This window comes from Globicephala melas, chromosome 9 (genome assembly GCF_963455315.2).
Source record: "Globicephala melas chromosome 9, mGloMel1.2, whole genome shotgun sequence".
NCBI lineage: Eukaryota > Metazoa > Chordata > Mammalia > Artiodactyla > Delphinidae > Globicephala > Globicephala melas.
This window is the reverse complement of record NC_083322.1, coordinates 26,095,297-26,223,523: the sequence shown is the minus strand read 5'-3', so window position 1 is coordinate 26,223,523 and position 128,227 is coordinate 26,095,297. Positions and strand designations below refer to the sequence as shown.

General features: G+C 35.3%; 1 protein-coding gene, 1 long non-coding RNA gene and 1 other non-coding gene across 9 annotated transcripts; 1 reads left to right on the top strand and 2 right to left on the bottom strand.

Annotated features, from left to right (window-relative positions):
* Nucleotides 1-8,277: 8,277 nt before the first annotated feature.
* On the bottom strand, nt 8,278-45,556 carry LOC115853903 (uncharacterized). 6 transcript variants are annotated; one of them, XR_009565274.2, is made up of 6 exons: nt 41,812-45,556; nt 41,002-41,140; nt 32,203-32,393; nt 29,941-30,817; nt 12,251-13,612; nt 8,278-8,366 (listed from the first exon to the last, which is right to left on the bottom strand). It is a non-coding gene; the product is annotated as an uncharacterized lncRNA (long non-coding RNA). The 6 variants fall into 6 exon arrangements; XR_009565271.2 differs by lacking the exon at nt 8,278-8,366 and having other exon boundaries at nt 11,169-12,357; nt 13,435-13,612; XR_009565273.2 differs by lacking the exon at nt 8,278-8,366 and having other exon boundaries at nt 11,169-13,612; nt 29,941-30,077; nt 30,384-30,817.
* A 999-nt stretch (nt 45,557-46,555) lies between these two features.
* Nucleotides 46,556-125,610, bottom strand: POT1 (protection of telomeres 1). Of its 2 annotated transcripts, XM_030857683.3 has the most exons (20): nt 125,500-125,610; nt 124,531-124,818; nt 122,600-122,672; nt 119,420-119,511; nt 107,250-107,363; nt 106,422-106,469; nt 104,348-104,462; nt 82,606-82,736; nt 79,797-80,087; nt 74,749-74,904; nt 69,920-70,089; nt 68,500-68,588; nt 64,031-64,087; nt 62,036-62,192; nt 60,078-60,283; nt 56,819-56,954; nt 53,183-53,271; nt 51,285-51,376; nt 49,627-49,732; nt 46,556-47,863 (listed from the first exon to the last, which is right to left on the bottom strand). In XM_030857683.3, exons 2-20 carry the CDS (start codon nt 124,651-124,653, stop codon nt 47,751-47,753), a joined length of 2,358 nt encoding a protein of 785 aa, XP_030713543.1. In that variant the 5' UTR covers nt 124,654-124,818; nt 125,500-125,610; the 3' UTR covers nt 46,556-47,750. The 2 variants fall into 2 exon arrangements, with proteins under 2 accessions (XP_030713543.1, XP_030713544.1); XM_030857684.3 differs by lacking the exon at nt 124,531-124,818 and having other exon boundaries at nt 125,500-125,561.
* Nucleotides 79,578-79,684, top strand: LOC115853949 (U6 spliceosomal RNA). Its single transcript, XR_004039794.1, has one exon. It is a non-coding gene; the product is annotated as a U6 spliceosomal RNA (small nuclear RNA).
* Nucleotides 125,611-128,227: the final 2,617 nt, after the last annotated feature.

Here is a 128,227-nt window from a genome sequence, read left to right as displayed (position 1 = left end):
ATCTCACTACTTCTGCACCACAGACTGCTTCCAACTTGTGGCTTGATTTTTAGTTTGTTGATGGTGTCCTTATTGGTTCAGAAATGTAAAACTTTTAGAAATACTTATCATTATTGTCCTTTATACTTTTGCTTCTTGAGTTTTGCTTATTAAATCTTCCCTACTCTGATGTCATAATGACATTTTCCTAAAAATTATTCTCAAAGTTTTAAATATTTAGTGTTCATATTGAGGTCTTTAATATGAAATATATTTTATATATAATATGAAGAAATAGATATAATTTTATTTTTACCTATATGGGTTGTCAGGTTTTTTTCATCACCATTTATTGACTAGCCCAACCATTCCTACCATTTGTAATGACAGTTCTCTTATTTTATTGAACTCCCACATAAGTTTACGTACGCGTTCCTGTTTTCTGTTCTATTCATTGGTTACACTGGTCTATTTGGCTATCCCTGTACCAACATCATGCTATTTTTATTTCTGCAGTTATATAAGTCTTAATATCTGGTAAGGTACATATGGTAGCTCTCAAATTTGTTAATAACTTTAAATTTTATATGTAGACTTAACTAACCTACAAATAACGCCAAATTTATTTCTTTACAACAACCATTTGTTTTACTTGTCTTACTTCATTGTTAAGTACTTCCAGTACAGTGCTGACTAAAAGAGGTGAGCCATGTCCTTAAATATCTCAATTTCATAAATTATTTAAGAAATGTTCTGAATGTTAAGCTAGCCTAGCATTCCTAGGGATAAGCCTTATTGTATGCTACAGTATTTTTTTAAAAACAGGTGGTGTTGAATTCAATTTGTCAGGATTTTCTTTGGGATTACTGGATATATGTTTGTAAGTACTCAAAAATCACCTTATTAGAAAGGCTTTCACCGACCATCCTTTTAAAAGGACAACCTTTCCCCATCCATTACTCTCTTCTCTTACTCTCTATTTCCTTACACATTTTGAAATGGAAAAAAAAAAAAAAAAAGAATATCTAGAGAGACAGGAGAAAATACAATGAAAAATATGTAATTGGCTTGAGTTGGGCATCATTCTCCAAGTGGTAAGCTGAAGCACTGAGGTAGCCAGCTTGGAGAGAGGTTTAGGAAAATCCTGGTGGAGGGGCTGTCCGTGCCTGTCTGAAACAATACCTTCTTATTCGTAAGTAGCTCCCTCCTTAACCTGAACAATGATGCCTTCCAGCTTGGATGTGCCATGCTCTGGTTCCTTAAGACTTATTGTGACCATGAATAAAATTGCAGAGACCTCCAGCCACCCTGTTGGAGTCTGGGACAATGTCAATCATTTATCTTTTGGGAAACACAATTTTCTCATCTGTAAGACAAGGCTACCCATATCTCCTCTCAGCTCTGCCCACCCAAGTTGTTATGATGATTACACAGATATGAAAAGACTTTACAAATGTACAATATTTGTGTTGCTGTTTTTAGTAGTTCAACTATTTGTTGCTATTATCAACATTTAAATGCCATCAAGAACATGAAAGCCTTGAAGGAGATCATGCTTTATACATAAAAGTCTAAAGTGGGCTTATTATATAAGAAAAGTTAGAAAGCATTCACTGCAAAAGAAAAACAAGTCTTTCAAATGTTTTCTCAAAGCTTATCTCATATGTAACTATAATTTTAAAAATTGAAATAGTCACAATTTATCTATTTCTGTAGTTTCTGTTTTAGAAAAACAGATCAGAAAAGATGTTGGCTAATCACTGTCTAGTTTACATCAGAGGTCATTTATCTGTACAAGAACTGATTTGAACATGGATTTTTCTGTGTCAGCATCCCACAGGGTTTATAATATATAATATTGACTTTATATACAAAAGAGAACATGTAAATTGTTACCTGTCTTGGCATTTCTATACAGTCTATTACACTTCATTTAGTGTTTGGTGTGCTGAAATAAGGCGCATGACAAAATAAGAGAAATTACTATTTCAGGTTCTAAGATACATCACTGAACAAGGGAAGAAGTTTTACTCAGCACCCAATTCACTTTTCAAGTAATTTTTCTTTCCTTTTGTTTGGCTTCATAGAATTCAAAGGGACCACTTTCTAAAAGAAATTGTAACATGCAACCAACAGATTAGTATGTTCTGAGATTCAAAATACCTCATTTTACAAACAGTTTGTGGTTGCAAACTCTTTCTGTCCCTAAATTGCAAATTGTTAGTTTAGAAGCCTCTACTGACTACCTGCTTCATCCCCTCCCCATGCCACATATGAGAGCTCAACTAGAATTAATTAATGGGAAAAATGGTATTGTTTGGGATAAAACACCAACATGATCATGTCTATCTTAAAAATCAAATATCAGTGTTAAAGTATTTAAATTTTTTAATGAATCAACAATAATTAAAATAGTCCCTTAACTATGACAGAAGAAAATGTAGCTGTTGGGATACATAAAATGTTTAGAAAACTACACTATATTGCATAATCAAGTCTTTTTTTTTAATTGGAAAGAAATTTGAGGACTTCCCTGGTGGCACAGTGGTTAAGAATCCTCCTGCCAATGAAGGGGACACGGGTTCGATCCCTGGTCTGGGAAGATCCCACATGCCACGGAGCAACTAAGCTCGTGCACCACAAATACTGAGCCCACGCACTGCAACTACTGAGCCCGCATGCTGCAACTACTGAAGCCTGCGCACCTAGAGCCCGTGCTCCGCAGCAAGAGAAGCCACCGCAATAAGAAGCCCGTGCACCGCAATGAAGAGTAGCCCCTGCTCGCCGCAACTAGAGAAAGCCCACGCGCAGCAACAAAGACCCAACGCAGCCATAAATAAATAAAACTAAAAACAAAAAAGAAAATTGAATGTAACAAAGGGTAAAATTGAAGATTCACTGACATATACATAAACATTCTAACCTTTCTCAGCTCTTTAGAGGTAAATTCTCTGTGAAATGCAGCCCCACCTTTGGATGAAAATGCATTGAGAAGCAAAGGTACTTGGTTGGCACTGAGTCAATATGATATACCAGGAGACCAGACCACCTCGGGCTTTTGTCCCTCATAAGTTCTCAAATAATACATTTTCCCTAGTAGTTATAGCACATTAGTTTCTTTTGTTTTTTTTGTGTTTGTTTGTTTTTTTGTTTTTGCAGTACGCGGGCCTCTCACTGTTGCGGCCTCTCCCGTTGCGGAGCACAGGCTCCAGACGCGCAGGCCCAGTGGCCATGGCTCACGGGCCCAGCCGCTCCGCGGCATGTGGGATCCTCCCGGACCGGGGCACGAACCCGTGTCCCCTGCGTCGGCAGGCAGACTCTCAACCACTGCACCACCAGGGAAGCCCCACATTGGTTTTAAATCCTGTAAATAACCACAGTAGGCAGAACTTTTCAAGTTACCCAAAGAAAATGTGATATTATAAAGGTACTTATTTTACTTCCTTCTTCCATTATTTGGATCCAAGCTGTATTTTGTATCAATGAGACTCCTTCTAAGACTCTCCTAAACAAATCATCCTATTCTACTTTTGCTTCATCTCTGACCAAGCAATATTCTGTGTAATGTTGATACTGAATGATATTCGAGTATAAAAGCCAGTCAAGCTAAACCACAGAAGCATGGTCTTTCTTTAAAATTTTAAAATACTAGTAAATTTGAATTTTTAGCAAATTCACTAGAATGTAATTTTTCTGTACAAAGCCAGTGAGGAAGAGCATGCATTTCTATATGAAAAGTGAAACACTGAGATAGAATTATTTTTAAAAAGAATGCATCATTGATTGGCTCTCTTGGCAAGCTATTAAATTTTAGCTCCAGCAAAGAAATCGATCCAATGGACTCATCTAAGCCTTGAGTCTTGGCACTTTTAGCCATTATTTTCTTGATTAGTATTTGAAATATACATGGTGCTGAAACAATGTTTACTTTGTGAGAGTCATAAAATTCTACCGCAAAGATTGGTCAACGAAGTGGAAACCATGGTCTTTTCCAGTATAAACTTTCTGATTTGTGTTCACTTGTTTTAGAAGGAGATCTGCTTTATATTTATCTTTAACCTAGTGTATGGAGAGGGTGGGACTGGGTATTATTACTACAACAAATTGGTCTGATGACAGAAATTTTGAATGGTCAAGTTAACAAAATGTTAAAATGTGGCTCAAGGTAATCAAATTTGTATACTTGAGACTACTGGTTCTTTAGTGTTTGCATTTTCTGGTTCCCATGCACAGCTACTTCCAGGGCCCCAGCTGGTCCACAGAGTGCTTTTTCAGGACTGGCTTCATGTTCACCCCTTTATGAACTCAATCTCCTTCCCTGAGCATCGCTTTTAGGAGAAGGGAAGGCTTTCATTTCCACTTGCAGATAAGAAAGAAGCTGATTATCTCCTGTTGCATCAGAGAGAGGACGTTTAAGTGATAATATGACCAAGGCCCCTTGCAGTGGTCTACCTTCTGAGAGAGGCACCCTCTGGTGATCACAAGGGTGGCCTCTTTTAGGCAATGTAGGCTGGGGTAGTTCCCATGATTCTTAGCTCACTGGAGAGAAGATACATTCACTCTCTGACAAGACTTCCATTAATGGATAGATTGGACTTCATAAAGGAATTTCATGTACAAACTAAGAGAATTTGGCTGCTAAAAAAGAAATTAAAGATGATTAATCAAGTTCAACCCCTTCATTTTAGAAATAAGGAAACAGGCCGAAGTGTGTGAGTTACTTGCCCTATGTCATGCAGTGCGGTAGAAATCGAATTTGAACTAAAAACCAAGTTCTTTGAGAGTGAAGAGGAAGTTCCATCAGTCAGTGGTTCGGAGAGGCTTCCTGAAGGAGGTGGAAGGTAATAGGGCAGGAGGATGGGTGTTAGTTACTGAAGTGTAGGAGGAAGAAACCATGTTGTAAGCAGAGGGACTGACTCCAGCCAAGATGGGGAGAAGAAGGAAGTGTATAGAACAAGTGTTTCAGTGTTGCTAGGAATAGTGTATGAGAATTTTAGTTCTTAAAAAAGAGCTTAAGGGTTTCCTTGGTGGTGCAGTGGTTGAGAGTCCGCCTGCCGATGCAGGGGACGCGGGTTCGTGCCCCGGTCTGGGAAGATCCCACATGCCGTGGAGCGGCTGGGCCCGTGAACCATGGCCGCTGAGCCTGCGCGTCCGGAGCCTGTGCTCCGCAACAGGAGAGGCCACAATAGTGAGAGGCCCACGTACCGCAAAAAAAAAAAAAAGAGCTTAACACCAATTTTAGTTTTTAAAGAGTGCTCAATCACAATACTTAGGAATATTTGACTTAGAGATCTCCTTACTCTGTGATATTAAAATATATATTAATCTTTTATTTATTCAAAGATACTTTTTGCTTACCTGCTCTGTGCCGGGAACAGTGCTATGTGTGCTAGATGTATAGCGGTGAGAAAAAAAAAACAGTTATGATCTGTATCTTCGAGGAGCTCACACTGTAACAGAGAATCCAGTCAAGTACGTTAGCATTTAATTAGAGTATACGATGACAAAGTTAGCTCTAAAACAGGCAAAGTGAGGGCTGCTTAGGAAAACATAAAAAGGTGTTTTACTTTGACTGGAGGAGGGGTCAAAGTTGATGCCCTTGAAGAAGAAAGTTGTAAACCTGCAGATGAATGTTGGGGAGGTAGGGAAGGCAGGGGAGAAGGGGAGGGTTGGACATCCAGGGAAAACTAGGGCAGAACTAAAACTCAACGTGATAGACTTAAAATATTGTCAGTAGTACAGTGTGGCTGGGAATTGAGTTGAAGGTAGAAATGGGGAGAGACAATAAAGGGAGGTATTATGAATGGACTTGAGAACCAGACATTTTCAAAGGGCACATCCCTGCAAGGAGGCCTTACAGAATGCCCTGAGGACGGGATGGGAGTGAATGGAGGCACAGGGAACTAATCCGAACCTTGATCCATCCTTTGTCTCTGCTTCTTTCTGCCGGTTGCCATTTTTTCTTTCTTCCAGCATTCCAGCTCTTTTGTCACCTCAAACATACGATAAAATACACCTGCCAACACCTTACAGATTTACACATTAAAGAGTTCAATCATTAGAGAGAGAAAGATATTAACTTCCTTTTTCTAGTTCCAATATCTGAGGAAAGGACCCAACATGGTTGGATAATCATACCTGGATCTCTCAGATGTGGTCAGAGAGCATACACAAAACTGAAATGAACAGCTTCCACAGACAGCTGCAAGTTATGTTAGGCAGAGAAGGGAGTTCACAGAAGAATTATGGGGGCATTTCCCGATATGAGAAGGGGTTCTGACCAGGAAAAGTCAGGGGTGATCACTTCGTTGACTTGCAAGGTTGCTGTAATGATTGAAAAGGGAATGTATGTAAATTCAAAGCACACCTTGACCTGCAGCAGGTCCTCGGTAACTGTTGGACTGAGTTGTTTTAGTTGCTTGAATATCAATGAAGAGACTGAAGTTCTTACAAGGGCCACTTGTTTGTCTCACCACCAGTTACACACACTTTTGCAGGAAATACAACCACACGATTTAATTGTCCCAGGTCCTTAGCTCAGGACAACAGTTCCACCTGACTCTGGCACCGAATACGGGAGGTGTGTGGAGAAAGCATTTCTTCTTTCCAGGCTCAAGATGAAGAGAAATAAAATACATACAACATTTTAAAAAGATTTGGAGATTCTATTAAAGAAAAAAAATGACTGGAGGCAGTCAGTCAACCAACAAGTATGCACCATTTTATGTGGCGCTGTGCTAGGTGCGTGATGAAGTGAGCTGAGCCGAGGTAGTTCTTAATTTGGAGTTGTCTGCAGTCTAAAACTGGGCTTCAGAATTATGTACCAGGCTTTGGAGCCAATAACACAGGGTGCTTTTACTTCTAACAAGTTTGAAATTCTTTTAATTTCAGGTACCATTTTGAAAAAGCAGTTCAGAGTTTTGTTTTTTGAAGATATTTTATTGCTGTTCTGTAACTGCTTATAAAATTGCTATAATTTTTAATTATTAATGGGAAATATAGTTAAAGGTATTAGAAATCTGCCATTTTATTGGAGGAAAGTACATTTAGGAAAATACATACCCTCAGACCATTACAGCATACTGTTCACCTAGATCATGAAGACTAGACTTTTCACAGGTACCAATAGATATTACAATAGGGAGAAGAGATCTGGGTTTTAATTCTGACTCTACCATTAATTACCTAGCAGGGTAATCTTGGGAGTGTCTCTAATGTTACCCATGTATCTTCATTTGTAAACGGTTAAGGCACTGTTTAAAGAATATAATATTCAAAAATGTAATAAGTGTTTTAAATGTTTATATAATTTTCATATTAGTGATTCACATCCTTTATATTGTTTATGAAAAATCTTTTCTTTTGTATAGGGTGTTTATGGAAGAGAAGGAAATCTAGAAACTCTGATTTTAGGTCCAACATCACTACTAATATTTATGAGTTATGACAGGCTCATTATAAGTACATATTGTTATATCTTAGGGTATATTCATAGATGCACTATTAGCTAAAAACATGGACTATTTTTAAAAACTAATGTATTGTATGTGATCCATGCATAAAAGAACTTTATGGATTTAGAATGACTGAAGAGGGCTTCCCTGGTGGTGCAGTGGTTGAGAGTCCACCTGCCGATGCAGGGGACACAGGTTCGTGCCCCGGTCCGGGAAGATCCCACATGCCGCGGAGCGGCTGGGCCCGTGAGCCATGGCCGCTGAGCCTGCGCGTCCGGAGCCTGTGCTCCGCGACGGGAGAGGCCACAGCGATGAGAGGCCTGCGTACCGCAAAAAATAAATAAATAAATAAATAGAATGACTGAAGAAACGATGGAAAATATTTATAGTGATTTTCCAAGTGGTGCATTGTGTTTGTGTGGGTTTTATTTTCATATTTTTTAAAATTTCTATAATTAATGTTATCTTTAAAGTAAGGAAAAGTAATTTTTTAAAAGAAAATTGTTTGATTAGAATTAACCAAAGTTGGATTCACTAATGCTCTTCATTCCACCTGTAAAACACAGGCTGCAGATGACCTGTCCAATCGCTGATAGACTATCCTCTAGGTAACCTGGGCTCTTCTGCTTTCTTCTTTTGTTTTTTTTTGGTACGCGGGCCCCTCACTGTTGTGGCTTCTCCCCGTTGCGGAGCACAGGCTCCTGGACGCGCAGGCTCAGCGGCCATGGCTCACGGGCCTAGCTGCTCCACGGCATGTGGGATCTTCCCAGACCAGGGTACGAACCCGTGTCCCCTGCATCGGCAAGCGGACTCTCAACCACTGCGCCACCAGGGAAGCCCTGCTCTCTTCTTGCTCCTTGACCTATGTTACTTACCAAAGTCAAAATCAGTTGTGCTTGTTTCTTTCCCTGTGAAAGCCAGTTGTTCTTGTCACTGTAATTACATAAATTAACATTATATAAAAATTGATGAGACAACTGTAAAATGTTATGATAAAAACTTAAAATGCTTACACTTTTAGATTGCTTTACAAGTGTTAACTTCTTTTTCTACTATGATGAAACTCAAACTGGAAATGTGAATGATGCATTATGGGTGTGGTTTGTGTAAAAAAGAAGATGAGGACCTTCAATCAGAAGACACCACTCAAATTCTTGGCCTCATCTCAAAAGATTGGTGACTAAACAATAAATTTGTATGTTTTAGATTAAAATACAATATTTAAGGTAAGTATTAATCACTTTTTAATGCTTCTTCACATTCACTGCTTTTCAGTGATGTAACCAACAACAGGTTCTACTCATCAGATAAGAGAATTTCTATTATAACTATTTATTTAGATGCCAGTGTATTCAGTAATCATTCTGTGGCTCCTTTCTTACTATGTCTTACACTTGAACCTCTAATGTTTTAATTCCTTTCAAGTCCTTCTTTAATTATCAACGAAGCATAGATATACCCTGAAGTATAATAACCTGAAAGAAAAGATCTTGAAGACAATTATCTCAGAAGTACCCCATCAACAATCTGCTTTTAATCTTGACTATTATTCTCATTACTGTTATTTTCAAGGGAATTCATTCTTGGTCAAATCAGTCCATTCACCCAACTTTGTTGCCCCATACAGAGCAAAGGATTATTACTCTAGTTGATAGTTTTGAATAGTAAAAGACATTTTTGTCTTGACCAAATTAAATGAAATGTTACTGTTTCTCAGAATGATTTATTAGAGAAGTGTACAGATTATGTCACTATTTTAAGTGCTTACTAATTCAACGAATATTCACTGACGGTTATGCACAAAACAGTGCAGTGTGCTTACACGTACATTTAAAAAAAAAAGAAAAAAGAGATCTTATCTCAGGAAGCTCTATATGCCTATTGTCCTAGCTTTAAGGAAGGTTTCTTTTGATGATTTTAAAACAAGAAATATGAAATAGACTATGTAAAAAGTGAAGTGAAATAGTAGAGCTAAAATATTCTCTGATGAAAGCATCTTTCCCTAAAAAATATGGGGGCATATGCATGAATTTTTTTTAATTGACGAGAAAAATAAGAAAATAAAAATGACAAGAGGAACTCTCAGGATTTAAGTTAAAGGTTATTGTTGTTTTAATCTGTAATCAATATCCTGAAAATTCTTCATGGTTTTCTGCTAAAACCTGTACGTTGAAACAATGCCTGACATATTTTCTCACTGCATGTCTTCAGCACTGCATGGCTGCTAATGACAGCATTTGCTCAGTCTTCCCTGCAGGAGATCTACAGCCTTTGGGGTGGAGAATTTTCTATAACAGCAGACCTGCCATAGCTGATCTGTCAGGGGGAGTCAGACAGGCATTCCGCTCCCCGAGGACAACAAGAAAACAAACAAAAATTAAGCAAAATGCAAATATTTTCATCAAAGGCACTCGGCAAATGATTCCCTAAGGAATCAAAAGCAGGGGCAGGAACGAATCACACTTCATTCACCGAAATCTTTACATTTCAGTACTCCAAACAGATAAATTAAACCATCTATTATGTCTTCTGATGTTCAGTTGCACTAACATATGAGCTGGAAATTTGGCCAACATTACATGCTTTCACACACGGCTCATATTCACCTTTCACCCTTTCTACAAATATTTATCAAGCTTCTCCAAAGCACAGTGCTGGGCTCTGGGGGAATGTAATGGTGAGCAGAAACTGACAGGGACTCTCCCCTACAAACCCCAGGGTCTAATGGGGATGGGGAAGCTGGCACAGAAAGTGCTTGCACAAGCAAATGTGAAATTGCAGTGGAGACAAATTTGATGGTGAGCTATGTGATGCTTAGACTCTATGAAAGCCTGAAGGTCAAAGAGAACTTCTATAAAGAGGTTCTGAAGAATTCTTAGACGTTAACTACTCAACAGGGGAAGGGAGGATGCACCAGGTAGAAGAACATCCATGTCTTAAAGGTATGGTGGCAGGAGAGGGTATGATCAGTTGAGAGACTGAAAGGAGGTCACTGTGGCTAAAGCAGAGAGTGCCAAGGAATTGCAGAATGCAGTGGGGCTAAAGAGCAGTGATGGAGGCAGATCATGAAAGACCTCATAGGCATGGTAAAGGGTTTTGACTCTATCCCGACATATATATAAAGTCAACGGAGTATTTCAGGTGTGTATGTGTGTACATGATGGTATGTGTTTGCGTGAGGTGTCATGCTATTTGAGTGGTGTGGCATGATGAAGTTTGCATTCATACTCTATACTTTAATCATTTCTTAATTTTACTGACAGACAGCAGTCCCTATTAACAGTTTCTTCATGTTGTAAGAATAATTGGAGTTGAATATAAAGTGGTTTTATATCTAGATTGTGGAAAACATAAATATGGCATCCTATATAAAGAAAGTATTGGGCTTCCCTGGTGGCACAGAGGTTGGGAGTCCACCTGCCAATGCAGAGGACACGGGTTCTGAGCCCTGGTCTGGGAGGATCCCACATGCCACGGAGCCGCTGGGCCCATGTGCCACAACTACTGGGACTGCGCTCTGGAACCTGCAAGCCACAACTACTGAAGCCTGTGCACCTGGAGCCTGTGCTCTGCAACAAGAGAAGCCACCGCAATGAGAAGCCCGTGCACTGCAAAGAAGAGTGGCCCCCGCTCACCACAACTAGAGAGAGCCCGCGCACAGTAATGAAGACCCCATGCAGCCAAAAAATAAAATAAATAAAATAAATTTATTTTTAAAAAAGTATTAAAACCGTATATATAAAAACACAATCACAAGTTTTGCATGTTTTCATTTGTAATGTAAGGCAACTGAATGGCATTTTAAAACATATGATTTGCATTCAAAAATAGTATAGTTTGCTATTCTTAACATGAAGAAAATCAAGAGAAAGCTCATTCTGACTAAAACCAATTAAATATTTGAATAATCATCTTTAAGCATACACACTGTTGTTCCTGAGAAAAATAAAGAATAAAATATTATGTAACCACCAGTATTAGTTACATTCAAAGATGAAGTATTGCTTTTTTAGGAAACTTGGGATATAGTAAAATGTACGAGGTTGGGAATATGAAAAATCCGAATATACTCTAAGTATAGTATATTAAATAATAATATACCAAATAACAAATAACGATAACAATAACAATAATAACTTGCTGTTAGGAGTGACTTTAGCAATAAAGAGAACCCAGCTCATAGAATATTATCTTTTCTTGTCGTTTTAGTAATATAGTAACATGACCAATATTATTCATGTCACGGAATTCTAGTTTTTAATTGATTGGGTGCCCATGATGGGCCGGGTGCTTTAAACGTTTCCACATCGAATCTTTGTGAGCTAGTTGTTTGCAGTAGGGACCCTCCTAGAGCTTGAAGCCCAGGCCTGCTGAAGCCTGATCATGGGTAATAGAACCTCGCTTCATCCCACCTCCATGTAAACACTCAGAAAGGTGCTAATTTTGTTTTGTGCTAGTTATTTGCACCTAGTCAGGAGGCAGGCATATAGCCAGAGTCCCCAGGACAGCCTGACTGATACCAGTAATAGGGTATTAAAACACTCTTGAAAATGGCAAAGCAAGTTTCTCCCAGCTAGCAGGATCCTCACTCCACCCAGGCAGCACACCCGAAGCTGCATAATCTCATTGGAATGTGGGGCAGTACGAGAAGCCATCCTGGTCTCTGAAACCTCACTGTGTAAACCCTTGCTTTCCGTAACTATTCTCTGTTTTTCCCGTTGCTGTAAATTTCCTTTCCATTTGCCACTAAAACCTTGTGTCTCTCTGTCAATCACATTACCATTCCATTGTGACAACATAGAAATTTTCATACTCACTTTAGAAATGAAGACACAGAGGCTCTGAGCATTACAGTAACTCATCCAAATTAACGAGCAACAGTGTTGAGGTCCTGATAACACAGCTGTGGTCTTTGCAGATATATCTGTTAAAAAAGGTCAGGGAAGCTGATGGAACAGTTATAGGATAAGCATTGTGAATAAAAGAAGAAATCAGTTTCATAAATGTGTACCTGTGACACTGAGTGGAGAAAATTTCAATTGTTTCTTTTCATGTTGCATATAAAAACCATATGATCTCATGAATATGTTTATTTTACCATCAAACTAAGTTCTATGAATATGGGAAATATGTCTATGTCATTCATCTGTGTAAGGCCAGTATCAAGCAAAGAGCCATGCACGTCATAGTCATGTAATATGTACTTAAATTCTTAAATTTTCAAAATGTATTTGACCTGAAATATTTCATTATTTAATTCAGGTGTAAAGATGTAGTTTGTCATTTGGAGGATATATTAAATGTGATGTTTCTGTGAGGGTGATTTTGGACGAGATTTCCATGTAAATTGGTGAACTTTGAGTAAAGCAGACTGTCCTCCATACACTGGGTGGGCCTCATCCAATCAGTTGAAGGTCTGAATAGAACCAAAGACTGACCTCCCCCAAGCAAGAGGGAATTTTGCTGCAGACTTCAACTCCAACTGGTGGACCATGCTGGTAGCTAATTAGTGTGCTCGTGTCTGCTCCCTCATGTACTCCAGCAGAACATCTATTAGGAAGTATTCTAAGGAGATAAAGCAACTGCTTACAATGCTTGGAGTGTGACATTTACATTGAGTTTGAGCTAGATTTTATCGAGTATCGAATGAAAAAAAGGTAAGTTCAATCAATGTCGTCCACCCACAGTGGTGGAAAAACCTGTCCAAACTAAATTTTCATCTCCATGAGGTCAGAGGCTGTGACTGTTTTTTGCCAACTACTTATATCCCTGAAGCTCAGTGCCAAGCCTGACACTTAGTGGGCACTGAAAAAATATTTACTAAATGAATGAATACATGAGTGAAGGTTGCTGTGTCCACCAGGTTTCCAACAGGCTACCTATGACACAGTTGAATTAGGATAATTTGAGGAGGGTTTATTTATCAAAAATCTAATTAAAAGGGGAAGTGAAAGGACAGGGCAGAAACCCAAGCTAAAGAGATGGTGGGAAGTAAAATTACCAAAACTCAGAAAGAAAGAGTGGGTCAGCCGGCACAGAGCAGTGACCTTCTTCCTGCATCCTCCCAGAATTCCCATTTGCTAAACCTGACTTGAGGGACCAGGATCTCTGTTGACTTCGTTCAGGCAGGTTAGCCTCAAGGGGGTGTGACCAGCGGAGAGGAGGGTGGAGTGTGGGTCCTGAAGAGCAAACAGAGACACTGCATTGTTGTCTTAACGGAAGGACTGCACTGCCCTCCTGAACAGATATCCGATTAACAACACAAGTGCAGTGTGCACGCTCACACACTCACGTGCGTGTGCACACCCACACATTGCACAGAGCCTTCTTTTAATTACTGTGGTTTGATTGCTGTTTTAAAAGAAACATGGAGGGCTTCCCTGGTGGCCCAGTGGTTGAGAGTCCGCCTGCCGATGCAGGGGACACGGATTCGTGCCCTGGTCCGGGAAGATCCCCCATGCCGCGGAGCGGCTGGGCCCGTGAGCCATGGCCGCTGAGCCTGCACGTCCGGAGCCTGTGCTCCGCAACGGGAGAGGCCACAACAGTGAGAGGCCCGCGTACAGCAAAGAAATAAAAAATGAAAGAAACGTGGAAACAATTTACCTTATTTTGAAATTAGAACAGGAAACACAATCTTATTCATTTATTTTTAAACTATAGGTCCATTTTACATTGTCCTCAGTGAAGAAACAAGAAAGGAGATAGACAAAGGGAAAGGGAGAGAAAAAAATAGAAAAGGCAGAGAGACAAACTAAGAAACAGATCAAGAAAGATGGTAAAGGAGACTCATGGATCAGGGGACCTCGAGGAAAGAACAGTGTGGGCCTAAGGAGAGATGGTCAGGGCGGGGGAGTGAGCCAGGGAAAGAGGTGGGGGTGGGGAGAAGGGGAGGGGCCATAAGACATAGCCTTGGACCCAGGAAATAAATGGGTCAGTTGTTAGGAGATGTGCACAAGTGTAGGACTGCAGGCAAAGCTGTAGCCTTTTTTGTTTTTGCGGTACGCGGGCCTCTCACTATTGCGGCCTCAGCCGCTCCACGGCATGTGGGATCTTCCCGGACCGGGGCACGAACCCGCGTTCCCTGCGTCGGCAGGCGGACTCTCAACCACTGAGCCACCAGGGAGGCCCAAAGCTGTAGCCTTTTAAACTTGAAAAGATGTTGGGGAAAAGTGCTTTGTAAAATTTATGTATTAGTTTCTGGAAAAAAATATGCTTGAGATTTTGACTTAAGTAGTTAAGTCGAAGTAATTCATTCAATTTGGAAGTGAAACAAAACGTACTTCCATGGGACGAAAATAATTCTTACATAATTTTTTTTCCTTTTAACTCAAGTAACTTGGACGTAACTTTGCCAGGAAAAAATAGAAGAGCAATATTACCCACAAATTGTTTTTCTCCTTCCTTTCTTACCCATTACTTCCTGTTTCACCATATTGCCTTACTGGCCACGTGTGTGTATCTATATCTATCTAAATCTCTCATACAGGCATTAGTTTCTTTATACCTATATAAATATAGATACATATATATGTTTTTATTTGTTCTAATAAATACCATATAAGTGTGAATAATTTTAACTCCTCAGATGACTTTTCCACCTGCAATGCCCCATCCTGCACATTTGACAACTCTGTAGCCTGAGACTCAGAACTGGAAATAAACATCACAGTGATACAGCTAATTAATGGTAAACCCAGGACCCAGGGCTCCTCACCTTCCTGCTTTTTCCTCTAGGGCGCAAACTGCCTCCCTAGCTAAAGATTTTAGCTGGAGGTCAATTTGCCAATAAATGCCTTTTCATTCCATTTTACTTACTTTTCTTTGAAAACATACATAACCCTTCAATTATTTTCTGAATGTTAGAAACCTATTGAAAGATGTATCATTTCAACATGATAACCTATGTTTATAGATGTTTTTTTCATTTATTTCTGAGAACAAATTTAATATGAACTATTTAACTCATCCTGTCACAATTAAGTGTCAACCCTGTTTTTACTTTCAGCCTATTGCTGAAACTAAGAAATGCCCACTGATTTGCTAAAATCAAGAACATAGTGTTCTTTGGGCATTAATAACAGTGACTGGGATAAAAGGATGAGCATCTCAAAGCCCCTATAATGTAGAGTTACATAAAACTAACTCAGAGGACAGGATTAAAGGTAACAGTTCGGTTAAAAATAGACCTAGAAGTTATTGGTATAGTCACTCACTCTTAAGGCTGGGAGTATGCGAATATCCCTCTCATTGTTAACTAAAATAAATAAATGTTTCCATGCTATCAATACTACTTTAAGAAATGAGGCTCATGACAATCATAGTGCAATTTAAAGGAGGATTAAAATAATGGGGGAGAATTCTAACTGTTGAGTTCCCAAAACATAGAGCCAGAACCATTCTTTAAAGGGCAAAGATAGTTCAAAGCTTCAACCCTCCAGAGATCATGAACTTTAATGTTGTATTTCAAACTGTTAAAGGACATGTGAAGGAAGGGATCCAAAATTCAATGTCTACTGCATTTTCAGAGCTGTGAATTCCTCCACCTTCTAGAACCCTACTCAGGAGTAAATGCTGCCCTAATTACCTAGGGAAATCTAGTCAGAAAGCATTCATAAAGTTAGTATAGGTTGCCTCCAGAACTCTTAAGATTGCTGGCTGGGAATGCACTTGGATGCACTTACTGGGTTGAAACCCTCCTTTTTTAAGTTCTGAGTGGACACTGTAACTTCAGTATTCCTCCAAAGCTATTTGGAATCTCTGAGAACCTCAACAGAACTGAGAAAGGTCCTCCCGCCCGGAGCTATGATAGGTCTAATTTAGTTTCTCAAGGTCTCCAGTAGGACTCCGCCAAGATGCTGCTTGAACTTGTGCGGTGTTTCCTCTGACTGGGCTGGCTTCTCACACCTGATTTGCTCCTGGAGGATTAAACCAAAATACTGTGGGGAAGAGCGCCCTCTCCTGCCTTACAGTAGGAAATGCACTGCGTCGGATTGCCAGGGTGGATCAATTTACCGCGTCCCGCTGCCAAACTGTTGAATTTGATCGCATGAGGTTTGCGTCTTAGTTTGGCTAGATCTTTTTTATATTTATAGTCCTTGATTTGGAAATCCAAGTTTTATGTATAAACAAATGCATAATTAAAACATCCACTATATAAACAAAATGTATAATTTGCACACTGGCTACAGATTTTCTTCAGAAAAACAACAATTATTTCATATGAGGTTTTGGAATTAATAGAAATCTGTTCAGTTGTGACTTATGTGCAATTCCAATCTGAGATTGTTACAGAGGAGATTGTGACAGTTAATCAACATGCAAATGACATGTTTATGGATGAGTTAAAATGAATTCTGACAGATGTACTAGTGCCAAATATTAAAATTTAAAGCCTTAATCTTGTAGTGAAAATGACACAAACCACAGAAAGATCTGCTTACCTGTAGACATACTGAAGATGAAGAGAGTTTAATTAATACGTGTCAGATAATTTTTCATTTATTGATAATAGGTGAAATATACAGTATAAATACTCAAAATGCTGGAAGTAAGAAAACACTCTAGTATTCAAAAACCTCACTTGCCACTTCCGTCACAATTCATTGTTATAAGATTCACTCCAGTAAATAGAGGTTTTGGGCTTGTCTGCAGAATTAAAGTGACTATATTTAAGTGACCATTCTGTGACAGAATTATTTTTTTCATTTCATAAATATTTGAAAATGTACTACTGTTTCTGAATCTTAATCACGAAAGTTCAACTTTCATTAGGAACATTACAAGATTCTGAATAAAAGAAAGGAATTGTTCTGGGAAAGTATGAGATTAAAAGATAAACACAAAAGTAATTAATGTTCACTAGTGTCACTCATCTGTTCTTTATTTAATTCTCATCACTTGTGGAAGATCCTCAAATTAATATGAATTAACACTGAGTACTCTATAAATATTAGCTGCTATTATGTACTAGGCACTGGCTCATTTTTTACTTTTTTTTTTTTTTTTTTGCGGTACGCGGGCCTCTCACTGTTGTGGCCTCTCCCGTTGCAGAGCACAGGCTCCGGCCGTGCAGGCTCAGCGGCCATGGCTCACGGGCCCAGCCGCTTCGCGGCATGTGGGATCTTCCCGGACCGGGGCACGAACCCGCATTCCCTGCATCGGCAGGCAGACTCTCAACCACTGCGCCACCAGGGAAGCCCACTATTCCATATTAAAGTGCACTAATGAAGGGTTTATTTCTTTCTTTTCCTTCCTTTTTGGTTAAATTATCCATTGGTCATTTTAATGGCAATGTCCATAGCGGGAGTTAGACGTGTGGAAATGCTGCCATCGTAAATCTAAGTCTCTTTTGAGAGGACCATCCTCATACATTTTTAATGAAGTAAACTTTAAACCCTTCAAAACTAACAAATGTCTGTGGGAAATCATCCAAGTAATTACATTTTTGCATATTTGCAAACTTAGAGTATATCTGAAAATACTTTTAAGTACATTGTACAAATGAGAGAATCAGATTGTAAATGTTTTGTTTTCAAATAAATGGATCGAATGTTTTTGTCTGACATGTAATTATGTATCACAGACTAAAATCTTATGGGGCCTGCCTATTTAGGGATCCAAACATAGTGGGTCCTCAATACCTGTTTTTGCGGAGTCCATGAAAGAGTAGGAAAAAATTTTTTTCCTTTATTTATTCAAATTACATATTATTTAAAAGATTCTTTTTTAAAAATCAGTTTAAAGAATTTTAAGAAGGAATTCAAATCCTATAAAAAAGAAAAAATTCTAAGCAAATATTATTTTTGAAAGTTTGTTTCACTGCCCATCGGAAGGTTACTGTTCACTTCCTATCCATTTTGTTCCAGGCTACTAAGAAAAAAACACTTAAATTCCCTGTGGATGGATAATCAGTAAGTTCCCCCAAAGGCTGGGAATCATGTTGTTTGGAGACATGCATAAACATTGCCACAACTAATCCAAAAGCCACGTACACACACTTACTGACTAGAATTCCTTTCCTTCCTCAGCATTTCCATTTCTCATCTTTCCTCTGAATTCTTTTCCTCTTTTAATTTTCTGTTCCTCTACCTCTATATGTTTTTTGGTCTATCAGTTTTTTTCTTCAGGCAGTCTCTTAGTTTTTCCAGCATCTTCACTGTGTGTGTTTCTCCTAGTCTTCTTTCCTTTTGTATTATCTGACATTTATCCTTTTGTTCTCTTTTTGCTCATGATATTACCTGCCATTTCTATCTTTTTAAAATGTTATTGAAATACAGTTGACATACAATATTATGTTAGTTTCAAGCGTACTACACAGTGATTTGACATTTGCATTATGAAATGATCACCACGATAAGTCTAGTAACCATCTGCCCCTATACAAAGTTATAATATTATTGACCATATTCCTTCTGCTGGATACTCCATCCCCATGGCTTAATTATTTTATAACTGGAGGTTTATACCTCTAAAGGTATAAACCCTTCCCCTTCCCCTCTTTTGCTCCTTCCCAGCCAACTCTCCTCTGGCAACCACCCTTTTATTCTCTGTATCCATGAGTCTGTTTTCCTTTTAGTTTGTTTGTTTTGTGTTTTAGATTCCACGTATAAGTGATATCATACAGTACTTGTCTTTCTCTGTCCTATTTATTTCACTTAGTATAATACCTTCTAGATCCATCTATGTTTTCACAAATGGCAAGACTTCGCATATTTTTAGTGACTGAGTAATATTCCATTGTGTGTGTGTGACGTTCACACACACACACACACACACACACCGCATCTTCTTTGTTCATTCATCTATCAACGGACACTTAGGTTGCTTCCATATCTTGGCTCTTGTAAATAAAGCTGCAGTGAACAAAGGGGTGCATATAGCTTTTGTGAAAAGGTGAAATTGCTGGATCGTATGGCAGTTCTAGTTTTAATTTTTTTGAGGAGCCTCTGTATTGTTTTCCATAGTGACTGCACCAATTTACATTCCCACTAACAGTGCAGGAATGCCCCTTTTCTCCATATTCTCGCCAACACTTGTTTGTTGTCTGTTTTGATAATAGCCATTCTGATAGGTATGAGATGACATATCACTGTGGTTTTGATTTGCATTTCCCTGATGATCAGTGTTGAGCATCTTTTCATGTGTCTGTTCGCCATTTCTATCTTCTTTCCTTATCGTTCATACTACCCATTTTCTCCTTCATAACCACAACCACTCCCTTTATCTCTCTCTTTTTTCCCACAAAGATGAAGCAGTACTATCATTTTACTTTACGTCCCATGTTAAGTTTAATTTTCACTCTAGTTTCTTCTGCTTTTATAGCACTTTTTCCTTTCCAAGGAATAAACATTAAATTCAAAGATAAGATTCAAATTTATTATTTACTTTCATATTAATTATGATTAGCATATTTTCTCCTGTTTAATAAAAGAAGGATATTTTACTGAATCATATAAAATGCACTCAATTTAGATCTCTGCCTAGATCAGATCTCTCAATCACTTGTTGATGAGAGGCAATTTTTTCTCCATGATAATATAAAATGCACTCTTTCTGCGAGGCACATTTCATGTTTCCTTGACACAAGCCAGCCTTTTTTTTTTTTTAATTTTATATTGCAGTATAGTTGAATTACAAGGCTGTGAGGCCAGCCTTTTCTTACCACCATTGTCTTAGTCCCTGGTCATACCTCCACACTCATCAAAGACTAGATTTCTGCCTTATCCTGAGTGCATTCGGTAGCTATGCCACACCCCGCTCATATCACTCCCAGTAGTGTTTACCATCCACCTCTGAGGAGGTCCTCGTATGTTTTCTCTCTCAGAAGTTGACTTCCTGCTGCTCAACGGTGAACTCAAAGGCTTTCAAGTTAGGTACCCTGAATGGTCCTCCTACTGAAACAACAGAAATACTAGACACAACATCAAAAACTCTTTTAAAAAGCCTAGCAGATCTGGCCCCAAATTGAGGAATAGAGAGTCCAAATCTGAAGTGAAAGCAAGAACGGTGGGAGGTAAGTGACAAAATTAGTTTTGTTATCAGTGGTTTCTGACAACCCCATGGCAGGACGGGGGTATAAGCAGGCAGGAGGTAAAGGCTAAAGTCTGAAAACAGCTTGGACCCCAGCACCACGCAACCCTCAGAGTAAAGGTGGATGAGAATTAAATCCTCTCTTTAGAAGAGAATAACAAGGAAGTTTGTCTGTCTAGAACCTGATGCCTCTGAGGATTTATAATCATTAGTAAGCCTTCACCTGAGCTTCAGCCCCAATCATCACCACTTTGATTGTCTGAAGAAAGTTTGAGTGGAAATTTTAATCGAAAGTAGTCCTGGCTTTAATTTTTAGAAAAGAGAACTTGAAGAAACTGAAAACACAAACATTAAAGTTAGGAAACCCAGTGAAAAGATTATACGGCAGATTTGCATAGCTGAAGAGAGAATGATCAAGTCTGCAGGGAAAAGAAATCCAGAAAGTGAAAGCAAGAGTAGGTAGAGGGTAAGACGAAAAGGAATATGCAGCCATTCAAATTCCAAAAAGGATATCAGAGATATTTGAAGAGATGATGGCTAAAGATTTTACAGAACTGCTAAAGGACATTAATATTTAGATTCAAAACTCATTGAATCCCAAGCAGAAAATGCTAAGTAAATTCACACCTCAAAACATTATAATCACATTGCAGAAACCCCTAAAGGCAAAGACAAGACAATAAGACACACTTTTTGCTCTCAGTGATCTCACAGTCTGGACACATGTAAAAGGCTCTGCTTTCCCTATTTTACAGCAGTTACTGTTGGAATAAGAGGCCCTCATGACGATCGCTTCTATAAAGACTATTTTTCCCTTCTATCCCACTTTCATTTCTCCCATACCCCATCAACAGGAAGAGTGACTCCTGCAGACATGATTTCATTCTGGCTCAAGTGAAGTCCTGAGAGTCCAGAATCTCAAACACAGCAACTGATCTAGAACCACGTAGAGAATGACCATCTCTCCTCTCAGTACTGCTCTTCGTGACTCTCTAACTCCTCACACGCTCAACCTTTAGAGCTTATCTGTTTATCTATATCTCTATCTCTATGTCTATAAGTACAATACTGATTTTGTACACTTAGCTGACCTCTCAGACAATGACTCATTTTTTTTCTCTCCTGGACCCAAAGGATCATCATTTCTATGAGCCAAACACTAAACACAAAAACTGTACAGGTAGAATGACCATCACCTCCCCTACACACACACACACACACATGACACCTGCTTGCACACATTTCCAAGGAGCTGTAAATGTTAGAAAAGGGGAAGCCATTAGAGTAGGACACCAGGAGATCTGGGACTCGAAGGGATGAGACAGTTGTGAGAGAGCAGAGGCTAGCTGGGATTGAAGTGTCACGATGTAACTAGGAAATAGCAGCTACTGCGCTCATCAACTTCTGTCCACGAGATCTGGCACGCAAGGGAAGAATGTTACTGAAGGCAAGTTTTCTCTGCTTGTTTCTCCTGAGAAACACAGGCTGGCTCACTTACCATGATGTCATCTGGTCTATGCTAGCCTCTACGCCTCCTTCCCTCTGTCACCTCCTAACTTCCTGGTAACTCCCTCTCATTCACTGAAGCGTTTATGCCTGATTCATGATTTTCATCACAGCCTCAATTTTCACTTAAAAAGAATTTCTTTTTTAGTGTGGGAATCTCATCCAGTGCCGTGCCTACTGCCTCTCCAGTGATCTTCACATCCCTCACCTTCAGTCACACACTCCCAATGCCACATCCTGGGCTTTATCATGACCTGACAATTCTCCACCTCTGAAATCTTAACCTCAAAGTCCTACCCTGTGTACAAACTGTTTCTCTTCCAGCTCTCTCACTGTGTTACTTCCCTTAACACTGTTTTACTTCACAGTGATTTCAGTTCTACTGAAACCACTTCTACGAACTCCTATTGATATCCACGTCGTTGATAACTCAGTTTAGATTCCAGGGACCCTTGTCTTATATTGCAAGTCCTGCAATTCTGCCACTTAAATTTTCAGGAATCTGTACTCTTCTATCCCCTTGTCATCACCCTAGTTCAAGTTACCATTACCTCTCATGTGGATTACCTAACAATATCCACACTGACCTTCCTGACCCCGGTCCCTCCAAATTTACTTCCAGTCCATTCTCTGTACTGCAGCCAGAGTGATCTTTCTACAGTACAAGTCTGACCATGCCATTCTGCCCTTAAAACACTGTAATCACTCTGGTCATTACAACAAGTTCCTGATATCACTTAAACATTTCCCATGATCTGGCATCTACTCTCTCTCTCTCTCTCTCTCTCTCTCTCTCACTAATTAACCTTCTTGCTTTACCTAACCTTTTATTTCAGATAGCCTGAGTTTTGGGGGGTTACTAAATTTTCTATGCTCTCTCTACCTCTAGGGTTTACACATACTGGCTCCCCTTCCTGGAACATTCTTCTGTACTCCTCCTCTTTCCCCATTAATTTTAATCATTCTTTAAGTCTCAACTTAAAGATGACATCTCTCAGGAAGCTTTCTCTGACATCCCAAGTCTGAATTACATACACTTTCCTACGTGCTTGTACTTCCCTATCACGGTACTTAACACAAGATCTCATAACTGTCTCTAATTGTGGGCATCCCTGATTGGACTGAGAGATGTGAGGTTGGAGACAGTATCCCAACTGCCTAGCACAGAGTCTGAAACACATTAGCTACTCAATAAATACTGAGTGGTGGGACAAAATCCCAACTCAGAGAGTCAGATGTAGAAAAATTAAATTAAGTAGACATAACCCTAAATCAGGATATTAAATTAAGAACCTAGAGGATTCCTATGAGATTATATACCTGGACATATGGAAACGTACCTGCCATCCTAGAAGGCTACTGGAAAAAAAAATCAGTATTTCCAAAATGATTATAAAATTTTCTTTGTATTACATTAAATACACATTTATGATCCAAAAATTCCACTTTTTAAAAAATCCAGGTTGAGATTTGTACATGCAATCTCCACACTTAGCCCATGCACATTACCACTATAAATTATTATCCTGATTTTAAATCAGCATATTTTCTGAAGAGTTTCCTTTTTTGCCTCAATGTGATGGAAAGCGACATCTCGAGGCACAAGAAACAGGCATATATTCAACCCCTCATGATTTGCCTTATTACACACTGCTGACCCCATTGGACCAGCATTTCTGACAGATTGTCATCTTCCACACAGCTTTGACTTTATATAAATACGGAAAGTGCAACAGACTTGTGTCCTTAAAACCTCAAGGCCAAACTTGCTCAGGCCACAAATGTGAGAGTCGACAGAGAATACTGATATACCCCCGCAGGTCTCCCTTTCCTGTAAAAATGGAAGTGTCAGATTATGATAATTCTGTCTCCATCAAATGCCTATAAAAGGCAGACAAGTTGAGGGGAGATAAAAGTTAGCAAGAGGTATGTAAGAATAAAAGAGGAAATAGCAAGCTGTTAAACTCTCCAAGGTTTTCATAACTGCTGTCATTTTGATAACATAGTTGTTGCAGACCATTAGGCCATAGCCAGCTTCTTCCAGCTGACAAGTCTGAGGTTCCTGATGCTCTTACAATTGAGTGATGTGTCTGTAGGAAGGAGCAAATAGCCTTGTGAGAGGCTTTGTGCTTTCATAACCACGGGAAAGGTGGTAAGGTCTATCTACACCAGTAGTTTCGATCATGGATGAACAACATAATTAGCGGGGGCGGGGGGGATGGGCAGGGGTTGTTATCAAATATAAATTCCTGAATCCCACTCCCAATATTCTGATCCACCAGATCTATTCTTTTTCATTGTATTTGTATTTTTTCTTATGTTTTATTAAATTTTTTTTGTTCGTTTTGTTTTTTTTTTTTTTTTGCGGTACGTGGGCCTCTCACTGTTGTGGCCTCTCCCGTTGCGGAGCACAGGCTCTGGACGCGCAGGCTCAGTGGCCATGGTTCACAGGCCCAGCCGCTCCGCGGCATGTGGGATCTTCCCAGACCGGGGCACGAACCCGTGTCACCTGCATCGGCAGGCGGACTCTCAACCACTGCGCTACCAGGGAAGCCCTATTAAAGTTTTATATAGAATAAAAAGCATGATCTCTTTCCCTCTTTTGGGTTAGTTAATACTAGATTCCATTTTAATTTTTTTTGGCTTTTAGCTACACCTCTTTGCTGATTTTTTAGAAGTAATTTATATATGATTATCATAAGCATCTTTAATTTATTACCATCTATTTAGAGTTAATATTTTTCCACTCGATCTAAAATGCTAGAGCCTAATAACAGCATGATCCTATCTACCCCATCTTCTGTGCTATTGTTAACATATTTCAAATTTATATACATTATAAACCCTACAATACAACCTTACATATAATATTTGCATTAAAAGGCAATGGTCTTTTTAAAAAGTTAAGAGAAAAAAAAAAGATATTCTTTTACATGTACCTGCTTATTTATTTTTCCTTCTGCTTTCCAATCCTTCCTGAAGATCTGAATTCCCCAGTCATTATTTTCCCTCAACCTGAAGAAGGTCCTCCAGCATTTCTTGTAGTACAAGTCTGCTGGTGGTAAATTACTAACTTTTATTTATTTGAAAATTCTTCGTTTTGCCTTTCTTTTTGAAACATATTCTTTCCGGAGATTGAATTCTGAGAGAATTTTCTTTCAGCACTTTAAAGATTTTGTTCCATTATCTTCTGGCCTTCATTGTTTTTGATGAGAAGTCAGTCATGTTTGAATCACTGTTTCCCTGTATATAAGATTTCACTACACACACACACATGCTTCTGGTTGCATTCAAGATGCTCTCATTACTTTTTATTATCCGTCAGATTATGATATGTACACTTATGATTTTCTATGTATTAATCCTACTCGGGATTCTCTGAGATTTTAAACCTGAAATTTATGTTTTTCACTAAATTTGGGAAATTTCAGACATATTTTTAGTATAGATTCTTTCCCATTTTCTTTTTTTCTTGTTAGCTGGGGATTCCAGTATACATACATTTGACAGCCTTTTAAGCAGCTCCAGATTCTGTCCCTTGACAACTCAACCCCGCAATACTGCAGCTCTCTGCTTGAGTTTTTGCTACCCTATACTATGCAAAGTTGGGTGGAAAAGAAGGGCAAATGCGTAAGCTCCCTTATGTCAAGGCATGAATTCCACTTCTGGTCATTCTCCAGTGGCTTCATTTTTCCATTAAGATGTTGTCACTTCTAAGTATGTGAAGTGATGGATGTTAACTAAATTTATTGTGGTAATCATTTCACAGTATCTACATGTATCAAATCATTACGTTGTACACCTTAAACCTATATAATGTTCTAAGTCAATTATATCTTCAAAATGCTGGAAAAATGTTTTTTAATTATTTGTGGATTGATATTGGGATATATTTGAGGGAGTAGGAAGAAATCAAGCAGAAAATATTTGAGGTCAAGGCACCTTGTATATAATGGATGTCTATACCAAATCTTTTCCTGATAATCAGGCTTCAGCAGGGCTATCCCATGCCCCTGTTGTTAATATTGTCAATGTGGTAACAATTTCAGTTTCTTTGCGATTTATATAATTACTCTTGTATAGCAGTGCAACTGCCGTGATTCACTGACTTTCTTTGATCTCCAAATTTTAAGTTGCTAACTCTCAGCATCATTTAACTAGTCTTTATTTTCACTTTAATTAGCTCAATAGCTTCATGTGTCACATGTAAGTAAAATTATGAATAAAAGAACCACTACGAAGAGGATAAATAAATAAATTTATTCATTATGGAGATCGTTTATACTACCCTATAGTCTAAAAGTATTCCCCGTGGCTATTGCTAAAGCAAAGTGGCAATGTAATGCTTTTGCCAAAAATAAGCTATGGAAAATAGAGCACTTTCCACGTGACTTGGTTTGTTCGACAGGATGCATTATTGAGTCAGTGAAACCGTTGTCATTGATTTAAGCCCCAGAGGAGCTCTGACATCACCACTGCATGGCTTCCTTTGGCTGTCCCACAGGATGAGAACAGTGAGAGCAAGGGACTGACAAGAGAAATAGCCTGGGAAGTTCAGTGCAAGTCCATCCCTACTTCTGAAAACAACTTGAATTGCCCTCTGTCCCTGCTCTGTCACACGTGCCCTTGTTCCTCTCAGTTCTGCTCTGGATCCTACATTTCCAAGCTTCAGTCACCATCAACAGAGTAGAGGGCAGAAGGAAGGGAGACTCCAAGGTACCCTTTTTCTGTCTTTGGTGGTGGCTACCATCACCTTCAAGGTTCCAGTTCCTTCCAGAAAAGTCCACCAGCTTCAGTCTTCATTCAGAAATTCAAGACCATGGGTTACGATCATACCTCCTACTCGTTTGTCCTTCAGCCTGCAAGTGGTGGGGGCTTTGGATTTGCCAAGCTTTGGAGAGCCTCACAGTGCTCTAGGTAGCTTCTCAGCTTCTTCCATCACCTGATAACCCATTTTCTACATTAAATTCCTGATTTTAAATGCTGGTAATGGTTTCTCTAGTTTTTTTTTGGGCTCTAAATAATTGTGCCCTGCTAACAGAGATGCAGTAACACTGTCTTTTTAAAATTTTTATTTGAAGAAAAGAGTTCCTTTTAAAATGTATCCATAAAAACCCATGTAGACATACGCACACACCCCCCCCAAAGAGGAGATAAGATTTTTAAAGACATTCTAACTAAAATGTTGCTTAAGGTCAACATGCTTTGCTCACACTGAATTCTTTAACTAGCTGTATACAGAATGTATACAAGGAAACTGTAAGACTGCGAGTACTGTATGTGGTAGATGGAATAGACCCAGATCAAAAACAGGAAGATGATCCACAGATTCAAGCAGCCCAAACATAAATTTTAGATTTATGGCTAAATGGATTATCCTAATCATTAAAGGAGATTAAAATTGCAAAAAAGCAGGACAGTTTTCTTGAGATATGCATGCTGCTTATATTTGAATACAATTCTTACATGTTAAAATAGATATGTGGTTTATAATTAATTAAATACAAAGAATTTCCAGGGGCAAACTATAGCATTTTAAGTGAATCAGTGAAGAGATACCAATGTTTAATTGCACAAACACAATCTTGGAGGAGACTGGAACTGCTGTTATGTAACATGGTCATCTTTTCCTAAAAGATGTGTTTTGTTTGCCTAAATGGATTATGAAATTGTATATTAACATTTGTTTCTTTGTAGAGTCAATCACACTATGCCTCCTGCATAGAAGATGCTAAAAGATACAATATTACTACCTGATTCAATACATGAACTGATGTGGCCTGCCAGATATATGTTCCATAAATGTTCACCTAAAATTGCCAACAGAAACATTGCAGACAGTTCAGAATTGCAGTAAAACTATGTAAGTGCTTTCAATAGCTTTCAAGTTAACCTAAATCCCAAACTTCATGTTACGAATGGGAAGAGAAAAAACAAATAGTCTCCTAGACCCTCTCAAGCTTACTGATAAGAAATGATACAGACAAGAAAGCCTCATCTTTACTTATCTATATTTTTAACAAACGTGTAGCCTTGGTCAAAATATTAACTCTAAGAAGCACAGCGTTTTAAAAATTTCTAATTATACAAGTAAAGTCAACATTGCATTGGAGAAAGTCTAACACATCTTAAAAATCTCTTCCCATTTTCCCATTTTATTTATTTATTTATTTTTAAGTGGCCATACAGAACTTGAAAGTAGTCATATCAAGAACTGTTTTAGGAAGAGAGCAGAATTCATTACATGGAAAAGTCACGCAGCCTTATTTGAAGAGCCTCTCTTGGATCTTCAAAACCAGTGCATGAAAACTTGGCAGGACTTATATACACGGCCAAATGTAAAATAGATAGCGAGTGGGAAGCAGCCACATAGCACAGGGAGATCAGCTCAGTGCTTTGTGTCCACCTAGAGGGGTGGGAGAGGGAGGGTGGGAGGGAGACGCAGGAGGGAGGAGATATGGGAACATATGTATATGTATAGCTGATGCGCTTTGTTACACAGCAGAAACTAACACACCATTGTAAAGCAATTATACTCCAATAAAGATGTTAAAAAAATAAAAGGAGGTGAAGAACTCAGAGCCCTGGCCCTCCTGGCTCACACTAACCCCATGGAGGCATCCTGAGTCTCTGGCCTGCTTCACGCCACCCTCAGGAGCAGCTGTAACATATTTATTTATCTTTAAGTACCCATCCTAAGCTGCAATGCAGAATGCATACAAAGGAAGGAGAGGGACTACAATTTTCTATAGAGACCTCCACTACCTTAATAATATGCATATCAAGGTACTACGGCTCTAAACACACACCACACTCCCCCTTTACCTCCCCCATAAACCCTTCACATTCTCCTAAGTATTATTACTCAAAAGTCTTGGACAAAGAGAAGCCAGAACATATTACAAGCCATTTTTGCTTCCTGCTCAGTCAATGTTTCTGAAGAAATGAAATGCAGAACTGATACCTACTTAAATTGTGGATGGGGGAGGGAAAAGATAAAGGAAAAACATAGAAAAAACAAATGATAATCTCAAAACATTATCTGCTCTCACTGATATTTAAGAAAACTCATGATTTGGGAATAATTAAACTTTGTTCCACCAGTTTGCTGAGTTGTTGTGATTAGTTCTGATATTTAGTTTCTCAGCACTTGGATTTGCTAACGTCATAAAGATTTTTGCAAATATTTAAATGTTGTATTTTCTTTTCCTATATTTATACTACTGGTTCTGCTTCGTAAGTTAATACATTGGCCATGATCTCCAGTACTTTAAGAAGCTATAGTATCATTATGCATACTTTTACTTTTCCTAAATATAACAGAAGTGCTTCCTATAATTCTCTATTATTTTTGATGTTGACTATGTTTATGAAAAAGATATTCATTGTCATAAGAGACCAACAGAAAAGAATGGAAAGTTCAGTTATAGACAAAATACACAGGGTCTTGTTTTTTGTTTCTGTTTTTTTCACATGCTAGAGGTAACATTCTAATAAGCTGAGGAATTTGTAGTTTACCTCATGTCTTACACCAAAATAAATCCTAGGTTGATTTAAAAAGAAATAATTAGACTATAAAATTACTTGAATAAAATTATGGAATAAATATGTTGTTCTTACAGGCCTAAAAATTTTCTACGTATTATATAAACCAGAAAGAATAAGTGATTTTTAATAAATTTAACTTCATAATACATTATTTTGCATGACAAAATAAATAAAATAAAACCCCTAAGCAAAGTGACAAATGACAAATAGGAAACATGGATGAAGTTCAGCGCTATTTTTAAAAATAGAAATGTCCTGATAGAAAAGTAGGCACAATATATGACAAATGCATTTGAAAAGAATTTCAGCCTCACCATAAATCAAATACAAGTTAAAATGAACTTCTTTTAGGTCTTGAAAATTATAAAGTTGTAAAATTTTGTAATATGACTGACATTGTTTGAATTCTAGTATGGCCACTTACTAGCTATGCAAAGTTGTTTAACATTTCTCTGCTTCAGTTTCTCTATCTGATGAAACCATTCCAGTCACACAGGGATCCATCCATCCTGTATGCCAGTATGTCATCTGTAATAAAGTGTTACTTTCCTTATGGCTGTCCTGTGAATTAAATTAACATATGTAAATACTTAGCACTGCGCCTGGCACAGTATAAGCATTCAATTAATGGCAGATAACTGAAAAGTCTAAAAGTGTAAACTGATTAGGAATGGGTGGATGCAGCTTCAAATAACAGAAAACAAAGAGAAGTTTAAGCAAACAGGGATTCATCTTTCACACAGAACAGTTAAGTCTTGAGATGGGAAGTTAGTTCGGCTTCTCAGAGATGCTATGCGGGGACTTTGGCTCTTTTTTAACGTCATACCCCACCGTCTTCAGTGGAAAGGCTTATGTACTCATACTTACTGCCACCTGATTGTAAAGTGATGCTGTGTATCTGGGTCTGCATTCCAGACAGGAGAAGAAGGAACAAAAGGCATAAAGGTGAGAATGCGGCGCCAGATCAATGTACCTCTTTTTATCAGGAAAGCAAACCCCTCACATAACAAACTTCTACTTATATAGCTCTGACCCACAAATGTATTACATGGTCATCACTAGCTGAAATGGATGGGTATTGGTTCAGCCAGCCAGTAGTGTTTGCCATAAACAGTATTGATGGGAAAAAAACCCACAAAAAACATTAACAAAGACATTTAGCAGTGGCTTTAACCCTTACACTCCTATTGAAAGTCTTCATTGCTTTGTAACAATAAAACTAATTATTAAAAAAAAAAAGAATTCTGATACTTACATTTCTCTCTCCACTCCTCTATAACTCTCTACCCCAACACATATCCCTAAAGAAGAAAAAGGACGAGGAAGATATAGGATTACTAGTATCTGACATTTCAAAATCATTTTGGCACCTGAAAACATCCATAAATTTCAGTCTCTATTGCCTGTAGAGTATTAGTGACATTTTTTGTATTTGTGAGGTAATAAGAAGAGTTGAGACCACTCCCTTGTATCACATGCATGCATCTTTCTCACTTTTGTAATAAATATGAGAAAACAAGACAAAAAATTGCACGTTTCAACTGATTTCTTTATTAATGTTTCCCTCTGTTACAGATACCCACTTCAAGTACAAAGACCTGAGGACTTTCACACCTAAACAATGAATAAGTATTGGAAAAGATGATACAATGCAGTTTCTCACACAGAATTTTAACCTGATTCATTTTAATCACATAATCTCTCATTTCTAAGAAAAGGTAATCAAAGAAGAGAATGTAAAATGGAAATAATCAGAGCTCCAAAATAAATATATTAAGGGAGTGAAGAGAAGTCTCACCAATTGTTAAGTATGGTGAGAAATATATAAAGAGTAATTATTTGATGTGGCAGAGGTTTTAGCTAACACTATAGTGGTAATCATTTTGCAATATATAAGTGTATCAAATCAACACATGGTATGCCTTAAACTTACACAATGTTATATGTCAATTACATCTTAATAAAACTAGATTTGAAAAAGAATGATTGAAGAGCCTATGGACAACTATCAAACTGTACTAGGCTATCTCTGTCTCTGCTTATTTGAAATAAAATCTATTTCAAACAAACCAATTTTCTCAACAAAATTTTTTCCTTATATAATGGTACACATCTATGAAATATTTATTTTGCTGTTTTGTACTGGTATTTAGGACAAAATTGTGAATAATCTTTGTTATTTTGATTTAAATTATGGAGAAAATTTAAAAGCCAAATGTATTTGCATTTGAGATCAGAAAATGAAGATTTCTAAGATCTTGAGTTTTCTGCTGACTTTAATGAAAATGCTTTGCAATAATTTTATAAAAGGCAAATACCCTGGTAAACTTCACAAAAGCTTCTTCTTTAGTTCTTATAAAAGTTCACTACAGAAGACAGGTAGTACTTCAGAAGATGGCAAATATATTTATACCTGAACTTGAAAAAAAAATGTAGTCCAAGGACGCAGTTGTTCGTGGTAGATCACATGCTAAATTAATCCCCAAACCACTAAGACATTTGAGTCTAGCTGACTTTTCTCAGTTACAAGAACATTCCTGGCTCACTGGATATTTCCATTCTTGTTCAGAATCTCACGTATACAGAGTTATTCAATTTGTTCTTGATAATCACAGTGGATTATGTATTATTATTGTTACATGGCAGATTCATGCATATATGTTAAATGAATGGACAAAAGACTCACCTAGGGCTTCCCTGGTGGCGCAGTGGTTGAGTGTCCGCCTGCCGATGCAGGGGACACGGGTTCGTGCCCCGTTCCGGGAAGATCCCACATGCCGCGGAGCAGCTAGGCCCGTGAGCCATGGCCGCTGAGCCTGCGCGTCCAGAGCCTGTACTCCGCAACGGGAGAGGCCACAACAGTGAGAGGCCCGCGTACTGCAAAAAAAGAACCAAAAAGTGTGAGATCAAACGTTTCTAAACCCATCTAAATTCATTCATGATTTTTAACTTTTAGACAGATATTGGCTTTCCAATAGACACAATTTTTTTTAGCTTATTTGTTCTATCAGGATAAGACAGGACAAGAACAAGGACAATTTGGTTTGGATTTAATGCAAGATTGATCTCATAGAACTTCTGATATTTTTACTCATATTTGAGATCAAAAAATCTTTAAAGAGATGTGGATAGTGGCTACATAGAAAAACCAGTCAGTATTCTGACATTCTGCCTCATATTCAAGACTTGAATGTTATGTTTCTGATACAAAGTCAACATTCTAAGCTGTTGAAGTTGAAAGCACGTATTTGTAATATGTGCAATAAGTTTCTTTAGCATTCACAATCCCCAAATTCATCCCTTCCTCCTTTTGGAAAGCAGTTGCAAATGAATTTCTGATGGAGGAATAATCAAATCCAAAGGACACAAACCGTATTTGCTCAAAGTGGGTGAAATAGAAAATTTTGAGTACTGCGGAAAAGATCTATCAAATGGATTATTTTCTGCCCATCAAATTCAAAATCACTCAAGTGAAGACAATGAAATGTATTAATTACCTTAATTTTATGAATAAGGCTTAAATGGTCTACTGCCAGCAGAAGTGTGAATTTCCTTGGTTATTTAAAGTTTACTGTTATTTTCTCTGTTGCATGATTTTGGTATCTATTTAAGGGTGTAGCAAAATTTAATCATTGAAATCATGGCCTAATTCACAACATAAAAGCTCCTGTCAAATCTTTTAATATTAATTTGAACGTATATTTATCTACAAAGTCCTAACAAAAATTAAACTCATCAAGGACAAAAGAAATAATGAACATGGCTTAATGTGAAGCTTATGCAAAATGTAGAAGACTTATTTTACATGATGTTAACTTAAAATCAGCAAGGCTTTTTTTGAATTATGCATTACATCTAGAAACCTAGTGGAATCAAAAAAGTTTTTCCAATAATAATTATAAATTGATAAACTAGTGAGACCATTAAATGAGATTTTTTATCATAATTAAAAATGACAGACCATATGTGGTGTTCTACTTTATTGAGATGTTAAATTAAGTGATTTTATACAAATTTTGAATAGCCAAAGCATTAATAATATAGTATTGTTCTTCCTTTTTTGTATCAATTCTCCCTGGAGACATATGACAATTTTTAAAGAAATCCTCTCTTAGTTGCAAAATGAAAATACCAGAAAATTGTATGATCTTTCTTCTTTTTTTTGGCTGCGTTGGGTCTTCGTTGCTGTACTCGGGCTTTCTCTAGTTGCGACGAGTGGGGGCTACTTTTTGTTGCAGTGTGCGGACTTCTCATTGCAGTGGCTTCTCTTGTTGCAGAGCATGGGCTCTAGGTGCGTGGGCTTTAGTAGTTGTGGCACGTGGTCTCTGTAGCTGTGGCACGCAGGCTCTAGAGCACAGGCTTCAGTAGTTGTGGCACGTGGGCTCAGCAGTGGTGGTTCGCAGGCTCTAGAGCGCAGGCTCAGTAGTTGTGGCACACGGGCTTAGTTGCTCCACGGCATGTGGGATCTTCCCGGACCAGGGCTCGAACCCGTGTCCCCTGCATTTGCAGGCGGATTCTTAACAACTGCGCCACCAGGGAAGTCCAGTATGCTCTTTTTATTAGTTTTCCTTCTTATTCTAGAGAGTAGCAACATGTGAAGACTATTATAACTGCTATGATGTAATGAGACTGCTTTCTTTCTGCTGGAATTTCTCCTCATCTAAGCATAAAATGATTAAAGTTACAAAAATGAGTTTATGCTTTAGTCCAAATATGAGTCAATACATGATCTTCATGGGATTCTGAAAAGTGTAGACAGGTTCAAAAAAAATCCCAAACTGTTAGCATTCTGGTTTGTTCTACCTGTAATTGTTGGCATGTGTATGATTTTGAGGGAAAGGGCTGTTTTGTTGAGAGCTGTATTGCCAGTTTTCATCACAGTGCTCTGAACAAAGTAAAGGCTCATGAAATGTGCTCACTGAATAAATGCACAGACACACATACTGAAATGGGGTCAGATTGTTAGCATACGCCTTTCTTTTTACCTGTAACAGTAAATATAAGAAGGTTCTTAAATATTCTTCTGAAAATGTTATTTGAGGGCTGCATTATATTACAATTTGGGGGTATGACTTATAATTTATCTAATTAGTATTCTGGGGCATTATGGTTGTTCCCACTTTTCCTAAATAGGATTTTTGGGACGCTATTGTCATTCTCAATTTTTCATAGTTCATAAACGTAGAATAACCTGGAGAGAGGTAGACACTAAATAAACGTTGTAAAATCATATTTATCCCTTTATCTATTTAATTCATACCACATACATGGAAACGTATTTGTGAGTTCTCTCTACAAATAGGGAAGATCAAATCAATTATTACTGCAAGGTTGGAGCGGGGACATAAGAGAATCCAGGACAAATCAATATTACCATCTATACTCCATGGACATGCATTATAATTTGTGAAGGGTTATTTGAATGTACATTATTATTTCTTTAAGTCTGTAAATTTCCATTTAAAATATCACCTATTTCCTGAATGAACTGCCAAGAATTAAAGAATATTAATGATTCCATTTTGGTTTGCCAGAACACTAGTGCTCAACTTGTTACAGATTGAAATTAATAGTACAAAAACTCCATTCAGATGAAGAAGGATCTCAGTAATTAATTTTCCTTTTCTGAAAACACTGAAATGAACACAGATAATCTACAGTTCTCCAAGAAAGATCTTTCAGATGCCAAAGAGGAATTCTTATCTTGGAAGAGGAAAGAAACCCAACAGGAAAGGAATTGTGAAACGAATAAAGGTCAGTGATGAATCTGAACTGGTGATAGTATTTTGGGGTTCTATTTACTTTTTCGTTAGGCTGCTTTAGGGTTTGTTGGTTCTTAAATGATGTCTGACAGGCAGCCCTCTATTGTTTCCTTCCCTCTTTCCATTGCAAATGCTCATTAAGTTAAGCCTTTTAGTTAGATAGTGTAAGACATTTGTTACTGGGTAGAGCAAAGCCCTATTTCAGGGCAGCTAACAATAGCTGAATACAACAGAAGTGTCTCTGGCAAAACTGAAACCAAGATTCATTAAATCCAAGAAATGTGGATTTAAAATGGGAGGGATTTTAAAGATCATCCCGGTTCACTGCTTTAGCATCTGGACTTCTGAACTATTAGAGGACTTTAAAGGAGCAATGAGTAGAAAGTGGGGTTCTTAAACCATTTTCAACTTTTCAAAAAGCTTAAAAAGTTGGACAGTTACTCATGAGAAATCTGCACTGACTCCTTGCTTTTGCTTAGGATTATATGAATTTAGTTAGACAGCACTAATTATATTAATCAGACCAAAACCACTTATTAACTGTTGTTTTCAATAAATAAAAATGAGAAACAAATTCTTATTTAATAGGTGAAATTTCACAGGTATAACCTTTTCTTTTTTTTTTTTTTTTTTGCAGTACGCGGACCTCTCACTGTTGTGGCCTCTCCCGTTGTGGAGCACAGGCTCCGGACGCGCAGGCTCAGCGGCCATGGCTCACCGGCCCAGCTGCTCCGCGGCATGTGGGATCCCCCCAGACCGGGGCACGAACCCACGTCCCCTGCATCGGCAGGCGGACTCTCAACCACTGCGCCACCAGGGAAGCCCGGTATAACCTTTTCAAACTAATCAGTGGTGAAAACTTGGCAACAGATGGTCTATAGATGAGAGTCCAGAGAAGTTAAGAGCCTGACAAGATTAAGTGAATTAGTGTGAAGGCAGGGACTGGATATCCAGTTTGCTGACTTCCAGTAGGGGGGATGCAGGGTTAGCAACTTCATCTTCTAGTTCTGCCTCTTCTTCCAAACTTCTTAGAGGCTGGTGCCACCCCACTGCAGTCTGTGAGGGGCCCTCCCCAGATGTGGGCTTCTTACTTCTGTACCTGGGAACCCTGCACAGTCCTCTATTTCCAATAAAACATCACTGAAGATTTTATACGAATTTTTTTTTTTTTTTGGCTGCGTCGTGCGACATGTAGGATCTTAGTACCCCAACCAGGGATCGAACCCGTGCGCCCTGCAGTGGAAGCGTGGAGTCTTAACCACTGGACTGCCAGGGAAGTCCCAGACTTTATACTGATTTTAAATATTCATAACAACAAAATGTTACCTTCTTTCTACACTTACTTGCATTTTCTGAAGGTCTAAGGCCTTGCAACAAAGAACTGAAGCTCTTCCAAGAGAGGTTCAACCTCTCACTAGGTATTCTTTTGGCAGAGAGGAATTTCTGGTAAAGAGCCAATGATTACGGCCAGTATGAAGTGGATTTTAACTTTCCAAAAGAACATTGATCTATTTAGAGTGGATCTAGGGAAATCGTGCTATGAATATTTGCAGTGTTGGCTTCCCTCATAAGGGAAGTAACTGAATTGTGCCATGGGGTTTAACCCCCTCTGCCGTGATACTGCAGGTATGGTCTGGTTCTGAAAGACTGGTTTTATCACTATCTTACAATAAGCAAGTGTTGTGTCAGAAAGACTGAGGGATACATGGAAGCCAGGTTTCAGTAAATTTTAAGTACCTAATGTGTGTCCTCTCTATAAGAACCAAAGCTTATTTTCTGAGGTAGATAAATTATGATGTGTATCACATACTTGTTTTGTGACCTTAGAGTAGGAAGTACTTTGCACATTCAATACTGAAAATTCAGTGCTTTCAAATAGGTGTCAGTTTTAGTCTGTGGAACCATAAAGTAAGCATTTAAAATATCTCACCAAATACACTGGTATAAAACATGCATTTTGATTTACATTTAGATTTAATAAAACCATAGGGACACATTAGTAGTGTATTACATCATTATTCTTTGTTCAAATTGCTGTTACACGAAGAAGAGACAGGTATGTGGAGTCATATAAGCCCATTCCAAAATTAGATCCTATCCAATATTAAGAAAAAATTTCCTTGATGACTCTCTGAACAACTAATGGCTAGTGAATAACTTATTAAATATAACTACTTCTGAATGATATAAGCATTGGGAAATCCGTACCTTTATTTGTATTTTAGTTTTAAGTGACTCAAATGCAGAAACTGAAGAGACTTCTATAAACTGACTACAATGCAAAAAAATTCTCCATAAAATTTACATACAATTGTTTCTTCCTTTTCCACCATTGTTTCAGAGTTGTGGATTTTAATCAGAAAAAATATTTCCAACTTTCTCAGTGATTGCACACTTGGACGTTCAGATTCCTCCTCTTGTCACTTAGTCAAGCTATCCCTCTACTTAAAAATAAAAGTCAGCCCTACAGACCCATAATGACTGTTGTTTATCTTACGTTTCTTTGTTTCTCGTATTTTTCACAATAAAAATGAGATATTGAGAAAATGAGATGAAATAATAAAACTATCCAATATAATCCTCTTAGGAGAGGATTCTTTGGTCAATTGGTCCAATGATATTCACTCCATTCCATTCCCGTTTTTGTAACAGCTTCACTAGACTGGGCCTGGAGTGACCCCAAGTGTGTAGCTGTTTCCCTTGGCACCACAGCAGCAGAGCTTGCTTGGATGTTAAGGAATCCAAAATAGAAGGATAAATAAATTTCAAATCTTGTTTCTAAGAGAATAGCAATAAAGACTGGTTTTTGTCACCAAAGCTTAGTAATCATATCTAATCCTTTATGAGGATTTCCTATGTGCCAAATTCTAAATGTTTTACATATATTATTTCATTTAATCCACTCTGCCCTACCCTTCCACTTCCCCCTGGTTTTCTGAAGTGGGCACTATTACTATTCCCAGTTTTCATGTGAGGCTAATCAATTTGCCTAAGGTCAAACAACTAGTTTGGGGGTGTAGACAGGGGTTGAATTCATGCAGTCCAGAGCAAGAGCCCAAGGATCCAATGCTGCTAAAGCTCCCTCCCAGGTGATTATAATACGAAGCCAAGGCCAAGAACCACAGACTGGCTCAGATTCTAGTTCAAGGTGCTTCAAATCAAATGCTTTCAAGACCAGGCAGTTAAATTAAATGAAGCAAGCAGATACAGACTTCACACTCTAAATAATTTCTAAAATACTGGTTCTGAATCTTTTACCTGAAACGTATCACCTGGGGAGACTGCTAAAAATGCAAATTACTGAGCTTCAGACCCATAGAATCTTTGTTCAATCTGCATCAAAGTTACCTAGGTTTTAATTTATTCATTTATTTTAACATCTCTTCAAATATTTTCTCAGTCCCTTTCTTTTTCTCTTCTCCTTCTGGGTCCCCTATAATTCGAATGTTGGTGCATTTAACGTTGTCCCAGAGGTCTTTGAGACTGTCCTCAATTCTTTTCATTCTTCTTACTTTATTCTGCTCTGCGGCAGTCACTTCCACTATTTTATCTTCCAGGTCACTTGTCCATTCTTCTGCCTCTGTTATTCTGCTATTGATTCCTTCTAGAGAATTTTCAATTTCATTTATTGTGTTGTTCATCATTGTTTGTTTACTCTTTAGTTCTTCTAGGTCCTTGTTAAACGTTTCTTGTATTTTCTCCATTCTATTTCCAAGATTTTGGATCATCCTTACTATCATTATTATGAATTCTTTTTCAGGTAGACTGCCTATTTCCTCTTCATTTGTTTGGTCTGGTGGGTTTTCACCTTGCTCCTTTATCTGCTGCATATTTCTCTGTTTTCTCATTTTGTTTAACTTACTGTGTTTGGGGTCTCTTTTTTGAAGGCTGCAGGTTCATAGTTCCCATTATTTTCGGTGTCTGCCCCCAGTGGGTAAGGTTGGTTCAGTGGGTTGTGTAGGCTTCCTGGTTGGGGGGACTAGTGCTTGTGTTCTGGTGGGTGGGGCTGGATCTTGTCCTTTCCGTGGGCAAGGCCGCATCCGGTGGTGTTTTGGGATGTCTGTGAACTTAGGATGACTTTAGGTAGCCTCTCTGCGAATGGGTGGGATTGTGTTCCTGTCTTGCTAGTTGTTTGGCATGGGGCGTCCAGCACTGGAGCTTGCTGTTGGGTGGAGCTGGGTCTTAGTGTTGAGATGGAGATCTCTGGGAGAGCTGTCGCCAATTGATGTTACGTGGGGCGGGGAGGTCTCTGGTGGTCCAGTGTCCTGGACTCGGCCCTCCCCCCCTGGATGCTCAGGCCTGACAGCGGGCTGGAGCACCCAGACCCTGCCAGCCACACAGCTCAGAAGAAAAGGAAGAAAAAAACAAAAACAAAAAAAACAGACAGAACCCTAGGACAAATGGTAAAAGCAAACCTATACAGACAAAATCACACAAAGAAGCAAACACATACACACTCACAAAAAGAGAAAAAGGAGAAAATATATATTTACATATACATTAAAAAAAAAAGGAAGAGAGCAACCAAACCAATAAACAAATCCACCAATGATAATAAGCACTAAATATTAAACTAAGATACACATAAAACCAGAAACAAATTAGATGCAGAAAGCAAACCCCAAGTCTACAGTTGCTCCCAAAGTCCCCCTCCTCAATTTGGGATGATTCACTGTCTATTCAGGTATTCCACAGATGCAGGGTACATCAAGTTGATTGTGGAGCTTTAATCCGCTGCTCCTGAGGCTGCTGGGAGAGATTTCCCTTTCTCTTCTTTGTTCTCACAGCTCCCGGGGCTCAGCTTTGGATTTGGCCCTGCCTCTGCGTGTAGGTCACTGGAGGGCATCTGTTCTTCTCTCAGACAGGACGGGGTTAAAGGAGCAGCTGATTCGGGGGCTCTGGCTCACTCAGGCCGTAGAGAGGGAGGGGTATGGATGCAGGGCAAGTCTGAGGAGGCAGAGGCTGGCGTGACGTTGCACCAGCCTGAGGTGCGCCATGCATTCTCCTGGGGAAGTTGTCCCTGGATCCCGGGACCCTGGCAGTGGTGGGCTGCACAGGCTCCCGGAAGGGGGGTGTGGATAGTGACCTGTGCTCGCACACAGGCTTCTTGGTGGCAGCAGCAGCAGCCTTAGCCTACGTCTCATGCCCGTCTCTGGGGTCCGCACTGGTAGCCATGGCTCACGCCGTCTCTGGAGCTCATTTAGTTGGTGCTCTGCCTTCTGTGGCCACACAGGGAAGGAATCCACTCTCCTTGTGCACCCAAAACAATGGTCTCTTGCCTCTTGGGCAAGTCCAGACTTTTCCCGGACTCCCTCCCGGCTAGCCGTGGCGCACTAACACCCTGCAGGCTGTGTTCACGCTGCCAACACCAGTCCTCTCCCTGCGATCCGACCGAAGCCAGAGCCTCAGCTCCCATCCCTGCCCGCCCCGGCGGGGGAGCAGACAAGCCTCTCGGGCTGGTGAGTGCCGGTCGGCACCGATCCTCTGTGCGGGAATCTCTTCACTTTGCCCCCCGCACCCCCGCTGCTGCGCTCTCTTCCATGGCTCTGAAGCTTCTCCGCTCCGCCCTCCGCAGTCTCCGCCCGCGAAGGGGCTTCCTAGTGTGTGGAAACCTTTCCTCCTTCACAGCTCCCTCCCACTGGTACAGGTCCCGTCTCTATTCTTTTGTCTCTGTTTTTTCTTTTTTTCTTTTGCCCTACCCAGGTACATGGGGAGTTTCTTACCTTTTGGGAGGTCTGAGGTCTTCTGCCAGCGTTCAGTAGGTGTTCTGTAGGAGTTGTTCCACATGTAGATGTATTTTTGATGTATTTATGGGGAGGAAGTTGATCTCCACATCTTACTCCTCTGCCATCTTGAAGGTCCCTAGATTTTATTTTTAAATGCAAATTTCTGCGTGCCAGAAATCCCTTTAAATGCTAGTATCACTTTAGGTGCTAATAAATTCTAGTATTGTCAGATTTTGAGTCTCAAATACTTTGTTGGTTCTAGGAATATTACCAAGCAACTATTATATGCCAGGAACTTCTAGGCACTGGGTAAATAGCAGTGAACAAATAAAACTCCCTGTTTCTAAGGAGCTCATTTTTCTTTAGGAAAGCGAAACAGTATGAAATAGTAAAACGATGTCAGATGGATAAGTGCAATAGAGAAAATTAAGTCAGGGGTGGGAATGAAGCATGATGGGGTAGAGTGGTCTTTACATGATCAGGGGAGGCCTTCCCATAAGGTTAGGAAGGCCTAACCTTATATGTTACAGAGGATCGGGGGGGCGGGGGGGGGGTGGGAAACAAGGAACCTGGAAGAGTTCAACAATGTCCAGACTAAAGTAACAACATCAAGTTACAAAGTCCATGAAGGGAGAGACTGCCTGGTACGCAAACAAGGGGACCAGTGGAGAGGAGTGGGAAGAAAAATGTAATAGTAAAATATGTCAGAGAGGTAGTAAGGAAATGGCTCGCGTTGGGTGGTGAAGGCCATGGTAAGCTCACTGGGTGACATTAGAGAGCACTGGGAAATGATGGTATTGGCCTTACGTTTCAATCAATCAGTCCGGCTGCTGTATGCAGAATATTCCATGTGCAGAAATTGTGGAAACAGAAAGGCCAGTTGGGGAGATATGGCTGTAGTCAAGGCAGAAGATGGTTGCATGGCCAGCATGGTAGCAGAGGAGGTGCTAAGTAGTAGTCAGATTCTGGATGAACTTTAAAGAGCGATCTATGATGATTTTTCAAGTGGATTGGCTGTGGGCTGTTAATGAAAGAGAGGAATCAAGATGAGTAGATCTCATGTTTGGGCAGTTAGTGCTTAGTAAATCTGGTGTAGGTAAAATACTCTCCCAGCAAATTCCCAGTTGGGCACCAGTGTGAAGCTTGTTTTACTTATGACTAAAGCAATACCTTCCCTGGACCACTGAAGGTGAAATACTGGAGCATATTATCTTCCTAAGGACTGAGATTCATTAAAACCCGTATTCTTCCTGACATGAAACATTGAATACAAGACATCTCTTTTATTTCATTACCTGCAACTAGAAAAGAAAAAGGTAAAAAGAGCTCATTTTCTCACTGATATTTGCATCTGAAGGGAATTGATTTTTTTTCTCCTGTGGTAATTCATTAATGCTTCTAATAATTCTTGAATATGCATAGGTATTTGAAACACTTTAATCACTAATAACAAAACAAACCAAAAAAAGTGCCTCATATAAAAGCCAAAAGGTGGATAGCCAATGGGAAATTCCCTGCTTTATTTCTTCCATTTGCAGAGCTTACCTCTCTCACCATTTTGGATCAAGTTTCACGTACTATTAATTCAAAACTTGTTGTTTCACATTTTTAAAAATCCACCTTGTCTTAAAATAGAGACTAATAAAAGGTTTGTATCTAATAACATCATTCTTGTTATTTAATAAGAACTATGTAACCTGCTGCATCTTCACGTAGAAGTATTGTTCAAAACCTGTAGTAGCCCATAGGTTAGGAATTGCTCTTCTCTTTATTTAGCTCCTGTCTTCTTGCCCTAATTCTAAAGGTTGTGTCCCATGTCCGTCTTTTATTATAAACCACATCCAACTCTTTCTGGATAGACATAGTATGAATTATAAATGAATGTATGAGCTGACTTTTAAGTGCCTATTCTGTACTCTGTATTCTTTATCTTAACCTCTATTTAAGCTTTGATCATTGTGCAGAAATATTTGTTAATGATTCCAAAATTTAAGGGCAAGTTTATCATTCCAGAACCCCATCTAATGGGGAATAAGCACATAGGACTTCCTATCCAACCCCATAAAACCACAACCATGCCTATCTATCACAAGCAATATTTTCATCTGACTCCAACAATTGTGATTTTTAAATGTTACCTTTCCTATGAACTCTAATGGCAGCTTGGGACAGAAAATCATTTATGAGGTAGCTAAACTTGGCAAGAGAAAATCTAGAAGGACTTTGCCCTCTAAGGGAGGACAAAAATCTGCTGAGGAATGGAGTTATATGTAAAGACAAATCGGCTTTTATCTGGAAGTTCATATTTCACAGAAGGGAAAAACCATTCTGAAGGTACAGGAAAAAAAATAATAAAGGTATATACCAGGGCTTCAGGGTTGTATATGAAAAGGTACCTGTTTAGAAACTGCAACAATATTTGATGGAATATTTTATTAATAGAGATAAGGCTTCAATAAACACATGCTCCACATCTTCAAAGTATTGTGAATAGATGAAATAAAAGAAACTCTCACACAAGTTGCAAATGTCTTTCTTTGGCAGTTGTGGACGAGGTTGTCAGGTAAATTCCAACATAGTGCCCTGCAAAGTGAACTCAAAGCAGAGAACAAACGCGCACACACACACATGCACATAAATACAAATGTGACTTTGTGGCCTAGATTTCAAGGGGAAAAAAACAGACATTCATCAGGATGTTGTTATGGTCTAAAAATAGCAGAGGCGTCTCTGAACTATCCACGTTGCACCAATCAGCACATCTGAGGGAGCATCAGGACACTGATGCATTATCCTTATCATTGTAATTGATGCCTAATAGTTCTCTACCCGTCAAATGCAGCCCTGAATGGAAGGGCCATTAATCTCCATGTAAGATGATCATCGCTCTGAAAGCCTAAGTGATCTCAAACTTTCTAACAGCTTAAATCACAACACTGCAGGGAAAAATAATACACAGGGCTACTGATTCATTTCCTGACTGCCAAAAGATATGATCTCACATACCTGAGCACGCTGGTGAGTTCCGATACTATTTCCAAGTACCCGAGGGAAGAGAAGAAAGATCACTCTGCCCAGATTTTACAAGCTGTCTAGTTCCCCTCTTTCTAGAGTGGGTGGGAGGCTTTGCCACTATCCGGAGACACTGAGGGACCAGCAGAGGAAGAAGTTTTTTTATTTCACCTAAAATGATGTTCTACAACTTGAGTGTGACTCATCGTATCGTTCATAGAACCTGAATTTCCTAATGAAAAGCACTACAGGAGGCGTTTTCCTTTTTTATATTAACATAATTCTTTTCACAATGAGTTCTTTAAAGCATAAAAGAATATTTCAAGACAGCTATGTCACGGCAGCGTCCTAACCTGTATTAGGAAGTCTGGACAGACTTTCAAAATTCCGATCACTTGAAAAACTCCAGGAGATATAGTGAAACCAGGTCCCAGGGGCTCCAGATTTATTTAAAGGGAAAATAAACCAGATAAAATACAAACTGGGTAATAAAAATAATATTATGAATAACTATAAGGTAATAAAGTCAACAACAGTATACATTCTATAAAAATACGAAATTCCAAAATTGGCATAAGAAGAACACTTAGACCCCAAACCACTACAAAAATAGAAAATGAAATGATAGGAGAATTCCCCACTAAAAAGGGACTTATGCTGAATGATTACAAACAAGTTTCTCTATGTGTACTGACATAAAGAACCAAAATCCACTCTACGAAGTGACAGAGGCAAGTTGCAAAATATATTCATAGCATAATGCTATTTAAAATATATATATATATACACATACTTACATGTTCTCCGGGAAAACAGTCTGGAAAATTATACACCAAATTGTTAAAAGTGGTTTCCTCTGGGGTACTAGTTAAAGCACGAATTAGTTCAACCTTATATACTTTATGCTGTTTCAAATTCTTACAAGTACATATCACTTTCATTAAAAAGAAATTCTAGATGAAAACAAAACTTGATGAAATGCATGGTCAAAATTCAAAATACTGAAAATAATCAGAAGAATGTAGCATTTTCCCCAGATACCAAAGAAAGCTTCCACAGAGTATAGAAGAGATTGGCTGGATTGAGAGTCACAATTAGTGACAAATGCATGCTTTGACTTCAGAAACAAAAGAACAGTCAGCTGGGGAAGAGGCAGGAGAAAGATTTTGGCCCATTCCTGTGCGTGCAAGTAGCTTGGGTACAGGATCTACAGCTTTGAAAACCGGGCAGCCAGTATTGTGTGGAGACTGCTTTCCCAGGTAGTCAAAGATGAATTCAGCTCCTTCTGTTCCATCAACACTGGCCTTTCTCTATTTATTTAGAAACAACACCCAATGTGCAACATGACCAGGGTAAAACGAAATGGGGAATGATGCACTCCTTCTCGGCAGGTGTAGTTCCCTCAAATAAAGCAGTGTGAGGTGGCCACAGAAAGAGCCTGTGAGCACTTTTCATTATCACATCTAGATAAAGAGGAATCGGCTGCCTCAGATTTTCTAAGACATGCACTCTCTTCCTCATACAGAACAGCATGGGCGCCTCAAGAGAATCCAGTAGTGTCTGAAACAACGGATGCTGCGGAGACTGGAGACTGAGGAAGAAGCTGTACGCATACTACATTCTTAAATTTGTGTAATTTAAAATCTGACAGGAAGATTCTACCAATATTCACAGACTACAAAGGGGACAGGGCTCAAAATTGGGCACGATGAACTATCATCTAGTTGTTGCTACAGAAATGGAACTCCCCTTACACTTGGGTTCCCGATTAGGGTAAGGCACATATATCACCACTGGATAAACACTAGGGGCTGACAAACGCTTCTTGTTCAAAACTGAAAAGTTAAAAACAAAAATGATGACAATGTAGGGGTTTACTAAACAAAACAAAAGGTAAAGAGAAATCGTGAAAATTCATAGTTTTACTTTATTAACTGGCAGACAGCACAGGCTGACACGTGTGGCACTCCCTGCACCTCTGACCCTTACTCTCCTAGACTGGGTGCTTCCCGAAGGAAGTGAAAATGCCCCTCTCACTTTTGTGTCCCTAGCATACCACCAATACCAAAATTTTCTTAAAACATTTCTTGAAAGTTTTTCCTTGAATATGTTTTGAACCAAGAGTGTACATCTCCAAAACAGCAGCATCGGTCTCTTTCATTGTCTTGAACAAGCTGATAATTCAGCGATGGGGCAGATGGGTAGTTAGGTCTGGAGATGCGCTAATATACTCAGGAATTCGAATTTAGAATTATTGTGAGCAGAGAAAATCAGATATTCAATCCTTTTGGCCAGTAAGGTGTGAAAAGCCTTTTGGTTCTATCTGTGACATTACCTCAGATATTTAAGGGAGAATTCACTTGCAGAAAACCCCGTACCAGCTTTTGCTCCAGAGGCCTGAAGTGGCTAACAGTGCAGCCCCTGAGCAGAGACTACCTGAATTCAAGTGCTGACTGGCATTTAATAATTGTATGCATTTGGTCAAGTCAGCTTATCAGTGAAACCTTAGTTTTCTTATCAGGATGATGGGTTGTTTTGAAACTAAAATACATGTTAAGCGCTTACTTAGTATTGTACCTGGTGTGTAGACAGTCCTAAATATCTGCTATATTGACACACTTGCTTTGATTCTTCACCTCAAATCATGCCTCAGCTCAACATAGGGCAAATAAACGAAACAGTTGAAATGTGTACATTTATTTATTCTTCACTAATATTGAACTAGGCAGATCTGTATCTCTCAGTCTTCAGGAAATAACATACATAAATCTTTACATATATATAAATATACAGAAGCATTTGTATAAAACTGAATATTCATGATTTTAAATTTGACAAATATCATCAGGTAAAAAGCAGACTATCATACTGAGTTAATTTCTCATTCAATGTTCAACCTGAAATTTAAGTATATTTTACATAAGACCCTAACAAAAAGGGTAACATACCTAAGTCACTAACATTGCAGATCTGACCACTTGATTAGGTTGAGGAGGAATGGAATAACTTCTAATATCATGTAGAGAAACAAGCAATCAAAGCACATAATTCAGGTCTGAAAAAATGGATTTATCCTCAATTGGTCAAAGTCAGCACCCAAAGAAAGCAATTCTGCTACTTCCACTTAAAGCAAATCACTCTTTTCAAGCACACTGTAGCTCACTCAGACAAGCACTTCTTCAAGAGTACTTGTTCAAGCAGATCCCTTTGCATGAAAACAAAACAGATCAAATCCTTGTGCTCAGTAAGAGTGGAAGATTTAAGGTAAGGACATTTCCTAATCCCATATACATGCTAAAATCATCCAAATTGCTGATATAAAAATCAGGGCAGAAAAAGCAGCTCAACCAGGCATGATGGATGGCAGAGAAATCAGTGGCTGATACATGGAAAAACCAATAGGGAGAGTGACTTCTAGGGTAGGGTAACAAAATAGCTTCTCTGAAAGGAGGAGAGTAAAGAGTAAATGAAAACACAGTCCTTATTTATTCGATGTCTCTCTTTTATATCCCTCACAGCCATCATACTGAATATTTTGAGCAACAGGAACATTTTTAACTTATAAGAGGGCATTAGGATAACACAATGCCTATCTGTCAAAAAATTTTTAAATACTGGTTAAAATGGAAAACTACAGAGCTAAAATCTCTTATGTCTTTTATAGCAATCGCATAGAAAATAGTAATGTCTTCCAAAATTATAGCATTTTACCTATGGTAAGTTGAATGTCAAAATTAGATAAGATCTTCTGCAACTGTGGTGTCAAAAATCTGATAGCAAATTTGCTGCTCCGCTCCACTTGTGACATTATATGACTTGATGAAGCATTCCAACCATGGATATGCATCTACAAATCAAAAAAAGAAATGCTATTTAACCATCAAAACTAAACAGATAACTCTGAAATATGTATCTAAGCATAATGCTTAGCTAGTAAAATCAACATATTTAATTTAGCTTGAAAAGTAAATAAATACACTCACCACATTTACCATTATCTGCTCTTCCAAATACACACTGGATTCATGTTATTGTTTTGTAGCAATTCTGACTAATTTGAATTTTTCCCCAACAACAGGAAAAAGTCATTAAATGTGGGGTTTTTCAAAATATTTGATAGCAAAGGTAGTAATCTACGTCATTCCCAACTTTTATTCTTTTTTTTCTGCTTATCACTTACTGATCTGCCCGTTTTGTTTTTCTTGGTTGACTGCAAAGAAACCAGGTCGCCCTTATATCTGTCTAGTTGAAATTCCCGTCAGGTACCAGGTGTTGTGTCCAGGCAATGTTGGCAGCCAAGCTTTGGTCATGACCACAGTAAATCTGTTTATAACTTCTCGAACAGTCTGTTAACATTTCTTGAAGTTTGAATTTGAAAGACATTTAATATAGTCCTCACTATTGGCAAGGGTCAAGCAAGACAGGCACTCTCCTACACTGCTGGTAGAACCATAAACAGGTAAAATGCTCTTGAAAAGCAATCTGGCCATATGTAGCAAAAGCCTATCAGGCCTATGCTTTTTCATATGGCAGTTTTTTTTTTTTTTTTTTTGCGGTACGCGGGCCTCTCACTGTTGTGGCCTCTCCCGCTGCGGAGCACAGGCTCCGGACACACAGGCTCAGCGGCCATGGCTCACGGGCCCAGCCGCTCCGCGGCATGTGGGATCCTCCCGGACCAGGGCACGAACTCGTGTTCCCTGCATCGGCAGGCGGACTCTCAACCACTGCGCCACCAGGGAAGCCCCGATATGGCAGTTTTATTTGCAGAAATTTATCCAAAAGAATCCAAGCAGCCAACAAAAATAAAAGCTGACATCATATAAAAGTATGTAAGTTAGACTTAGTTATGGATGTACAAAAACTATCTTTTTGGAATTATTATAAAATGGAAACACTGACCAGGGGAAAATAAAACCTGACTTAAAATAACCTATAAACGTTAAACTGACAACAGTTAGATCTGCAGGTGGTAAAATTTGTTACTGATGAAAAATTGTTAGAAGTCAAGTTATCTTAAAATGACTTAGATCTGCAAGTTTCAATGCAAAGAGAAATAATGGCCACAAAAGGAAAAATCAGTGGCAGTAGGTGTAATCAATACAATTTGACCTGAAGACTGGTTGATGAATCAAATGTTACACAGAAAAAACTAAAGCTGACAAAAATATTCAGTAAAATAAAAACTTGTAAAATCTGAAACTAGTTAATATTGAATAGACAATTTATCAATGAATTAAACAGGCTAAATGAGTTTGTTATAGGAAATGTTTCCTGTCAAAATTTCATCCCTGTTGGTTTAATTTCAACTGTTTGTATGCATAAGCATCATATCAAATGTGCTTGTGATCAAAATCGCCTCCCCCTTGTTATATCAATATTTCAAACTATTTTAAAAAACTTTTTTCATTTCAGGAATTATGATTCATACCTATTTTATCCCTGCCACTATCTTCATCAGTAGGTAGATCATACAGTATAAACAATCACTTAGTAATTTATTTGGATTCAGATTTCAAAGTTTTTAATACCTCTAAAAGTCCATAGCTTAGCCATATGCTAGGTATTATTTCAAGGAAAAGAATGAATGGATTGTTAAATATTACTGCCTACCAATTTTTAATCCTGGAGGACAAAACATATCCATGATCATATCCATAATTTGCTGAAGGCCATCTTTGATTAGGACTTCTGATGCTGGAATCTGGAAAAATTTTTCCTTAAGAAAAATATGAAGAAACAAGGAAATGATCTTTATCTTCTTCAGAAGCTATAATCAATACAAAATTATTTGAATATTATCTAATTAAAATAATCTCGACTATTTCACCATATCAGTATCGTAGAATTCATAAACTAGAGTGCTAGTCTAAACTCTAAAATCTGATTTACTACTTTAATCTAAAAACAGCTATGATACATATATATAAAATCAAGTTAAACCACTCTGACTTAATGATAAGAATGATTAGAATACAGTGAGGCTTACTATTCTCTTGATAGCATATGTATTGAGCACCTACAATGTCTAAGTGTTAAGTTTAAAAGAGTTTAATATATAGTATATATTTATTTAATTTTTTTTTCTCCTCTCCTATTTATAAGTTCCAGGAGGGAAAGGAGTTTGCTTGTTTCACTCATTGCTATATCCCCATCACAAAGAGTAGCACTTGGCATACAGTAAGTGCTCATTAAATACTTATTTAATAAATGGATAAATAATTTATTTAGGCAGGAGAAAAACTGTCCTCAACCTTAACCCAGATTTTTCCCAATGTGTGTAGTAAAAAATTTAACCTCATTGGCCTTTGCCCTCGGTTTCTGAGAGGTAATCTAAACCCTTGGAATGTCATGCCTCATAGGAGTATTCTTTTTTGCCTGGAGACCCTGGGTCACTCTAACATTGTGATTTAGGGTGGGGAGTTTGGAGCATGTGGTTTTAACTTGACCACTGGAGGGGCTGAAGATTGAGATCAGTCACATGGGCAGCCAACCATGACTACATGATGAAGCTCCAAAAAAAACTCTGGACACTAAGGCTCAGTTGCACTTCCCTGGTTGGCAATACCTCATGTGTACTGTTACATATCATTTCCAGGAAAGTAACACTGTCCACTACTCCATGGGAAGAGAACAAACGGAAGCTCCATGTTAGAAACTTTCCTGGACTCTGCCCTATGCACCTCTTCCCTTGAGGATTTTAACCTATATCCTTTAGCTGTAATAAATTGTTAACAGTGAGCATAATAGCTTTCAATAAGTTCTGTGAGTCCTTCTAGCGAATTATCAAAACTAAGGGTGCTCTTGGGGACCTCTGAAATTTCAACTGGTGCCAGAGTAAGGGTGGTCTTGGGAACCTCCAAACATGGTACTGTCAGAAATGAAGGTGGTCTTGTGGACAGCTACCTAGCTTCACACATAACTATCTCCCTAACAGAGTAATTTCATTCTCTCTAATACGAAATGTGGAGGCTTAAAAAGCCCAGTGAAATGCTAATAGATAATGCCTGAGGGGGTGGCCATACCTCTGCCTTTGGCTCCTGGAATAGAACTTCCTCAATTTTTCATTATTCACATATTAAGATTTACAGTGTCAAATCAAAAGAGAGATAAATACATAGACAATTTAAGATTTATGTGCTTGTCTTTTATTTATTTTTCAGAGTTGCCTTAAATCTCCTCAGTAACAAAGTATGCATGAATAAATATATTAAAATTTTAAAAAGTACTATTTTTTAATTAGAAGTATCTTCACTACCTCTATTACTTACAGAATCCATGAGGTAAGCTTCCAGTACTCCTGTTCCATCGTCAAGAGTAAATGTCATCACAAACACATGTTGGAGAGGTACAATACCCAGTACTAATGAAGGAAAAAAGTTGAAACCATATGAATCTCCTATGCCTTAATCAAAGTAAAGAAAAAATTGTTTTATGATATTAGATACCTGTTAGTCTTGTTTACTAAAATAACTCAAGAGATTAAAAAAACTTATCCCTTTCTGTTCTCTAATACCAATATATTAAGCTAATTTTAGAAGGGTAATTTTGGAACATTACACTACACCTGTATAGGGATAATGACTCATGAGCAATAGTATCTTTTTTAAATTAAATATCAATACAGCATTATCTTTAAAATGAGCTGATCTTGATAAAAAACATAAAAACCAATTCATGAAAGGCAATTCAGAAAAGCATACAGTTCGATAGTTAGGATTTTTTTAACATGTCTCTCTCCTTTGTATTTTAAGCATAGGGATCGATTATTTTTTAAGAGATATCATCTGGTTGAATGATGTGAGAATCTGAGATTTCATAATTTGGTAAGATGAGGAAAAAGGAAGAAATTAAAGAGATGCTAAATCAGGAAAATTTACAGGTTAAAATGAACATCTTACTTTGTGTCTGGAAATGGAAGACATTCAATATGCTTATATAATGGAATATTGTCTTCCATTTGTGGAATCCATATTCAGTAATAAAGGGAGCAACTAAAACAAATAAATTAGGGCACACAGACATGAGAGAAATTGCTAATACAGAGGAATTGATTTTTAAGATTCAGAAGTTCTCGATAGGCATAAACTGTGAGCTAAAACCAAGAAGGATGAACATAAAACCTACCCCGAGGGACCATATAAGCAAACAAAAAACTACATTTAGTACAGGATGAGGAGACCAAGCCTGAAGCACATAGTAAGAAGCTCATGCAAAAGTAACCTGGAATTTCACTGGACCACAAACAAAATATGAGTTAGCAGTATTATATAGCTGGATTAAAAGAGAAAGGAAACAAAACCAAGTATACAAATAAATATCTACAGAATAAAATTTTCAGGCAAGTAGGAGCAGTATCCAGTCTTAGGTAAATAAAGGTTTTCTTCATATTCTGAATTGGCCAACACTTGCAGCTCTATTTCTAGCTTTGAGGACCAAACTTTGAGAAGAGCATTAGTAAAATGGAATGTTTACTGAAGAGGAGAAATAAAATAGTAAGGAATGTGGGAAAGTACCAAAGGAAGTGAGGGTACCTGCTTGGAGAAATAAAGACTCAATGAAAACTTGACAGATTATCTTCAAATGTACAGTTTGTTGACTTTATAGAAGAGGGAACAGATGTACTTTAATTCTAGTACACCGAATGTGGCCCATGTTAAAATTACAGGTAAGCAGATTTTGCCTCACTGTTAAGTACTGCACCTAAAAAGTAAGATATGTTACCTTGCAATGTAATGAGTCCCCAGTCACTGAAGAGTTTTAAGCCAAGGCTGGATGACCACAGTTAATAACGTGATATAAAAAGATTCTTGTTGCTCCAGCTAAAGACTTGTATTGGGTAAAAAGTTGTAATAGCTATCTCTACAACTCTTTTCAATCCCAAGATACTATAAACTGGAGAGATTATTCACAAGTTGTATTTATGATTACTAAATTATTAAAATGTAATAATTGAAAAACATTGGCAGATGCTTGAAAGTAAGTTTTCAATTATTTTAAACATTTATACTTTTATTATGACCACTGTGAATGGTTATACTTAAGGACAATTAAACTTTAGTTCAGCCTTTGCTCTGGTTTTACAATATCCACAAATACTGAAATATTCTCAGTGAGATCACGTTATACAAAGACAGTTACAATGACAGGACACAGAAACTTAGCTTACCTTCTGCCACAGAAGAAGGAATCCACGATGTTTTATCAACCAGGGAATTCAGATTCTGTATTGGTCTCAAACTAGAACACTGTTTACATCTAAATTAATAAAAGAAAAAAATGATTTATTATAAGTAATTATTACAACTCATTTAATTATTATAACATTTCTGTCATTCAAGCATGCAGTTTAAAAAGTATATTATTAAACAAAAGAGCACTGCACTTCCTGTATTGTAATGTGCATATTACAAACAGAATTACTAAAAAAAATAAGCTTCTTACAATAGAAGCAATCTAAAAAGATAGTACAGTTCAGAATAAACAACTCTAAGTTGACAATGAGAGAGGTTCCAGGTGCAGATTGTTAATTAATTTGGCTAATTTCCTTATCTGGTAAAACAAAAAGTCTAAAGAGACAAACTCTAAGGACTCTTTCATTTTATGGCTCTGTGCACAATATGGAATAGCCAAGGTCTTAATTTTATAAATATAGCAACAGGAGAAAATTATTCTAAGGAAGTCAGTACTAGCACATATTTAGAGGATCACAGTTTATGATGCCTAGTACTATAGTTATCCTTTGTATACAAATCAATCTAAAATTACATAATACACTAAAATTGCATATTATCTAGTATAGGTATTTTGCTTTACTTACAAACATTTTAAGTATAAGCAATTTAGTTTTTACTATATGTAATAATGTTTAGGAGATGTTGATGAGAAAATATGCCTGGATAAAAGTATAAAAATCAACATTCAAAAAGTTCATGCAGGGCTTCCCTGGTGGCGCAGTGGTTGAGAGTCCGCCTGCCGATGCAGGGGACACGGGTTCGTGCCCCGGTCCGGGAAGATCCCACATGCCGCGGAGCAGCTGGGCCCGTGAGCCATGGCCGCTGAGCCTGCGCGTCCGGAGCCTGTGCTCCGCAACGGGAGAGGCCACAACAGTGAGAGGCCCGCGTACCGCAAAAAAAAAAAAAAAAAAAAGTTCATGCAGATTCCTTTTCATTTGCAATCTGGGGGAAAACAGAGGGTAACTATATTAAATGTTATCCCCTTCCATTCTTTAAATACATAGAAGTTTTTTCTTTAACAGAAAAAGGTAATTGAATGACGAGTATTAGTTTCTTAAAAAAAAAAAGGCTGTGATATTAAACGTTAGACATTGATAAAGCAAGTATACAAATTAAAAATTAAGAGTAATAAGCATAAATTAGAGAATTCATTACTTCCGAAGTAATAAAAGAGTAAAAAGGAGAAAAATGAGAACATTTTTATAAATTAATCCAATAGAAGACTGGAAAAAAAAATAAAGTAATAACAAAAAAAGGGGTGGGAAGAGAAACAATAATAGTATGGTAAGTGGAAAACAACAAGAAATACAGTATAGAAATAAAACCTAAATGTTTCAGTAGTTAACGTATTTTAAACTCATCTATTAAAAAACAACTAAAACCTACTGATAAGTATTTATTTATGAGACCTACTAAAATATAACAACAAAGAAACATAAAAGCAATGAGATGAGAATAAGATACACCATGCAATTACCAACCAAAAAAACTCTGATATAGTAATAAGAAAACGAGAAAAAAATAAACCTTACAGCAAAAAATCACGATTAAAGATGAAGTCATTACATAAGGATATACAGTACAATGAATTCACCAGAAGATGAAATACCGAACCTGAGTGAGCAAGCAGAAAGGACTCAAAACATATAAAGCACACATTGACAGAATAATAGGTCACAAACCTACAATCACAGAGGACGTTAAGCACAGTCTCTAAGAAGTGATTAGACAGATAAAGTTACAAAGGAAAATAAGTTTTGGATACGATTAACAAGCTTGTCTAATGGACATAACTAAACACTATTAAACACTAAACACAACTGTTAAAGAATACACATTCTTTTTAAAATCTATGTAATATGTACAAATTAAGAAGAAACACATGCTAGGATAAAGCAAAACTAAACAAATCTCAAAGAATCATTATGAAATGCAACACGCTACTTGGTTAAAAAGTAATCTAACTAAAATACAAACAAAAACATAGCACCTAAAATGAGTGTGTGGAAAAATTTAAAATACACAGTGAAATAATTCATGGGCCAAAGAAATCATAATAGGAATTGCGAAACATTGAGAAGTGACAAGAAAAACACTACATATCAAATCTTCGGTTAAAGCTATGGCTATTTTCTCAGGAGGTATATTACAGACTTAAATACAAATATTTAAAAACATATTAAAAATAATGAATTAAGTGAGGTAAACATTCAATTAAAAACATTACAAAAAAGAAATACCAAGGAAACCTATAGAAAGTAAAGGAAGAAAATAAAGTTAAGAACAATAATAAAAAAAATAGAGAGCATCAACAAAAACAAAAGCTAGTTGCTTTGGCAAAAAAGTCCAAGGGAAAAAAAGGAGCAAATAATATGAAGTGGATTCAAGAACAGATGAAGAGGAGATTTAAAAATCATCAGAAAGTACTATGAATTATTTTATCTCAATAAATTTAAATTTAAAAGATAAATGAAATACTTCTCTAGAAAACTTTCATTAATAAAATAGATGCAAGAAGAAACAGAAATCCTTAAAAGATGTGTAACTAGTAAGAAACTGAAGCATTAGTTTCTGTTCCATTAAAAAAGCATCAGATCCAGAAATCTAAGTAAAGTTTTGCAAAAACTTTGTCTTGTCAAACATTTTGGCAAATATGACTATATTAATATTTTAAAAATCTGTAAAACATAAGGAAGCATAGAGTTAAAAAGTACAGGACTAGAAGTTTGATGAAATGCACGTAACTGACAAATGTTTAGTATCTCTCATATAGAAAGAATTTTTACAATCATCTAAACACACACACAAGAACCAAAACAGAGACCAGTAGTTGAATAGAAAAATGTGAATATGGAATTCACAGAAGAGAAAACCTAAATAGCCAATAAACATGAGACTTGTTTAAACTCCCCAGTCATCTAGGAAATGCAAACAAAAACAACATAGATACTATTTGATGCTCAGCAGTCTAACAAAATTACAAGTTAGACTAACACCAAGAGCTAACCCGGGGTAAACAAATTTTTACACACTGCTGATTGGACCATAAAATGTTACAATCATTAGAAAAACAATTTGGTATTTTCCAATAAAGCAGAAAATATTCTATAATCCAAGGTTTCTCAAAGCAGAGCACTTCCAGGGTGCTTGTTTCATCAAGTGGAAACAGAGATTCTATCTATATGGCCTCCTTCCAAACCTAGACATCTGTTTGTAGCTCCTAATGTGTTCTGATATCTTCCAGTTTCTCAGTGGCAACTCATTTATAACTTTGTGGCACAAAAATTCTGGAATTCAATCACTTAACTTTTACTAGGATACAGCTTTGAACTTTCTCTGTAACTAATCTCTAAATTGTTATGAAAGAAAGCAAATGAATATTAGCCTTTGGGAGAGCATTAAACTTAGCATACTGTAGGCACTCAATATATATGGTATCCAAAGAATAGATATATGCCAAAAAATCTAGTACCTATAAATTGGTACTAAATAAGTATCCACTGAATATATAGCAACAAGTGGAATAAAGTAATAAATAAAATTAAAAATTCCCATTATTGAAGACGTACCCATAGTGATGTATTTTTCCTTGTATAAGGAATGGTGCTGAAAGGTCAAGGACTTCCAGGTCTTCATGGCCAGATCTCACAGGAATTACACTATGAAACTTGTTTGAGAGTTTGCAGATTTCATTAAGTGTACCTCCTATTAAAAGAGAACAAATAAACCCTTCAAGTAGTACAAATAAAGTAAGCAAACTGGGGTACTTATTAAGTAACACATGATCAACAGTAAAGGACTAAAGGGATTGACAGAAAAAGACAACACATACCATGAATTTAAGAGATTTAATGCACTTATACATTTATTGTTAAAAATAATAATTTGTAAGCTTAGGATCCTATTCATTGATTAAAGCAAACACTGAGCAAAAATGCTGAGATTTGAGCAAAATATAAGGTTTGTGAAATATGAACTTTTAAAATTTATACAAATTGCTCTTTATGCCAGGAATACTTTGGTTCAAATGATCTAAAAAGAATGAAGTTGAGAGTAAAAATATGACAGGATTCCCATTATTAAATTTGCTATATACTACTAATGTCTAGACAACTTTGGTCTTGAGTTTGAAATAAATCTTTTCAGTTTAACACTGAATTTAAATATAGATGCAAACAGTTTATGTAATAGGAATTCCTGTAGAGTGTTTATTTATTTTTCCTATGGAAACCATCACACTTACTTACCCTAATGCTACAACAGGGTGGGTATTAAAACCATCATGTTGGCTGAGAAGAAAGAGTATGCTCAACGGTGCACAATTATTAAAAGGCAGCATTATCTCTGATTACTCAAACCCCCCGGTACCTTTTCTGGTGTATTTTTCACTTAGATTGATAATTCCTCCTCTCCAGGGAAAGAGAATATGATTTATAAAAATACTTCTGAGTATTTCCTAAAATTTGTGTAAAATTTGTAATGTTAAAATTCAATTGTGAGGAGGAAGCATTTCTGGCATAGCAGAGTAAGGACGTCCAAAAATACACTTCTCCATAATAGCAAAAACAACTGGCAAAAATTGTCAAATTCAACTTTTTCAGAACTCTAGAAATTAGCCAAAGGCTTGCAACAATCCAAGGAGTGTTTATTCAAAAAAAGTGGATAAATCTTATAAGAACAGCAAGTTTCATGGCATTTTAACTTGCCCAGCTCCCATACCTCTTCCCTCAGCTCTGTGATAGCTGGAAACCACAGGTTTGCTGTGTCATCCTATAGTTAGATCTTAGCCTATGCTTAGAGTTACAATACTCAGAAATATGATAAAATAAAAATAGCTTACATTTTGATGAAACCCTTTTAAAGTGCTTTCACAAACACTTTCATTTGACTTTTTTAAAAGGCTCTGTAAGGTAAACTGTTACTACTTTGGATGTACTTATATATTCAATAAATATTTACTGAGAACCAGTTACATGCCAAGTTTACTACTCTAGGTGCTAAAGATACATAGATTAAAAGAACATGTATTCTGACCTTGGGGAATTTACATTCTAATAAATAAATCTACAAACAGATAAAAGACAAATATAATATAAGAAGTGCTCTACTAGAAGTTCATACAGCATGCAGTAAGAACCACTCAAATCTGCCTGATAAATCAGAAAAGTGCTTGATGCATGTAGGTGTTTGTTAAATATTTTATATGAATTGCTGAATAAAGGGAATTATTGAGTTTACTTCTGAAGACGTATTAGAGCAGAATTTCTCAGAACAGTCACAGAATGGCAAAGAGGCCCAGAGGAATATACTAGGTTTAGGAATTATCACCAGTTCAATATGGCTAGAGGGTGGGATGGGACCTGCGATAGGAGGTGAGACTGAAAGCTTGAGGGTTGACTGGTAATTTTAAAGATAGGATCAGGAACTAAGGGGACTTCTTTATTCAACCTTCCTTTGGACCGTCAAGGCCAACATGGCTTCAGCACAGAATTCTGTGGGAGGCAGCAAAGCACAGAAGGAGCCAAAGGCATACTTGACATCCTCTGAGTTGGCCCTACAAGGACAGTTCTAATAAAGCTTGATGGGATCACAGCTTTATTTTATTTTTAGGCCATATAAATAGATTTACTCCATATGTATGTGTGTCTGTGTCTTTGTCCTTCTGTTTTTACATCTATCTCCTGGTACAGATTAAAATACTGCTAATGGAATAAAATGTCACATCTCACTCATCAAAATGGCCAAATTTTTTAAAGCTAGTATATTAGGAGGAGGGTAGGTGAACAGATAATCTCACATGCTGCTAAAGCATGTGCACATTATGATAACTTTACTAGAAAGTAATTGGGCAACATTCACTTAATTCCTTGTGCCCAAATACACTTCAGGCGGGAGATAAAGTTCATCACAGAGTTGCTATGTAAAAAACTGGAAGCAATTCAGTTTCACCACCCACTACTAGGGAAGACATTTATCTCCTGTGTGGTTCAGTTTTCTCATGTATAAAAAATAGCTTATAATAGTACCAACTTCACAGGATTGTTGTGATGATTAAATTAATTAGTTTCTGGTATGCTATAAATGTATTAAAACAAATGATGTTCATAAAAATAATATCAGTGTTTATATACATGTGTATTCACATATATACATTATTTTCTAAAATGATTATGTGTTACTTTTATAAACAGAAAAATGCCAGGAATAAAAATGATCATAATCCATTGTAAGAAAGATCAGTTCATTCACAAAATGAAAGATTTCTCTAATGCAAATTAAAGATGATGGTCCCCTTTTATTATGGATTATTAGATAAATATTAGATAAAAATAAGACAAAAGTATAAAAGAAATGCAGAATTAAATTTGACTCAAAGTTTCATTCTCTTAAAATATGTCAGGTTATCGTTACTTGATTTAACTATCAATAGATGACTTTCATTCTATTTTTATGAAACAAGAGTGATATCCAGAGGCCAAGATAACAGCAACTATACATAACAAGCAGCTTCTTGATTATTATTCAGCTCAGCAGTCACCTTGGGTCTCATTAAGATGACATGTAGGAATCCAACAAGATGGACAAATGCAAACACTTGAGTTTAATGTGTAATTTCAAAATGTCATTCAGATAAATTTACATATATATGTGTATATGTATGTATTTGAATCTAGTTGCTATATATATTACATTATTTGAAATTTAAATTAACAGTATTTTGACTTTACATGTCCCAGGTTGCCCCTAAAATATATTTAACAATAATCAATCAGAGAAACACATAAGCAAAAGCTATATTCTAATAGAACAGCAACTTAAATATCATACCTTCTATCAAAATTAGACAGTCATTTGAAAGTGGGAGAATACCATTATTTTTCACAAAATGAACAGCTACTTTTCGTTCTCCTTGATCTTTAGTGGTCCAGATATTTGAATCATATAATGATGTATTTTGTAGTTTGCTATCTGGGGTTTTGGTTGCACCCTCTTGCAAAATTATATCCAAATCACCCTCATGTGGAACTTCTTGCCTAAAATCATTGACATGAAATAATACAAAAACAATTGGTATAAGCTTGGAAATTCAAATTTAACAAACTATCCAATAAAAAAATTGTTTATATGCTTATGAACCAGCTACTTATTTTAAAACATGGAGATAACACTCTGCAGATTACATGGCTCATTCAATAGAAAGATATTTGATGACATTTTATGGCTAATTAGATCCATATCATAATTACATTAACCACCAGCAATTTCCTTGCCTGGTTTTGTGACACCATTATTTCTAGCACCAAACTGTTCTCCTCTGTAAGGAATGCTAAACTTCCCAGCAGGAGCCCCGTCTTCACTCCAGCTAAATATCCACTTACCACTTAAGTAATATCACTTTCATAGGGTACCTACTTTGCAAACCAATATTCTATTTGATTCCTTTTAATCTAGAATATAATTTTCAAAAGTCATATGGTAAAACATGATACAGTAGAAATCGCATAATCTAGAATCAAAAGGTCTATTTCCTTGTCTTGGTTCTGTCACCAATCAGCTGTGTAAATTTAGGTAAAACCTCTTAACATTTCTAAGATGATTTCCCTATTTGTTAAAAATATTATCATAGAGGGTGGTTTTGTTTGGCAAAGCTATGTAATTTTTACAGGATCTTACGAACTATAATTTGATAATACTTCAAGACTATCTAAAATCTGTACTTATATTTTAATTCCAACTACCATTTCAAGCCAAAATGGGTAGAAGATGGTCCCCTGTTTTGTATAAGGAGATCTGATGATCAAAAATCTCCACAAACAGTATTATACTTAGATTGTCTAAGGGGAAAATATATGTACATTAGTGTACACAGCACACACACAATGTACACACACATAAATATAATGGAGATGTATATACATGTTCATGTTACATATATAGAGGGAAGACAGTCAAATTGCATAAAAGAGGGATTAAAAATAATTTTCAGAATATGTCTTGAGTTAGTAAGTACATATTCATTCTAATGTCTTATAAATTTATTTACTTATTTATAAAATAATTGATGTTTAGAATAAAGCTTTTGAGGAACTGAGAAATCCTTAATCACCAATAAAAGTTCAAATTATGTCCACTGTGTGGTAGTTATTAAGCAGGACAGGAATATTTCCAACAAGGCTTTCTCTTAACACTTAATTAGGAATTTCAACTAACCAGAAATCTTTTCTATTTAAGAATTTTAGCTAACAATGGTTTACTTTCAAGATTTTTTTGTGACAAATGAGAAAGCCCCCCCCAAATATTTTCTTTTTTTAAATTATTATATTTATTTATTTATTTTTTTATTGGAGTATAATTGCTTTACAAAGTTGTGTTAGTTTCTGCTGCACAGCAAAGTGAATCAGCCATACGCATACACACATCCCCTCCCTCTTTGACCTCCCCTCGGCCCCATCCCACCCAACTAGGCCATCACAGAGAACCCAGCTGAGTTCCCTGTGCTATACAGCTTTTCACAGTTATTATTTGTTTGCATTTATCAGAGCTACTAAATTGAATTTCAGATCTGAAAACAGCAACTACTTCTATTTACTATTACTAAGAAACATCAAAAGGATTTATTTTCTAAGAATTAGTGTTTTCTCTTAAAAAGATTACCATTCTTTCAAAATACAATACATTAAAACCACAATTTACTCATTGTCAGGACTTAAACTGACACATAAGAAAACATATATACACAAATTTCATGAAATGAAAACTTTGGTTTTGTTATGGAAAATACTTACAGTGAATGACACTTAGGACAATAAAGTTTAACAGACTGAAAGAGTCTTCTGGGCTTATATGACCTCAATTTTGCTCGGATACGATATTGTTGAGGAGCTTTTTGTTTCAAAATAGCACACAGTGGGGTTTTCTCCAAATACTGATGATCCGTAAGTACTATAAAGAATTTTTGAATTAAGTTAGAGAAATCTGCAAGGATATAAGTATATTCATGGCATGAATCCCCGTGAAACAAACATACACAATCAAATCCAATTAAGTTGTATTAATTGTCAATTTTGGTAACATTTTGCCACATTTATCATCATCTCCAACTGTCATTATCTCCATCTCTCCATATATACATAAACCTTGCAGATACGTGATAGTAACTTCCATACATTTTGCCCCTTTTTCCCTAAGTACTTCAGTATGTATTTCACAAGAACAAGCAATTTCATTAACATATTACAAGGTAATTTTCAACATCAGAACACTTAACACTGATTATCACGGAATCAACAGACATTATTCAAATTTCTCCAACTATCCCCATAATGCTCTTATTTAGCATTTTATCTTCAGATCTAGGACCCAATCCTGAACCATGTGTAGCATTTATTTTTCCTGTCTCTTTGGAGTCCTTCAATGTAGAGAATGGTTCCTCAGCTCTTCTTTGTCTTTCAGGACGCTAATATATTTGAGGAGTAGAGGGCATTTATTTGGGTGTGTCTGGTTTTTCCCATGATCAGATACCAATTACACATTTTTGGTAGGAATACTACTGTGTAAGTGATATTGTGGCCTTCTCATTGCATGACATCAAAAGGCACATGATATCAGCGTTTTCATTCCTGGGTATGTTAACTTTGCTCAGATGATTAAGGTGGTGTTCAGCAGGTTTCTCCACTATAAACTTATTATTTCTCCCTTTATAACTAATAAGAAAGTATTTGATAAAATATAAATATCCTAATTTCATTAAACATTTAGGATCCTGCTAGTTTAAGATCCATTGACGATTAGCAACTAAATAATTACTATCATGATTGAAAAATGGTGATTTTTCTCTAACTTCATTATTCTTTACATTTATCTGCTGCCATTCTATTTTAAATAACAGTTTTCCATTCAACCTCATTTATTTATTTGTTTTGTTCATTTATTTACTATCCATATGGACTAATAGATTCCTACTTTATTCAATCAGTTCTATGCCATCACTAGTAATTTTTATTTTGATACTCAAATTGTATGAGATTTGACATCTGCCACCATTAACCTGAGAAATTCTCTACTTTCTGGCACAACAAGATGTTCCAGAATCACCTTATAATTCTCTTGTCCCAACCCTGGAATCTGCTATTTCTCCAAGAAGCCCTGATTGGGGATATTACTTATAAACTAAGATCTGTGCACTAGGTGTACTCATTGCTACTGGGTGTCCTTGTTTTTATGCCCTTTCATCAACAGAGCTCGGGCACATATGCACACATGTTCATACCTATACTTATACACGTGCACCTGCATGTGTATGAATGTATATGTGAGTGAATACATATATACAAACACCCATATATCTATTTCTGTATCTGTCTCTAAAACCATGAGTACATACTGACACCTCCAATTCTAATACAATACCACAGCTTCTTTCTTCTAGCCCATTTCATAATTATACGTCCTTTCTCCAATAATGAGAAACTCATATCTTTATAATAGTATATTACAGAATTTTATTTAATAGACTTGTGCTTAGAAATAGTTAATTTTTTTTTTAAATCTTAGCTGAAGTATCAGAAGGTGGGTATCTGATAGATTAACTATCATTGCTTACATTAAAGTTTTGGGGCATATTTTAAGGAACTCCTTTATGGACACACCACTAAATACATAGTGTGAATTGATTAAAATTAACATGGATATGTTTTTGCCTTCGTGGATAGATAAGTATAAGGACAGACTTCATAATACTCACTCTTGTGCCCATAATACAAAAATGAAAATGGTCTTACTTGTAGCTGACAGTTGTTGACATCTTTCTAACTCATATAGTGATACTGATCCAGAGCCTATCAGGAAAAAAAGAAAGAGGAATTACAGTTTTAAAATCCATTAAAAGCTCAATGTGGCATTGAAAACTATAAAACATTACTGAGAGAAACTGAAGAAAATCTAAACAAATGGTGAAATTTGTTTATGGATTCATGTCATTTGTTCATGGATTGGAAGGTTCAATATTGTTAGGAACTGACATTCTTCCCAATAGATCTGTAGATTCAATAAAATCCTAATCAAAATTGCATAGGCTTTATTATAGAAAAGCAGATTCTATCACTTAAGTGGAAATGGCAAAGAATCTAGAATCTAATCTTGAAAAAGAACAAAATTGGAGGACTTATACTATATGACTTCAAGATTTACTATAAAGCTATAGTAAACAAAAGAATATGGTACTGACATAAAGAATGACAAATAATATTATCAGAATTAAATAGAAAGTCCAGAAATACACCCACATTTACATGGTCATTTGATTTTTGATAAAGGCAGCAAAGCAATCCAAATGGAAAGCAAAACGCTTTTCAAAAAATGGTTCTGCAACAACTGGAAATTATATATTGGCCCTTTTTACTAACTGGAAATTAGTATGAGGAAAAAAAAATGCTTACTTCACACCACACTACGAAGTACTGAACACAAAGCTCAGAAGTAAATCCACATTTATACTCATTTGATTTTTGACAAAGACACCAAAGCCATCTTTAAAAAAAAAATGGTGCTGCAACTGGAAATTCATATTTTCAAAAATGTCTATGTCATACCATAATACTAAGCATTAAAAAGGAATAAACCACTGATATATGCAACATGGATGAATCTCAAAAACAAACAGTATGTACAAGAGTACATAACATGTTATTGCATTTATCTGAAGTTCTAGAACAGGCACAATTAATCTATGGTGGAAAAAATCAGGACTTCTGGGGTAGGGATGGGGGTGAGGATTGACTGGGAAAGAGCACGAGGGAGATTTCTGCAAAAAGGTAATGGTCTTGATTTTAAGAGGGACTTAGGTTTTGCAGTTTATGTGTTAGCCAAAACTCATGAAATGATACATCTAGGTTGCCCATTTCATTGAATATAATTTACCTCAAAAATAAAAGAGAATTCTAAACAAATATTTAACTCTAGATAATGATGTTCATTCATTGAAGTGTTTAGGAGATGTAGTTATGTCTGCAAATTACTTTGAAATGCATCAAAAAATAAACTGGATTGATGCATTAAAAAAGAGATAAATGACACAGCAAAGAGAATAACATGTTAACTAGAGAATCGGATGGTGGGTATATGAGTGTTGACTATACAACTGTTTCAACTTTTCTGTGTGTTCGAAAATTTTTCTTATGTTGAAAAAATACATTGAAGGGAATAAAGGGATAGGTGGATAAAATAATATATTTATCAAACTTAATAGGATGACTTGATGAATACCATAAAATATGATTTTACTTTAACAAAAAAAGCAAAAGTAGTGATCATAGCAATAAGTCTTTTTTTTTTTAACATCTTTATTGGAGTATAGTTGCTTTACAATGGTGTGTTACTTTCTGCTTTATAACAAAGTGAATCAGCTATACATATACATATATCCCCATATCTCCTCCCTCTTGCATCTCCCTCCCACCCTCCCTATCCCACCCCTCTAGGTGGTCACAAAGCACCTAGCTGATCTCCCTGTGCTATGCGGCTGCTTCCCACTAGCTGTCTATTTTACATTTGGTAGTATATATAAGTCCATGCCACACTCTCACTTTGTCCCAGCTTACCCTTCCCCCTCCCCGTGTCCTCAAGTCCATTCTCTACGTCTGTGTCTTTCTTCCTGTCCTGCCCCTAGGTTCTTCAGAACCATTTTTTTTTTAAAATTTAGATTCCATATATATGTGTTAGCATACGGTATTTGTTTTTCTCTTTCTGACTTATTTCACTCTGTATGATAGACTCTAGGTCCATCCACCTCACTACAAATAACTCAATTTCCATAGCAATAAGTTTTAATAATGCTTTCCAAAATGAAGAATTTAACACTTTAAAAAGTATCCATATTTTGCAACTACTTTAGCTTACTACATTCTATTATATATAATAGTATGTTATATTTTTATAATTTATTGTAAGTGGCATCATATACAAACATATGTATTACTTGTCCATCTTCCTCAACATCACTAATAAATGGTATAAGAATCCATGGCAAGAGAACCTTAAGCGAGCGAAGTATAATTTCAAAGAATCTGATTACTTAATATCTGCCATTCTGCATGAAGTTAAATAATAAGAAAATAGAGAAAATATTGCAAAATATATACAACAATCTCCCACAAAACTGATAAGACAAAAAATAAAGAATCCGACAGCAAATCAGGTATAGGGTAAGAGCAGACAATTCAAAGGAGGAGTAAAAAGGGCCAATATATACGTAATAAGATTTTTAAGTTTCCATGTACTCAGAAAAAATAAATAAGATATCACCTTATACCTACCAAATTGTCAAAAAATTACTTATAGTGTCAACGGCCAATACCACTCAGAGTGTGAGGAAAGGACATTCTCCCACACTGTTATTTGCATATGAATCCTATGACATTTTGGCATATAATCTGGCATCATTTATGAAAATAACAGATGTGCTTACTCTTTGATCCTTCAACCCCACCTTTAGAAGTTTATTTTAGAGAAACAATAAGCATGAAAGTACAATTGTTCAAGGGTGTTTATTAAAGAAGTATTTGTAAGAGTAAGAAACTGGAAACAACCTGAATGTCTATCAAATGGAAAATGGCTTAATTAATAATGTTAGATTCATATAAAATATAATGTAACTATTAAAAAATGAGTTTGAGCTATATGAATTACGCCAGAAAGAGGTCTGTGATACACTGTTAAATAAAGCAGCTAGTCTAGTATCGTCCCATTTTTGTAAAACTTTTAAACAGAGGGAAAACTCGTATCTGTTTATGTAGAAGTATATATATTCATATAAACATGTTGATGTTGAAGAAATCACACTAAACTGTTAACTTTACCTCAGCGAGTGGGCATAAAGGCATGGGAAGGCTACGTACCTTGATACTGTCACATGTACTACTTTTGTAATTTAAAAACGATTAGAAAAACCTTTTAAAAGGAGAAAAGGGATTTCAAAAAGTATAATTACAAATTAATACTGTCTCCAAATGATTGTCAATTGAAGTAAACTGGCCTCCTAATGGCAGCTTAAATAATCACAGATTAGGACAAAATGCTATCACCAGCGTGCTAGGAAATATGAATAATTCTAAGGCAGAGAAAATGAAGAAATAAATATGTACAAAAAAATCAAATAGCCTGCATTTGAATCTGACTGACTTTGCCATCAGTTAATAGCTAAGTGACCCTGGACAAATTATATGACTCCCATCACTCAAAGCCTCAGTTTCCTTTCTATAAAAGGGAAGAATAATATCAACCTCATAGGAGTGCTGTTAGGATTAAATAATAATGGCTGTAGGCACTGACTAAGTGCCTATCAAGCCACACATGTTAATTTTAATGCTTATCATTACTGATACAGAAAGAGAGTAAATACTCATAGATCATAGTAGGGAAGGAGTTAGGTTGTAAAAAAAAAAATAGGGGATAGAAACATGACATAGATTCTAGGTGTCAGAATGTATAAGCAAATACTGACACAAAATGGTAAAGAAAAAAATCTTACAGATTGAGTGTTTTAAAATTTAGATTTGAATAGTCACCTGTTCAGGCAGGCAATAATATAAATACACAACCAATTGTTTGTTAACATTTTGTAATTAGGTACTTAACTCAATAAAACTGGGAACTCTAAGATATGTATGATCAAAAAATACTTGGGCTATTTGAAATAAAGCAGCAAAAACAACCTTTGTTCCTTTTAGAAACTGATGAGCAAAACAGTTTACTAGGAAATAAATACAGATTTATAATAAATTCATATATAAACACATTAACATTACATATACCACAAATCAAGTAATCCCTACCACCGCAATTTGAAAATGTAACTATACAGGTAAGGGAGGAGTAACGTTTACCTTTGCACAGGACACTGATAAAGATTTAGCATGTTTCTTTACAATGAATATGGATTTAACAACAACAAAAAAATAGAGATAGGAAGATATTAAAAAAGAGAATTTATGTTGATAAAGTCATTTTACTTAGCAGAAACTAAACTGGCAACATTAAAAATTATCCTTACTCATTAGGAGCATGGGATTAATAAATAAACACCACTATATATAAAATAGGTAAACAACAAAGATTTACTATAAAGCACATGGAACTATATTCAATATCTTGTTAATAATCTGTAACAGAAAAGAATCTGACACTGTACACCTGAAACTAACACAATATTGTAAATCAACTGTACTTTAATAAATTAAAAAACTGTCCTTACTTGAAATATTTGAAAAGCTGTCCTCATGTTCTGATTGACATATACCCTCTAAACGCTGATTGGCTGGCAAATCTACAGATTCTAAAACCCTGTAATTGAAAGAATAGAATTTTTAATTGCATAAAACAAAGTCAAACAATGATCAGTTTAGCTCTACCCAAAGAAACCAAGAGCTCAATGAAATTGTATAAAAAATTCTGTGTGTGTATGCATTTTTCAGGAGGACTATAGTTTTTTAACAGATTATCAGGGGATTCCAAGAGACCCTCAAATTTTAAAAACCTAAGTCTAGAAAGACACAAGTACAACAGTGGGATGATGAAATACTGCAAATAAGCTGGGTATTTAATGGATGACATTCTAAGTCAGAAAAATCTCATTCTAGACTCAAGTAGTGAAATACTATGTGGCTATATATTGCAATATGAGAAATAAAGTAGGGAAACTGATAGAAGGTTATTAAAATAGCTAATTTCATTGATGATAAAATCATATTGATTTCAATATATTAAAACCTGGAAAATAGCTATGTCATTTCAATTTACTGAAAAGGATATTTTCTGTAACTCTTTGAAAATATGTAGAAGAATTTTTATTTCCCTAGAATACGGGTCGAAGAGTTTCTGCACACATCATTAACAGGAGTACTTCAAGGAAAAGGGAACTGCAAGTGTAGCAGGATTTAAGGTACTATTCACTTTCTGGGCACACCTAAAAGTTTTAAACATATGATACCCTGAAATATTTCCATTACCTATTTTCTCGGTTATACGCACTTTAAAAAGGCAGTATTGGGGCTTCCCTGCTGGTGCAGTGGTTGGGAGTCCGCCTGCCGATGCGGACGCGGGTTTGTGCCCCGGTCCGGGAGGATCCCGCATGCCGCAGAGCGGCTGGGCCCGTGGGGCTGTGGCCGTTGGGCCTGCGTGTCCGGAGCCTGTGCTCCACGATGGGAGGGGCCACGGCAGTGAGAGGCCCGCGTACCGCAAAAAAAAAAAAAAAAGGCAGTATTTTGTCCATGATTGATCAAGTATGTTTGGCACCCTAGACATATTTATCAAGTTTTCCAAACTTTAGCTAAGCTCCAGTTTCCACTGTTTGTTTCTGTACCTGGAGAAGGTGGCAAATGGTAGAAGAACATGAGTGCAAAGAGTAGAGGTAAGAGCATAAGTAACTATTGGAAAACCTAGACTATAAACCCAGCTCTGCTACTATGTAGCTATTTGAACCTACAATCACTTGATTTGTTTCATTTGGTTCATCTATTTAAAAAAATGAATAATGAATGGCAAGGAAGGCTCTGAGGATCAATTACAAGAGACCTCTTAGAGCCCCCCTTCCCACCTCAGAACAATATTATCCTAGAAACCAGCTTAATTAATACCTTATTTACAATTTCTAAATAGGTTTATAATATGCTTACTTTTTCAGTTGATCCACATCAGAGTTACTTTCTGGCAAGACTCTGATTCCCCGACCGTAACTGGTGCCTCCATGGAGATGAAACTCTAGGGCTAAAAATGTTGCCAGGTTCTCTGAATTGACTGACTGAAGTTTGGTATGTAGGCTATAAATTCTAAGAAAGCTTCCAACCTAAAAGCAGATGATTTATTATTTAGAAAATGGAAAAAAATCAAACAATTTTTGATACAATATTTAACAACTAACATGGGGCACAGACCAATAACCCGGGATGTTGACTCATCAGAAAGGAAAGTGGTATGTTCTACTAATGTGTACTCAATATCAGCCCCAAGGACACTGTATCAAAACCAAAACGTGTGTGTGTGTGTGTGTGTGTGTGTTTGTACACATACATATGCATGTATAGATATGTATGTATTTTTCAAATGTAAAGGCATATTTCCATTTTAGAGATGTTAAAATGTTAAATAAGATTGAGTCTTAGCATTGCTAAGATATGGTAGCTAAGAAACCTATTACCTAAATCAAATCCAAGCTCTCTATTTGATTAAGAACCTATTTGGTTAAGGTTTCTGAAAATAACCTACTTTAACTAATTTAAGGTAAGATTTAATTAAATATGATCACTAAAACACTCTCATTATGAGAATACTAGAAAGTATGTTTAAATGTGCTACTCTACCAAAATAATAAACCCCCTCTATTCCACAAGTTCTATGGAAAGAAAATTTCTGTAAATATTTTTCTCTGTACACCATAATGTGAAACACCTTCTATGAGTTCAAATATAGATTTAAACCAATTATAGTTTTGAACGAAATGTCCTATAATTTTAGATGTTTTGCTAAACTTAGTCTTAAAAATATCTTTAATTACGGAGTATTTGATATTCTTTTAATGTAGAAGACTTAAAAAGAGACAGATGCAGAATGTTTATTAAAGAAACTGACACATACTGAAAGGAAGAAGCTGTATTACCTAAATCACATTTTTATGAAGAAAGAGTTATAAACAAAAGGAGTTAGTTACCAACTAGGAAATTTAATTCATTTGTATAAAGCAGCACTCCTGACTGCTGATGGCTGTGGGACTACCATTCTTTTTTTCCTACAAGGTCAAGATTAACCGTGGTGAGATTCTGTGTAACAGAAAAGCTACACATGGGGGAAAATAAAGAAAGAGAAGGTAGTAAACCAACCTCCCACCTCTGCTTACTGCTGTTTCAGTTCATTGTATTTCTCCTCATCACCCTCTGGATGTGATGGAGGAGAGAAATGGGGGGAAAAAATAAGGGGAAAAAATCCACACTCCCAGAGCTACTCCTTCATCCTCAAGGATCTTTTTCCCATCCAATCATGGGTTTTATAAGGAGGTAAGGCACTTAGTCTTTTCTTCTCTGACTTCTTCCACTGACAGAATAGCAGGGGAGCAGGGTAAATAGAGTCAGAGAAGGAAAACACACAAACACACACACACACACACACACACACACACACGATGACAAAACTGATTTTCCTCATGTTCTCCAAAGTAAGATGATGGAAGGAAATATGTCTATTTGTATTTACTTTTATGACATTCTTTTTGAACATTTATTACTCTGTAATTCTTTTTAATATACATAATATATTCGTGCAGTAAATGTATATAATCTACAAAGGACTTAAAGAAGGCCAGACACAAGGCGAAAGATACCATAATCATAAATGAAAAGTTTCAACATTATAAAGATAATTTCCTAATTAATTATTCTTTAAAATCAATGCAGTTTCTATCTAAATCTCCAGTGCCTTTCAAGGAATTGTAAAAACTGATCTGAAAGTGAACAGTCAAGTTACTTTTGAAGACTGAACTGGGAGTGAGGGCTTAACCTATGAAATATCATTTAAAAATAAAGGTATGATTATTAAGACAGGCTGGTATTAATGCAGACACATATATGAACACGGATAAATCTTACAAATATAATGTCAAAGGAAAAAAGCAAATTATAGAATGATACATAACCATATGCATTTTTCAGACAAAAGTATATAAAATAAAAGCATAATAAACATGGGTGTGTACACGTACATGTTAGGATAAATAAAAAGGATATTTGGGAGCAAAAAATTAGAACAAGCAGAGGTACAAAGAAGGTTCCACATGTAGAAATTTCATTTCTTAAAATTAAAAGTACCTGAAATAGGTGTGCAAAACATTTAGAAATGTTAAGTTTGGATGATAGGCACGTAGATGTTTGTTATACTATCTTCTTTACTATTGTATTTCATAATAAAACAAAATTATACTTTAAAGACCAAGAGAGAATTTTATATATATAGGCTATAAAAATGACAAACTGTTATTTCCAGAAATTCCTTCTGGAGGCAGCATTGTATATTTTTTTAAGCTTGCTAAATATATTATAAAACGTGCCAGATGCTCTGTTATAATAGACAAATACATAACAAACAAATCGTCTTATTGGTAATAACAAAAAAATTATAAAACATACCTCTAAAAATTGTTGTAAAAGCCCTTTTTAATACAGAAACAGTAAAAATAAAGCAAAGCAAACTGGCTATTAAGAAATGTTTATTCCTTTAGAAATAATTTAAATATTCCTTATAAACTTTCAAAAATTTCCCTTTAGGTTTAATATTTTTAATGACCTGTATGTGTCTGAAAATAACCAAAATATAGTTCTTGGGTCACTGAATGCCAAACATAATTAGAACTACGTGTGTTTTATAATTATTTTTAAATTGTGTCAGAATAAGTCTGAGGATTGAAAATACACTGCTTTTGTTTGTAGACAAAAGGTTTGAAGTATGTGTGTGTGTGTGTGTGTGTGTGTGTGTGTGTGTGTGAGCAAAATGTTTAGGGAAGGAGATAACTTACTTAAAAAGCAAGGTTTAGGAAAAATGTTAAGGGCAACTTTAGCTGTAAAATGTATCGTATATAGAGTTCAATTATATTGTACTTTACAATTGCCGTAACTGTCCTCTTTATTACATAAAATAAAAATCACATTTTTTTCCTGTTCCTATTCAACAAAAATACATGTAATCCATGCATTTCAATATAAATATGCAATTTTAAGCAGTTATCGTCGAGTGTTGACAAGAATTAATTGATATCAATATCATTTGACTCTGGGCACTTCTTAAATAAATACGAAATGGTTAGTATAGAGGTTGCCTCAGAACAAATAAAATGTGATGTCAAGGTACATTAAATAAAAGCCTACAGTTATATTACTTACACATAGAGAAAATCCTTTTCATTTTTCTATTACATTGTAGATAAATGTCATGATATCTTTAGAGAAAAATTAATTGCCCTACATTTTCTTAATTATGTATGCTCATAGCACCCTCTAGTGGGTGAGATAAAGCAGACAAAGGAGATGAAAAAAATCTGAAAAAAATTCACAGCGCTTATTGATTCATGCATTCACCAGCAGATATTATTTACTTAACCCTTACTACATGGAAAGCACTGTGGCAGGTGCTGTCCAGGACTTGGGACAAGGAAATCAGGACAAGAGAGAGGAACAAAAGACCTATAGAAACAGCATAGGGAAAGAGAAGGGAATTAAAACAGTGAAAGTCGAATCTAAAATGTAAATCTTTTTCATTCGTAAAAGAACTCTATCTGTATTTTAAAAAGACTTTAGATTGGCTTTATCATTACATTTATTTTTGAAATAAGCTAATCAATGCAGATAAAATCAAGGAAAAGCATCAAAAATATATTTTCAACAGTCAATTTTCTGATATTAAAGGTATGAACACACTCATAAAGGACAAAAGAGTACAGTTATCACCTTCCTTGACCTGAACTTTAACCTAATTTATTGAGTTGGGTGGGCTTCTTTGTAACACAGTGTAAAAGTGGAAATATTTCCTTCTCCAAGAACATTTATTTGCAAAAAAGAAACCGGGCACTAAAATTCAGATTTAAAAAAATTACAATTCACTTTCCCTATTTTCTTCCCATAAGTAGGTTATATACCTCCCTAAATGTAGGATGGAAGCTATTTGCAATAAAGAAATTCATTTCTTTATACTGCTTAAGAAGATTAGCTCTGGAAACAGACATACATTCAAATACAGGCTTCACGCAAGTAAGTGAGAAATCTTGGGCCTCTGAGTGCCTCAGTTTTCTCATTTGTAAAACAGAAATGATGATAGTACCTACAGCACAAGACAGTGCTAAATACATATGAAGTGCTTTAACACATGTTACTATTATCATCATTATTATCAATGACAGCATTCTTTGCAAGAAAGATTACTTGCAAATAAATGACATGGTAAAATGAAGAAAAATATTCCTTAAAATGTTACTAAGAAGCAAGAAGTGCCAAAACTAAGCAGCGTTATTTTACCTAGAAAACTGCATCTCAAAAACAGTGAGCAAATTCTAATAAACTGTATGGTATACACAGACAATTTATCAATATATTTTAGAGGTGGATTAAAAAGTTGAAGACTGGATTTTATCAAACCAAGTAAAAGAGCTTATCATTTAAGTTTACAAATATTTTATACATCCTTTGTTATTTTAAAGCAAATTTTATGGCAGAAAAAAATTTTTCTCTCCCTAGTAAAATTGGGCACAGCTTTAAGATGTTCAGGAAACATTCTTTAACTTTAAAAAAGCTGTTCAAGCCATTATAATTTAATATATCGTCTAATAATTTAAATACACATTTTACAAATTAAAGAAAAAAATTAATCTGGAGTTAATTTCTAGACCTCAAATATCATCTAACATGTGATTTACCCTAAAATTTATAAAAATACAAAAGAGCAAAACATGCTTGCTATACAACATCACCTTTAAAGATTTGGCCACTTGAACATGGTTGTCATAGACTAAAATGTCTATTGTCAGATTCTGCACCCGGTGGATGTGACTTAAATCACCTTCAAGAACAAGGTCTTGTATTAAGACTCTCCAAGATGGGAATGGGGTCCTGGTGCCATCCCATACCTGCATAAGAAGTAGAACAAAAGTTTAATGATCTTTTTGTAAAATTGTGGAGGCTAGAAGAGTTTTATTTGCTGGTAACATAGCTTAAAAGTAATTAAATATATTCCCCCAAATATCTGTTAAACTTTGAATATGATGTATATTCTTTCCTGATTGTAAAAGGACTACATATGTATAGGTAATGAATAAAATGTAAGGAAAAAAATTCAAACAGCTATGAGCTTGGAAAAACTATTAACATATTGTTGAATTTACTTATCTTTTTTTTCTTCTATGTAGTTATAATATATATGTCTATTTTTCTTTTTACCAAACTGGCATTCTATTCTGCTTTTCATTTCTTAATTTATTGCTGGGCAGTTTTTCAGGCAATTTAAATATTCTTCTAAAATAGGATTTTCAATGGCTTCACATTACATTATAGATGCAAACAAATTTATTAAACCAATCCCTTTTTTGGCCATTTGTTTCAAAATTTTTGCTATTTTAAATAATTTAGTAATTACCATCTTGTATATAAATCTTTACAAGTATCTCTGCTAATTTTCTTAAGTATAAATTCCTAGCTTTTAAGGAACTAATCTGACCTCTGCCCATTTTTCCACTTTGTTCTGATTTGGAAAAGGCCTTTGAAAGCACAGATATGAATATTTTGTTTATGTTAGATGTTATGAACACAAGTGAATTACAATCATGGGTGATGGAAAGGGAAAGGTAGGTTGGATTGCTATTTAAGTCACCTTGAGGTAAGGATGGGAACAGGGGTCCAGGACGAGTATGCACTATCCCATCCTTAAGACCTGAGCTAGCCTGTGCTGTGCTAGGGTTGGAAGAGATGAGCTTGAGGCTATGCTATGCTATAGAAGGGCTGGACAAAAGACATTTGGAGAGAGGTGAGAATGCCTCTGCATGTCAGAAGTTTGGCTGGGTAAGAGTGAACAGTCTACTTAAATAGAAAACACCACATTTCCTTTTCTTTTTAACTGTTATTTTTTTAATTGAAGTATAGTTGATTTACAATGTTGTGTTAGTTTCAGGTGTACAGCAAAGTGATTCAGTTATACACACACATAGACACACACACATATATCTTTTTCAGGTTATTTTCCTTTATAGGTTATCACAAGATATTGAATATAGTTCCCTGTGCTATACATAGGTCCTTGTTGCTTATCTATTTTATATACAGTCGTGTGTATCTGTTAATCCCAAACTCCTAATTTATCCTTACCCCCATCCTTTCCCTTTTGGTAACCGTAAATTTGTTTTCCATGTCTGTGAATCTATTTCTGTTTTGTAAATAAGTTCATTTGTATCATTTGCTTAGATTCCACATATAAGTGATATCATATGATGTTTGCCTCTCTCTGACTTACTTCACTATTACTATAATTTCAAGGGCCATCCATGTTGCCGCAAATGGCATTATTTCATTCTTTTTTTATGGCTGAGTAATATTCCACTGTATATATACACCACATATTCTTTATCCATTAATAGACATTTAGGTTGCTTCCATGTCTTGGCTATTATAAATAGTGCTGCTATGAAAATTGGATGTATCTTTTCAAATTAGAGTTTTTGTCTTTTCCAGATATATGCCCAGGAATAGGATTGCTGGATCATGTGAACTCTATTTTCAGTTTTTTAAGGAACCTCCATACTGTTCTCCATAGGGGCTGCACCAATTTACATTCTTAACAACAATGTAGGAGGTTCCCCTTTCTCCACACCCTCTCTAGCACTTGTTATTTGTAGACTTTTTAATGATGGCCATTCTGACCAGTCTGAGGCAGTACCTCACTGTAGTTTTAATTTGCATTTCTTTAATAATTAGTGATGTTGAGCATCTTTTCATGTGCCTGTTGGCTATCTGTAAGTCTTCTTTGAAGAAATGTCTATTTAGGTCTTCTGCCTATTTTATGGAAAACACCGCATATCTGTACAGGTATCTGCCAGGGTCAGATTACAGAGAAAGTACTGAATAATGTTGGTGACAGTGCGAAGTTGTAAATAAACAATCATGAGTTTGTGTCACTCACTCTGTTTCCTAAATTATTCAAAGAACCAGGACAATCACTTTGGGAGTAGTAACATTATGTCGCATTTTTCTTCACTTGGAATTTGTTCTTTCATTTTGTGTACATGTTTTTGAGACTTTAAAATGGCTTTACAGACCAATCCGTGAGTCTTCTGAAGGAGGGGTTGAGAGAGTAGAGTATAAGTCAGACCTTGTGTTGAAATTCTGGAACTTTTGTAATCTTGTATCAAAACTCAATCTGTTAGGTATCTGCATATTTTATACAGATCTAATTCTTTTTTCCAAATAGATAACAATCACCATTTAACAATTCTTTGCCAATTTGAAATGTTAATGTTATTTTTATTATTATAGCAGCACGGGGACAAGAGAGGAAGTCAAGGAGAGAAATTTTTTTACTATATATCACTTTAAAATATCTTTTAAATTTCTGGGCAATGTTAAAATTACCTATCCCAAAATTAAATACCTTATTAAAATACTACCTCAAACTTTCTATAATTGTTTGTTAATTTTTCAATTTCTTGACTTGAAAGATTATTCTGATATGCTATACTTTTTTTTCTTTCTTTGTTCATGAGATATTTAAGGCTCTAAATTTTATCTTTGAGTATACCCCCAACCATAGCCTTTAATCTCTTCTTATTAACATTATAGTCTTAATAACCTATAATTAAAATTAACTTCTTTTAGAAACAACAGTATGTGGGGGAATCATATCTGCTAGAATAATTAAAATGAATGTATTGTAGTTACTAATAAAGAGACCAATATTAGCATCATATCTCAGTTGAGACAGGAAATAATTACGCTATATTCCATGCGGACCAGAACTCATTTGGAGTAAGGTCTGGCTCCTTCTGTTTTCAAAACAAAATTTTAAAAAATTATTCATAGTTTGGGATAGGAAAACCAATTTCAGAAAAAAAAAATCACTTAAAATTTGACTTCCCATAGTAAAATGAGCAAAATATTGCTATATAGTCCTCTCAATATATTTTTTGCTATGCATATAATACATTTTTAGTATATAAATGAAAGCACATTAATCACTAAAGAGAATATTGTGAATTTCTATATCAATAAGTATGTCTACAATGTCATTTTATAGTCACACAGTATTCCACAACACATAAATAATTCACAAAATTCTCTATCGCTAGTATGCGAGTTTTTTCTGATTTTTGTTACTGCAAGAAATATAAGGATAAATATTCCTTTAAAGGCATTTTTCCACATTTTAAATTATTACTATAAAATAAATTTATGAAAATAGAGTTTGAGACGAAGAGCATAGAAAGACTTTTGAGATTTCTTTCAAACTGTCCTCAAGAAAGTCTTACTAATGTAATTTCTTACATTCACTTCTGAATGCTGTATTTTAAAATAATATCTACATGAGAGCTGTTTTTATTTCTCCGAAAAGGCTATCTATAAAAATGGGATGCAGGCATGTTTTCTTGCTTTAGAAGGAAAATGTACATTCAGCTACGTCAGCTAAAAGGTGGCAGGTTTTATCTCAGAATTTAAGAATTTACGCTCAATACAGCAGCCGAAAGGTGAATACTTCTCTGCACAGCTGATTTGTTGTCACTGGAAGTGTTCAGTGATTAGCAAACACTCATTTGTTAAATATGTCACTTTGGGCATAAAGTATGACTGGCTGACCTCCTCATTTTGTTTGGATGATTTTATGTTGCTTTAGCTTCCATTTTGTCACACTTAACTTATTTATGTTTTTTTATAGCATGCATTTACTTTTTCAGAGTATTTCGTGTGTATATAAATATGTGCTATTTTCAACTTCAAAAACTTTGTATTTTATTCAATAATTTCTATCTTCACTATTCTTTAATATGGGCAAGGTATAACTGATAATAATGCTAAACCCCAATATTTGTCCAAGGGCCACTGTACTCCATTTCCTGTTCCATTGTTCCAAAGAGTCAGAAGCTAAAGAACCAGAGAAGCAGGGCTGAAGCAGTGTTTGTTTAAATGCATCCTGCCTAGGCTAGGTAGGTGAGGATGGTAGCAGACAACTGTCCTCTCCAGAAGCTATTCATGAATAAATTGGGGTAGGTGTAAACAAAGATTAGATGGGTCTTATGTCACTTTTTTTTCCTACAGATTTAAGAACAAAATAAAATATAACAAGAAAAATAAACACTTCAAAACCATCCATCATCTACCTATGAAGCAGACAGTGAAATAACATGGGAAGAGAACACAACATCAATGGGCCAAGAAGAAGGCAAAGGAGTGAGAAGGAAGGCTACATCTTGATAGGGAAACAGAAATATGCATTTTTTGAGCTGCAACTTAAAAATAGCAATAGAAAACAACTCATTTTGCTAGTACTAATAAGAAATATATAAACACAATATAAACAACACTCTATTTAAAATGTAGATCTGGTAATACTATTTTTCTCTAGAAATATAGGATAAAGAAGAGAAGTTCAAGAGTAAAGTTGCATAGAAATTACAGGCTCATTAAAAATGGTTAGATTTTAAGTTCTTAGTACACAGTATGCATATTTATTCCACCAGAATGCTGAAAATATAAGCTCTTTACAGGCTTATAGGTCATGGTAACTTACAAAACAATTTCCAGTATTTAAAAATATCTACCTGTGCTCGCTTTGGCAGCACATATACTAAAATTGGAACGATACAGAGAAGATTAGCATGGCCCCTGTGTAAGGAGGACACGCAAATTCGTGAAGCGTTCCATATTTTTTTATAAAGCAGAAACTAACACACCATTGTAAAGCAATTATACTCCAATAAAGATGTAAAAAAATGATTAAACTGATAAAATAAATACATAAATAAATTTTAAAAAAATCTACCTTTAGAAGAAATGATGCTCCATCCACTTCTGCTTTGCCCAAGAGCTGACAAGTCAGGTCAAAATACTGCATTGGCTGGACATCACACAATTTCACTAATGTTGAAGAAGGTGAAATATGAGTAGATGCCCAAACACGTAACGCTTCTACCATTTTGTGGTCCTCAGCGGTGAAGTGAAAACACTTGCTTGAAGTACGAGGTATGATAGGAGCTCCCAAAGTTCCCTCAAATGTTAAAGACGCAAAGCCAGAGCTGGTGATACCCTGAGTCTCCTTTTTATATACTTGGATCTAAGAAAGTGGCAAAGTAGAAAACAAAACAGAAACAAACAAAACAGGTTTACTGATCCAGAACCTAGGAACTGGAAACACTTGTGAGATTATAAAATCCTGCCAGCATAGTTAATAGAGGACATAATTCTTTAAATATTTCATTTAATTAGCATATGAAATTATAAAATCTACTGGGCTATATCAAAATCCACAAGCACCATATAAACCGTAAAACACTATACAAGATTATTTTTATTTTTTAAAGAGCTAGGTGGCAGCCTCCCTAATACTATCAGGCTTGCAGTTTTACTAACAAAACATTTATTAGTTTTTTTATTAAGGTATAATTCATAAAAGGATAATAAGTAACAGTTATTTATGAATATTATAGGGAAAACTAGAACACTTAAAATATAAGAGTTTGAAGTGAGTAAAATGCAGCTGAGGCTAAGGGCTCATCAGTCTGACTGAGACAGCTGGGATATGTCTTAAAAACATTGGCTTTCTGAATTTCAAGGCTCAGTTATTAGATGCACATGCATTTATGACTGTTATATCTTCTTCATAAAGCAACCCTTTTGAACTTATGAAATACCTCCTTTAGTCTCCTGTAATACTGTCTGATATTAATAAATGTATTTATATATTTACTGGAAATTAGAAAATATATTGAACTGAAGGATACTTAAGCTGTGATGTGCTAAAACTTGTTGGATATAACTAAAGTAGTATTCAATACATAGAGAAAAATTTACAGAAATAAGTGAATATTTTACAAAAGAAGAAAGGTTAAAAATCAGAAATTTAGGCTTCTATCTCAAGAAGCTGCACAAAGAATATTATTTCAAATCCAAGGAAAGTGGAAAGAAAACATAATCAAGGTAAGAGAAATAGAAACATACAATAGAGAAAATCAAAGCTAAAAACTGGTTCTCTGAAGAGATTTGGAATTCTCTTATATCTCTAATGGGAGTGTAAGTTGGTAAAAAACACTTTGGAAAACTAAAGGCTAATATATGCACAACCCTGAACTCACGAACCACACTCCTTGGTATACAATCAACTGAAATGCATATGTATCTATGCATTATACAATATATAATATGTAATATATATTATAATTACATATAAATGTATACATTATATTACATATAATTATATATATTCAGTAAAAGGTATGTACTAGCCTGTTTATAGTAGCATAATAACCTCAAACTGAAAACTACCTAAACGACCAACAGAATAAATATATAAATTCTGGTGTATTCAAACACTGGCTGGACAGAAAATACCATTTAGCAGTGAAAATGAACAAAGTAAAACTATATGTAATAGTACAGTTGACTCATACAAGCATAAGCCAGAAACTAAAAAAAAAACAAAAACAAAAACCCCCCAAAAAACTATAGTGTATTTCCTTTATATAAAGAACAAATACATAAGAAACTATATATGTTGTTACAAGTTGTGAGATTATTTACTCTTGGCAGGGGGGAGTGTGAATGACAACCCCAGGTAGGGGTACAAAGGACGTTTCTAGAGTGTTAGTAACATGAGCATGCTAATACTGTGAAAAGAGAGATGTATATTTTACTTCAGTTAAACAATAGCAAGAATTACAAATACAGTTGGCCCCTGAACACGGGCGTTAGGGGCACCGACCATTTGTGCAGTTGAAAATCCCCTTATAACTTAACAGTCGGCCCTCTATCCTCAGTTCAGCATCTATGGATTCAACTAACCGTGGGATCCTGTAGTACTGCACTGTTTACTACTGAAAAGAATCTGCACATCAGTGGACCCAAGCAGTTCAGAACTGTGCTGTTCAGGGTCAACTGTACTACAGGAAACAGCAGTGTGTGAGAAATAAGCTATTTTTTTGAAGTTTGGATAAGCCTGTAATATAGTGCTACAATAGTAATATTTCTAGTTCTCTTTATCTTTAAGCAAATGTTCTCCAATATTCTTCTATTCTCAGGGAAAAGGCATTAATAGAGCAAGAGAGTTGTTTCCCACCATATCTTAAGACTAGAAGACATCTGGACTATTGCACTCATATATGAGCATCAGTGACCATGAGGACCACAGATAAACTGAAGCAATAGAAGAAAAGACAACCAAGATAGTGAAGGGGTTGCGTGAAAACCCACGTAACAAAAGCAAACTATGAAGGGACTGAAATGTTTAAAACCTAAAAGACTGAAAATATTAAAGGGTTAAAAAGCTGATTTTTTAAAAATCACATACTATTTAATAGCTCTACCTTTTTATTAAATGTTTTCTAACGGAATGCAACTAGTCGGAATTGCGGCAGCTAACGCATTTCTGTGGAAGGATGTCAGGTAGTTTGCTCAAATGAAGAGGTTTCCTAATATAAATCATTTGAAGTCTGATACTATTTACATTTCTTCTTGCCGCTTGAAATGCCTGACATCATGTTCTAACAAAGCAACCACATAATTAGTGTAACTAGTTTTAGTGAGCAATACAGCGTTCTCTTCAAACAAATATAAGTTCTAAACAGTATGAATTATACCTTCAGCCTGTGAAAGCGAACAATATCTCCATTTTTATAAATCATTGGAAGGGCTTCATAATTTCCACTAAAGAACAGGCAGGTTAACTTTACATGTGTCTGGTCCACAATTGTTACAACTGAGCAATAATCTGGAAAACACAAAAATATTTCACCTGACTTTTCGTATTTCAAAGCATTTGACAAAATAATACTGAGTTCAAAACACCAAACATTATTCTACCCTTTAATCAAGTCTTCTAAGAATAGGATCAAAACATAAAGAAATTTTCTTGTCTCTCAAAATGCACTGCCAAATTATTTTGCAAAAGTGTTCCACAAAAATTCATTTTAGAAAGTTTAATGAAACAAAAATAAAAACCGTACTTATAAATTGTCTGGAGGTGTAATAACTTTATTACCTCAAAGTTTAGAAACCATGAAGCAGATAAACATATTCAAATAATATAATTTCTAAAATAAACATAATTAAATTTAGAGTGAAAACAAAAAACTAGAAGATATTTGCAGCAAATGTGATGAAGAGTCAATATACTGCATAAAGATACTATGAAAACTGGTTATAAAACCCAGATTTTACAGTAAATATGAAAGTCAAATGAACAAACAACTCATAGAAAACTATATGAGAACAACTCAAAAGGGAAAATGATGATTTGCTGGTTATCTATAAAAGGTTACACATTAGAACGAGAGCAATTTTATATAATTTAAGCTGGCAAAAAACCCCCAGCAAATTTAGTGATAGTTGGGTTGCTATGAAAACAAGTAACTTCAATCACTGGTGGCAGCAAAAACTGTAGTTTCAGAAAATTGCACACTGAGAGTGTGTCTTGGCTTCCTTCCTTCTCAGTAATATACTCAAGGCAGTATAGCCATAGAAAAGGATAAACCCAGAACAGTGAAGGGAGAGGAGAGGGGAGTGAAGGAGAGGGAGAGACGATATCAACATATTTCGGGAAGTTGGGAAAGTAAATGGTTAAGGGATCAAATGGACAGAGGAGGATGCATCCGGAAGATACTCCAAAGTAGCTACAGCAAAGATGGTAGCCATTGGGATTAAGGGTGACAGTGAAAAATAGAGCCAAAATCAGGGCTCATGAAAAGTTTACACATAGGACAACTGTTTCAATGAGCACCCATCCTAACCCTCACTCCCCTTGAAAATAACTCCAGGTAGGCAGGTAGGGTATCTCAGTGTTTAACACCAACCCCTTCCTGCAACACAGGCTGCTTTCCAAGGAAGTTTCACTGATAGACCAGGAAGTGGTAAGGCTTCTAATGAGGGTGTTAGCACCCAGAATAAATCCATCTGCATTATCACATTAGGGGGTCTACAGTCAGAAGGCTCTCTTCCCACCCACCTTAGACTGACACTTTCAATCAATGTGCCCTATGTAAGTACTATTTGTCTCTGTGAGATTTCCAATTCAAAAAAAGAGATCAAGTTGAAAAAACAAACTCATTATATACAAAGCAAACAAATGTCTACAACCTAAAATAAACCATAGCTACATTTGTAAATTTGTAAACAGTAAGCCATTACCAGACACAGAACAATAACGGATAGAAGGAAGGAAGGAAGGAAGGAAGGAAGGAAGGAGGGAAGGAAGGAAGGAAGGAAGGAAGGAAAGAAAGAAGGAAGGACACTGGGGAGGGGAGGGAGTGGTGGAGAAGAGATGAGTGGAGAGAAAGGGGGAAGGAATGGGGAAAGTGGGGAGAGAGGAAAGGAGAGGGGAGAGGAATGGAGGGCAAGAGGAGAAAGAGAAAACTGATTCTGTGAGGAGGGGACAATAATTCAGAGAACATAAAAAAACTTTAAGAACAAAACCTTAATAAGCATCTTCAAAAAGAGTAAAAAGATATTACATCCTTGTCTCTTGATATACAGGATCTACTGGACCCAATTTTAGTTTTGGAGTTTCCATTTTCAGTAGTTTTAACTATTTGTAAGGAGTGTTATTTCAGGACATTTTTCTTTCTTAGAAGTCTTCCAAAGATTAAAGATAAATTTTACTTATTTTTTAATAGAATAAGACACATTCTTCTTGTAATGATCATACGGCTCTACTGCACCCTTTTATAAATCTAAGATACATTACGGAATCTTAGTCATCTATTTTCCTTTATCTCAAAATATTTTGCTATTTCATTATCCTATAAATTATTTCATCATTATTCCTACCTATGCTTAAAAAAGAGTAAATTAATTTTTAAAATGGGAAAATGAGAAACTTGCCTAGAGGAATGATGCAAGAGTGAAATTAATCATCCCTATTGCACTGCACTGCTCAATGTGTTATAACACCTTTCAAGAAGATATAAACCAGGTTTGAAAACTATCTTTGAAGTTTCTTCTTCAGCCTTAAGAATTCAGAACTGAAATTTTTTTGCCAATAGTCACGGAGAAGAAAATTAGATGGATCAGAAGCTGAATGCAAAGACAGGTATAGCAGCACGTTAGATATTATGGATAATGATGAATGTACTTAGAATAAAATACAAATGCTCTGAAGGTTTTAAGTTTCATATAATATCATGACAGACTAAACACAAGGGCAAAGAGATCACTAATCTAATGAAACACATGAGACCTTAAATTAAATTTCATACCATGACTGAAGTTTAATCAGAGTCTGAAATTATATTTAATGTTAAAGAATATATTTTGGTAAAAGGTATTTACAGTCCTAAATACAGTTTGGGGTTATCAAATAATAATTAATAATGTACAAAATGTCAATATTCTAAATTAATTTACAGAAATGGAATAATCCACTTTACTTCTCAGACAGAAAACAAAACAAAAATACAGTACTTATGTTAGCAAGATATCTTATTCCCAGGCCTATAACTAGGGGGAAACTACATTATTTAGCAGTCAGCAATTACTGAGGGCTTACTGTATGACAGGTAGTGTGCTAAGCAATTTATATGCATTATCTCCCTGAATTCTTAGATAGTTGTATGTAACAGTTTACAAACGAGAGAACTTAGTTTCTTAAAAAGTCCAGGCAAGGTATCCAAGTGTGAATGTCTTATAGGTCACATATAACTCAGCATATCTGACTCCTGTTTCTTCATTTAACCAGAACACCACACTGTCTGCATGTTGCACGCTTTTTTAAACATCAACAACAATCCCAAAGAAAGTAAAATATTACGCTTAAAACTGTGATGGAGGGTTGAGAGTTTTCCTAAGTAGGTAAAATTATACTGAATCTTAACTCTATATTATTTACTATTTCATGCATTTATCTTGAAACATACTAAAGGAGAGTTCATTACTGAAGAATAACATATCATTATAATGAAACTTCAACTATAATTTACTCCAGAGGCATCACAGAAACCCCACGAACATCATAGAAAGATTCTACAATAATTCATTCTTATGAGGTTTATATGCATTTGTACATTCTTTGTAATAATTATTTTTTGACTCATAAGCTGAAAGAATAAAAGAAGAAAAGGAGACAAAAAAGAGTATCTCCTGAGGTAGCTGAACAAGAGTTAAATCCTATTGGAAAGACAAAAGCAGTAAAAGAAGATGTATGTTTAAGGCTACTTAAAGAAGAGTTAACTGAATTGTGAGTGTAAGAGGACAAAGGAGAGAGCACAGTACTATAAATCAGGAGTTGGCAAACTATGGCCCATAGCCAAATCCATCCCACCACTGGTTTATTATCTTTACAAAGCATTCAACTTAAGTTTTCCAAAAAAAAATCTTTTCACATTCATATTCAGTTGGTTATATCAGATTTAATGAAATTACTTAATTAGAATAACAAGTAAAAGGAGTAGAAAGAGATTTGGGAACCAAATTGTAAGAATGCAATTCTTTTGAGAATACAGTTCCACTAGTGGGAGCAGAAATGAGCCAGAGCATCAGGGCTAGGCAACTCCCAGTCACCAATTCCTAGTTGTGAAAGCTTAGGATGACAAAAGCATCAGTAACGGCGTTTTACAGATGGAGTGTAGAACATTTGTTCATTGTCAAATTAGATAAGAAGTTGCTTAAGAAAGTTTCTAATTTAAATAATAACTTAACTGTAGGAAAACACCCAATGTGTCATGAAATAAATTACATATATTTATTGTGTAACAAAGATATATGTGTACATAGTAAATAATTTTCAGAACAGTGATTGTATATAGAAGATTTCTGAAGAATGCCAGAAGGAAAGTAGACACTCTTTAATCAGAAAACACAGAAATAGGCTTCCAGATTTAGTATTACGTCTTCACAGTTCACAGCATCTATAACACATAGTAGCTGATCAACCATCTTTACTAAATTAATGCATGTCATTACCTACAGCAAATATACAGTACTTGCAAAAATTCTCCCTCTCTGAAGCCTACTGCAGATACTGAAAATCATTTAGCCTCTTTATGCCTCAAATTCCTTACCTAAAAAACGGGGAAAATAATACTATTCACCTCATATGATTGTTAAAATTAAATAAGTAATTACATGTAAAGTATTTAAAATAGCACCTAGAACATGGTTAAATGCTATGTGTAAGAGGTGGCCAGTGGTGGTAGTAGCAGCAGCAGTAGCAACAGCAGCATTTCTATTACTGATAATTAATCATAACATTTTTTTCTAATGAACACAGACATGATTTTAGAATCTGTCTTAACGAAGTACATGAAGATACTTTGCCAAGATACAGTGCCAAACGGATCACAGTCAGAACATAAAATCAGAAGTATAGATGTAAGGGATTGCAAAGGAATTCCAATTTTAATTTCCACTGGAATCTCAATGAGTTGTTTTTAGATATGGTGCTATCAACCTTCCAGAGAAATATCTTGTAGTTAACAAGAGCATCTGGTCCTCAAGAGAAATTTCATTTGGAACACAAAGAGTTTCTGAAAAAGCTATAAGGTGGAATATAGCACTAACCACTTATTCAAAAATTACAAGATAATATAGAACAATTTTAAGGATCAAAATGGTAATCAAGGGCCAAGAAGATCTAATACCTCACTTAAAAATTAGGATAGGGCTTCCCTGTTGGCGCAGTGGTTGAGAGTCCGCCTGCCGATGCAGGGGACACAGGTCCGGGAAGATCCCACATGCCGCGGAGCGGCTGGGCCCGTGAGCCATGGCCGCTGAGCCTGCGCATCCGGAGTCTGTGCTCCGCAATGGGAGAGGCCACAACAGTGAGAGGCCCGTGTACCGCAAAAAAAAAAAAAAAAAAAAAAAAAATTAGGATAAAGAAGCTCACTGTGTCAGCTTGAAGAAATGTTCAAGTTCCTGTAGGGTTAACAGTTCTCAAAGTTTGCTCTGCAAACCACTGGGGGGCTCCAAGATATGTTTATGGGGTCCATAAATTCAAACCTATTTTCATAGTAATATTAAGATGTTATTTGCCTTTTCAATTGTGTTGACCTTCGGACTGATGGTATAGAAGCAATGGTGAGTAAAACTGCTGGTGTCTTGGCAAGAATCAAGGCAGTAGCCTCAAACTGTAGTAGTGGTCACTGTATCCTTCACCAACACACACTAACATTAGAAGAAAAACCACAACAGTTTTACTAAAGAATAAGGCCATTCTTGATGAAGCATTAAAAATTTCTTATATTTGATCCTTGAGTACATGTCTTTTTAATATTTTACGTGGTGAAATGGGAAGCAAAATATTTCAACTGCTTACCAAAGTATGATGGTCATCTTAAGGAAAAAAACTTCTGTGATTGTTTATGAGTTACACTATCCACATTCTTTTCATGGTACAGCATTTTTATTTAAAAGGATGACTGACGGAAAAATTTTAGTTATTCAAGCTCTGGTATTTGTCAGATGTTTTTACAAAAATGAATGGAATTAATCTTTCAGTTCAAAGAAAACTGGCATTTTTTTGCCAATGATAAAACCAAAGTTTTTAGGCTAAAATTACAACATTGGAAAAGTTCCACCTTCTACCATGATATTGATGGTTTCTCAATATTCAAAGACTTTTTAAAATTTAATTTAATTTAATTTTTAACATCTTTATTGGAGTATAGTTGCTTTACAATGGTGTTAGTTTCTGCTGTATAACAAAGTGAATCAGCTATACATATACATACATCCCCAGATCTCCTCCCTCTTGCGTCAAAGACTTTTCTGATAAAATTGACTGGTGACAGAAATAACTGTTATATTTTGGTACTGTATGATACTGTACAATGAAATGGGTCAACATATAGAAGATCTGCATACATCAGGAAATGTTTTTTTTCAAATGACCTATGCACTACAAATCATGGATGATTTAAAGATCCATTCAAACTGCAAGATGGATCAATGGATTTTAATTCAATAGAATATGACGTTCACTGCTATGGTTTCAGATTCCTCACTGTAATCAACCTTTAAGAAGGTTATCAAAGAATATCCAAAATTACCTGAAGACTTTTATAAAAGTCCTCTTCCCTTTTCCAACTACATAGCTGTGTGAAGCTAGAAATTTTTATGTATCTCAACTGAAATAACATGTTGTAACAGACTGAAGGGATAAGAGAATCCTGCTACTTTCATTATTTTTTAAAGATAAAAATATCATCAAAAATGTGAAACAATACCACACTTCATAGTTTAGGAAAATACATTTTTCATTAGTTACTTATGTTTTACAATAGACTATTTTTGGTTTAAATGAATTATTAAATGTCATTAAATATGTTAGTTTTTCACTTTCAATTTCCAGTATGTTTAAATATCTATAACTGTGATCCATAAAAATATATGCTCCTTGAGATCCTGATAATTTTTAGGAATATAAAAAGCTTAAGCAGCACTGATTTAGGACATCAACAATATTATACTTTCTGAAAGTGAAAATTCATAAAGTACTACATTTTATATAGATCACTACAGAGACAGTCCCTTGCAATTCTACGATAATCAAAATTGCGAAGAAGTAAGAATTGGTCCTACCCCTTCCCTGTTCACAATAAATAAAGGTTAAAAAAAATATGGAAAATGAATTGCTTGAAAGTGAAGCTCTATCAACTTTAATCTAGGTCGATAATCTCTAAGCTTGATTCTATAGACAATAGTTTCAGCAGACAAGAATCAGAGTACATTAAAAAGGGTTCCATGTTCAAGTAATTCCAAGTAAAATTATGTTAAAAGTAAAGTTAAACAGATTCCTTTATTAAATCTTTTCAGAGGTGATAACATGTTAATAATGCACCGTGACTCTCAAGAGCCAGACACAGTATGCAAAATTTCCCACTTTTTCATGGAATGTTTCACAGAATTGGTAGTTCTCCCACTGAAAATGCTTTGCTAAAAGCTGATGTAGATTAGATCCCCAAGTTATTTTAAATGAAGTATTACTGAGAAAACTAGAGAACTTACAGCCTCACTTGATGAAGAGGCAGACAGCTCTTCAGGACTACAGTTCACTGTTGTCTTGGGACATTCTCTTCAGCAGTTCCTGTCTCCCCATTATCTACCCTATCTCCTGGCAATCCACTGTTCTAGACTTTCTCTTTCTTGCCTTCTTATCTCCCTCTTTGTTATTACTTACAAGAGAGAGAGAGAAAAAAATAATCATAAGAGTAAAATCCCATTTTGATGCTTCCTGATACCAAACCAATTGACAGTACTATGAAGGATAATAAATAAATCAATAAACCCTAGTTTTGATCTTTGTTCTTTTCTCAGCTTGGAGTGTTCTCCTATCTATAACTCTACATGAATCTTCTTTTCAGTTATATAAGGTAATTGTGTGTGATGATACCAGTTTTTCAAAAGTATCACGTATACTGGAAATCAGAAGCCTGATGATTCAGCTAAAAACTGATGGATAGCTGCTAAGGTGGTGGTAGAGATTGGGGTGTATACATTCTGTTTATGATTAAAAGATCAAAACTATTTCTAGTGTTGATAGAAATTCATTTGTATTTCTAAGTTCTTATTTTATGGCTGTTACATGTTCCCATTAATATTTTGCTTAAATCTAACTTATATAATACATATAAATGACAATAAATCTTTCAAATATTTAGCATAAAATACGAGCTTTCTTATCATGACATTTCTGCAAAGCAAAGAATATGTATTCAGTTTATCATTCCACTCTAAAAATCAAACTCACTGTTTTTCAACTAGTAATAACATCCAAGCATATACACAAATCCTATGAAGTCCTGATACTGTTTTCCAAATAAAGCAAAATATTTCATATCCCTAAAACTAAAGAATTAAAAGTATAAAATAATTATAAGAAATACTCCAATGCATAAGCTACTTTTCACTGTTTCTCTATTTCAAACTCCTACTTTTTTTCTTAATTCTTTTCATTTTTTAACCAAAGAGAATTTTTTGTGTGTTTTCATTCAGGGAAGGGGAGATGGGAAGGTGGGGTAACATTAATATATCCCTACCCACTGTAATTCTGTGTTATGTTAACTCTTCCAAAAAGCATTTCAAAAGTATCCACAACAAAGCTTAGGACTCCACATCAATAAATTAAAATGTTTTGCCTTATTCAAGTAATTACAGCAGTGTATTTATAAACATCTGGTGCAGTGACTAAGGGAAAGGGTACATAAATTGCACTCACAAATACTGCACACTGGAAAGATAAACTGAAAAATTATAAAAGCCCCCTGTATGTACATTATTTCTCAGATTTGTTTTATTGCTCTATTTCCACAGCTTAATTTTGGACTACTGTTATAATGTGGAATTATTTTTCCTGCTCATATTTTGTTCTCCCCATACCAAATTACAAACAATTAAAACAGCATTCTTAAAATATTTCACTACTCTTAGCAAAGACTTTTAGTGCTACCACATTATCTATAGATATTTCTGAGTTGTTAAAAAATGCTTATATGTAAATATATGTACAGATACACAGATGTGTATATAGAGAACTATCAAGTAAAAAAACTACTTTCTTAACATCAAGGATTGAAAAAACAGAATTTAAAATGACCTCACCTAAGTTTACTTCTTAGTATATTAAATCTAACCTTAAGTATTTTCTTTACAGGCATGCCCACACACACAATCAATTCAATTACTGAGCTGCAGGCCCAGACAGACTTACTGTAGCAATATTCTTCAAAATAGCATCTACCTGCTACAAGGCAAGCTCTCCAGAATAGCATAACTAAACATGAGGAAATTCTCAGAGTCTCCTAAGGTTATCTATAAAATAATGAGGCGTTTCAAAATAAAATTTTATATACATATTTTTGGGTTTAGATATGTATATAGTTATAAAAGAAGGAAACAAAAATTCAGATTCAAGAAACAAGTGGCATTTAAAAAAATCTGTCCAATAATTTGCTCTCAAGGACAATAAAGAAGTAATATAAATGAAATATTAAATAGCTTTCAGGTTCTTTCACAAATTACCATTAGATTCATGACATAACTGGAAACCAAGCTACTCATTTTAACAAATACTAACAAGGCAAACTGCTAGAGTAAGTTTTATTTAACTTCTTCAAAGACATAGAGTGTTTCACCAAGTAAGTAAATAATCCTTCAATAATGACTACATAAAATGATAAAAATATTTATTTTCCCCATGCCTCATTTTTTACTCATTCCCAAATGAAAGAAAAATCATCTTGTGAAGTTAGAGTCAACTTACAAATTAATATTTTAATAATAAAGTTACAGAGCTAAGAGGTAATTTAAGTCTACTTTCTTGATAGCCTGTATCAGCAGGGAAGGTAGGGAGCGTAGAGAGACATTTAATAAATCAGTATTCTTTCTTAGTTTATCTAAATAACAACCTCTAAAAATACATAGTTAAACTTTGATAAAGAATTGACTTTAGGGCTTCCCTGGTGGCGCAGTGGTTGAGAGTCCGCCTGCCAATGCAGGGGACACGGGTTCGTGTCCCGGTTCGGGAGAATCCCACATGCCGCGGAGCGGCTGCGCCCATGAGCCATGGCCGCTGAGCCTGCGCCTCTGGAGCCTGTGCTCCGCAACGGGAGAGGCCACAACAGTGAGAGGCCCGCGTACCGCAAAAAAAAAAAAAAAAAAAAAGAATTGACTTTAAAGCTTCAGTAAGACTTCATGTTTAAACTGTTGACGAAGTATTTTAACTACTTTAACACTTAGGTAATACTTCATTTAACTTGATGTAAATCTAGAAAAGGTAACAAATGATAAATTAAGCCCTACATTCTGCGATCTTCAGCAATTCACCTAATTTCCTCAGTATGATTAAGTGTAAATTGGAGTTTTATTATAAGGGAAAGCTGGTAGTTCATCTAAGTAAGGTCTTTAATCAAAGAAGCATGCATGCACGCATGCTTATATATTTATATAATCCACAAAAAAATTATATAATCCACAAAAAAATTCCTCCATGAAAGTTGCTTCACCACCTTTTTATCTACTAGGGCGCTGTTGTTTGTATTTATTTATTTTTTTGAGGTAATTCGGCATTTATTTATTGAAAGTAAGTTGAAATCTATTCTATTGTATATTATTACAACAAGTGCTGTTCTTCACTGAGGCAATCTATCATTGATTTTCTAACTATGTTTTCTACATATGCAATTCAAGATTTGAAAATTAAAATAATATTTACCTTACAAAGAATTCACATATCTATTAATAGCTACTGCAACTGGCTGTTACCATATTACAGGTACAGTTGCATATGTTACTTCAATTGTTACAGCAAATTCCATGAGAGACCATGACCATCATCATCTCCATTTTCAGATAAACAAATTAAGCAAGAGAAGCAGAGTAAGTTGTCTATGGTAAAACAACTAAAAATTTCTCTTAAGCTTATGTTGTAGAGTGTTGTTGTTTTTAAACCAATCAGTACTTCATCAACAGTTTTCCACTTGTATAAAATTTTATTATTGAAATACTAAAGTAAAAGCCATGAAGGCAAATCACTGAACTAAGGCAATACTATATGCTACAATCTTACTTGTTTACAAGGATACTTGCTATACAATACACACATAACAGCACTCTCTTTATTATGCTGGTGTGAGGTTAACATAATTTCCACTCATGTTTTTATAATGTTGAAAAAGATCATGGGAGGCAGGAAAGAGAAGCGTAAATATTATGATAGATGTAAGTTCTAATATATAGATATATATACATGCACACACAGATGCGATAGGTAGACAGATATATTTATGAGTTCATAAATGTTATTCTGAAATTACACCTGAGGGAGTTTTCCTCTTATGTTTTACTCTATGCATTGAGCAACCATAGGTCATAGATGGTACACCTAGGTGTAAGAATTTCAACTAAGACTAGCAATGGTCTTTATCTTCACAGAGTTTGTGTTTAAAATAAGGGAGACAAAACAGTAAGATTAATTTTTAAAATAACTATAAAAGTATATTGATATTCATCAATAAAAAGGAATAAACTATTGATACATGCTATAACATGGAACCTCAAAATCATTATGCTAAGTGAAAGAAACCAGAAGCAAAGTGAGCCTATCTATATGAAGTGTCCAGAAAGGTACAGAGATAGAAAGCAAGTTAACGGTTGCCTAGGACTGGGGATGGCAATGAGGACTGACTGCAAACAGAATGGAGATCTTTTTGTATGGTGTTGTTTGCTCATGGCCATAAAAATGAAATTCACTCTTCGTGGTTGAATCAGTTACCATCAATCACACAAATGTCAGCATATGAAGTCTTGCTGATATCTTTTGTTAACTATGATCTCCTCATCCATTTGGTTTGACATTAAAAATTGTATCTTTTTAAATCATCATTTTAATTGTAACTTGGGAGCAAATATAAACACATGTGCTGTACCGTCTGAATCCTTCTTAAAATGTGACAAAAACCATAACCATGAATGAGATCAGAGGTCAGCAAACTATGGCCTGTGGGCCAGCTGACTTCTGTAAAATCAAGTTTTATTGCTACACATTCATTTCCACATTGTCTGTGGCTGTTTTCATGCTATAAGGCACAACTGAGTAGTTGTGACAGAGACTACCTGTCATGCAAAGCCTAAATTTTACACTATCCAGTGCCTTAAGGAAAAATCCAACTCTTAAACTAGATTAATGGTGGACATACAAAAAGGATACTGGAAATAAAGGACTAATAGCATAATACTCTGAAATAGGAAAAGAAACTAAAGTACACTACAATGTCTTTATTTAATACTTAGTCTTTCAAGAACTCAATTTTTCAAAGTAATGGTACTAGTATGTAAACAGTCCAGCATCAAATGCAGTAATATTTACACGACCAATTTAAGAAATTTCAAGATGAACTTAGTATAGAAGATAAAAGATCATGATATTCAAAGCAACTCAACAATATTTCTGATAAGAAAAACGGCCTACAAGAAAAAAAATACTCAAAAAGACTGTCAATTCCACTCTTAGGTATATACCTAAGAGAAATGAAAACATGATGTCCACACAAAAACATATATATGAATGTACATAGCAGCATTATTTGAAAGAACCTAAATGTCCATCAAGTGACAGATGGATAAATAAAATGTGGTCCATCCATGCAATGGGATACTTTTCAGTAACAAAGAGAAATGAAGTACTGATACATACCACAACATGGATGAACCTTGAGAGCATGCTAAGTGAAAGAAATGAGTCACAAACTATCAGATATTATGATTCCATTAATATGAATAGTCTAGAATAAGCAATCTATAGACAGAAAGTAGATCAATCGTTGCCTAGGGCTGGGAGGAATACGGGGAATTTGGGAGCTAAGAGATGCAGAGTTTCTTCCGGAGGACATGAAAATGTTCTACAATTGACTGTGGTGGTAGATGCACAACCCCATGAATATACTAAAGCTACTGAACTGTATCCTTTAAATGAGTAAATTAGATGTGAATTAAATCTCAGTAAAGCTGTTTTTAAAAAAAGGGACTATCAGTATCTGGTTAAACAGCTGCTTTAAGGCACTAAATACATGTTTAAGTGCCATGTAATTTATAGATATTATTTATCTTGCTTGTTCATACTTTTCTTTCGGCTCTTAGGTACTACTAAAACTACTCTAACCTATTCTTAATCACAACCAAACTCTCCTCAAATTTCAAAGAGGAAGTTACTAGTACAGCTACCAATTAGATTATTATCCTAGGAATATTCCCCAACTAAGCCACCTGATATTTGTTTTGCTGATTCTAAGACTCATAAAATTGGGCTTCAAGCTTCACATTGATGAGCAACAGCCAGGAATGCCCACAAAGAAGTGGCATTCCTGAACAGTGTATGATACTGCGAGCTGGTAACTGGCAAAATATGTGATTTGTTTAAAAGCCTTTTGGAACAGGAGAAAGCATGACCAGTGCCACTTCCAAGTTTCCACGTCTATAAAATAGAGGCGATGCAACACCACACTTAGGGTATTTTGTAAAGCAGAAACGATAATCATATGAAAGACATCATAGAATTTAGTAAATAAGAGCTGCAATGTTATTATTTAGATGGCCATGCCCCTGAAGAATGCAGGCAATACAAATTTTACAGAACAAAAGGGTCAACCTCTGTGGTTCACAAACAGAGGTATTATAATACCTCTAAACTCTTTTTATTCTTAATTTTGTATTAAAAAATTTCACTAGCTGGAGATGGGAGTGAAATTAGTCTCTCAGTGGAAAGAGAGAGTCTTCTTCATGACTTTAGAGCCTTATGTGGTTTAAAAGTAGCAACAGGTTCAATTATTCAAAGATCAAATCTATTGTGGAAATAGGACAATTAATAATATATTCAGCAGAACTTCAATATACTGGACTAGATATAGCAATGCTTAGCATTTATATGCATTCGAGCTTTCAAACAATTTCACAATAAATATATAAACATGAACTTACTATAACATAATTTTATTTAAGTCTACTACACTTCAGCTTCATTTAAAGGAAAATTTAAAAGCTATATAAGTATCTCAAATATACAGCATATTCTACTTCCAAAAGAAAACTGACACTTGTAGAAATAAAAATACTATGATTAATGTATAAATAAGGAGAATAATTTAAAGTGATAATAATAAAAGTTCAAATGAGAGGCAAACTACTTTAACTTCTAACATATTCCTTTATAAGCTAAAACTCATTATACTTCTTCATTAAAATCCAAGCACTAGGACAAGTAACTAGTTCCTCTAGTGAATTAAATGTTATTTTATGAATTTTATATTCATTCTATTAAGTACTGATAAATTATTAATAATACGTACGTTTAACATTTATCTTACAAAATGCACTAGGGATATATTACACACACACACACACACACACACCCTTTAAGAACCTGACACCATTTATTCTACCTGTAGGGAAAAAAAAATCACAACTTATGGTAGAGTTTCATATAAATCCTAATCTGATTTCAAATATTTTTAAATCCTGATACCAGTATGTATATGGCAAATGCACCCAATATATTTCTGTAAGGCTTAAAAGTATATTAAAATTATGAATGAAGAAACAAAAAGACTGAGATTAACAAGCAAACTATATTATTACACAGTAAATCAGAATTGAGGATAAAGAATCCTACCAACCCAAACATCCTCAAATATTCATGTAGAGATTGTAGCAAATACTCTGCCTAATGATCAAAAATTGGGCAACATCTAAATAGCCCTCCTTGTTTTTGAGGAGACCTATTGCAGGTCACATATTGGGAGAAGAAAATTCACCTCAGGCTCTCTGTTAGGTGTTGCTCCACGGATCCTTATATAGCGGTATAAAAATTATACATGATTTAAACATGACATTATTTAATAAATGATTTTGAAACAAGGCAGTTACCAACAAAAAGTGAGATCACTGCACACTACATAAAAAACAAAATTCCAGGCAATACATGCAGTTTTAAAAAATATATAATAATAATTTTAAGGAAATATAGGGTAATAGTTTTCAGATCTTCTAATAGGTAAGCCTTTCCAAACAAACAAATTATGACTCCACAAGCATTTTAAAGATTTAAATTTCAAAAACTGCCAGCACAAAACTAAAATGCTGCGAAAAGCATCTGTAACATAATGACAAAAAAGAGATTATCATTTATATATAAGAAGCTGCCAGAAACCACTGCAAAAGGACGAACAAACAAACTGAAAAATAAGGAAGAGAATATACTTGGATTTTCTTAATTGATGATATGTAAAGTTGGGAGGGAAATTAATACACTGAAGTAGAAGAAAATCCTAACAATGCAAATGGAAATCAAAGTAACTTGTAACTCGAAAGTAATTTTTGTGAACCTGAATATTACCAGAATCCATTTGACCTGAGAAGTAATGTAACAAAGCATTCCACTGATAGCCACTTGAGATATATTTGTAATAATTCTGAACACATAATCTTTCAAAGACAAATTGCCAACTACACGACAGCTATAGCATATAAATAAAGCTGACTGCATATATAACCAATACAATCTGAACAAGCCAGTTTTACCACATATGGAAACCATAAAACATAGAATTAAAAAAAAAATTCTTCAAGAATATAAACAAAATGTACACCACAAAAGTATCATAGGTCCTTAATAACGATCCCTAAAAAAAGACTGCTACAAGAGCATAAAATTATGCATCAATATATTGCTGACATTCTATTGCTTAAAATTATATTTAAGTCAACTGCTACAGCACTAGTTCACATTTTCATTATAAATCTGACAACTTTTGTTGCTATTTTCAAACTCTGGAATGTTGGCCTCTTCTTCCTCATCTATCAAAATCCAATTTACCCTTTAAAGTTCAGCTAAAATGCTACATCTCTTAGAAGCTTTTCCCCTGTTAGCATTAATCTCTCCATTCCCACTCGGAAAGCACTTTGCTTATTCCTTTAGTCACAGCATAAGACTGTGCCTTCTATTAGCTAGCTGATTACATTTGGGTCTCCCTCACTTGTAAACTCTCTGAGAGTTATTTTATCTATGGACAACAACCTATGAGTCTATAGAAAACAACTAAGTACAGTACAGTGCTACACAAGGCTAGCAAACACATTTTTTAATTTAATGAATAAAAGAATATAAAACGAGTTTCAAGAAAAAATGGGAAAACAGTACTGATTTTATGATTCATGAAAATAATTCAAATTAAAAAACTCATGAAAAATAAGGGTAACATCCTAAATAAACAGGCTAATAATTTTTAGAGGAAAAGGTCATGAGAGACAGATTCTTAGGATATGGACAGGAAGCCAAATAGAAGCCTCAAGCTTCATCAAAGAAGTCATTCTTGAATATAAGAAAGCAAGCCACACAAAGGTTCAGTGACAGGGGAAGAAAGATCTTTCTTCACCTTCTTTCTCCAAGTGGAAACCTACTTCCTACTGGCACGGACAGAATAGCTGGAAAACAGTGCTGAAGAGAGGCTTAGCTCACCTTTCCAAATCCTTAAAGAGATAAGTGATGACTAGCTGTGCCCTGGATGCCCTCCATTCCTGAAAGCAAGATAGCCAAGCACTTGAAGATTCTTACCTCACTCAACTAGATATTATCATTTTTTAGCCCTTGGGAAATGGAAAACTCTGTGCCTGCCCACAACCTGCATCTTGTATAAAAGGTAAACCCATCATTCAACTTTAAAACACACATTCAAAAAGCATGGTACATTTTACAACGAAGATTCTGCTTTACATAGTCAACAATAAAATGGACAAGTAGAGTTTTACAAATTGGGGAAAGACTAAAACCAAAGTGAAACCATGAATAATTATAATCATTGATTTATAATGGTTATCTGCTTAACTACAGACTTTAATTTCTTGAGGGTGGAAACAATCACATAAATCTTTGAATGTCTCATGTCTATAAAATATAACACCTGGCACACAGAAAGTTCTCAATAAATGTTTGTTGAATAAATGAACAAATGAGCAAACTGAAAAGCAAAACTGTGCATTCATTTATTTTGTTTTAAATGCCATACATTAAGCCAAAATGTATGTTGTAGTTTTGACATTAACTGAATAGTCAAATAAGTGAGTATGAACATACCACAGATCAGGATTTTGCAATCTGAGGCTCAGAGGCAGCAGGGAATGAACTTTGATATTGTATATTTAAGTGTTTAAGCATGCATGTGAATTTTTCTAGGACAGGCTCTATAACTGTCATCACATTTTCATAAAGGTGTAGGACTACAAAAGGGTTAAAAATTCTAAAGATGCGTTATCAATTTTAAAAAATAAAAAATATAAGTAAATATTACATACAATTTTATGTTGTACTAGAAGTTTTAATCTCCCTTTGATGAATCAGAAAGGCTCCTGGATCTTATGGAGTACCAATGAGTCATTAATCATTCAGTAATTAATAAATTCTTTTTCAACCATGTTACTGTGGAATATGTGGGAGTTAATTATTATACTTGAAGAAATTAAAAGACACTAACTACATAATCATTAATAGGCAACCAATATTACTCAGGCAAAACAAAAATATTCAAACGATTATGCTACATAACATTAATGCATAAATGGCAAGTCATTCTCATAAGTGAAAATAGTATTTTTACAGAGCCAAAATTAGCAATCCAGAGTTAGCTGGAATGTTTAACAGAACAGGAAAAGAAAAAATCCTAGGGCTCTATATCCTATCACTCTATCCTAAGAACTAAAAGTAAGTGAAACAGATAGGAGCTCTTAGAAATCCAATGTTTTGGATACAATTTTAGTAATTTGATTATAATGCTCAGTAAGTAGCTAAAACAGGTGTCCTTTTTCTAAGAAACTGAATAGCATAAGTCTGCTTGTAGAAACACTGTAACATCCAAAACTGTTCAGTTTAACCAAGCTGCTTTTCTAATATTGAGAATTTTTGATGGGAGGAGGTGTGAAAATAGTTTAGCAACATAGAGCATTCCTGAGGAAAGCTAGGGAGCCACAGGTGATGTGCCACATTATGTGGCATGAAAAGGCTGAGACCTCTAGGGTCTCAAAGTTGGACAGAGAAGAAAATAAAAAAAGAAGTGAACAGTAAAAACTGATGCTATGAATACTCTGACTATTCTCTCCCTTCCTCTGGACTCAAATATTAGGAAGAATAAGCACAAACAGTGTTCTCTCTACTCTTCGCATTTGCTCAGAGTGAGCAGGCATTATGATATTAACCAAGCAAGCAGGACCACATACTATTAACAAGTCTGGATGGATATATTTTATGGCCTGCCTCTACTTACCTTATTTAGCAAGAACAGACAATAAGAACAGAGTAAAGGTGTCTCAAGTTTCAAACAAAAAATTAAGATACTCCTTAAAATCTGAGACAAAGCTAAAATTAAACTCCTTTATACATGTTATCTAAGAAAAATGCCCAATGTGATCTGTGCAGGGCAAAACACTGCACACGTAGCTCTACCTACCCAGCTCTTCAAAGCAAAAGTAACGGTGCGAGAGAAGCAGAAGTAACTGCTTTCAGAGAAGTAACTGCTTTCAGAGAAGATAACTGCTATAAAATCTCAAAATCCCAAGAATGTGGTAATAACCTTGTCTTCCTATATGAAAGAGGCCACATTATGTACCCCTGCTGAGTCATGATCAAAATCAATTTTGATGATACGATGATCTTTTAATATATGCTGTTTCCATAATCCTTGAGAAATTCTCAGTTTTCATGATGAATCTTATCACAGATGAATAAGAATGTGAGCATCGATAGTCCTTTTAAAAACAGGACTGACAGACTTCTGTAAGAATAAAAGCTACAACTCCTCGAAGACTGAAGATAAAGCTTGGGAAATAAAGCATTTGCTACAGAAATAAGATAGCAGTATGCTACAGGTCATGTATAATCATTATTACAGAGGATGAGAGGAAAGTCAAGAAAAATTTTAGTCAAGAAGGATGCTAAATTGCGCCAAATTGCTTCTACTGCATTGAATTTAATATTTATAAAATGAATTTTAATGAAAAATTCTAGCTAATGATATATAAGAGAATCAACTTTTTTCCATCTATCTAAATTTGAGTTGCATAAAGGTAATTTTCCTACACATAACTATTATGTACATCAAGATGTAATATTTAGGTTGTGGCCCTGTATTTGTGAAATAATGTTGCTTTATATAGTACAAAAAAGGCTCAGCTGTGGATTACTCCTGTACATTTATTTTAGTACTTCTCAGTGGTAATACTAATGAAGTTGATTCTTTCCTGAACACGAAAATCAGTGCTATTTGTCTGACTCTCCTGCAGCATGTTGAAGGATAAATTCTATCAACAGAAAAAAATGTAAGTGTAACTAAAATTATAAGACAGATAGTTTTAAAATGTTACCATCTTGGTAGTAGTAAAGATATCTTGCTGTATCTTCAGACAAATTTTAGAGTTTTAATGAATATATTCAGAAAAAATTGATGACATTCATTTTAATTTAGTATCTCAGAAGAAACAGAGAAACACATTATCTTTAAAATGAAAGTTGGCTTATTACTACTCATGAATGTTTTTATTAAAGGACTGGATCTAACTATAAATATACCTAAGAGATACAGGATACATAGAATATATAATAAATACTACAGTTTCCCAATGCTTTCATTATATACACGATTTAATAACATTGTCAGAAGAAAATGATTATGCTATCTAATAACAAACTAAAATTGAGTCATCATAGCTGTTTTAAAAACAGCTATAATTTTATTCTGTAATACTTTCATTTCATGATATTTTTGAAAATAATGTATTTGCTGATTAATTTACTAAAAACTTTCAATGATAAGCATTTGAACCATACCAAGTGCAAAAAGTTTTAAAATTATATCTTCTACTAAGTTAGATGAACATTATTACCAGTATTGTAGCTTATTCCTAAATTTGGCAGGCCTATTAAAGCAAGCCAGATAACACTGGCAACTGGAAGAAGACTGCAGTGATTACACTCTACAGGGAATTCACAGAATGGGCAATGTAAAATTCAGGGGAAAAAAATTCGATGATGAGAAGAAACTACTAAGGTGAAAGTATGCATATGTATGTTGAATGGCATGATGGGGTGTGGAAAGCAGACTGCAAAAGAGTAAAGTTGAATGAAAATATTTGAGAAATTCAAACAATATTTCTCTGCTTCAACCTTAACGTTTGATTCTTCCCCTCCTACTGAAACAACAGAAATCAGGGTTTTCAATAAAACATCCTTTTGCGGTCTTCAGACTTAGCTACCACCTATTTCAAACTTCTCATCTCTAGATTCAACAGTCTTCACACAGCCACTTGCACATAAACTAAGTCTTTACACATTATCAAAATATTCTGTCAACTATACTCCAACAAAAGTTAAAAATAAATAAATAAAAAAACTGAAGCAAATATGGTAAAATCTGCCCAGTAAATATAATATAGGGGTCATTTAATTATTTTCTGTATGTTTGATATATTTCATAATGTAAAAAAAATCAAATAATGCTCAAAATAAAATTTTAAAACACACTAAAAAAAAATGCTGACCACATGAAAATGAGACTTTTCCCCCCCATCCACCCCACCAAAGAGTAAACTTAGAGCTCATGCCACAATAAAATTTGCATATGTATAATTTAATAAATTAAATCTTTTAAAAATATTAACTCACTGAGAACATCTTTGTGTTCCCAGCATGAGCCACAGCAGCTGGCAGGCATACAGTCGATAAAGACAATATTTCATCAACACCACCACTGTTTCACATTTTTAACATCTTTACAATATGGTTATATCTTACAATTGACAGTGAAGCATAGCTTTTCTTAATGATACATAAAATAATGATGCCTCTTACAAATGTTGCTGTTTCAAATTAGACTAAACAGAGCAATAAATGTTAAATTTCGTTGAACTAAATTAAACCAAGGTGAAAGTGCCTGTCTGTTAACTACATTAACTCTCAGAAAGCTGAAATCCACGTTTTTTTGATTCATTCTTTTACATGTTAGTCTGTTTAAAAGCTTACATTTTTATATAGAATAGGTTATATCTCCTTAATTATCTTTAAAAACAACCCAAGTACTATGCCTTTTGACTGGGATGTTTAATCCTTTTACATTTAAAGTAACTACTGATAGGGAAGAACTTACTCTTGCCATTTTGTTCTTTTCTGTCTGTCTTGTAGCTCTTTTGTCCCTTGTTTTCTCTCTTATGGTCTTCCTTTGTGTTTCACTTATTTTTTTTGTCGTGACCTACTCTGATTCCTTTCTCATTTTCTTTTGCGTATCTTCCATAAGTATTTTCTTTTTGGTTACCACAAAATTTACATAAAACACCTTACAGTTATAACTATCTTAAACTGATAAAAAATAAATTTCTATCATATACAAAAGCTCTACACTTTTAGTCTCCTCCCCCAACACATACTTTATGTTACCTAGTCACAATTTACATCTTTTTATGTTGTAACCACTAACACATGTTTACAGGTAGCTCTTTTTTATACATTTGTCTTTTAACTTCTATGCAAGAATTAAAATGATTTACATAACAGCATTACATATTCTGTACGTGTCTATATATTTACCTTTTCTAGCTTATTCTATACTTTCATAGGCTATTTTATACTTTCATATGCTGTCATGTTGCTGCTTAGCATTCTTTTCTTCATTTATTCTCTACAACTTATAGACTATACTTATTTTATAAGTAAAAATGGCCAAAAAATTTGCATCAGTATTGTTTGACAATTATAAATCACAATTAAGTTTCTAAGACTTAGAGTACTGAAGGAGCTGTGTTCCTGAACCAATAAAACAGTTCCAGTCCATTAAAATCTTGACCAATTTTAATAATACCTACCCGTTCCTTTGCTCAGATATGGAGGCTTAAAGAACTTCACAACACCATAGACATTGACAATCATGCCACTCTTAAGTTGATTCAGGGGTGTATATACATAATGTGTGGCTGGAACCTAAAGAAAGACAGTGAATATAAGTATTAAGATTTTAGAATCATGTTATGATCAAATTTGTAAGTTAGCAAACTGATCTGCATTTTTTCCTTCTAAGTGTCTAAAAAGAGACTGTAGCCTGAAAAAAGGAGAAATGCACAGCTTATAAAGGTTGCTATATAAACCATCTAGTTTTTCATATAAATAACTGATTATAAATGGTGTAATTTGTACACAGCTCTAAAAAATGCAGTTTAAGAGACTTTTGTTCTGGTTTTTAACCTTAACTAATATCACTTCAAAACTTGTGGCATATATTTATTTTTTTTCCTATACTGCTATGAAGATTTTAATAAGGCCTAAATAAAGCCAGATTTTGATTATAAATGATATAAAGACATTAAACATGGTAATAAAAGAAAAAAATTTTTCTGAAATAACTATACAGAAGTTTGGAAAGAAAAGGGGAAGTGATTTCACAAGAACGTCTGATGTTAGTCAAACAATCCTGAAAGGGGTTCAGACATCTGGCCCCATCACCCACCCACTTCACTCCCAGCTGGAAATAAGGTTACCTATCACACTAAGAGTTAAAATTTTAAAAATCAAATCAAAATGAATTGTTTTTTTCAAGGAAGCTGATCCCTCAGGTCAAACACAAGGGCAGGGCTTGCTTAGAAATCTCATCAAACCATGATATTAAAAAAAAGTAATGAAAGAAAAACAATGGTCAGCATATGGGACAGAATAGAGACAATAGGTACTCAGCTGACAAACTAACTGGATCCAATATATTATCTTAACAAATATCTCCCTAATGTGGAGATGAATGGGAAGGCCAGCACAGCTCAATGACCCTAACCATTATGGTTTTCCAAGTAATGTACTTGTTAATTCACAACCAGCAATCAACATCTTGATTGTAATTTGGCTCTCAATGTAAATAAGCCGGTATGTGTGTGCAGAGCAGCTACGTTATATTCTAATAGTTCAGAATACCTGAGCTTCCTGAAAAACCATTTTTGCCAAGTTCAGAGGCTCTCTCATTTACTTCTGCCTTACCACAAGTGCATGGATGTATCAAATATTTGAAGCTGACCTATCTATAACAATTTTGAAAAACACTAATATCAGAGTTAATTCATATTTTTTAAAAAGTACATCAATACTTTTATTGGTTACAGTTACCCTAAATAACAAATTTAAGTTATACAATTATGGTAGTATTCAGAATTTAAAACCTGTATCCCGTAGTCACTGTCAACTAGAAGCAAAGTCCTTGAACTCTGTCCAATAGAAACTAAAGGTAGAACATAAAATTTATTTTAAGGAGCCCATGGGTCGCAACTAAGGAGCCCATGTGGCACAACTAAGGAACCCGCCTGTGCAACTAAGGAGCCCATTTGCCATAACTAAACTTTATCAACATATTACCTTCTTTCCAGTTTCACTCAGCTACAAGTAGCTCACCTTTAAAAATGGGAACCTTCCCATTGCTATGAGATGACAAAATTTTATAAAATATTTAAAATATGATTTAAAAGAAAAAGCAAAATATATCAGAAGTATAATAAAATTCTTTACTTAAAATTACATAATTTGTCAAATCACAATTCAGCACATAACAATCTGTTTAAATATAAGCTGATGAAAAGCAAAAGAAATGAATTTGCCTAAGATTTAAAAGGAGTAAAAATCCCAGTGTCTTCACACAATAAAACATCTTTTCCATTTTAATTTTCTTGTGTACGTAACTTCTGCAAAATATCAGCAAATATTCCAGACAACAGATGAACCAGGTATTAATTACCAGGGAAATATATAACTCAAATGTAATATCATTATATATCAAAAAAGTAGAGATTATGTTTTCCCACTGTATTGATACTATTTCAAAATCAGTCTATAAAGTGGGTCAAATACATATATGTATGTGTGTGTGGGGTGTACATTTCTAAATTAAAATTAATACCATCTTACCAAAGACATTGATTCTGTAGAAAAATCTCTTACGGATTTAACATAAACCTGAAAAAAAAAGAGAGGACTTATTTGTATACAAACATGTCCAATGTGATTACAGACCTTTAATTGTAGTAAAACTACACACTTTATAATATTCCAGTTCACAGAATGGCATAAAGTTATAGCTTACAAATTAAGAGTCGCAGGTACAAAGTTGTCTAAGCTAAGCTTCAGTTTAATTCACCAATTTTAATATCACAGAACCACACCTGGCCCATAAAATGCCCTGTTCAGACAAAAAAATAAAACAAAACAGGCAGATGTTGGTCTGCAGGCACATAGCTTGACCCAACTCTACTTCTCCACCTGACAGCCTTGACCAAACAGGCAGTCTCCAAAAGTGTATGTGTGTTTGTGTGGGGAGGGGGCGGGGGGTGGTGAAGTGAGACGGAGAGGATGAAGACCTTCATAAAGAATGAAATAGGAGGAAATCAGTTTTACCTAAAAAGGGGCACCTGATCAATTTAAGATAAAATCAAGCAGACCATCAAAAGAGGATGACAGTATAACTGCAAAGAATATATTGATCAGGTTTAGAGTGTCTGTGAAGCTTTAAGAATTTCAGTAACAAATAACTATCTTTAAGGGATCCTTCTCTGCTACCTGGAATCATTCTAAATATAAAGCCAAGAAAAGGATTTTTATTTTTAAACTTAAAATATTTAATTACAATAATTCAGTCAGACTAAATAGTTTATCTGCAGATACACAGAAATACTACTTCTATTCCATTACTTTACCTCATTAAAACTACAATTAGAGACTAAAAAGTTGCATGCTTACATAAACAGTTGATTTGAAGTCCTCAGATGCTTTCAAAAATAAGCGAAGTTTACCATCTCTGCTTGTAGATGAAGATGCTGACAAAATAACAAATCCGGCCACTGCAATGGTGTCCTATATAGAAAAAAATAATTTAAAAATCATCAAAATACCATAATTCTGAATGCCATATAGATTCTTATTTTTATTACTATGTAAAAACAGGAATCATTTCTATAAAATGAAAAGCTGGTTAGCCTAAACTTGTTTAATGCTTTCTGAATATAAGATTGAGACTACCACCTCCTACAAAAGGGTATCAGCAATGTAGCCATAGATAAGTACAGTGCTCCTCTTAATGGACCAGGAAAACACTACCTAAATCACTTAGAAATTTTTATTTATCTATTAGGGCTTCAAACATCAATGTTCATCTCAATTTATGTGAATAAGTGTGCATGAATAAACACAACGAAGAGACAGTAATGAGCCAACAGTATTAAGAATGGAAATTAAATGAAACTAAATCTCTGAGAGACTACATTGAGAAAGACATGTCATTATTGAAAAAACTCCATATTGTTATAAAACTAACATGAGCATAAAGATCCAGGGTATGAGACATAAATAGGACATTTCCATTTACATACTAATAGGAACAAAGATACTTTCTTTCCACGTAGGTTTATAATAGTAAGAAGAAGCCAATCTCCATTTATTCCTGCCTCTCTCATTCTTTAGTTAAATCTCTTTTCTTATTTTCCAAATACTGGAACATCCACACTTAGTGAGTCTTGTCTTGCTGTATTTTATATACACACACACACACACGCACACACGCGTGCACACACACACACACACATATTATTATCTTACTCCTCTAATTTTAACACCAAAACCTTAAGATAAACAGAAATTCCTGGGCCTTAGGCAGCTTCCTTCAATAATCTTAATTTCTACCAAATGGAACTCTTCTGCATTACTGATTTTTATTTTGCACATATGAGTGTGGTGTCAACCCCCAGGAGTCTCTATTTAGGTCCATTAATTAGGCTGTAAGCACCTTGAAGACAAGGGTCATGTCTTATTCTGCTTTGTATTTACAGGGCTTGGCACAAAGTAGGCCCTCCATAAACTATCTGTGAATCAAAGGAAGGATCATAAATGGCCTTTCTAAAATCTCTGGCCCTATCCAGATATTTTAGCTCTGCAAATTTCTGCATTTTATTTTCTTCAGGTGAGACTGCAAACATAATTGTGTCTGTGCTGTTAATACTAATTAAACACAATGCTTCACAGTTAAGTGGGAGAAAATTTTCCTTCCCACTGAAGATTTTCTATGTTTGTACCATGGTTTAGGCAGTTTTAAAGGGGAATAAAATAAAGAGCAAGAGTGCTTCTGGAATAAATTACTATTATAACTGAAAAATATGCAGTTTTTCCAATTTACCTTTGAACAGTATATTCTGATTTAAATGAAAACTTAAGATTTCAGTCAAAGATGTAAAGTTGTTTAATCAAGCTAACACAGGAGAATAAACAGAAGTAGGGAAATCATTGGTCAGTTCTAAATTCTCTTCAAAATACAAAAAATAACATATCTCATTTTATTTTTTATTTTACTTTAAAATGTCTCAAACATAAATATATGGAAAGATATACACTAAATGAAAGTGTTAGGGGAAGAAATGCATATTTTTCAATTTTTCTGTATAAACCAAACTTAAAGAATAAAAGTATTTCTTTTATGATGGAGAAAACATTTTTAAATAAAGAGAATAAATCATTAAAAGCAAGATATCAGTATTCATAACAAAAATTTTTCAAAAGTCTATTCTAACATTAGCAACAAAACTCAGTAAAAGGTTACAACTTTTCCTCTAGCATACAATCGACAAAATGGAAATAAGAACCAAAAATACTTTTAAAGAACCTACATGCCCGTTGACAGACGAATGGATAAAGAAGATGTGGTACATATATACAATGGAATATTAGCCATAAAAAGGAAATTGGGTCATTTGTAGAGATGTGGATGGATCTAGAGACTGTCCTACGGAGTGAAGTAAGTCAGAAAGAGAAAAACAAATATCGTATATTAACACATATATGTGGAACCTAGAAAAATGGTACAGATGAACCAGTTTGTAGGGCAGAAATACAGACACAGATGTAGAGAACAAACGTATGGACACCAAGGGGGGAAAGTGGCAGCGGGGGGCAGTGGTGGTGTGATGAATTCGGAGATTGGGATTGACATATAGACACTAATATGTATAAAATAGATAACTAATAAGAACCTGCTGTATAAAAAAAAAATAAAATTCAAAACTTCAAAAAAATAGTTATTAAAAAAATTTTAAGCTACAAATTAAACCTATAAAAAATAAATGTTCAATTTATTAAGTTTGTTTTATTTTTTTAATTTAATTTTACTTTTAATTTTTATTGGAGTATGGTTGATTTACAATGTTAGTTACAGCGTTAGTTTCAGGTGTACAGCAAAGTGAATCAGTTATACATATACATGTATCCACTCTTTTTAAGATTCTTTCCCCATATATGCCATTACAGAGTACTGAGTAGAGTTCCCTGTGCTATATAGTAGGTCCTTATTAGTTATCTATTTTATATATAGTAGTGTGTATATTTCCATCCCAAACTCCCAATTTATCCCTCCCAAATTTATATTTATAAACATGAATTTATATTTAATTTACACATATAAATTGCACTGAAGGCCCTCAGTGATCTCATCCCAAGTTACTTTGCCTGCTTTATCTCCATATACTTCCATTCAATACAAAATAAATCAGATTCTCTTATATACCCAATGTTTTTCCACATATATTTTTTGCATTTTCTGAGTACCTATCTTTTAAAATCTGGGCTGTAAATGGTTCTTCCCTGGGAGGTTTATCTTAGCTTGTACCCCAAAGAAGGAAGAAGGAAAAATAATTCTTCCTTCCTCTGAACTCTCCTATGCCGCATTTTAATATTTTTCATGTGTGTTATTTATAAACTTTCTTAATGTTTTTACTGCCCTGAAAACTCTGTAAGATCCTTGGGACTAAGAATGTCTTATCCATCTGAATATCCCACACAAGTGACTAGTGGAGGCTTCTGTTCATAATCAGTGGTCAACAAATATTTGTTGAATAAATTAATCAACACTGGTAGAAACTGAAATACAGATCTAAACAAAAGAGAAAAAAATAAATGGCTTAGGATTCATGTCCCATCAATTTATTAATCATAATGACTTTCAAATTAATTCAAATACACAGAGGATTAGAAACATAAATATATAATAGGCTGTTTTAGCTTGTATAAACACTCATTAGATTGAGTTGAAAATGAGATTTAACACACACTGTTCTAAGTTTCTGAGAAGAGCACAGCATACTGAAGCCATTCAAACAAGAATGGGAATTACACAGTTCAGTGGTGAGACTAAAGTATTCTGATATGTCAGAGTAGGTGCCTATCTCAGTTTGCTGAAAACAGTATTAGAAAACCAGCTTGAGAAGCATAACCCTGCTGCTAAAAATGATAAGGTTTTAATTGCTATCTTTGCATCAAAGTTATAAAAGTGAAAACACATTTGAAATGAAATCTTTGAAATAACTCGGCATACTCAGATATCAGCAAAGCAGTCATTTCCCTTTTGTCACAGTGCCTTAGATAGATTAAGCCCTCATCATTAGACAATTTTCAGTGTAGCCAACAGGAATATTTCTACCGCAAACGAGTTGCAGAGAAAATGAGTGAAATCAATACGGGTCTTTTTAACGTAAGCGTTCTTTAAAAATGAACAATTGAAGGAAAAAAAATCAGACAACTTACTTGCATATAAACAACCATGGTTTTTACATGCTAATATCTCCCAACGAGGAACACAATCAGTGGTGAAATAGGAAGCAAACCAATAGGTAACAAAAATACACAAAACCAGTGTATTAATTTGCTTATTTTTAATGGATAACATACTAAAAATTCTCAAGTCATCACTGAGCAGGAAAAGGGCAAAGAAAATATGAAACAGTTGATAATCCAAAAAGAAAAACTTATCTGACTTTAACAGGCATTAAGTAATTTTTACTATACTGACCTTGCAAATACTGTTAGGTTATCACATCTTAAAACACTGTTAAAGAGTGAAAGGGTACAGGGAAAAACCAGGGACCTGATGTCATTGATAGTGCAGTGACTGACAGAAAATGTTTCTTTAGCATAATAAATGTATTTCATGTGTATTAGCACTTATTGGATCATGTAACACCAAGGACATAATTGGCATAAAAACCAAAATCTTTAAATGGTCTACAAATCATTTTATGATCTGATGCCCACCCAGCTCACCAGCCGCATTTCGTGTGACTCACTCTGGAACTCTGCCTTACTATAATTCCTTAGCATTCCAGGATCCTCACTCAGGGCCTCTGTATATGCTGTTCTCTCTTACTTATCTACTCTCCCCGTACCCCTATGTTCATTCTTTCGGCTATTTTTCTCATTCTGCTACTCAATCTTCTTAGTACATATCATATCTGGATAAAATAATTAATTACATAATAGTTGTTTAATTCCACTCTTCTCCATTGAAAACTATTCCATGAAAGCAAGGTCCATAACTGTCTTATTCAGTTAAAATGTCTCTGACATGGAGCAGACAAAAAACATTCAACAAGTGTTTAGACAACTCAATGAATACCTAAATATATGAATATACACACACAAACACACAGACATTACATAAAATATACCTTCATTAAATCTTAACATAAACTATACAACTACTACAAAACTTACTTCATAGAATCTTAGCATTTTAGAATTGTGAAGGACCTTAGAGATCGCATAATCAAACACCTTCATCTTTCAGATAAGAAAATAAGGGCCAGAGAGAATAAATGAGCAGTTTAAGGTCACACACAACTAATTAGTTGTAGACTAAGACAAGAACCCAGATCTCCTGACTTCTATGGTAGGTACTACTCTATCTCCTCTTTCAGAACTAAATCTTATAGGAATGGGAAAAAACGTATTAACAAATGTCTGTAACTTTGACAGTTTTGTAATAAGACCTTTTTTTAAACTTTTAAAATACTTTGGAAAAGTCTTTCCTATTTTGTATCTACATATTAATGTTAAAACTTTCTTTAAATGAAAGTTAAAACTGAAAAAAATGCCTCAGATGGAGGGAATTTCAATTAGACCATTTGTATTCCCACAAAATGTACCATTAATCTAGCAAAGCAAAGATGTTTTAGGATTGCTGTATTCAAATACAGAGCTAATCTTAAGGAAATAAGCGACAAAGAAGAAAGGTGTAAGAATCGAGCTATAAAAATTCATTCTTTTTTTTTTTACCCTGTGTATGTCCACATTTATTTTTTATTTAAAAAAATTTTTTAACATCTTTATTAGAGTATAATTGCTTTACAATAGTGTGTTAGTTTCTGTTTTATAACAAAGTGAATCAGTTATACATATACATATGTTCCCATATCTCTTCCCTCTTGCATCTCCCTCCCTCCCACCCTCCCTATCCCACCCCTCTACGTGGTCACATAGCACCCAGCTGATCTCCCTGTGCTATGCGGTTGCTTCCCACTAGCTGTTTTCCATTTGGTAGTGTATATATGTCCATGCCACTCTCTCACTTTGTCCCAGCTTACCCTTCCCACTCCCCGTATCCTCAAGTCCATTCTCTAGTCGGTCTGCATGTTCATTCCCGTCTTGGCCCTAGGTTCTTCGGACCTTTTTTCTCTTTCTTTTTTTACTTTTATTTATTTATTTATTTTAATTTTTTTTTAATTTAGATTCCATATATATGTGTTAGCATACGGTATTTGTTTTTCTCTTTCTGACTTACTTCACTTTGTATGACAGTCTCTAGGTCCATCCACCTCACAATAAAAATTCATTCTTTTATGCAAAAAGTTTTACCTTTGATTTGCAACAATCTTTAACCTTAATACTATAAACTCTAAAATAAATAGACTAATTAGACCTCCCAAATGATCAACATTCGTGATTTTAAATGCAGAAAGAATTTAAACTAAATTGTGACCTCAGTCTTCACACCATTATATTTTAAAAGGAGAAACCTTGACTTACCATTACCAACATCCCATTATCTGACAAGTACTAATTAGTTGTATGGTTCTATTCTATTTTAATGAATACCTATTTAAAATATATTTCAAAAGCAGAAGACACCTTTCATATCAGTTAGGAAAAACAATAATATCTAATATATCATACATGTTTTATAGATAAATGTACATGTTTTGCTAACTCATTATATTATAAACCTTTTGTATTATTTTTCAGGTAAGAATTTAATAAATACAAGAATGTTAAGGAAGGATAAAGATAAAAACATATTTAAAATATAAGCAAACAGATCCCTAATATTCAATACCATGTATTTATTTTTAAAACACTTCTCTAAGACGTCCAAGATACGTTGTGAAATAAAGCAATTTACAAAACATGGATTGTATGATGTCATTTGGTAGAAAATGTACATATATGTTTATATGTATATAAAGATACATACATACATATGTAAGTATACATATATACACACATATATAAAAGCTGGAAGGATACCAAAAAAAGAAAAAGACATAGCAGTGGTTTTATCTAATAATGGGAGTAGGTAATGAGAGTGGGTTCAGAGGGAGTGGGGCAGCTTTTGCTTTTCTGGTTATGCCCTTCCATGCTGCTTAAATGCTTTTAAAACCATGGCCACACAAGAAGAACAAAATCTTCTAAGGCAAACATTTCCAAGACCTAATTCAAGTCCACAATATCTCCTTAAGGCAGGACAAAAATACAGTCGTGGAGACAGAGCAGCTTCTGTACTTACTACAAGGTTAGCTTTAGAATAACTGTACTACTGACCATCAGGACAGAGGGTTACTAATGGCTCAAACGATAAACGTATATGGAAGCACTTTGCAATCTGTAAAGTTCCATACAAATATAATACGATATTCTCAATAAAAGATTAGTAATATAATATATAAAAGATTAGTACCATATTTTAGTAAAAGATTCCAAAAACCTGATTAAGCATTAGAGGCTAGCTTTAATAGATGTTTGAAAAATAAACAAATGTGTTTTGTTGCCTAAACTTAAGCAAACTCTAACAGCCTCTTAAGTATGGCCTTTGCTATTGAACTATGTAAAATAAAGGACAGAAAAAGGAACAGAAAAGTAAGTTCTTTAATCTCCTTACATCACTAGAAATTAGAATTTACGATCTCTTTATATCATTTCACTTCAAAACATCCAAACATGCCAGCCAGAAGAGCTCTTTAATTATGAACCCCTCCAAAAACAAACACACACATTCATATGCACACACAGATACATAGTCAGAGATACCCAGGACTAATGAGGAGGAAGGAAGTATAAGATAAACAGAGATCCATGCACTAAGGTAAAAAAAAAATTAATATATGCATAATAAATGTAATACACACAAACCTCTCTAATAGCAACTCTACCTAGAACATTTCCTCCAAAGATTCTTTTGTATTGTCTTTGTAAAATGTTTCAAAAAATTCTTTAAGAAGATTAAAACATTACATTCATATTAGCACTTGACTCTCATGAACATAAAACTTTTCTAAAAATAATACAGGAAGATTTTTGTAAGATACGAAATTCTAATATCAGATCATTATTATTTCTGTGGAGTTCCATATTAACTCAACCATATACTGCGATAGAATCATGAAATTGGGCCTTTAAAAAGCAGTTCTTGATGATCATATGTTCATGGATCTCTTTGAGAATGAGGTAAGAGTTACAGACGGCCTCCTCAGAGGGGAAAAAAAATACATAAATACATTTACATACACTTTTAGTTGATTGAAGAACGCTTTTTGGCTACCTACACCCTGTTGGGGATTCACTGGAGACCCGAGCACCCTAGGGTCTCATCTTCATCTATAAACTATAGGCCCTTTCATAAAAATGAAGCAGGCTTTAGTTTTATTGCCAGTTGACTCTTAAAACAGGATGCTAAAACCTCTTCCTGATCATGCATTAAAATCAGCTTTTCTCCCCTGAAGGAAACTGAAGCACAGAGTGTAACGTCGTACTTATTAAAAAAAATATCAGGAGCGAAGAAAAGAAAGGTAACTTTAATGATCTTAGCAAATTGAAAGGAAGTAGGCTATTATTTCCTGGCCCAGGTCCTTGAAATCTCTAAAACTGTTAAAAGTGGACTTCTTTACAGAAAGGAAAGAGTTCATCTTAAATAACATGAAACTACATTTCATGTATATTTCAAATATTCTATAACCCATGAAAACTAAATATTACTAATTCAATGTACTATCGCAAAACTTGCCTATGCATACCTAACAGCCTGAAGAATGAGAAAGCTGTTAATACACTGATTTGGGGTTTTATTGGTTTGTTTTGAAGGATGGGCAGCCAGAGAAAATATCTGTTATAACTTAGTATCCACACGCAAATTAGTCATTAAACTGATTTTTTTCATTTTCCCCTATCTCATCAAAGTATTATAATAGAGAAATTGTTTTCTAGATCAAGGGAAAAATATGTAAGTTATTTTTCTAAATAAGTGTATCTTTCCCTGTTAAACATCTACTTAGCATTCTCACTTTCATTCCTCTCTCTCCCTCCCTCTCACTCTCATCATTTCTGAGGAATATCTTCCTTAAAAAATGGCATGGGGGCTTCCCTGGTGGCGCAGAGGTTGAGAGTCCGCCTGCCGATGCAGGGGACACGGGTTCGTGCCCTGGTCCGGGAAGATCCCACATGCTGCGGAGCAGCTGGGCCCGTGAGCCGTGGCCACTGAGCCTGTGCGTCCAGAGCCTGTGCTCCGCAACGGGAGAGGCCACAACAGTGAGAGGCCCGCATACCAAAAAAAAAAAAAAAGCATGATTTAGGGACTTATTAAACACTGAATTCTTAATAATTCAGAACTGTCATCATAAACATTAATTATTTTAACAAAGCTGAAATAAAGTCATGCCTTTAAGAGCAAGAAGAATAATAATAAGGAACAATAACAGGCCTTTACTGGAGCCACCCACAAAAGTGCCTCATCAAAATAGCTATGTAGAGATACTGGATCCTACCCTACCTAAACGGCCTCAAGCAGGTATGATTTTGTGTGTGTGTGCGTGTGTGTGTGTGTGTGTGTGTACACATGCTTTATATACTTTATTTCCTAGTCCCCTTTCTTGATAAGACTGTCAGATAGTACTTTTTTAGTATACTTGCCTCTAGAACTTCACAGTGCCATAGCAACCATATTAAAACTATATCGCATTCAAAGTTTTTAAAATTGCATCGAAAATTAGTCTAGTTATCATTCTGAAGAGAAACAGTCTAATGAACTGTCCTAGGAATTTCTGGACATGAATTGCATGGCAACTATTTGATTTCATGAATTGCATGGCAACTCCTATTTGATTTCTTCAAATTGTGAAGTAAGATTTTAAGATATACCACTGACTTAATAACAGCTTTTCACTGAGAAAAAAAATCACTACACTAATTCTTTTCTTTGTTCAAATTATAAATTAAGAAAAAATTAACTGATTTACCACCTCCTTACAGAAACTTAGCAAAAAACTCCTAGGAGAGGACACAGGCAAAACGTTCTCTGACATAAATTGTACAGTTTTCTTAGGTCAGTTCTCCAAACTACAAACACACACACATATACAACTAATCAATTCTGGGTCAATTCAACAAATGCTTTAGTTTTGGTCTTTATACATCCACAATAGCTTCTGAATTACTGCTAAGGTCTCCTCACTGAGTTCCCTACCTAAAGTCTCCTCCTGGTAGAAGAAAATAAATTTAAAAATAACTTATGAGATAATCAGGGAAATTGGAACACTGACTTGATATTTGATTATATAGAGGAATTACTGTTAAATTATTTAGGCATAATGATGAAATTGTGTTTATTCAAATAGATAGTAAGACACATAGATATACATAGATATGTGTGTACATATACATGAATACATTGATGATATTTCATGGTTTATAAAAGCTGATGTTAATATTTCAGTAGTATAATTGTACTATGGTATGTATTCATTTGTATATATACATATACACATACACATATAATTTTAGGATGCTTTCTCTTTTACATACTGAAATTTTTAGGATTTAAATTATATAATTCCTGATATTTGCCTCAAAATAATCTGTGGCAGTAAAATGAAAAGATGAAACAGATGAAATAAGAGCCTGAATGCTGATAACTGAAGTTAGATATTTGGAATATGGACAGTCGTTATACAATTCTTACCACTTATATATATGTTAGAAATTTTTCATAATAAAAAGTTTAAAGACTAACAAATAAAATATTCCACTAAAAAACTAAGTGCCTACTCTTTGATGTTTCTCCCCAAATCCTCCAGGCAGATTCAGCCTATTGAGGCTGCTATTCCAGTTCTATTATAGTTACCACCATTAAATGATTTTCCATTAGGCTAGAGATAGTGGACTCCATAAGGTCAAGCACTGTGTCTTATTCATTTTGGTTTCTCCAGAGCCTAGCACAGAGTCAAGCAAAATGTCAGCACTTAATAAATGTTTACTGAACCTAAATGAAAAAAGAGACAGAGTACAGACAATCTCATCTGACTGTGCCATTTTGCAGAAACCATTGTTTTTTCCCACGTCATTTACTTGTTAGTAACAACCATAAATCAAAAAGGATTGAAACCATATATCTAATATTCCTGCAACATCATTATAGAAGTACTGTCTAACTCTGAGCAACTTATTTGGAGACTTATCAATGACTCAACAATGTTTTACAGCTATATGCTTCAATATTGTTTAATTACCAAAACTGGTTTTGCAAATATCTAGAGGATCTCCAATTAACATCAAAGATGTTATGAGACTCTTACAGAAAGTTAATTTTAAATCATTTTAATACGCATGCAGAAAAAATCTGTAAGATTATACACCAAACAGTGGTTAATTTCTGGAGATGTGCTGTCCAATACAGTATCAACTAGCCATATGTGGCTATTTAAATTTAATTAAAATGATATTATACAAAGTTTAAAATTTAGTTCCTCAGCTGTACTAGCCATATTTTAAGGGCTCATTGGCCAAATATGACTAGTGGCTACCATATTGACAGCACAGATATAGAACATTTCCATCACCGCAAACAGTTCTACTGGATGGTGCTACTGATTTTACTGTGCTGATCTTGTAACCTGCAACATTGCTAAATTCATGTATTAGCCCTAGTAGCTTTCTTTTGGATTCTTTAAGATTTTCTATATATCAGATCATGTCATCTGAGAAGAGAGATAGTTTTACTTCTTCTTTTACAATTTAGATGTCTTTTATTTCTTTCTTATTTAGTTGCTCTGGCTAGAAGTTCCAGTACAACGTTGAATAACAGTGGTGAAAGCAAGCATCCTTGTCCTGTTCCTAACCTTGGGAGGAATGCTTTCAGTCTTTAACCACTGACTATGATGTTAGCTGTAGGTTTTTCATAACTGATCTTTACTATGTTGAGAAGTTCCCTTCTATTCCTAGTTTTCTGAGTGTTTTGATTATGAAAGTGTGTAGAATTTTTCAAATGCCTTTCCTGCATCAATTAAGATGATCGTTTGTGTTTTTTTCCCTTTGCTCTATTACTGTGATACATTACAATGACTGATTTTCTTATGTTGAACCAAACATCATTTCTGGGATAAATCCCCCTTGGTCATTGTGTTTACTCCTTTTAATATGCTGTTGTGTTTGGTTTGGTATTATCTTGTTGGGGATTTAGCAGGCATTTCTTTTTATAACAATTATAGAAAATATTATAAAAATACAGAGTTATAGCTCATTACTTTTTAGTTAGTGAGAATTATTTTTTAATTAAGTGAAGAGAAAATGTATATATCTTTAAGCTATTCTATTGAACACTAAAAATTAAACTTAAGTGAGAGGAAAAATTGTCCCTTTTTATGTCAATGATAAGTTTTACTAACCTCTTACAAGTGTTCAATTTTAAAGATGTTGCTTTTTTAAGTATAATTTTTATATACCTAAAATATATAATGAATCACTAAAATATGGCCTATGGGATAAATACAGCATCTTCAATAATTCTAAGCCTACTGCAAAAAAGATAAAGTAATATAAAAATACTTTACCCCTTCATAGAAAACTTTAGCACAGTCCTTTGCTAATTTTCCAAAAAATAATACACTGAGGGTGTTGATATCCGAATTTGAATTTTCTTGTTCTGTGGAGAAACACAGACACACAGAAAAACACTTTAGATATAAAGGTGTTCTAGACAAGAAAATTGATGACAACTAAATTCTAAAAACTATAGATAATTCAAAATATAATTATGAAGAAGAGTAATTAAAACGTTTAAAATTCACTTGTAGTTTACTCTTAACACCTTAAGTATCATAAAAATAATGTATAGAATGCTACTAGGTGTTAAAACCAAAATTATAACTAGTTGCACCTAAAATATGTTTTACAAATTTCTGTAAATACTACATTAACATCATATAATGACCACTTTCAATTTATTTTCACATGGTTATGATCAAAAGAACTGAATAAGTTACAATTATTCAATTTTTATAGTGTATAACATATCACTCCCCAAATACTTCATTTTTACTGATCTTCTGGTAATCTATAAGTATTAGAACATGAAGTTTTAATCTAGGGAAGTGTGTTCTTCTCCCCCAGCACCCGCATATTGAAGAATAAACGAGCATGTGTGTGTAAAAACCAAGCTATTTGTGATTTTGACAATGAAAATTACTAGGAAAAGAAGAAACAAACATTTTACAGTAATCTCATTTGTATATTCTAGGCTTTGATAAAGAATCTCCATAATCTTCATTCTTCAGAGGCCACCTCCTAGAACCACTGAAGCAAGTCCAAATACTAAGATTCAATTACTATGTCATCGGAGGGAGGTCGCATTAATATAAGCTTTCAAACATTCAACTACTCGAAGAAACTGCCTTTATATCAGACTTTCATGTATCTATGAAGTACATGAAAGATCTTTCTAAAATTTGCAGTGTTACTTAAAACTCCTGAATCTGCTACTTTATCACCAGCAATGAAACAACTACATCTGTCTGTTGCCTCCTTTCACTTACCTCTTTCATCCAACTCCTCAAAACAAGTATATACATAAACTGAAACACTAATGTTCCTTAAAAACAAAAACACAATGGCTTCTAATCAAGATATAACTTACTTCTTTAATATCTTAAATGACCTATCAAATGTCTATTTCTGGCCATGACAGAGTAACAGGGACGGGATTTGCTCTCCGGCCTTAAAGCAACTAGAGAAGTAAGAAAATATATATAAAACAACAGTTTTCAGACACTGGACGACAGTAAGTGCAGGTAAGTGATCTCTTTGAGATGGAAAACAAAGCAACAGCCCCAGCTTACTTCCTGGAAAGAGTTTCCAGGCAGCAGAAAATGGAGGTAAAAATCCAAAGAAAGCCCAACAGCCTCACTGAATTCAGAAGAGTTCAGATTTGAGGACAGCAAGGCAGCTAGAATCTGCATGACATGGTGCTGAAAGGAAGACAGCAGCATAGATAGATAAGAGCGCTCTGGAGATGGGTGCCTTCTGGTCTTTGGTTGAGTACTGATCTACAAAAGCATGGTAGGAAAGGGATTAGAACCACTTGAAAGAAACAGGCAGAACAATTCTGAGACTCACACAGGGCTGTGAACTGTTCTGGTTCCAACCAGCCAGAGTGGAATCCTCATACACAAAACACATAGTAAACTTGTCAGAAGGGCACTTCCTTAGTGATAAGGGCAAATTAGCCCCCAAATAAAGGCTGCTCTAGATCCATCCTACCAAAGCTAACCAAACTGATTCCAAGAGAATTTACAGTATTCCAAAACAAAGACAAATAATATTTAAAGGATTACAAATAAATCCAATATTTGATAATATAAAATTCTAAATGTCCAGGATCCAGTTAAAAAACTGCCAACCATATAGAAAGGAAAAACACGTAAGGATTGGGGGGGGGCAGGGAATCAATAGGAAAAAACTCAGAAATGACAGTGATGACAGGATTGCCAGAGAAGATTTTGGAACAGTTATTAAAAGTACATGTTCAAGGAAGTAGAAGAAAATAGATGAGGAGAACTGGCAGATATGAAAAAACTCAAGATGAACTTCCAGAGTTGAAAAATATAATATTAGAAGCTAATAGTACACTGATTGGAGTTAACAGCAGATTAACAGACAAGAAATGTTACTGAAAACTGGAAAATAGAGAAAAACTAATGAAAAGAAAGGCCAATTTTAAAGATAAGTAAAATAAATCTCTAGCCAGAATGATCAGAAAAAAAAGTGAGAGAGAGAGAGAAAATAGTCTCAAATTATCAAATCATTGAAATGGGACACCACTACAGATCCTACCAACATTAAAAGCATATAAAAAGTATATTATGAATGACTTTATGCCAATATATCTGACAACCAAGATGACCTGATAAATTCCCTTAGAAACATAAATTACCAATCACTACAGGAAAAGACAGATTCCTATCATATTTTTCATAAATTTAACAAAATATTAGCAAATCATACCTAGGAATATATAAAAGGATAATACATCAGGCATACCACCTTATCCTGCTCTATTTGTCTACAAACCACATTTCTATCAATTATTACTTTATATAATTATTTGTTGAATTTATTTATTCCCCTACAATGTAAACTCCATGAATGCAAGAACGTTGTTTCGGTCACTGCTATATTCCCTGTACTTAGAACAGTGTCTGATATATATCTGGTTTTCAATAGTTGTAGAAATGTGGTTCAAAGTTTGTTTCCCATTCACGGCTGTAGACCATTCTTTATTCATTCAACTAATTTCAGACTTCAGATGAGATTTACTTTGGTCCCCAAGTATTCTAAACTCTTACCAGGATTATTTAAGGGTTACTAGGAAGAAGAATTCTCCCTCATGTAACTACACTTGGGTAAGAAATAACATGCTGAAAGTAGCATTTTCTTAAAATTTGCTAAGCTGTTTGGGTCACATTAGTGAAACTAGAAGTAGGGGGATGAGTTGGTTATTGTAATAGTCTAGATAGGACGTTAAAGGAATCTGAAGTATAACAGAAGCAATGGGAGAATGGGGAGAGGATAGACTTCGGAGAAAAAAATTTAGAGAGGAAAAGAATAACTTTTCATTCCATAGATTCTTACACTAGAAATGATTTTTGTGCTTATGTGTGTATGTATACATACACAAAGTTACCCATTTCCAGATTACAAGCAAAAAGTTAAGCAGAAATGGTCTTCTTATATACCTTGTAGTCCAATCTTCAAAACAGCTCTTCTGTTTCCACCATAAGTTAAAGAAGAGATAAGTGAGAGTTTTCCCTGAAACGAGAGAAAAACAGTTACACAGAAAAGCCAAAAGAGATTATAATACCAAGATACAAGTAAAAATTAGAATAAATTTTTTAATTTGCTTTATTCATCATTACAAAATACTGGAAAGAATCCAAGTACTGCTATACTGGGGAATGGATAAACAGACTGTGATGGAATTCTAGCAACCAATAAAAAGTAATACTATTGGGCTTCCCTGGTGGCGCAGTGGTTGAGAGTCCACCTGCCGATGCAGGGGACACGGGTTCGTGCGCCGGTCCGGGAAGATCCCACATGCCACGGAGCGGCTGGGCCCGTGAGCCATGGCCACTGAGCCTGTGCGTCTGGAGCCTGTGCTTCGCAACGGGAGAGGCCATAACAGTGAGAGGCCCACATACCGCCAAAAAAAAAAAAAAAAAGTAATACTATTGATAAACTCAACAACCTGAAGAATCTCAAATGTCTTGAGTGAAAGAAGCCAGAATCGAAAGGCTACCTACTGATACCTGTAACATATAATACTGTACATCAACTATATTTCAATTAAAAAAATAAAAGGCTACATACTGTATGATTCAATTTACATGGCATTCTTGAAAGGCAAGAATACTATATACTCTCAGAAAACTGGTCAAAAGTGGTTGCCAGGGATTGAAATTAGGGTAGCAGCTGACTCTAAAATTTTTGGGGGGAGGGTGATCATCTGTTCTATAGCTTGATTATGGTTGTAGTTATACGTTTTTATATATCTCTCAAAACTCACAGAACTGTATAGTAAAAACAATGAATTTCACAGTAAAATGTATTTAATAAAATTCAAGAAACATAAATATGTTTCTTGAGATATCTACAGACACGTGCAGGTTAGACAAAGGAATTTAAGAATTCAAACTGACATTTTACTTATATATAAAAGGGTTTATTTTAGTAACACTAATAAAAGTACTAGAATTTAAAAAATATTTCATTTAAATGCTTCTATATCAAACACACAAAATAAGAGAAGAATGATAAAGTTAGATACAGCTCAGTAATAATTAGTATTAATGACTTGTCACAAAGAAAAGGAATCTAACCACAGCACTTTATTAATAAATACAAGTATGCAAGAAACATCATCCGAATCAACCAAATGCAAAATGAGTTTACAAATACTAACAAGCATTTGATTAGGAATTTAAATTCAATGAAGTAGAGAAGACCAACTGTAATACGTAATACTCTATTTCATATGAAACAAAATATAAGGAAAATGGAAAATAAACAAAGGAATAAAAGATAAATGTCTACATGGAGAATATTGATTAGAAGGGCAAAACTGAAGTGTGGCATTATTTCTGCTTCTTTTACTATCAGACCCATTTTATCAGTAAGTCCCTTACCTCCTTCCCAGCATTCTTAACTTTGTCCAAAACTTAAATATACAATAACTAAAATTAAAAATTCACTAAATATGCATACAATATTGGATATAACCCAAAAAAAAGTTCAGTAAACTTAAAGACAGAACAATAGAAATTCCACAATCTGAAAATCCCTCAGCCAAAAAAGAAAACAAAAACAAAATAGTACTGAAGAAAAACAAACTACCTCAGAGACCAGAAGTACAGTATCAAACAGTCCAACATACAAACATACATGTAACCGACATCCAGAAGGAGAAATGAGTAATAATATACTAAAAAAAAAAAATCCAAGAAACATTAGCCAATAATATCCCTAATTTGATGAACAACATTGACTTGTGGATCCAAGAAGCTCAGTTACCCACAAGCAAGAGAAATTCAAAGAAAAACCACACCTAGGCACTTGACAATCCAACTGCTGAAAACAAAAGACAACTATTCTGAGTTATGAAAATTCTTACCTCGATATATTTCCTGCTATAATCACAACCTGGCTGTAGGTATCTGAAATCTACTTTGTGTAATTTACTTAGCAGATCAACTTCAGGCAGTCCTTTGACTTCTTTTATTAATTCAAGTGGCATATCAGATCTGCTTCACAGTGCCGTGGAAAGCAAATTCAGTTAGGGAAGTTGATAGCTTACTGCTGAAAACACAAAGCTCAGTGTTTTATCCAAAATGTAGTCAATAATTTGCTTTAAGCTTCTTTGATTTAGTTTTGCTTTTCCTTTCCTTTAAGTTAGTCATCACTGTTGGGGGAGAGGGAGGAAGGATGGATTATGCTATAATTTTATTACAGGGATCAATACACGCATCCTCCTAAGGCATTGAAACTTAATCCTTTTTTATTTAGTTTTATATTTAAAGAACTACTTCTAAAAGCCAGTTTTAGGATCTGTACACACTGCACTAGCAATTGCCTTTACCACTGTGCTTTAAAATGTACAAACTATGGGGAAGGGAAGGGAGGTTGAAAAGTTTTGGGTTTGTTTTTTAATCCCTTTGGCAGTTTTAATATTGTGTGGGCAAATTGTGCACGAAAAGCTTATTACTCCAAAATATATCAGTTGCCTCCCCCCCTCCAGCCCCTATGCAATCGAAAGAAACGACTATTGAACTGATGTTAACTTGTGCATTGCAGATTCAATCTTTTTTCTCAAACTTCTTGCCTGGGACACGAACTAGTGTCGATATTTAATTTTAGTGTGTGCCCACCAAGCTTCTCCAAGCCAGCTGGCCGTCTAGAGGGCGGGGGGGGGGGGGGTCCTGCATTAACTCAAGTCAGCTGCTCACAAAACGCCAAGCAAGATGGTCAACACAGCAAGCTCACAAGAAAGACAAGTACGAACAGTTTCTCTGCAATAACTTCTCCAAATTTTTATCTAAACTAAATCAGCCTCTTCATAATACTGGTTCAGGTCCCGACTCACCTTGTACCCAAGCAACGAACTCCAAACGTACTTGGAAATTGACCAGCGCTCTAAACAGAAACCCGGAAGAGTTCAGACTGGCGCGCCCGTGACGTCACACGCACGCTAGCAACCCAGTCCTACGCATGCGTACACAGTCGGTAGGCGGGGGTAATCTGCCCCTTGCTCCTGGGCGCTTGGAAGGACGAGTTGCGAGACGGTTTCCAGGCCTAAAATGCCCTGGAAGTTTCACGGAACACCTAGAGGGTGCGGTACCTGGGGAAGCGTGAGGCGGCTGTACTTCTCCCGCTCCCCGAATTTCCTCCGCTCCCCTTAGCCCCGCCCCGCCTATTTTGTGCAAACCGTGTGGGGGAGGGGTGTGCGGGGCGGTGGGAGACGGGAACGCTATGCTCTGTGGTTCCTAAATCCTGTAGCCAATGAAAAGCCTTTCCAAAACCAGAGCGGGTTTTAAGATTCCGTTTGGTAGGCTGGAAGTTCCTGTGGGCAGGGCCCTTATTTTAGCTTCCATTTCCCTTCCCCTAAAAGGAAGCGCTCAAATGCAACTTTTACAGTGAAATAATTCCACCAATGAGTAATGCTACTTTTCAGACAGATTTGATTAACCACTTTGTTTATAGGGCTATGATTTTGTGCTATAATTAATGAGACATTGTTAAATGTGAATCCTCTGCTAATTTCTGATTTATGCCTCCAGTCATTTGATTTAAGAGAAACCACCTCAGTCCAAAACTATAATGAAGAATTACATAAATATTTCCAAGCCTATTTGGACTAAAATATCTGCCGTACATATATATTTGCAGGAAGAAATAGCTAACTATATTTAAAGAAAGTATTTTTTTCAGCAGGAAGCACTTGGTGTTAGTCCATCTTCCCTTTCTCTCCCTCCCCTGATTCATATATCACCAGTTGTGGTAACAGTCTGAGCTCAGCAGCTGGCCATTAGAGGAAAACTTTCCTAAGTAAGGCTTAGATCCTCTCCTTGTTCCTACCCTGGTCTCTACCAGCTCATAAAAACTGTTCTTGCCTAAGTGAAGCCCTCCACCTTGGCCCTGGATCCTTGCCATGTTCATTTCACCTGTCATAAATTACATATCTTCTCTCAACCTATTTTCAACTTTTCCTTCTTATTCTTTGTGTTGATCTGAAACAAAGAAACTACCGGATAATTCTCCAGCAAAGATGGGTTTATTTGGGATCAGCAGAGCATGGCAACTCAGGGTCTGCAGCCAGGGGGAGACATGCAAGACCCAGACTGGCAAGGGAAGAAGAAAGCTGATACAGAGGGGGAAAGGGAGTTGTGAGGGTTTTAGTAAACAAAGAGTCCATGGCTTTTCATTGGCTGAGTCTTTGCCGGGAAAGAAGTCTTTCTTCTTCCTGTTGAGGTCAGCAGGGTGTGAGAGCTCCCTCTTCTGGTTTCCCAACTCTATTTAATTGAGGTTTCTGTTTATTAATTTTTTACATTTGCCGTTGGCATTTAAACACATTCTTCCACAGCCTAAGCTTACTAAGGGCAAGGAGAATTGTTTACTATTGTATGCATAAAACTTGAGCAGTTCTGTAGGTGCTAAATATTTGTTGAATAAATGAATGTTCAGGAAAAAATTTTCTCTTTCCTCACCTCTAGCTTCCATCATTCCATTTCACCCCCAATTCTACCCTATTAACACTGAAATTGCCTTTCCAAGATAACTGAAGACCTCTTTGTTGCTAAGCCAAAAGGATACTTTTTAGTCTTTCTTACTCATCTTTTTAAAAAGTATTTTCATTTTGCTACTGTAACTGAGCAGGACCCTATGAGGCCTTCCAGGGACAGGACCCACCCCCCCACCCCCCACCGCCAATGTCCTTCACCTGCTTCTTGTCTGTAGAAAACCTTTAGCCAAACAATAAATTCAATCAGAGAAATGAGAAAATGCAGAAACAAAGGAAAATAGTCAAATAAGACAAAATAATGATGGTTTAGCCATTAAAGTTAAGGACCTTTGGCTCCTCCTTAAAGGCTATAGAAAACATTCTGAGCCATATCCTTTGAGCTGTCTTGCAGATAGTGAAACGCCCACCAGGTGGAAGATGTTAACTGTATGCTGCCCACAAGCATGTAGACCCCCAAACCAGTTGGAACCAGAAGGTTGATGATGTTGATGCCCAGTTACCTCACCACCAACCAATTGGAAGAATGTCCATGTACTGATCATGTGCCCCCAAACCCTCTCCTCAGCATGTAGCCCTTTTCCTCTTTACCCTGTATAATCTCCAAGCAAAACCTAGGGAGTTGGGAGTTGGTTCTTTGGCCATAAGTCCACCTTCTCCCCAGGACTGCTAGCTTCCTCAATAATGCTATCTTTCCTTTTACCCAATATTTGCCTCTCAGTATTGGATTCTTGAGCAATGAGCAGCCAAGTTTGAGTTTGGTAACACTACCACATGTTCTTAGTTTTTCTCTTATCCTCCATCAACTGAACCTTTCAAAGTTTTCTTTTTTCTTTCCTATTTAGCCTGTAAATGTCCATATCCCACTGTGATGCAGATATCTAACAGAAGTGTACATAACTGCTTTTTTTGTTGTGATTGTTCTCAATTACTCTAGAACCCAGATGTTCCCTACATATCCAAGTAACTTCCAGTCTTGTTTCTTCTTCACAACCTCCCAATTAGTGGCAGAGCTGGGGATGCATCTGGCTCCAGATCCTATACTTCTTTCCCTGACATTAGCAATTAGTTTGTC

Bases quoted from the DNA above. Each gene is read 5' to 3' on its own strand.
- POT1 (XM_030857683.3), bottom strand. From the start codon at position 124,653: ATGCCACTTGAATTAATAAAAGAAGTCAAAGGACTGCCTGAAGTTGAT. The intron at 60,284-62,035 runs GTAAGTATTTTC...CAATGATTTTAG, and splicing joins TGTCCTAAGTGTCATTCACT to GCAAGAAGTTCCACATGAGG. The intron at 49,733-51,284 runs GTAAGTAATAGA...ATTTTTCTTAAG, and splicing joins AAGCTTACCTCATGGATTCT to GAAAAATTTTTCCAGATTCC.